Raw genomic sequence first — 144,002 nt, 5'->3', positions numbered from 1 at the left:
GACCATACCTCAGGTCTACCTGGCCTGATGACTCCTTGCTGTCCCCAGTCCACCTGCTCGTGCTGCTGCTCCAGTTTCCACTCTTCTGCCTGCGGCTATGGAACACTGATCTGTTCACCAGATGTCCTACATTGTCCCAGACCTGCTATTTTCAACTCTCTCTCTCTACTGCACCTGCTATTTCACCCTCTAAATGCCCGGCTATGAAAAGCCAAGTGACATTTACTCCTGATGTACTGACCTGTTGCAAACTCTACAACCACTGTGATTATTATTTGACCCTGCTGGTTATCTATGAACGTTTGAACATCTTGGAGAAAAATCTGGCCTTAATGGCCATGTACTGTTATAATCTCCACCCGGCACAGCCAGAAGGGGACTGGCCACCCCTCAGAGCTTGGTTCCGCTCTAGGTTTCTTCCTAGGTTTCTGCCTTTCTAGAGAGTTTTTCCTTGCCACCGTGCTTCTACATCTGCATTGCTTGCTGTTTGAGGTTTTAGGCTGGGTTTCTGTACAGCACTTTGTGACATCTGCTGATGTAAAAAGGGCTTTATAAATACATTTAATTGATGATTGAATGAGCAGCCATGGGCGGCACATAATTTAACTAATATGCTATTCTATTCTTTTGAAAATAAATTGTATTAGTCTTATAATGTTTCTTAGGTCCTGCATGAACGAATTAGGCCTAATAAAGGATTTATTTGTCTAGCCAGCTCATATAGCCTAACATAGGACTATCTGACAACGTTTTGAGTAGCCAACATTTTATTCACCATAACAGGTAAATACAAGGTCATTATTTACTATTATTATTATTATTATTATTATTATTATTAGCATCACATGGCCAGCTCCTATCACCTCTTGGTTCCTGCAGGGGCGCGACAAGCGCACGAGGGTCAGGAGAAAAATACTACAAACGGATGAGACAATGGTTCTTCCGAAGTGGGAGGAAGTGAGAGCGGCCATATCCATGCCAGTGATGTTAAGAAGGTTTCCACTCATGTTTTCCATCATTACAACCTTCTCAGCAACAACGTTCCTTCTCAACCAGGGAGGTAGTAGGTTATTTATTCCTGAAAGACAACAAAGTTAATTGTAAAATGAATGTCGGAATGTTCTTTATCAAGCTTTAGGAGAACATGCCAACTTCGCAGACAACTTTATTGGAAATGTGGATGGACATGGTTATGGAATGAACAGCAAATGCAAAGTAGGCCTTCTGACTGCAATGCATGCAACTGAAAGAATATATAGCCTATGAGTATGATGAAATGGCATGATAAATACACTAACAATAGCACATTAGGCTAGAGCAACAACCACAATCGCCTACTGTTAGCCCAATAAACAATGCACTGTGTAAAAGTAGTGCACAACAGTAGGCCTACAAACTCAATCCCAAAACAACAATGCCACACTTACATTTGAATATGCACTCCATTGCACAAATTACCAAATTAACCAAAAGAATGAGAGCAGCTCAGAGGATGACAATCCAGCCGTTGACTCGTAGTACTGATTACCTCAAGAAAGGGAAAAAGGAAAGATGCACTTTTAAAGAATTCAAACATTGCCCAAGGCTGGGTTTGTGTCTGGAAGGGGCCAGTGTAATGGCACTGAAGAGCAGTCCCTAAACCCACCACCGGAAGTCACCAGACATCAAAACACCACAGATACTCCATGAGCATATTTACCCAGCAATGGGAATACATAATTTTACAAACTACCAGTAGCAGGAAGGCAGGTAGGAGTAGTGTTCAGTGCATGAGAAAAATCAGTTGGGTCACATATCCACATTTCATGGTTAAATAATTATAATCTTGACAGACACATAGGCCTAGCATACACTGCACAAAGGAGATTGGCACAGGAATCCAACACTTGTAAAGCCAAATTAACTTGTAATGATCACAGTGTGGTAGCGAACGCTCTCAGGCAGCAACATACCTCACAGCCATTCCCACAGAACAATCCACCTGTTCCCCATTAGTTAGACAGGCCCAATTAAGAGGAGCCCCCTCACTTTTGTGGACCCAGTGAGACTGGCCCTTTGTCTGCTGGGAAAGGATACACACCAGGACTAAGCTCCCACGAACCAAAGTGACACAACAGGTGAGGCAGCACAGTGGTGGTGGTGGTGGTGGTAGAGAGAGAGAGAGAGAGAGAGAGAGAGAGAGAGAGAGAGAGAGAGAGAGAGAGAGAGAGAGAGAGAGAGAGAGAGAGAGAGAGAGAGAGAGAGAGAGAGAGGAAACTGCCACTCACTATGCCCAGTAACAATTATCCCCAACCAAAGAAGTGGTTCAATGCTACAGCTTGCTTAAACTACAGTATACTTCAGTCTGCATGTCTAACAATGTCTGATGTCAGGATTTGCCACCCATTCACTGATACCTCAGAATGTTATCTGGTAAAGGAGACCCTGCTCTCTCTCTCTCTCTTCCGCAGTACCCCTCGGCATGGCTAGGTCATGTCCAGGTCAAGTCCCCCCCTTATCAGCAGTGGGGATCCATGATCCTAATAGGTGGAAATGCAACACATTGCAGAGGGCTAACCAGTCAACGGGCTGTGACTCAGTTGTCTGTCATACTGATTGTAGGCTTTGTGCAAAGAACAGCATATACTGTGTGTGTGTGTGTGTGTGTGTGTGTGTGTGTGTGTGTGTGTGTGTGTGTGTGTGTGTGTGTGTGTGTGTGTGTGTGTGTGTGTGTGTGTGTGTTCCTGCTGTCACTTTCCACCTGGCTTCCTGGCTTTAGGTCTGAAGTGTGATATATGACCCTCCACTTATATTCACCTAAATGACACACTGTAAGAGGCTATTCTCCTGGATGATTCAGCTAGAATCCTCATAGCACTCTTATGGTATGGGCTGGCTAAAATGGTGTAGAATTAGGTGTCATGCTAGGCACCACTTTGGCTACAGCCTCTTTAGTAGCAAAGTACTCACCACTGATCCTGTAACAAGACCAGACTTCAGTTATAAAACTGTCAAGCCAATAGATGTTCAAAGGATGAATGAAGGTGACCAGCAATCTAGATAAACAGAAAAGTAGACATATGACTTTTCTCAAATTTCTAGGATGTGCCATAACAAAACATGGGCTGGAAAGTGAGGAAAACTGACACATGTTTGGGGATATTTCCTAAAAGTAGAACACTGTATACAGTTAGTCACTGCCTTAAGAGGGGGGCTACTCCTCTGCTCTCTTTACCACTCCCTACATTAAGATACACATCTGGCATTTTCATGACATAATCATTCCTCTGAATCCACTGCTACAGCGCCCCAGATTCAGGCCTGTATAGTCACTCATATATATTCCCCAGGATGCCTCACTGACCGACTGCATATATTTTATATTTGAAATTCTTCAAATAGCCACCCTTTGCCTTGATGACAACTTTGCACACTCTTGGCATTCTCTCAATCAGCTTCATGAGGTAGTCACCTGGAATGCATTTCAATTAACAGGTGTGCCTTGTTAAAAGTTAATTTGTGGAATTTGATTTCCTTCTTAATGCATTTGAGCTAATCAGTTGTGTTGTGACAAGGTAGGGGGGGTATAAAGAAGATTGCACTATTTGGTAAAAGTCCAAGTCCATATTATGGCAAGAACAGCTCAAATAAGCAAAGAGAAACGACAGTCCATCATTACTTTAAGACATGAAGGTCAGTCAATACTGAACATTTCAAGAACTTTTAAAGTTTGTTCAAGTGCAGTCGCAAAAACCATCAAGCGCTATGATGAAATTGGCTCTCATGAGGACTGCCACAGGAAAGGAAGACCCAGAGTTACCTCTGCTGCAGAGGATAAGTTCATTAGAGTTACCAGCCTCAGAAATTGCAGCCCAAATAAATGCTTCACAGAGTTCAATAACAGACACATCTCAACATAAACTGTTCAGAGGAGACTGTGTGAATCAGCCCTTCATGGTGGAATTGCTGCAAAGAAACCACTACTAAAGGACACCAATAAGAAGAAGAGACTTGCTTGGGCCAATAAACACGAGCAATGGACATTAGACCGGTGGAAATGTGTCCTTTGGTCTGGAGTCCAAATTTGAGATTTTTGGTTCCAACCGTCGTGTCTTTGTGAGACGCGGTGTGGGTGAATGGATGATCCCACCGTAAAGCATGTAGGAGGAGGTGTTATGGTGTGGGGTGCTTTGCTGGTGACACTGTCTGTGATTTATTTTGAATTCAAGGCACACTTAACCAGCATGGCTACCACAGCATTCTGCAGCGATATGCCATCCCATCTAGTTTGGGCTTAGTGGGATTATCATTTGTTTTTCAACAGAACAATGACCCAACACACCTCCAGGCTGTGTAAGGGCTATTTGACCAAGAAGGAGAGTGATGGAGTGCTGCATCAGATGACCTGGCCTCCACAATCACCCGACCTCAACCCAATTGAGATGGTTTGGGATGAGTCGGACGGCAGAGTGAAGGAAAAGCTGCCAACAAGTGCTCAGCATATGTGGGAACTCCTTCAAGACTCTTGGAAAAGCATTCCAGGTGAAGCTGGTTGAGAGAATGCCAAGAGTGTGCAAAGCTGTCATCAAGGCAAAGGGTGGCTATTTGAAGAATCTCAAATATAAAATATATTTTGATTTGTTTAACACTTTTTTGGTTACTACATGATTCTATATGTGTATTTTTCATAGTTTTGATGTCTTCACTATTATTCTACAATGTAGAAAATAGTAAAAATAAAGAAAAACCCTTGAATGAGTAGGTGTTCTAAAACCTTTGACCGGTAGAGTATGTGCAAAGTGTGTATATGTTTATCTATTGCATGTGCTATAAGGGTGTGATTGAGTATGTGTGTGTTTGTGTTTGTGAAGCCTGTGTCTGACCCACTGAGGAGGGGTAGGGGGGTCTTCCTCACACACGCAACCAGCCCACCAGACCCGGTGGTCAGGAACTGCATGGCCTAATTCTAAGACTTTGCTCCTAGACCAATCCTGCAGTGAAAACATTTCAGGAGAGGAGAATGTGTTTTCATTCCAAGCCAACATGACATTTGCACACTCATTTTCATAGTAATAATTTGGGAGGTGCTTATATTTGTCTTGTTACACACACTTGTGTAATGGGAATGCGTGTTTTTGCATATCCCAACTCCCCCTGAGACACCCACAGGGAGTGAGGTCACGGGCAGGGTCGCCATGGGACAATTAGGGTTAAGGACCTTGCTCAAGGGCACAGCGACAGATTTTTTCTTTGTCACTTTATCAACACTGGTATGCGAACCAGCAACCTTTCGGTTACTGGCACAGCGCTCTAACCTCGAGGCGATATGCCATCTCTGTGGAAAGGGGACAGTGCAGAGCCGAGGCAATGCACACTTCCCGGGTTCCCATCCTGTCGAGGCGTTTGTCTGGCAGTAGTGTGTGTTTGTGTTTGGAAGTGCTGTATGGGAGAAATATGCCAGACACGACGTGATGCTCCTTCCTGTCTCCATGAGCTATGGGACGCCTGAGGGCTTGTCTTGTCCTATGTTTCCGCGTAGATGGGAGATAGAGGGTTGTGTTTGTGTGTGTGGTGTGTCTATGTGTGTGTCTGTGTGTGTGTGTCTGTGTCTGGCTAGTAGAGTGGCAGGCAGGCAGATGTTTCCACAGAGAGATGGGTTGTGCATACAAACAGATGCCACCAGGCTTGCAAAAATAGAGTCTTTGTGAGCCTTGTCACTCTCCGGCATGAAATAAATCTCTGCTCCCCTGGACTGTTGACGGGACAGTCAACCACGGTCAGTTTCAGTAAACACGCTGACACACTGGATGTTCCAGGAGCACGGTAAGGACCACCAGATGTTGGGAGAGGTGTGTGTGTGTGTATGTGTTGGGGGGGTTCTTTCTGTCATAATACACAAATGCATCCACTTGGTATGTGGAAAAGCAGCCATGCCTCACTGACACCAGCTCAGAACCAGTGTGGTCCAAGAGGTGAGCGTTTGGGCTGAGCTGAATTAGAGTGTTTTATGTAGCCTAGCACTTAACTCTTTAATTTGGAATGAGGGAAAATACCAATGACCTGAGAAACCTGGAGCAGTGTTTAATTGTACTACGGTGTGTGTGTAATTGTGTGTGTGTGTTACCTTTTCCAGGCACCATCAGCCAACCATAAATCAGCCTGCCCAACCCTCGGAGTGATGTCATCTCCTGCAGGAGTGTTTTTCTAGTCTGCAGAATCCGTCCCTGGGAGCCATCTTAAAACGGGGGGCACACACACACACGCTAATCTTCTGAACTGATCTTCACCCGCTGTTTTCAGTATCAGAGCAAACTGGAAAAGCCAACAGGAGAGCTGCAATAGAAAAACATGTGGGAGAAGATTGGATACAATGTTTATTGACTCTAGTGATATTGCAGTGTTTGACAGCCAGGGGTTGGTGACACAGGATCCTGTTTCATTATTAATCTACTGGCACACTCTAAACAAAAGAATACACTCTGTTGAGTGTCTGATAACTGACAATCTGACAACACAAGCCTCCTGGCAGGGGATCATGCTTGGACAGGGGACGTGTGTTTACAGATCAACTGAATTCCCTTTATAAAGCTTTTCACGAGTTTGAATAACTGAGACATTTCCAAACCATTTTGGCAATCTCATCCTTTCTCCTCCAATTCTCACACCTCAAAACACAAGATTTCCCACAAACAGCCACATCTCCTTTATCAATCCAGTATCTCACATTCCTTCAGATTGGAGATGAGAGGGTATGTACTGTAGACGGACCTGTCCCCTCTGGGGCTGCAGAAGGGAGAGGTTCTCTGTCTGTTTTATGGAGTCTCTCCTTCCTCCCCGGCTGTGCCTATTAGGCCATTTCAGGCCTAGGAGAGGAGAGCTTATTAGGAGCTCTACCTGGAAGGCAGGAGATTATTACTGGTGCAGACCGAGCCCTGTTGGAGTCTGCAGAGGAATGCAGGACAAGTCAGTCACTCCTCAGACAAGATTAGCTTTGTTTTTAACGGCAACAATTACTTCAGGGGATTAAGTGCCCTCCCCCTCTCCCACCTCCCACCCCCACCACTTCTTTCCCCCCTCTCCACCACCTCTATCGCTCAGTGAATTATCGTATCTAATGTCAGAACACTCCCCCTCCTTGAAAACTGACCCATTTTCGCAGTTCGGTTTACAGGATATATTCTGTTTAGGCAATTAGGATTAATAGACTAAGGAAAGAAAGCTGGCATTTTCAGATGGCTGAAAATCCTGAGGGAGGCAGGGGGAAGGAATCAGATGTAGCATTCTCTCTGGGTTCGAGTTTCAGCCGTAAATCTAATTACTGTAACTTTAACTTTGGGAGTGACAAAAAAGCTGGAAATGTAATCAAGGCCTGAACTGGAAAAAGGAATGTACGTTGCCATATAATGCTAACAAGTGCTCCTCTCCCCTGAGTCTCATCTAGTCCACTTTCTGTGCAAAAGCAGATCCACTGACATTCTCCTTCTGAACATAAACCAACATAGTTACTGTATACCTATACTCAGTGGTGTAAAGTACTTAAGTAAGTTTTTTTTACTATTTATATTTTTGAAAACTTGTACTTTTACTTCACTACATTCCTAAAGAAAATAATGTAATTTTTACTCCATACATTTTCCCTGACACCCAAAAGTATTTTGAATGCTTAGCAGGAAAATAAAATTGTTAATTCAAGCACTTACAGTGTCTTTAGAAAGTATTCATACCCCTTAACTTATTCCACATTTTGTTGTGTTTCAGCCGGAATTGGAAATTGATTACATATATGTTTTTTCTCCCCTATCTACACACAATACCCCATAATGACAAAGTGATAAAAAATAAAAGTATTCACATCCCTAAATCAATACTTTGTAGAAGCACCTTTGCCAGCAATTACAGCTGTGGGTCTTTCTGGGTAAGAACTTTCAACACACGATTGTACAACATTTGCCAATCATTTTTTTCTAAATTCTTCTAGCTCTGTCAAATTGGTTGTTGGTCATTGCTAGACAACCATTTCAGTAGATTTAAGTTAAAACTGTAAATTGGCAACCCGGGAACATTCACTGTCTTCTTGGTAAGCAACTCCAGTGTAGATTTGGCCTTGTGTTTTAGGTTATTGTCCTGCTGAAAGGTGAATTCATCTCCCAGTGTCTGGTGGAAAGCAAACTGAACCAGGTTTTCCTCTAGGATTTTGCCTGTGCTTAGCTCCATTCTGTTAATTTTTTATTCTGACAAACTCCCCAGTCTTTAGTGATTATAAGCATACCCATTGTCACGGATTCAGCCGAAGCTGCCCCTCCTCCTTGCTCGGGCAGGCTTCAGCATTCGTTGTCACCGGAGTACTAGCTGCTACCGATCTATGTTTCTATGTTCGACTTGTTCTGTCTTGATTGGTTACACCTGTTTTCCATTATGTAGTATTGTCTTCCCTATTTAACCCTCTGTCTTACACTGTGTGTTGTGTGTGATTGTTATTGTTATCGGCAGTCGTTAGTGTGCGGGTTATTTCCTCCCTGTGTGGAGATTGTGTATTCTCAGATTACTTTCTAGTAAAGTACGTTTTCTGATCAGCTCCGTGTCCTGCGTTTGACTTCGCCCACCGCATTTCACTGCTGCCTTTGACAGAATCACACACCCTACATGGAGTCAGCAGGAGCAGCGGTGCCAGCCGGATCAATGGAGGAACGCGTACAACAACAAGCGGCCATGATCCAGGCTCTCGGCACCGCCATGGAACGTGTGGTTAACACAATGGAACGATGGGAGAGAGGAGGTCTGCCTATACCTCCTCTGATGACACCACCACCTACATCGATACCCAACGTTTCACCTCCGGGGTCCAGTGGGATTCGGCTCTCGCTCCCGAGAGCTTATGACGGCACAGCTGCCGGGTGTCAGGGTTTTCTGCTCCAAGTAGAGCTCTACCTGGCAACCATCCACCCGGCCCCCTTGGGATACGAGAGCGTGTCCGCCCTCATCTCCTGTCTGTCCGGTAAAGCGCTGGAGTGGGCCAAAGCCGAGTGGGGGGCGGTAGATGCCGCAACTGTCAGCTATGCGGAGTTCACCCGCCGCTTTAGGGCGGTTTTCGATCATCCACCAGAGGGGAGAGCGGCGGGTGAGCGTCAATTCCACCTCAGACAGGGGAAGAGGAGCGCGCAGAAATTCGCACTGGACTTTCGGACTCTGGCTGCCAGCGCGGGATGGAATGAGAGGGCCCTCATCGACCACTACCGTTGTAGCTTGAGGGAGGACGTTCGTCGGGAATTAGCCTGCAGGGACACCAACCTAAGCCTGGACCAACTTGTGGACTCTATTCGACTAGATAACCTGTTGGCTACCCGCGGACGTCCGGATCCGGGGCCGTCCATTCCATCCCCCAGCACCTCCGACCCTACCCCTATGGAGCTCGGAGGTGCTGCTATGAGGGAGACCAGTAGAGGGGCCATCCCCAGCACCAACTGTGGCCGCAGAGGACACACTGCTGGTCGGTGCTGGGGAGGGCCTCCTAGGAGTCGAGGCAGTAGGCAGCGCACTGATGAGCCGTTTCAGGTGAGTAGGCACCCAACTCACCCAGAGCTCCCTGTTGTGCATATGTGTATGAATGTTGTGTTTCCCGAGTTTTCTCCTCAGTCCCAGCATAAGGCGCTAGTAGATTCAGGCGCAGCTGGGAACTTTATTGATCGTCAGTTTACCCATAAGTTAGGGATTCCTATTGTGCCAGTTGATGTGCCCTTCCCTATCCATGCCCTAGATAGCCGCCCTTTAGGGTCAGGGTTGATCAGGGAAGTCACAGCGCCTCTCAGGATGAAGACGCAGTAGGGTCATGAGGAAATGATTAGTTTGTATCTGATTGATTCTCCTGCGTTTCCCGTGGTGTTGGGGCTTCCCTGGTTAGCTTCTCATGACCCCACTATTTCATGGCAACAGAGGGCTCTCAAGGGATGGTCTGATCAGTGCTTGGGGAGGTGTGTAGGTGTTTCCGTAGGGGCAACTACGGTGGAGAGTCCGAATCAGGTTCCCACCTTGCACATTCCGCCTGAATATGCCGATTTGACTCTCGCCTTCTGTAAAAAGAAGGCGACTCAATTACCACCCCATCGATAGGGGGATTGTGCGATAAACCTCCAGGTAGGCGCTGCGCTTCCCCGGAGTCACGTGTATCCTCTGTCACAGGAGGAAACGGCGGATATGGAAACATATGTCACCGAATCTCTGAGACAGGGATACATACGGCCGTCCACTTCCCCTGCGTCATCGAGTTTCTTTTTTGTGAAGAAGAAGGATGGTGGTTTACGCCCGTGCATTGACTACCGTGGTCTAAATCAGATCACAATAAAATATAGCTATCCACTACCTCTGATTGCTAGTATGACGGAGTCATTGCACGGGGCGCGCTTCTTCACTAAATTGGATCTCAGGAGCGCGTACAACCTGGTGCGTATTCGGGAGGGAGATGAGTGGAAGACAGCATTTAGTACCACCTCGGGGCATTATGAGTACCTCGTCATGCCATACGGTCTGATGAATGCTCCTTCAGTCTTCCAATCGTTTGTTGATGAGATTTTCCGGGACCTGCATGGACAGGGTGTAGTGGTGAATATCGATGACATTCTAATATACTCCGCTACACGAGCCGAGCATGTGTCCCTGGTTCGTCGGGTGCTTGGTAGACTGTTGGAGCATGACCTGTATGTGAAGGCAGAGAAATGTCTGTTCTTCCAAGAGTCCATCTCCTTCCTGGGACACCGCTTGTCCGCGTCAGGTGTGGAGATGGAGATTGACCACGTTTCGGCCGTGCGTAATTGACAGACTCCAACCACGGTGAAGGAGGTGCAGCGGTTCTTGGGTTTTGCCAATTACTACCGGAGGTTTATCCGAGGGCTTTGGGCAGGTAGCGGCTCCCATTACCTCCTTGCTAAAGGGAGGGCCGGTGCGTCTGCAGTGGTCGGCTAAGGCGGACAGGGCTTTTAGGCATCTGAAGGACCTGTTTACTTCGGCTCCGGTGCTGGCTCATCCGGATCCTTCCTTGGCATTCTAAGTTGAGGTGGATGCGTCCGAGGCTGGGATCGGTGCTGTACTGTCTCAGCGCTCGGGTACTCCACCAAAACTCTGCCCCTGTGCTTTCTTTTCTAAGAAGCTCAGTCCGGCGGAGCGCAATTATGATGCAGGGGACCGGGAGCTGTTAGCTGTGGTTCAATCCCTGAAGGTGTGGAGGCATTGGCTTGAGGGGGCTAAACACCCTTTTCTCATTTTGACTGACCATCGTAACCTGGAGTACATCCGGGCGGCGAGGAGGTTGAACCCTCGTCAGGCAAGATGGGCTATGTTTTTTACTCGATTTGTGTTTACGCTCACTTACAGACCAGATTCCCAGAACGCTAAGGCAGACGCCCTGTCCCGACTGTATGACACAGAGGAGAAGTCCATTGAGCACACTCCCATACTCCCGGCGTCGTGTCTGGTGGCACCGGTGGTGTGGGAGGTTGATGCGGACATCGAGCAGGCGTTACGTACCGAGCCTACTCCCCCCCAGTGTCCGGAGGGTCAGATGTACGTGCCGCTCGAGGTTCGTGATCGATTGATCTATTGGGCTCACACGTCACCCTCCTCTGGTCATCCTGGTATCGGTCGGACAGTGCACTGTCTTAGGGGGAAGTACTGGTGGCCCACTTTAGCCAAGTGTAAGGCACCTAGACACCTGCCCAGAGGGAAATTACAACCCCTACCCGTTCCACAACGGCCGTGGTCTCATCTATCGGTGGACTTTGTCACGGACCTTCCCCCCTCACAGGGGAACACCACGATCTTGGTCGTTGTGGATCGGTTTTCGAAGGCCTGCCGTCTCATTCCTATGCCAGGTCTCCCTACAAACTGCTGACGCCCTGTTTACACACGTCTTCCGGCACTACGGGGTACCTGAGGATATAGTGTCAGATCGGTGTCCCCAGTTCACCTCTAGAGTCTGGAGGGCGTTCATGGAACGTCTGGGGGTCTCGATTAGCCTTACCTCAGGTTTTCACCCCAAGAGTAATGGGCAGGTGGAGAGAGTTAACCATGATGTGGGTAGGTTTCTGAGGTCCTATTGCCAGGACCAGCAGGGGGAGTGGTCGGGTTATATCCCCTGGGCAGAGATAGCCCAAAACTCACTTTGCCACTCCTCTACTAACCTTACACCTTTTCAGTGTGTGTTAGGTTATCAGCCGGTCCTGGCACCTTGGCATCAGAGCCAGATCGAAGCTCCTGCGGTGGACGAGTGGTTTCGGCGCTCGGAAGAGACCTGGAACGGTGCGCATGTACACCTGCAGCGGGCTGTCAGTGGACAAAAGGCGAGCAGGGGATTGTTTCTGGCTCTCGACCCGAAACCTGCCCCTTCGCCTGCCCTGCCGGAAGCTGGGTCGGCGGTTTGTGGGGCCATTTAAAGTCCTGAGGAGATTGAACGAGGTGTGTTATAGGTTGCAACTGCCTATTAATTACCGTATTAACCCCTCGTTCCATGTGTCTCTCCTCAGGCCGGGAGTAGCTGGTCCACTCCAGGAGTCTGAGGTACGAGAGGTTCCTCCGCCCCCACTGGACATCGAGGGGCTCTGGCGTACTCGGTCCATTCCATCTTGGATTCGAGGCATCGGGTGGGTGGCCTGCAGTACCTTGTGGAGTGGGAGGGGTATGGTCCGGAGGAACGGTGCTGGGTCCCTAGGAGGGACATCCTAGATCCCTCCATGTTGAGGGATTTCCACCAGAGTCATCCGACCCGCTCTGCTCCGCGTCCTCCTGGCCGTCCCCGAGGTCGGGGTCGGCGCACGGCTGGAGCCGCGCGTCAAGGGGGGGGTACTGTCATGGATTCAGCCAAGGCTGCCCCTCCTCCTTGCTCGGGCAGGCTTCGGCGTTCGTCGTCACCGGAGTACTAGCTGCTACCGATCTATGTTTCTATGTTCGACTTGTTCTGTCTTGATTGGTTACACCTGTTTCCCATTATGTAGTATTGTCTTCCCTATTTAACCCTCTGTCTTACACTGTGTGTTGTGTGTGATTGTTATTGTTATCGGCAGTCGTTAGTGTGCGGGTTATTTCCTCCCTGTGTGGAGATTTTGTATTCTCAGATTACTTTCTAGTAAAGTAAGTTTTCTGATCAGCTCTGTGTCCTGCGTTTGACTTCGCCCACCGCATTTCACTGCTGCCTTTGACAGAATCACACACCCTACATGGAGTCAGCAGGAGCAGCGGTGCCAGCCGGATCAATGGAGGAACGCGTACAACAACAAGCGGCCATGATCCAGGCTCTCGGTACCGCCATGGAACGTGTGGTTAACACAATGGAATGATGGGAGAGAGGAGGTCTGCCTATACCTCCTCTGATGACACCACCACCTACATCGATACCCATCGTTTTACCTCCGGGGTCCAGTGGGATTCGGCTCTCGCTCCCGAGAGCTTATGACGGCACAGCTGCCGGGTGTCAGGGTTTTCTGCTCCAAGTAGAGCTCTACCTGGCAACCATCCACCCGGCCCCCTCGGGATACGAGAGCGTGTCCGCCCTCATCTCCTGTCTGTCCGGTAAAGCGCTGGAGTGGGCCAACGCCGAGTGGGGGGGGTTGACCAGGTGTATTGATACATCATCCAAAGTGTAATTAATAACTTCACCATGCTCAAAGGGATATTCAATGTCTGATTTTTTTTTTACCCATCTACCAATAGGTTCCCTTCTTTGGAAGGCATTGGAAAACCTCCCTGGTCTTTGTGGTTGAATCTGGGTTTGAAATTCATAGCTCAACTGATAATTGTATGTGTGGTGTATAGAGATGAGGTAGTCATTGAAAAATTATGTTAAACACTATTATTGCACACAGAGTGAGTCCATGACACTTAATATGTGACTTATTAAGCACATCTTTACTGCTGAACTTATTTAGGCTTGACATAACAAAGGGGTTGAATACGTATTGACTTAAGCAGTGGCGACCTGTCATTCAGCCCCACCTGTTTAGCTAAAAAATATACACTACTGTTCAGAAATTTGGGGTCACTTAGAAATGTCCTTGTTTTCTAAATAAAAGCAACTTTTTTGTCCATTAGAATAACATCAAATTGATCAGTGTAGACATTGTTAATGTTGTAAATGGCTATTGTAGCTGGAAATGGCTAATTTTTTATGGAATATCTACATAGGCGTACAGAGGCTCATTATCAGCAACCATCAGTCCTGTGTTCCAATGGCACGTTGTGTTTGCTAATCCAAGTTTATCATTTTAAAAGGCTAATTAATCATTAGAAAACCCAATTATGTTAGCACAGCTGAAAACTGTTGTGATGATTAAAGAAGCAATAAAACTGGCCTTCTTGAGACTAGTTGAGTATCTGGAGCATCAGCAATTGTGGGTTCGATTACAGGCTCAAAATTGCCAGAAACAAAGAACTTTCTTCTGAATCTCGTCAGTCTTTTCTTGTTCTGAGAAATGAAGGCTATTCCATGCGAGAAATTGCCAAGAAACTGAAGATCTCGTACAACGCTGTGTACTACTCCCTTCACAGAACAGTGCAAACTGGCTCTAACCAGAATAGAAAGAGGAGTGGGAGGCCCCGGTGCACAACTGAGCAAGAGGACAAATACATTAGAGTGTCTAGTTTGAGAAACAGACGCCTCACAGGTCCTCAACTGGCAGCTTCATTAAATAGTACCCGCCAAACACTAGTCTCAACGTCAACAGTGAAGAGGCGACTCCGGGATACTGACCTTCTAGGCAGAGTTGCAAAGAAAAAGCCATATCTCAGACTGGCCAATAAAAATAAAAGATTAAGATGGCCAAAAGAACATAGACACTGGACAGAGAAAGATTGAAAAAAAGTGTTATGGACAGACAAATTGAAGTTGAGGTGTTTGGCTCACAAAGAAGAACATTTGTGAGACGCAGACCAAATGAAAAGATGCTGGAAGAGTGATTGATGCCATCTGTCAAGCATGATGGAGGCAATGTGATGGTCTGGGGGTGCTTTAGTGGTGGTAAAGTGGGAGATTTGTACAGGATAAAAGGGATCTTGAAGAAGGAAGACTATCACTCCATTTTGCGACGCTATGCCATACCCTGTGGATGGCGCTTGATTGGAGCCAATTTCCTCCTACAACAGGAAAATGACCCAAAGCACAGCTCCAAACTATGCAATAACTATTTAGGGAAGAAGCAGTCAGCTGGTATTCTGTCTACAATGGAGTAGCCAGCACAGTCACCGGATCTCAACCCTATTGAGCTGTTGTGGGAGCAGCTTGACCGTATGGTACGTAAGATGTGCCCATCAAGCCAATCCAACTTGTGAGAGATGCTTCAGGAAGCATGGAGTGAAATCTCTTCAGATTACCTCAACAAATTGACAACTAGAATGCCAAAGGTCTGCAAGGCTGTAATTGCTGCAAATGGAAGATTATTTGACGAAAGCAAAGTTTGATGGACACAATTATTTTATTAATTAAAAATCATTATTTCTAACCTTGTCAATGACTACATTTCCTATTAATTTTTCTATATTTCCTATTCAAACTCATTTCATGTATGTTTTCATGGAAAACAAGGACATTTCTAAGTGACCCCAAACTTTTGAACAGTAGTGTATATATACAGTACCAGTCAAACGTTTGGACACACCAACTCATTCAAAGGTTTTTCTTTATTTTTACTATTTTCTACATTGTAAAATAATAGTGAAGACATCAAAACTATAAAACAACACATATGGAATCATGTAGTAACCAAACAAGTGTTAAACAAATCAAAATATATTTTAGATTTTAGATTCTTTAAAGTAGCCACCCTTTGCCTTGATGACAGCTTTGCACACTATTGGCATTCTCTCAACCAGCTTCATGAGGAATGCTTTACCAACAATATTGAAGGACTTCCCACATATGCTGAGCAATTGTTGGCTGCTTTTCCTTCACTCTTCGGTCCAACTCATCCCAAACATCTCAATTGTGTTGAGGTCTGGTGATTGTGGAGGCCAGGTCATCTGATGCAGCACCATCACTCTCCTTCTTGGTCAAATAGCCCTTACACAGCCTGGAGGTGTGTTTTGGGTCATTGTCCTGTTGAAAAACAAATGATAGTCCCACTAAGTGCAAACCAGATGGGATGGCGTATCGCTGCAGAATGCTGTGGTAGCCATGCTGGTTAAGTGTGCCTTGATTTCTAAATAAATCACAGACAGTGTCACCAGCAAAGCGCCCCCATACCATCACACCTCCTCCTCCATGCTTCACGGTGGGAACCACACATGCAGAGATCATCCGTTCACCTACTATGCGTCTCACAAAGACACGGCGGTTGGAACAAAAAATCTCAAATTTGGACTAAGACCAAAGGACAGATTTCCACCTGTCTAATGTCCATTGCTCGTGTTTCTTGGCCCAAGCAAGTCTCTTCTTCTTATTGGTGTCCTTTAGTAGTGGTTTCTTTGCAGCAATTCGACCATGAAGGTTTGATTCACACAGTCTCCTCTGAAAAGATGATGTTGAGATGTGTCTGTTACTTAAGCTCTGTGAAGCATTTATTTGGGCTGCAATCTGAGGTGCAGTTAACTCTAATGAACTTATCCTCTGCAGCAGAGGTAACTGCGTCTTCCTTTTCTGTGGCGGTCCTCATGAGAGCCAGTTTCATCATAGCGCTTGATGGTTTAAGCTGCATACAAACATGGACTTTTTTTTGTTTACTTGAGTTAAGACAACTCCAAAATGTAGGTGTTTCAGCCTAGCTCAGCACTTTCTGTGGTGGTGGGGCAGCCAGCAGAAAATACGGAGCATAGGGGTTGGTAATGTTTTCTAGTTGCGTCGTGATTGGCTCAGTGTTCTGTCATTCATGGGGAGACTACGTCACTGCAAAATCTACAGGTAGAGGTAAAAAATTAAAGCCCCTTGGGTGCTGCCATATATTAATATTAGAAGTGCCCATCCAAGAAAGCTCAAGGTCATTGGCCACATCTAAATTGACGTCAAATCACATTATATCTACCGTGGCTTTGATTGGACTGATCATGTCAACATCATACTTTCAAAATGTTAGCTAGCAAGCTAGACAAGCAGTCATCATCATAAATCAAGTCGACAATCTACTGGCTAATCCTTTTCAATCCTTGTCATATGAAGATGTGGTCCTCTGTAGCTCAATTGGTAAAGCATGGCGCTTGTAACGCCAGGGTAGTGGGTTTGATCCCCGGGACCACACATGCGTAAAAATGTATGCACACATGACTGTAAGTCGCTTTGGATAAAAGTGTCTGCTAAATGGCATATTATATTATTATTATTAAGATAAATTATAGAGAAAATGTATCGGTGCTCATTGGCCAACTGGACAAACATTACACAACAAGTTGGAAATTGCAAATTCAACAATGAGTGGTTTGGAAGGAATCAGTGGCTAACTGCAAGCACTGCGAATATATCACTAGCCTACTATTCAGTGGAGAGGGTGTGTGGTCCAAGTCTGGGTTTAAGGGTCTATTTTCCAAGCTTAAAACGATAAATATTCACATGCAACACCATGGGCCAGAAAATGTTGAATAGATTGGCCATGCTTGTCACACCCTGATCTGTTTCACCTGTCTTTGTGATTGTCTCCACCCCCCTCCAGGTGTCGCCCATCTTCCCCATTATACCCAGTGTATTTATACCTGTGTTCTCTGTTTGTCTGTTGCCAGTTCGTTTTGTTTCGTCAAGCATACCAGCAGTTTCCCCCTTGCGCCTGTCTTTCTCATGTTCCTGTTTTCCAGCATGACTTTTGCTGTGTTCCAAACAACTGGAAGCTCGGAACTGGGAAATCTCAGACTTCAGTGAGTTCAAGACAACTGGGAGCTCCGACTGGGAAAATACATTTTGAACGGTCATCCAACTCGTAATTCCAGGTCAGGAACTCAGGCCTCTTTCTAGAGCTCCGACCTTAAGATCACTGATGTCATAATTCGACCTTGTTTTTTTTCCTAGTTCCCAGTTGTCTTGAAAGCACCATAAATCCAGAGAATGCCAGACTTTGATGACAAAGTTTGATGACAAAATTTGCCCACAAGAAGGACTGCCGCGCCACCGTCCTGTTCAAGTGAGCACAAGGTGAGTCCAAAAATGAAGTAAAATGCCAGTGAGATATATCTATATATATATATATATTACCGTCACTAAGAAAGTAATACTAAATGTAAGCTGTTAGTAGCCCATGTCTCACCCTAATAATTTGGTCCCCTTTCCCCTCATAACTTGGCCTACTGTTCTGCCTTGGTGGTGCATCATGTACCCTATAGCCTGTTTTAGAGAAATGTCATCATCGAATATTGTAAGAGCTTTCATTGTCTGCTTATATGCCCCCTTTATTTATCCTACGGTTCTGACTTGGTGTACAGGGAGAATACTGTAAGAACGGCCCATGTTCTGAATTATGCCGCTGTACATTTCAAAAGTGCCGAACAAATAGTTACAGTGGGGGAAAAATTTATTTAGTCAGCCACCAATTGTGCAAGTTCTCCCACTTAAAAAGATGAGAGAGGCCTGTAATTTTCATCATAGGTACACGTCAACTATGACAGACAAATTGAGTAAAAAATCCAGAAAATCACATTGTAGGATTTTTTATGAATTTATTTGCAAATTATGGTGGAAAATAAGTATTTGGTCACCTACAAACAAGCAAGATTTCTGTCTCTCACAGACCTGTAACTTCTTCTTTAAGAGGCTCCGCTGTCCTCCACTCGTTACCTGTATTAATGGCACCTGTTTGAACTTGTTATCAGTATAAAAGACACCTGTCCACAACCTCAAACAGTCAAACTCCAAACTCCACTATGGCCAAGACCAAAGAGCTGTCAAAGGACACCAGAAACGAAATTGTAGACCTGCACCAGGCTGGGAAGACTGAATCTGCAATAGGTAAGCAGCTTGGTTTGAAGAAATCAACTGTGGGAGCAATTATTAGGAAATGGAAGACATACAAGACCACTGATAATCTCCCTCGATCTGGGGCTCCACGCAAGATCTCACCCCGTGGGGTCAAAATGATCACAAGAACGGTGAGCAAAAATCCCAGAACCACACGGGAGGACCTAGTGAATGACCTGCAGAGAGCTGGGACCAAAGTAACAAAGCCTACCATCAGTAACACACTACGCCGCCAGGGACTCAAATCCTGCAGTGCCAGACGTGTCCCCCTGCTTAAGCCAGTACATGTCCAGGCCCGTCTGAAGTTTGCTAGAGTGCATTTGGATGATCCAGAAGAGGATTGGGAGAATGTCATATGGTCAGATGAAACCAAAATAGAACTTTTTGGTAAACTCAACTCGTCGTGTTTGGAGGACAAAGAATGCTGAGTTGCATCCAAAGAACACCATACCTACTGTGAAGCATGGGGGTGGAAACATCATGCTTTGGGGCTGTTTTTCTGCAAAGGGACCAGGACGACTGATCCGTGTAAAGGAAAGAATGAATGAGGCCATGTATCGTGAGATTTTGAGTGAAAACCTCCTTCCATCAGCAAGGGCATTGAAGATGAAACATGGCTGGGTCTTTCAGCATGACAATGATCCCAAACACACCGCCCGGGCAACGAAGGAGTGGCTTCGTAAGAAGCATTTCAAGGTCCTGGAGTGGCCTAGCCAGTCTCCAGATCTCAACCCCATAGAAAATCTTTTGGAGGGAGTTGAAAGTCCGTGTTGCCCAGCGACAGCCCCAAAACATCACTGCTCTAGAGGAGATCTGCATGGAGGAATGGGCCAAAATACCAGCAACAGTGTGTGAAAACCTTGTGAAGACTTACAGAAAACGTTGCCAACAAAGAGTATATAACAAAGTATTGAGAAACTTTTGTTATTGACCAAATACTTATTTTCCACCATAATTTGCAAATAAATTAATAAAAAATCCTACAATGTGATTTTCTGGATTTTTTTTCTTCTCATTTTGTCTGTCATAGTTGACGTGTACCTATGATGAAAATTACAGGCCTCTCTCATCTTTTTAAGTGGGAGAACTTGCACAATTGGTGGCTGACTAAATACTTTTTTTCCCCGTCTTAGCTTCTTCATTATTTTCTTAATCGAAATTACGGATTGCCTCTTATCCGCTCAGCGTTACCTTATGCCATAGTTTGTACATCTCAATTGTCAATAGAAACCACATTTGTTTAAGCAAGTCAGCCATATCAGCTATGTTTTTTTAAAGGCAGTAAATGAGACTGAATGAACTGTTTCGCTGCCAGACAAGGCTCCGCTGATAGCCAGGTGTAGCGGTGGTAAGGATTCACTCCATGGTAATGAAAAGAAAGCTCTGCTGCTGGGACAGCTTTATGTAGGCCATAACAGTTTGTGGGCACCGTTTGTCACCGTTATAGTGTAATTCATGTATTGTTTAGTGGTGTGTTGTGGCATGCATCAAAAAAATTATGTTGTTTGCCCCACCAATATTTACATGCTAAAATCACCACTGGACTCAAGACATGTCAGCGTTTCATTTTTTTATTAATTTGTACACTTTTCAAAAAATATATATCCACTTTGACATTATGGGTTGTTGTGTGTAAGCCAGTGACCAAAAAAATATCTAAATTTAATGTAACACAACATTTGGAAAAAGTCGAGGGGTGTGAATACTTTCTGAAAGCACTCTATGAAGAGAACATCCCTGGTTATCTCTACTGCCTCTGATCTGGTTGACTCACTAAACACAAATGCTTTGTGATGTCTGAGTGTTGGGGTGTGCCCCTGGCTATCCATAAATAAAACAATTAAAGAAAATTGTGCCGTTTGGTTAATATAAGATATGTGATATGATTTATACTTTTACTTTTTTTAAAGTATATTTTAGCAATTACATTTACTTTTGATACTTAACTACAGTGCATTCGGAAAGTATAATAGCTGTGCAGCGACACTCCCCATCCAACCTGACAGAGAAGAATGGGAGAAACTCCCCAAATACAGGTGTGTGTCACGCCCTGGCTCTGGGGACTCTAGTATGTTGAGCCAGGGTATGAGTTTTCGTTTGTTTTCGTTCTAGTTTAGTATTTCTATGTTGGCCAGTGTGGTTCTCAATCAGAGGCAACGGGTATCAGCTGTTGCTTGTTGTCTCTGATTGGGAACCATACTTAAGCAGCCAGTTTTCCCACAGTGTTTGTGGGATCTTGTTCCTGTATAGGTTTGTGTTTTGCACCTTTGGACGTCACGTTATCATTTGTTGTTTTTGTTCGTGTAATCAATATTTAATAAATATGTTCACCTTCCACGCTGCGCCTTGGTCCTCTGTATCCGACGATCGTGACAGAAGATCCCACCAACACTGGACCAAGCAGCGTGTCCAGGAGCCAGCGCCAGAGGTATCGCTAAAGGACATCAACCTCGACTGGGCCTGGCCCATGGGGCGGAGAGACCCCCAGAATTTTTAGGGGGGGGGGCTCACGCCGTGGACGACGGGGCAGCAGGAGGCCGCGATAGAGCGGTCCAGCGGGTTTGCAGAGGAGGCCGCCAGGTTAAGGGGGCCACTGGTCACAGAGGAGAGGGAAAGTGTAGAGGCACGGCGAGAGGTACTGGGGTGTGTTACCAGTCCGGTCCGGCCCGTTCCTGATCCCTGCGTAGGGCCAGTGGTGTGTGTTCCCAGTACGGTCCGGCCTGTTCCTGTTCCTCGCATCGAGCCTGTGGTGCGCGTCGTCAGCCCGGCCCGTCCTGTTCCTGCTCCACGCACCAAGCCTATGGTGCGCATCGTCAGCCCGGTTTGGCCCGCTCCTGCTCCCCGCACCAAGTCAGGGGTGCGTTTCGTCAGTCCGGCACAGCCCGTGCCTGTTCCACCGGTGCCTGGTTCGGCACGGGTCAGCTGCTTCACGCCAGAGCTAGAGCAATCCGCTCCACCAGTGTGCAGTCCAGCTCCGGTCAGCAGGGCCAGACCGGACCAGGGGTACTTTGGGGGGTTAGAGAGGGAGTGGGGATCATGCCCGGAGCCGGATCCGCCGCCAAGGCGGAGTGCCCACCCGGTCCCTCCCCTGTGATGTTTGGTTGGGGGGGTACTGTCACGCCCTGGCTCTGGGGACTCTAGTATGTTGAGCCAGGGTGTGAGTTTTCGGTTGTTTTCGTTCTAGTTTAGTATTTCTATGTTGGCCAGTGTGGTTCTCAATCAGAGGCAACGGGTATCAGCTGTTGCTTGTTGTCTCTGATTGGGAACCATACTTAAGCAGCCAGTTTTCCCACAGTGTTTGTGGGATCTTGTTCCTGTATGGGTTTGTGTTTTGCACCTTTGGACGTCACGTTATCGTTTGTTGTTTTTGTTCGTGTAATCATTATTTAATAAATATGTTCACCTTCCACGCTGCGCCTTGGTCCTCTGTATCCGACGATCGTGACAGTGTGCCAAGCTTGTAGCGTCATACCCAAAAAGACGAGGCTGTAATTGCTGCCAAAGGTGTTTCAACAAAGTCCTGAGTAAAGGGTCTGAATACTTATTTAAATGAGATCTCCGTTTTTATTTTTAATACATTTGCAAAAATTTCAAGAAGTGTTTTTGCGTTATTGTGTGTAGATTGGGGGGGGAAAACAATTTAATCAATTTTAGAAAAGGCTGTAACGTAACAAAATGTTTAAAAAGTCAAGGGGTCTGAATACTTTCCGAATGCACTGTATATTTAAAACCAAATACTTTTAATGAAGTAGTATTTTACTGGGTGACTTTCACTTTTACTTGAGTCATTCTCTATTAAGGTATCTTTACTTTTACTCAAGTATGACAATTGGGTACTTTTTCCAGCCACTGCCTATACTGTACAGTGCATTTGGGAAGTGTTCAGACCACTTGACCTCTTCCACATTTTGTTACGTTACAGCCTTATTCTAAAATGGATTAAATCGTTTTTCCCCTCATCAATCTACACACAACAACATACAATGACAAAGCAAAAACAGATTTTTGCAAATGTATTAAAAATAAAACCCGGAAATATCAGACCCTTTACTCAGTACTTTGTTGAAGCACCTTTGGCAGCGATTACAGCCTCAAGTCTTGTTGGGTATGACGCTACAAGCTTTGTACAACTGTATTTGGGGAGTTTCTCCCATTCTTCTCTGCAGATTCTCTTAAGCTCTGTCAGGTTGGATGGGGAGCGTCTCAGCACAGCTATTTTCAGGTCTATCCAGAAATGTTTGATCGGGCTCAAGTCCGGGCTCTGGCTGGACCACTCGAAGACATTCAGAGACTTGTCCTGAAGAACACTCCTGCGTTGTCTTGGCTGTGTGCTTATGGTCATTGTCCTGTTGGAAGGTGAACCTTTGCCCCAGTCTGAGGTCCTGAACGCTCTGGAGCAGGTTTTCATCAAGGATCTCTCTGTACTTTGCTCCGTTCATCTTTCCCTTGATCCTGACTAGTCTCCCAGTCCCTGCCACTGAGAAACATCCCCACAGCATGATGCTGCCACCACCATGCTTCACTGTAGGGATGGTGCCAGGTTTCCTCCAGACATGACGCTTGGCATTCAGGCCAAAGAGTTCAATCTTGGTTTCATCAGACCAGAGAATCCTGTTTCTCATGGTCTGAGAGTCCTTTAGGTGCCTTTTGGCAAACTCCAAGCGGGCTATCATGTGCTTTTTACTGAGGAGTGACTTCCGTCTGGCCACGCTCCCATAAAGGCCTGATTGGTGGAGTGCTGCAGAGATGTTGTCCTTCTGGAAGGTTCTCCCATCTCCACAGAGGAACTCTGGAGCTCTGTCAGAGTGACCATCGGGTTCTTGGTCACCTCCCTGACCAAGGCCCTTCTCCCCCGATTTCTCTAGGAAGAGTCTTGGTGGATCCAAACTTCTTCCATTTAAGAGCGATGGATGCCACTGTGTTCTTGGTGACCTTCAATGCTGCAGACATTTTCTGGTACCCTTCCCCAGATCTGTGCCTCGAAACAATCCTGTCTCGGAGCTCTACGGACAATTCCTTTGACCTCATGGCTTGGTTTTTCCTCTGACATACACTGTCAACTTTGGGACCTTACGTAGACCGGTGTGTGCCTTTCCAAATCATGTCCAATCAATTGAATTTACCACAGGTGGATTCCAATCAAGTTGTAGAAACTTCTCAAGGATGATCAATGGAAACAGGATGCACCTGAGCTCAATTTCGAGTCTCATAGCAAAGGGTGTGAATACTTATGTAAATAAGGTATTTCTGTATTTTGTTTTTAATAAATTAGCCTGTTTTCACTTTGTCATTATGGGGTATTGTGTGTAGATTGCTGAGGAAATTGTTTTATTTAATCAATTTTAGAATAAGGCAGTAACGTAACAAAATGTGGAAAAAGTCAAGGGGTCTGAATACTTTCCGACTGCAATGTACATACTACAGAAAGGTTGCGTGCCATTTTGGAAAAGGCTTCCACTGGATGACATCCAATCATATACCCCAGTGCTTTGAAGCTTACAGCAGGATCCAGAGTTCTCCCTTTCATCTCATCAGAAAATTAGACTGACGTTCCAGGCGAGAGAGGAAGGGAGGGGGGAAACTCCCCACCTTAATGCAACACCGAAACCTAGTCTCCAAATGAAATTCCAGGTCTTGATTAAGAAAGTAGAGTAGAGGCGGTGGAGAGCCAGGGCTGTGCAGCTGCAGGCTGGGGAGGGTCTGTAGGTCTGTCTGCTTCACACCGTCTGCCTATGTCTGGACTGGAGCAGGCCCTGTAACACCTACAGCACTTCCTCACTTACATAATCACACCCCGTCCACACTCTTGTTTCCCTCCAAAGTCAACACTGGGCTTTCGCTCAGCGCTGAGTGGCCAGGAGTGAGGCTTCAGTGCATGCAGGGAGTAGGGGAGATACCTGAAAGAGTAGACTATGAAGGGAAATGGGAGAGAGAGACCCCCCCCCCCCCATCCTCCCTCCAACATGCCCTCTAGGGTTCTCCCGATCTGATGACTCAGACCTCTGAGGACGTCACCCCAGGCCGGCCGTGGAGTGGTGCTTCCATGTTGTTATGGTGATAATAGCTTTTCCTGACTGGGAAGAGGAGGCCTTTTATCAGGCCTGCCACTGGAAACCTAATTTCCACCTCCAATTTCCTCCCTCTAGTCTCCCTGGCTGCGAGAGGAGCTTCCACCGGAGGGAGGACAAGGATCAGACCCTCCTCTGAGAAGAGGCCAGGAATAGAGAGGAAGGAGGAAGGGAAAAATAGATGAGAGAGACCTGGTTCAGAGAAAAGCCAGACATGGACACCAAGCAGACTGCTTGTTTGATTAATACTCCGTCATGGAGAACTTTTCATTCACTCATTACTTTCTCATCATGAATAAATTGTAGTCCCAATGTAGGACTATTTGTTCCAGTGTTTCAGAACCAAATTAGATTAAATGTTGAAGGTAATCCAGGGACAGACACCTGAAGACATAATCCAGAGACAATGTTTGGGATATCTTTGTAAGAGCTACAATAAATGATTGCATCAGACATCCTAATTCAAAATTACTTTTCTTTTAAGTGAACACTTTGGTTGAAAAGATCCAGTTCTTTTTTACCTGAGGTACATCTGAGACAGACTTTTCCTCATAAAAACATTTAAAATGCACCCATGGCATGATGATGATGCATGGATAATAGTACTAATGCTTGATGATCAATGGAAGAGACGTCATTCAGTAAACACCAGCTGTCTCCTGTTTGGTTAACAAAGCTTTCTGATGCTTGTTGGTCTGTTAACAACACATGTTACATCCTGAAAACAACACATCTGTGCACTACACAAAGGGTGGGAGAACAATTTACAATGAGGATGTGATTAAATCTATAATTACATCAGGTATCAAAAGGCATTGTTAGTTCCCACACAAGAGTAAAGCTGGTCAGGAAAACAACTGGCCCTATAGATGAGGTAACCAAAGACATTGGTAGGTTCTAAACCAGAACAATTCTATCATTCTACAGACCAATCTAGAGATAAATAGTAAACACACAGTACATCTGGGTCTGTTTAACTCCACAGTGCCACAACACAGATACCCACAGATGGATTTCCCTTAGTCACACAGGGGATAGGGTTTCCACAACAACAAGTATTCATTAAACATGACTTACTTTTGTTCTCCATTCACGTGTAAAAGCCAAATCACAACAGACCATGAGGAATGGCTATATACAGTAGTACAGTACAGGATTGATAGCGTTGGGGAAAAACTGGGTTAGGTCACATCTGTTTTAAGACATACAACTCTATTATCAATCTTCTTTACATGAGGCAGTATTGTACATGTTTACCCATAAGGAGACTGTTTGGAAACATATCTAAAGGGAGAAGGGAAATAACAGGCCAGAAACAAACAATTGCGGTTGTGTATTTCAAATGTGGCCTATTTTTTTTATTATTGTAGAGAGGCATACATTACAGTGCAAACAATTCTTTGGCAAACTTACAATACAATTGTCAGATAGGTATCCACTTTGACCACTGACTTTGGAACAGTGTAGGTAAAGCATGTTCAATCTTGTAGAGCAGTGCATTCCGTTGACAGTTGTGGGTTTGGGGAACAAAAGGGAGAACACTAAGATGAGGGGTTAGAATGAAAATAAAAAAGGGGGAGCCAAAACTGGGGGTTCATGCATACACATTCACTCACACCGTACAGACACACACACACTGGAGCAGGAGTAAAAACAAAGGTACCGCAAAGGAAATGAGAAGGAGGAGAAAAGGAAAGGTTAAACACTGAAGGAGATGAAACAGTATAGATCTACAACACAAAAGCAGGAAATGTCCATGTGGTTTGATACCAATGTGCCAACATTGCTATGCAGCTCCACCACCATCACATGCTTGCTTTGACATTCTTGGAGAAACCCCAAACACCTCCAGCATCCTGTATCTGATTTCTGCCACATTCTGAGCACATCACCATGACAACACAAAGATAATGCAGAAGATAACTATGAATCACTGTTTGAGCAGAGTGGACCAGCACAAGGGGCTGAGTGACTGGTATTTGGGCCTGTGTGTGTGTGTGTCTGTCAACGGGACACACTCTTTTGGCTGATTACTAACAATAGACAGCCTCCAGAAATAAAGCAGCGCCAGATATTTGATTGGCGTCCTCTCCCGTTCCCCCTCCCCTCCCATCTGGCTTCCATTAGATAGGAATGGGGGTCAGAGAGGTAGAAATCTGCGCCTCACACACCCGGCCAAATGACCTCACCTCGCCTCCATCTCCATCGTCTCCCAGGAACCTAAGAGATGAGAGCCAGGCGAGGTTTATCACCCGCATTAACACTAAAGAGACGCTCTGAAGAGCCGTCAGAAAAACCTGATGATTGATCACACACACACACTCTCCAGCACACAAGAGGAGAATGGTTACAACATCATATTGACTGAGTGCTTGGGAATGGGAAAGGAATGCATGTGAGTGTCCTTCTGTAAACTGGAGCTGAAAAGCTGTGTGCTCGGTCATGAGAGCACCAGATAGTTAGTTAGAGTAGTGGTATGGCTGCAGTCCTTCAATGTCTATGTTTGAGTATGGGTTAATGCTGGACAGAGGGGAAAAGGGGACACTAGGGGTAAGACTGAGAATACTGCTGTGGTAGGTTTGCAGTAGGCACTGAGGGAGTAGGCAAACACTGAAAACGTCGGGACAAAAACTACTACATCTCTACAGTGGTAACAAATGGCCTTTCACTGCTTTTACAACATGGAGTGTGAAAAAAGCATTACATCTTGAGAGATAAAAATGCATTATGCCTTCCAATAAGGAGTGGTTAGGCCAAAAGGGAACATCCTGCCTCAAACCCAACCCCATCCCCAACTCCAACCAACATCCCTCAAGTTCGTAAAAGTGTTGACATGGCCTTGGGGAGAGAAGAGAACATATCTAAATACCAGATGTTATTTAGTTCACCAACAGTTGCCATTGGAGCAACATGTGATAACAAGGTAATAATCAGTAGACATCTTTGCATTACAAAAGTTTTTGTAGGGCTTCACATTATCTTCATATGTAAGCAGGTGATACAAAAGGGAGAAATACATACCGGTATTTATAATATGATATAGAGCACCATATAAATTTAGTAAAAGCGTAATTTTGTACATAAAATGTATTTCGAGCAAATAAAAAAAGATTATCTCAAATGCGATTTTTTTAAAGATGAGAAGGCACATAATGAGTGTATATGTTGCTTTGCATATTGTTAAAAAACAAACAAAAACAAAAACATTACTTTGAAGTATTTAGTGACTAAATCGTTAAGACAAAGGGGAAAAATAGCACCAGTTTTTTTCAGCATCTCTAACCTGAGAAAGCTTTGTGAGACAACATGGCCGACCTACTTCCCCTTCCTGCTCGGCTGCAGTGCCATTCCCTCCTCTTCACACCACACATTTGTTTCAGGCGTTTTGTGGGGCCTTCAAATGCAGTGGTGGGGTAACACTTCAGATCAGAGACTATCTGAGGCCCTGTTTGGGAGGGCCCGGGCCAGGAAGGGGGGCTGTCCATCTGTCCATCCATCCATTTATTCATCCATCCATTCATCGTTCCAGAAGGAAGCAGATCAATAGCGACTGCTCTCCCGTTGCCAGTGGATTTGAAACCAAGCCTCCGGCAGTTAGTTGGCCACGGAGACATGACAATCAAAATCAAAAAAAGAAAACAATAATGATTTTTGTAGAAACACGAATAAAAAACGAGGCAATTGGGTGCAGGTGGCTGTAAGATAAGCACACCGTCAGGGTCTCTCCCTCTGTGTGTATACATGGTGGCCCCTGAGAGGTTATACATGGTGGTGGCTACCCGGCGCCTGTTTCCCTGTCTGGGTCTGGCTGTTGCTGGCCTCTCCCTCTCCCTGGTTGAGACACACGGGGCAGCATGCTCCTTTTAGCTTCACAGGCCTCTGGCACTCCACCGGTGGACACGACTCCACGAAACACGTCACCTGGGCACCCTGGAGTGAGGGAGTGGGGGAAGACAAAAAGAGAGAGGGAGAGACATAGAGGGGGGAGAGAGGGGGGGACCATCAGGTTTGGCATGAGAGACCTTCCCCTCTGCCATCAGTTGGAACAGTGAGAGACTAGAGAGTCATGGAGATAAAGAGATGAAATGAGTCGGTCAAGCAGAAAAGTGACACACTGTACATGGGTCTGCAGTGCCAGATGGTTGGTACTGCCAAAAGGTAGAGCGAGAGAAGGATATAATGCTGGCCATGGTGTCAGACAAGGACAGAACGGGACAGGACAGGTGGATTCTGGCACTGGCATGGTGCTGAGTGGAGTGGGGCTGGCACTGTCAATCTAATCAGCTAGCCCAACTCTGGGCAGTGTGAAAAGGTGTGGGAAGAGGCCCCTAATGGCAAACAGGCCTGATAAGCTGGGTGTGAATGTGAGAAGTGAATATAACGTACACTTTGCACTGTGTGCCTGTTGAGGAGTGGGTGGTGAATAGACTGTGGTTGTGCAAGTCTGTGTGTAGTCTGTACTTGTGTGTGTGGTCTGTATGGACACGTATGTGTGTGTGTGTGTGTGTGTGTGTGTGTGTGTGCATACTTTGCACTCGCATGTGGAACATGGATCATTCTTCCACCTCTCTCCGTCCGATCGTTCACGACCCTCCGCATCAGTGCAGTCTGTCTTACTCAGACGAGCTTCAAGTCTTTTAATCTGCACAGACAGACAGGGACAGGAGGGTAAATGGAGATTAAGAAAATGAGGTATGTAGAGGGAAGACAGTTTAGACTACTGTAATGCCATCTTTCTCTGCTAACTAAAGATCAGAGCAACACACAAAGCACGTACACACGTACGTACGCACACAGCCCACGTCTTTCCTGTAATGCAAGTCATGCGAACAACCTAGATTTATTTAACCATCGACTTACAATAAATACCCCTCCCTTAGTGTTGAAAGACCTAGGCAGCACACAGAGGGGCCAAGGCTGGGACTCAGGGCCCAGTCTGTTTAAATCATCTATACCGCTGACGACTTAATCAAAGCCATGTTAGCCTACAGCACCGTTAGTTTCCCTTCATCCCACCCCAGTGTGCTACATGCTATATGATACTCTACCCTCAGGCAGCATATCATGTTCAATCTGGGCACATAGAATACAGGCTAATAATATTGGAACAGTGTCTGGATTCTACAAGGTTCTGCATGGGTTCTGCCTGTAAGAGCCTGAGCTGAACATGTCTGGACTTGCAGTGTAAAGGAAGGAGGAAAGGAAGCACTCAAATCACTATCCAAAAAAGACTGGGGTTGCTATTTGAATGTGTGATGAGCAGGAAGAATAAAAAAAACCCAGCTGATGTAGCCTGTGTGCAGTACACAACTGTTCTCACCTGCTTTCGTAAACTTGTGATTGTCTTCTGCATGTCTACGACAAAGTCTTGGAAGTCATTCAGCGAGGGTTCAGTGCTTTGTTGTGAGGTGAGAGTGACATTCACAAGACTTTCAGGAGCGCCTTCAGCTGGGCTGGAATGTAAGAAAACACATCCCAAAATACATCCCAACCTTATTATAGCATAACTTTGTAAGTTATAGTGTTTTTAGTCACCACAGTCGTTAGCTATGACGCAGAATGGTTATCACATTCAAGGAACTTCATGTAGTCAGAGAATGACAAGGTACCAAACAAGTAGCATTAGTTGTTACCTGCTGTTCTCCTGTATGCTGTTGGCAGGCTTCTTCTTGGCAGAGCTCTGGTCCACTGACCTGCGCCCTCTGAAATGGTAGGACAGGGCATTGAACTGACCCTTGGTCCTGCAGTCTGGGGGGGTACAACAAATCACAACTTAGACAACGGGGCATATCAGGAAACTCAGATTGCATAAAGACCAATTAGTTCAAGCCCAGGGCCCATGCAATGTGCAGTCTTAGCTGTGATGTAATCACTGATGCTGGTAGGGTGGTAGCTGAAGTGTCTCTGCTTACAGTCTCTCACTCACACCATAGTATAGTGTGGTGGGTGGTAGGTGGGGGATCTGCCCTGAATACACATCACTTCATCTGCCGGTCCCCTTTCATCACACTTCAAAGAGCTGATCTGAGAGCAGGGCTAATGAGAGGCCACCCTCCCACACATTGCCATTCAGACTGGTCCCAGATCAGATAATACACTCGCCTCACCAGCCCTCAGACACATACACACCTTATAGACGGGTTGCCTGACAATGTCGCGAAAATGTTAAGTACGCGTCGCAGGGGTAGAAGGCCGCAGAGGTGGGACCAAGTCACTATTTTCAAGTCACAAGCAAGTCTCAAGTCACAAGGTCCGAGTCTCAAGTCGAGTCCCAAGTAGAACGGGTCAAGACTCGAGTCAAGTCTGAGTCGTGCATTCTAAGAGCAAGTCAAGTCGAGTCACAGGTTTCAAGTCAAGTAAAATAAATCTATACATGCAATAACTTGTTCAACTACAAATCTTTGTCTACTTATTGAGGACAGACCTTTTTATTATTTTGATTAGCTTATGTAATTGTAAAATATGGACCATGTAGCAGTGGTAACGGCATGAAATCAGCAGAAGGCAGGGCAGGTTGAAGTGCTCAGAGTGTATATTTATTTACAGGTCTTGGTGATCCAATGGTGAAAGTGTCATATACAAAATATACAAGTAGATTTACCAAATATACACGGATATACACGGGCAATAGCCCAAAAGAAATAGCCTCTGTGTCAGGCTTAACCTGTCCTCTCTGAACGACACAGGTAGAGGGCAAAATTATACAGCCTCACCTTGAGAAACCAAATCGAATCTGTCTAACAAGAGCTCAAACAAGTAGGCCTACATAATATAAGTACTTGGCCCCCTGGACCATACAATTACCCAATTGGCAATTACAAGGAATAAACTGGTTCTATTATTTAAAAGGCAATTTCCACATCCATTGTTACATTGGTACATTCGTCTTCAATCAGACTTAATGAGTACTAATGATATTTCAACACCATGCATACATGGAACAATAATTGTATCTTATTCAACGTTCTGACTCCAAAGCATGGTGCGCAGGCCACGTAGCCTATTTCTATGCGGACTGAGGTGCGCGGGCTCCTATTACGCACAGCAAAATTGACAGAGACAAAGGACACAGACACACGGAACTCCGGCATAACCCGGGAAATATGAACAAAGGAAATCATACATGGAATTAAACAAACAGAACTACTACCTCATGAGTCTTGCAAACGTTAATGTGCACTATACACATTGCGCCCACTCAGAGCAGGGTAACAAATGGTTGGCTAAATGAAAATGTATCGTAGACCTATCAAACATTGAAACAGAAATGTCTACATGTTGCAATAAATGGTACGGGATGGAATTATACATTTAAACTCAGTTTTTCACAATTCCTGACATTTAATCCTAGTAAAAATTCCCTGTCTTAGGTCAGTTAGGATCACCACTTTATTTTAAGAATGTGAAATGTCAGAATAATAGTAGAGAGAATTAATTATTTAAGCTTTTATTTCTTTGATCACATTACCAGTGGGTCAGAAGTTTACATACACTCAATTAGTATTTGGTAGCATTGCCTTTAAATTGTTTAACTTGGGTCAAACGTTTCAGGTAGCCTTCCACAAGATTCCCACAATAAATTGGGTGAATTTTGGCCCATTCCTTCTGACAGAGCTGATGTAACTGAGTCAGGTTTGTAGGCCTCCTTGCACGCACACACTTTTTCAGTTCTGCCCACAGATTTTCTATAGGATTGAGGTCAGGGCTTTGTGATGGCCACTCCAATACCTTGACTTTATTGTCCTTAAGCCATTTTGCCACAACTTTGGAAGTATGCTTGGGGTCATTGTCCATTTGGAAGACCCATTTGCGACCAAGCTTTAACTTCCTGACTGATGTCTTGAGATGTTGCTTCAATATATCCACATAATTTTCCTTCCTCATGATGCCATCTATTTTGTGAAGTGCACCAGTCCCTCCTGCAGCAAAGCACCCCCACAGCATGATGCTGCCACCCCCGTGCTTCACGGTTGGGATGGTGTTCTTCGGCTTGCAAGCTACCCCCTTTTTCCTCCAAACATAACGATGGTCATTATGGCCAAACAGTTCTATTTTTGTTTCATCAGACCAGAGGACATTTATCCAAGAAGTACGATCTTTGTCCCCATGTGCAGTTGCAAACCGTAGTCTGGCTTTTTTATGGCGGTTTTGGAGCAGTGGCTTCTTCCTTGCTGAGCGGCCTTTCAGGTTATGTCGATATAAGACTTGTTTTACTGTGGATATAGATACATTACATTTACATTTACATCATTTAGCAGACGCTCTTATCCAGAGCGACTTACAAATTGGTGCATTCAACTTATGATAGCCAGTGGGACAACTTTTGTACCGGTTTCCTCCAGCATCTTCACAAGGTCCTTTGCTGGTCCAATCAGAGTGCCAAGTGTGTGTTTCACTAGCCAATCTGTTGCAACATGGATGTTTTTTTTACAAGGGCGATGCTGCGGCTACTGTCTCTGGCTGCATGTAGAGTCATCCACGTAGACTCTGTGCCACAAAATGAGTGACAAAACATTACAAAATCTGGCAGGGTAATTTCAAGTCTCAAGTCAAAATCGAGTCCCGATTCTTGATTCTCCAAGTCATTTTATTTTCTATCAAGTCGAGTCTTAAGTCATCAAATTTGTGACTTGAGACAGACTCGAGTCCAAGTCATATGACTCGAGTCCACAACTCTGGAAGGCCGTATGTTGTTATGAATCTGAACGGAACGGTCAGATAGTTAGCAACAATGACAGGAAGCTGCCATGTGGGGAATCGTAGGTGGCTTGTTTCAGTTAGTTGTATCTTGTTCTTGATACCATGTCTTCTGTTGAGATCTTTTGAATTATACCATGTCTATGATATGTCAAAAAATTCGCTAGTTAGCAAACTAACAACTGTAGTGATGTATTTGAGAGATGAATTAATTGTGAAAATGTATTTACTCTGTCCTCTTCTCCTCTGACCCTCTCCACTGACAGGATATTCATTGTTTATTAGCTTGTCTTTTCCCATGTTCATTTGTGAAGGCTGACCCAGAGTCAGATCCAAGAGAGGAAACAAAAACAATAATCTAAGGATAAGAGACACAGAGCGCCATTTATTAAACCACGGTCATATATTTAATCCCAAAATCATTAGGACTGGCTCTTAAATTCTCAAGGGGAATTATCTGAGCGCATTGCAAGGACTGATTAAACTAGTTGGCGGTTGTCCAAGGCTGATTTTGATACAGCCATAATGGCATTCTTGACTTCTATTTCTGACATTTGTTAATTTCACTATTACTTGATGAATTACCATATTACAGTCTACATCTATGTTTCAAGCAAACCTCCATAGTCCCTGTGCTCAAGAACGCCAAGGTAACCTGTCTAAATGACTACCGCCCCATAGCACTCACATCTGTAGCCATGAAATGCTTTGAGGCTAGTCATGGCTCACATCAACACCATCATCCCAGAAACCCTGGACCCACTCCAATTTGCATACCGCACCAACAGATCCACAAATGACGCAATCTCTATTGCAGTGGTTTCCAAACTTTTTCACTCAGGCCCCCCTTCCAGCATTGGGGAACATCCCATGTCCCCCCTGCGCATGAGCCACTTCTATTTACAGTCTATGGGCACAAGCACTGTACATGACAAAAACTGTTCACACCCCTATTGTTGGCAAGGAGAGAACATTTTGCAGGTTTAAAGCTTATTTCCTGCATTCTTCACATTTTGTCATCGGGTGCAGAGAAAATGTTGCAGTTTTAAAGTTAATTTTCTTGCAATTCTATACATTTTGCCATGTCTAATTTGTATTCATTGTCACGAGTTACAAAGCCAGAACCCAGAAGCAGACCAGGACAAGGTAAGTTGAAACGAAGGTGAGTGTTTATTTACAAATTCAAGAGTGATGCTGAATAATCCAGGGAACAGAGCGGGCGGCGTTGGTTAGTTGTTGGGGGTGCAGTGGTTGATCCAATCATGGCTCGGCAGCCGCCGACCACCAGGCAGAGGTTGGATGAAGGTTCCGGACGGGTGACTGCAGATGGAACAAAACGGAGGTAAGTAAACAATAAACCAACAAGGTGCAAAACAACAAAACTAACGCTAGAAGCTCTAAGACTGATACTCTGGTAAACCTACTGTTCATGGCTAACGATCCGGCAGGGAATGGATGTTAGGCCAGAGCCTAAGAAGGGTGATGATCAGGACCAGGTGTGCAGATTGCTGATGGGATGCAGGTGCGGAAATCAAGAGAGCTCCCCGGAGCGTTCCAGAACCCTCGGGAAACTGGAGATCACGAGCAGAAAAACTAGTCCACAGACAGGACCCGACTCAGACTGCCGGGATCGTTACAGTACCCCCCCTCCGACGAACGCCACCGGGCGGACTCCCGGAGCGCCAGGATGGAGGCGGTAGAAGTCACGGATGAGGTCAGCATCTAGGATCTGTCGCCGCGGAATCCAACTCCTCTCTTCAGGACCATACCCCTCCCAGTCCACGAGATACTGGAAACCCCGGCCCCGCCGTCTGGAATCCATGATGCGTCGCACCGTGTAGGCAGGACCACCTCCGATCATCCGAGGAGGAGGAGGAGGAGGCGGAGGAGGCAACAGAGGACTGAGGAAAACAGGCTTGAGGCAGGAGACATGAAAGGTGGGATGGACTCTGAGCGTCCTCGGGAGTTTGAGTCGAACTGCCACCGGATTGATCACCTTCTCCACCACAAACGGACCAATGAACTTCGGTAACAACTTCCTAGACTCAGTCCGTAAAGGAAGATCCCGTGTGGCCAACCAGACCCTATCTCCGATGGTGTAGGTGGGAGCGGGGATCCGGCGACGATTCGCCTGGAGCTGATACCGGTCCGAAACTCTAAGGAGTGCCTTTCTGGCCCGATGCCAGGTCCGGTGGCAACGACGAATATGGGCCTGAACAGAAGGCACTGAGAGCTCCTTCTCCTGAGAAGGGAACAAGGGAGGTTGGTAGCCATACAGGCACTGGAAGGGAGACATCCCAGTGGCAGATGTAGGGGAGAGTATTGTGGGCATACTCAACCCAAGGCAACTGAGAGACCCAGGAGGTGGGGTTGGAAGAGGCCAGGCAGCGTAGCGTGGATTCCATCTTCTGGTTGGCTCTCTCCACCTGACCATTAGATTGGGGGTGAAAACCAGATGTGAGACTGACTGTAGCTCCAATGGCCAAACAGAAGGACTTCCAGACAGCAGAGGTAAACTGAGGGCCACGGTCGGAAACGATATCACTGGGCAACCCGTGGACCCTGAAAACCTCCCTAACCAGGATCTCGGACGTCTCCGAGGCAGAGGGAAGCTTGGCAATTGGCACAAAGTGGGCGAACTTGCTGAATCTGTCCACGATAGTCAGAACGACCGTGTTCCCCTCAGAAGCGGGCAACCCAGTGACAAAGTCCAGGGCCAGATGCGACCATGGTCGCCGGGGAATAGGAAGGGGGTGAAGTAGTCCAGAGCTGGGCCGATTGGTACTCTTATTCTGCGCACACACTGGACAGGCAGCAACATAACCCCCGAGTATCCTCGGCCATGGCAGGCCACCAAAAACGTCTGCGAAGAAACGCCATCGTCCGAGCCACGCCAGGGTGACAAGCCATCTTGCTGGCGTGGGACCATTTGAGGACCGCAGGACGAACCGACTCAGGCACAAACAACCGACCGGGTGGACCGTTACCGGGACCGGGCTGCGTCCGAAGAGCCGCCATCACCTCCTCCTCAATCTTCCACCTAACAGCTCCCACGACGCAGTTCCGGGGGAGAATTGTCTCGGTCTTGGACCCACTCTCCTCCATCTTGGAGAACATCCGAGACAAGGCGTCCGCCTTGCCGTTCTTAGATCCAGGTCGGAACGTCAGGGAAAAATTGAATCGTCCGAAAAACAACGACCACCTGGCCTGACGGGGAGTTGAGACGTCTAGCCGATTGCACGTAAGCAAGATTCTTGTGGTCAGTCCAGACAATAAACGGCTGCTCCGCCCCCTCCAACCAGTGGCGCCACTCCTCCAAGGCAAGTTTCACCGCGAGAAGCTCCCGGTTACCCACATCGTAATTCCTCTCCGCAGGCGAAAGGCGACGAGAGTAGTAGGCGCAGGGATGGAGTTTACTGTCCGTGGAGCATCGCTGCGACAGGATGGCGCCAACTCCCACATCAGACGCGTCCACTTCAACGACCGAACTGACGGGCCGTGTCCGGTTGAGAGAGAATCGGTGCGTTGGTGAATCGCCTCTTCAAATCCAGAAACGCTCGATCCGCCTCCGGATTCCACTTGAAGCTCCTGATACTGGAAGTCAAGGCCGTTAACGGAGCGGCCACACGGCTGTAATCCCGGATGAATCTGCGGTAGAAATTCGCAAACCCCAAAAATCTCTGGAGCTGCAATCTCGTACCGGGCTGGGCCCATTCCAGAACCGCTCTAACCTTCTCCTGGTCCATCCTAATCTCTCCCCTGGAGATGATGTACCCGAGAAAGGATGTCGTGTGGGCGTGAAACTCGCACTTCTCGGCCTTCACGAACAGGCGATTCTCCAACAATCGCTGCAGAACCTGCCGGACATGCTGGACGTGGTCGGAAGGTTCCTTCGAGAAGATCAGAATGTCATCCAGGTAAACAAACACAAAGAGACCGATCATATCTCTCAGGACGTCGTTCACCATACTCTGGAATACCGCTGGAGCATTGGTCAGTCCAAACGGCATCACCTGATACTCGAAGTGACCCATCGGTGTATTGAAACCCGTCAACCACTCGTCTCCCTCTCTGATCCGGACCATGTGATACGCATTGCGTAGGTCTAGCTTGGTGAACACCGTAGCACCCTGTAAGGAGTCGAAGGCAGAACTCATCAAGGGCAGGGGATACTTGTTCTTGACCGTGATGTCATTCAACCCCCGATAATCAATACACGGTCGAAGAGAGCCATCCTTCTTACCCACAAAGAAGAATCCTGCCCCCAGGGGTGATGACGAGGGACGAACGAGACCAGCAGCTAGGGACTCCTTGATGTAGGTCTCCAAAGCCTCACGTTCAGGGCGGGAGATACTGTATAACCTTCCCTTGGGGTAGACAGCTCCAGGGAACAGGTTGATGGCACAATCATATGGTCGGTGGGGAGGGAGTGACAGAGCCTTCTGCTTACTGAACACTTCCCCAAATCGTGATATGTCTCGGGAACCAGGGACAAATCTGGGGGTTTAGCCTCAATCACCTGACTGGGAACCGAATGGGGACAGGCAGTCTTGAGACAGTTAGCATGACAATCAAGGCTCCAACTCGTTACCTTGCCCGTCACCCAATCGAACGTGGGATTGTGTTCCTTCAGCCAGGGGTATCCAAGGACCAGAGGAACATGGGAAGACGGCAGAATGAAGAATGAAATCATCTCCGAATGATTCCCCGACAACAGCATCTTAACCGGTTCAGTCCTCATCGTGATACGTGCCAGACTACTGCCGTTCAGAGTGGTCGCTTCAATGGCTTCCGGCAATTGCTCCTTGGAAAGCCCCAGCTGTTCCACCAACTCGGCATCAAGAAAGCTTCCATCGGCACCTGAATCGATAAAAGCGTTAATCGCTAAGCTCTGATTCCTGTTCACAAGGGTAGCCGGGAAACGGGGTCTGACAGAGGTACTGAGAGGTTGAAACTGGCTCGCTAAAAGTCCTCCCAACTTTAGCGAGCCGGGCAGTTTGACGACCGCCGGGAACAAGTGGAGATGTAATGTCCCGAGCTACCACAGTAGAGGCAGCAGTTGGTCTTACGTCTATGTTGACGCTCCTCCTTGGTTAACCCGTGCCGCCCCACTTGCATGGGTTCAGAATCGGGAGACAGGACCTCTCCACTAATCCTGTGTGGTGGACGATGATCGACGTATTCTGGTCCAATCCCCGACCCGACTGGAACCTGAGAAGCTGATCGATTGGACGGACCCCATTGCTTCTCCCTCCTTCGCTCTCGGACTCGATTATCCACCCGAATAGACAAGGCTACCAAGCTGTCCAGGTCACTAGGCTCCGGATAGGAGATCAACTCATCCTTGAGCTGCTCCGACAGACCCTGGTAAAAGGCCGCTTGCAGAGACTCCTCATTCCACCCACTCTCCACAGCCAACGTCTTGAACTCGATCACGAAGTCGGCCACGCTGCGAGTTCCTTGGTGAAGCGAAAACAGGCGCCTAGCTGCGTCCCTCCCTCGGACGGAATGGTCGAAAAGCTTCCTCATCTCGGCCGTGAACCCCTGGTATGAAGCCATGCAGGGGTCTTGTCGTTCCCAAACGGCTGAAGCCCACTCCAGCGCTCGACCACGCAGCAACTCAATCACAAAGGCTATCCTAGCCTTGTCTGTGGCATAAGAGTAGGGCTGTAGATCGAACACTAACCCACACTGCATAAGGAAAGAACGGCATCTTCCCAGCTCCCCCTCATATTTATCCGGTGTCGGAACCTTGGGCTCACGGAAGGACACCGCTCCAGACGCGGCAGGCGAGATGGGTGAAACCGGTAGTGGATCCTCCACCGGAAACTTGCGCTGGTTCTGGACCTCCGTCAGACCGGTAGAAAGGTTCCGAACTGCCAACGCGATCTCCTGTAGCTCCGTGCTATGATGGCCCAACATCTTCTCCTGATGGGTAATGGCATGGCGAACAGAGTCCAGGTCCGCTGGGTTCATTACTGGCCGGATCGTTCTGTCACGAGTTACAAAGCCAGAACCCAGAAGCAGACCAGGACAAGGTAAGTTGAAACGAAGGTGAGTGTTTATTTACAAATTCAAGAGTGATGCTGAATAATCCAGGGAACAGAGCGGGCGGCGTTGGTTAGTTGTTGGGGGTGCAGTGGTTGATCCAATCATGGCTCGGCAGCCGCCGACCACCAGGCAGAGGTTGGATGAAGGTTCCGGACGGGTGACTGCAGATGGAACAAAACGGAGGTAAGTAAACAATAAACCAACAAGGTGCAAAACAACAAAACTAACGCTAGAAGCTCTAAGACTGATACTCTGGTAAACCTACTGTTCATGGCTAACGATCCGGCAGGGAATGGATGTTAGGCCAGAGCCTAAGAAGGGTGATGATCAGGACCAGGTGTGCAGATTGCTGATGGGATGCAGGTGCGGAAATCAAGAGAGCTCCCCGGAGCGTTCCAGAACCCTCGGGAAACTGGAGATCACGAGCAGAAAAACTAGTCCACAGACAGGACCCGACTCAGACTGCCGGGATCGTTACATTCATATGATATTTGAGAGACTCAAACATTACAACAATCTATGGGTTAAAAAACTTAGCTAAAAAACGTTAGCTGACAGTTGATCTGGACAAGTAGCTCTCTATGGTATGCAATGACTGACATGACAAGAGGAAAACTGATGATGCACTACCCAATTTCGAAATTGCACCTTGTGCATTCTACTATTACAACTTTCAAGAGTAAGTTGAAAGCTGGACTGAGTTCCTTTTTGGGGGGGGGGGGGAGACCACACCCACAGTTTGGGAACCACTGTTCTATTGCACTCCATACACACTTCCCTTTCCCACCTGGAAAAAATGAACACCTACGTGAGAATGCTGTTCATTGACTACAGCTCAGCGTTCAACACCATACTGGCCTCCAAGCTCATCACTAAGCTAAGGACTCTGGGACTAAACGCCTCCCTCTGCAACTGGATCCTGGACTTCCTGACGGGCTGCCCTCAGGAGGTGAGGGTAGGCAACAACACATCCGCCATGCTGAACCTATACACAGGGGCCCCTCAGGGGTGCGTGCTTAGTCCCTCCTGTATTTCCTGTTCACCCACGACTGCGTGGCCACGCACGATTTCAACACCATCATTAAGTTTACCGACCACACGACGGTGGTAGGCCTGATCACTGATGACGATGAGACAGCCTATAGGGAGGAGGTCAGAGACCTGGCAGTGTGGTCCCACCTTTGCTGCTATAACAACCTCCACTCTTCTGGGAAGGCTTTCCATTAGATTTTGGAACATTGCTGCGGGGTACTTGCTTCCATTCAACCACAAGAGCATTAGTGAAGTTGGGCACTGATGTTGGGTGATTAGTCCTGGCTTGCAGTCGGTGTTCCAATTCATCCCAAAGGTGTGCGATTGGGTTGAGATCATGGCAAACCATTTCTGTATGGACCTTGCTTTGTGAATGGGGGCATTGTCATGCTGAAATAGGAAAGGGCCTTCCCCAAACTGTTGCCACAAAGTTGGAAGCATAGAATCATCTAGAATGTCATTGTATGCTGTAGCGATAAGATTTCCCTTCACTGGAACTAAGGGGCCTAGCCTGAACCATGAAAAACAGCCACAGACCATTATTCCTCCTCCACCAAACTTAACAGTTGGCACTATGCATTCGGGCAGGTAGCGTTCTCCTGGCATCCGCCAAACCCAGATTCGTCTGTCGGACTGCCAGATGGTGAAGCGTGATTTTCACTGTCCAATGGCGGCAAACTTTACAGCACTCCAGCCGACGCTTGGCATGTCACATGGTGATATTAGGCTTGTGTGCGGCTGCTCGGCCATGGAAACCCATTTCATGACACTCCCGACGAACAGTTATTGTGCAGACGTTGCTTCCAGAGGCAGTTTGGAACTCGGTAGTGAATGTTGCAACCGAGGACAGACGATTTTTAGCACTCAGCAGTACCGTTGTGTGTCCTACCACTTCGCGGCTGAGCCGTTGTGGCTCCTAGACATTTCCACTTCACAATAACAGCACTTACAGTTGACCGGGGCAGTTCTAGCAGGGAAGAAATTTGACGAACTGACTTGTTGGAAAGGTGGCATCCTATGACGGTGCCATGTTGAAAGTCACTGAGCTCTTCAGTAAGGCCATTCTACTTCCAATGTTTGTCTATGGAGATTCCATGGCTGTGTGTTTGATTTTATACACCTGACAGCAACGGGTGTGGCTGAAATAGCCGAATCCACTAATTTGAAGGGGTGTCCACATTCTTTTGTATATATAGTGTACATCACTGGGGCTGAACTCCCTGCAATCCAGGACCTCTATATCAGGCGGTGTCAGAGGAAGGCCCTAAAAATTGCCAAAGACTCCAGCCATCCAAGTCATAGACTGTTCTCTCTGCTACCGCACGGCAAGCGGTACCGGAGCGGCAAGTTTGGAACTAAAAGGCTCCTGAACAGTTTCTACCCCCAAGCCATAAGACTGCTGAACAGTTAATCAATGAAATGACTATCAGGACTATTTACATTGACCCCATTTTGTAGAATTTTTTGTTGTTGTTATTTTTTTCAACTGACATTCTTGCACTGACTCTATGTACACTCACTAGACTATACCCACCCACTCACACATACTACATTGACACTCCAACACACACACTACATACGCTCACATACACAAAACACACACATATTGATGCCACACACACACACACACGCACACAGACAAACTATTCACACCTCACACACTTCATACTCTGTTTATGATCTATCCTGATTGCCTAGTCACTTTTACCCCTACCTACATGTACATGCTGTATTACCTCAATTACCTCAACTACCTTGTACCCCTGCACATTGACTCGGTACTGGTACTCCTTGTATATAGCCTCGCTATTGTTATTTTATTGTGTTACTATTTCCTTTTGTTTTTTTGCAAATATTTTTCTTACTTTTTCACTCTACATTGTTGGGAATGGGCTCGTAAATAAGCATTCATGGTATTCGGCACATATGACCAATAAAAGTGTGGATGCAGATGCTCTTATCCAGAGCAATTTACAGTAGTGAGTAGATAAATGTTTGGTACATGTGCCCCGTGGGAATCGAATCAACAACCCTGGCATTGCAAGCGCCATGCTTTACCAACTGAGCCACACGGAACCACCGCATCACAGTATCCACCTGAATAAAAAACTGTTTTTAACTCAGTGCAACTCATGCCTTCATCCAACACATTCAAATGAGCCAATGGAAAATGCATGGCGACTGGAGTGTCTCACAGTAGGGAGCAAATAGCTTATTATGTGTAATAGCCCACTGCTCACAGAAGTCCTGTATTCTAACCCAGCCACCCAGAATAAGAGGCTCAGAGTCATCCACTCAGGGGTTCGTTGGACGGAACATTCAGCTGCTCTCCAAATATGAAAACCTCTGCACCCCAGACACCAATTCCAACTTTCCATGAATTTCCAATATCATGGTCTACTACTGCATGTTTTGGATGAAGACAACTTCATTTTATAAGTGTCCCATGTAATTCAGTAAATTGGTGAATTGGCTGCGCTGCTCGTACATGTGACGACACGTTAACCAAACAATATCTTTAAGTGGATGAGGCGAGACAAACCCCCACTGAAAGCTCTCAAACTGGTACCTACTGTCATCCCAGTGTAGCCTACTTGGTTAGTAAATGGAACCCTGGGATAAAATGAACAACATCAGGGCTTTTTCTCTCAATATAATCTCTAGCCCCTACAATCACATGGTAATGTCTCTTAAAAAGCCTGGTAATGTAATAGCAGTGCTGGGGTCAGAGGGTAGTAGGGTGCAACAGAAGAGGTAGCTGATTCTCTTCATCTCTCACGACAAACAAACTACCAAAATCAGCTAAATAACCCATTGCATTTACTCTAATGTTGATCAAAGGCACAGTTTTGAGCCACTAATCCATTCAAAAGATAGGCAAGCCCTACCCTATACAGCCACAACTGGGGACCCAATCTAGCTAGTCAATGCCCCTTTTCACTGTGAGAAGACGAAGCCTGAAGACATGTTTATTATTTCATCTCTTCACTATCTTATCTTGCTTTGATGTTTTCACATGACAGCAGTCATACAGATAGCACTGTCAGACAAACACACAAAACAAAGTCAAGCTTTTGTATATGCTGTCTCAAACACTGTGGGGTACTGACCAGCTCAGCTGGTAGAGCACGGCGCTTGTAACGCCAAGGTAGTGGGTTCGATCCCCGGGACCACCCGTACACAAAAAAAATTATGCACGCATGACTGTAAGTCGCTTTGGATAAAAGCGTCTGCTAAATGGCATATTATATTATTATTATTACAAAGCCTAGTCAGGTGCCTCCTAATAAAATGTTAGCACAACATGACAGAGAACTGGACGCCTGTCTTGTCCTGCTGCTTCTGACTACACATTCCACAGAACTAAACGTCCGAACATTGACCCTGTGTAACCCTGAGTACCAACAGTCTTGGTAGTGTTCTCTATTTGTATGCAAGATGGAAGCAGTAAGTTCTAAAAATCCTTCCATTCTGATGAAGTCAAGGAGAAGAGGAAGTTGACTGATGAGGTTTGTACCATTGCCACAGTCCACAAGTGTGTAACACAGCATCAACACAACCAAGCCCAGAAACTCCCCATTCCTACAGACCACTACTTTGGAACAAAGCCATATAGCTACGACAAACAGTATATCTAGGGAATAAGGAGTCATTCAAGACAGAGCATAAATGTGAAAGATGTGTTTTATATTCCATGTGACCCACCTTCGCAGCAGTCCTGCCACATGCGCAGGTCAATGTTGGGGATGTCGTCACAGCTGCCGTATCCGTGGGGCAGCTCTGCCACGTTGAACACGTCCTGCTGGATACGGGTGATGTTATCACCGTTGTCACACAGCACCCTTGTCAGAGACGCTTGCTTCAGCTGGGTCAGCTGGGCTGGGGTGAACACACCTGGGTTTTCATACCAGAACCTGGTAGCACAACCCAGGAGGAGGGAGGGTTACACTAGTTATCTGTTACATGTAAACACACCATAAAGACAAAGGCTACCCTTCTGTAACTATCTCATCCTCCTGTAAATGTGTAAGGGATGAGTAAAATGAATCTGACTAGAATTGGTAGCTGAGGGGATGTGAGCTCACCGGTCCCCGTCTCTGAGTCGTTTGAACTGGGCAGCCAGCAGACACATAAGGGTGGGCCCCAGCCGGCTCCCAGGAACCAGGTCCTCAGCCATCAGAGCAGGGAACAGGTCAATGTTCAGGGGAGTGCCATATAGCCTGGAGAAGGACAAAAATACAGATTGTTTTTGATAAGGTAATATGGTAATTTAATCTTTATTTATCCAGGGGTGAGTTTCCTGAAAGCCTTATAGCAAAAGTACCTTTGTAGCTTCTCCCTGACTTGGGGGTTCTTGATCTCGTTCCTCAGGTCATCAAAGCTCTGTGCCGAGGTCAGGTTACAGAAGGTACGGTAGTCATTGTAAGGCGGTATCCCATGATCCCTTCCTCTCTGGATGTTCATGGCGGCCAGGTCCAGTGCCACAGCGTGAGCCATGGAGAACAGCCTCTCGGTCAGCTCCGTGTTCAACAGCTGGGTCGACACGCGCATCTTCCCCGCCACACCAAACAGGCCCCGCAGCAGGGGGTCGATACCCCCTTCGTTGACAATGCGGAAGGGGGAGAAGAAGGCGCGGTGCAGGGAGATGTGGCCCTGGGGGATGGGCTGGAAGTTCTCATCCAGCCGGTACAGGATGGGGTTGATGAGGGTGTGTCCGAAGCGGAAGGCGGCCGTGGCGAAGGCGTTGAGGATGCCGGCGTTGATGTTTGGGTTGTAGCCGCGGTAGTCGCCCATCAGCTTCAACCCCGTGTCACCCAGGACCTGAGGGAGGGGGGGAAATCATCTTCATCATCATCAATATTATAGTCAACATCATTACTTACAGACACAGTACCTTTCATCAATCTGAAGACCTTTCACAAAACTCTTGGTTAGAGTATGAGAGAATAGTAGATCTATATTATGAGGGAGTAGTGCAGGTTCTTACCTTGGGCAGCCAGTGGTTGTAGGTGATGTGCTGCATCTGTGCTCCAACTATCTTCCTTGCCTCGTGGTAGATGGTGTCTCCGTCCCAGTGTGGGTTGAGTCGGAGCAGTTCTGTAGCCACGCGGTTGTGTTCTCTGAACCACACCGTGTGCATGGATGTCAAACCCAGCTGCTCGTTGGCCCTGTGGTCTCCAGCCAGGAAGCAGGGGATAGGACTCTCGTTCTCATCCCTCATACACTCTGTAGGGGGCCCCGTGGCGAAGGGTAGGAGGGGCTTCCCAGAGCGCTGGACGATGCCCTGCCTCAGCAGACCCCTCTGACTGGCCAGGTCCCGGACCTCCTCTGACTCGTGGCGTGAGCTGCCATACACGTTGGACGCGTCGATGTACGACGTCAGCTGGTTGATCTGTTCCCGTGGAAACACGCTGTTCATGAGGAGTGATGTCATACCGCTGCCGCATACGGGGCTGGAGCGCACAAAGAACATGCAGCGTGCCCCGCTGCGTGCCTGTCGAGGGTCACCCGGGGGGAACTGGATGGGGAAGCAGGGAGCGTCGTTGGTGCACACGTTAGTGCACAGCTGGCCGTCAGAGAAACGTGATTGGCTGAGGGCGGCAACGGTGGAATCCAGATCATGGTCCAGGAACTGCCCCCACTGCATGAGCATGTGGGTGTAGCGGTCATCGGGTGTGATGGTCTCCGTGCCAATCATGGTGGTGGAGACGAGGCGGGGCAGGGGCAGGGCGTGGCCGTTCTGCTGGCGGCCGCTGGCGCCGCGCGGCAGATTGAAGCCGTTGTCATAGACCGACTTGAGGAGGCGCTGGAAGGCGGTGAGGGAGGCGCCCCACATGGGGTGCTGCAGGTTGTTGCAGGTGCCGTCGTGGCTGCGGTACTTCTGGTGGAAGCAGATGTCAGAACAGTTGTTGAAGCGGCGGTGGGCCGTGCAGCCTGATAGGTTGGCAATCACATCCAGGAAGTGAGGGGACACCAGGTCATTGTAGCGGAACGCTGGGGACGAAGGGAGGGAAAATAGGTTATTTAGTGAGGATATAAGGCCACATACAGAGAAGACAAGCACAGGGCTGTGTACTACACTACTACATTAACTTTATAGTTCCACCTAACAGAGGAGACTGCTGATTGCACCATGTAGGTTATGTTTTCCCTGGGAATCTAAACCTGCATCCTGAGGGCACAGATTTGAGTTTTCCTCTGACATGTCCTGACTCGCTCAGAGACGTAACAATTCCTGTGTTACTGCTCCGGTGCATGAGCTACAGCTCCAGTGTGTGTGTGTGGGGGGCCTTGTGTAGCTCAAATCAATGGGGAAAAGTGAGACTTCCTGTCAGCAGCCAGCTGGTGGAGCAAACGGCAACACCCACCACCCCTCCCATCTCCCCCAAAATGCCACCCCTCCACCTCTCTGGTCACTCACAGAATCGATCCAGCCATACACAACCTACAGGGTAGCAGTGCTAGGTGGTGTGCCAGGTCACATAGACATAAACCAAACAGGCTACATTGTTTTTGCTGACGGACAAAAGTTAGGGGCCAGTGTAACAATGAACACTTGACTGTTGTCATAACCAGTGAAAACACTGTCTCTCTCTCTCTCTCTCTTTCTCTCACACTCTCGCTCACTCTCTCTCTCGCGCTCTCTTTCACTCACTCTCTCTCACTCACTCATCTGAGGCCTGTAGCACCACAGCCTTATATCAGCCAGTGTTCTCCATTACCTCACACAACTGGTCCATTTAGCCTGCATGGCTGTTAAACCTTAGCCACATTAACATGAGCATTTTATGTACCATAAATCCTTAATATGGAGGACCAGTCCCCTTGTTTGGGTCATTGGACACCTCCCTGGACCGGCCAAATCTGGGATGGCTTTCACCCGTGGCAACTGACCACATTCGGCTGCCATTATACAGGATGACGCATGGCTAGTAAAATACTTTATGAGCATCCAGTCAACTGCTAACACATTGGAATGTTTGTGGATTCGCATGTCCTCTTCACTTTCACTTTGCATAGATAGTCTGCTAACTCCAAACCAGAGCTTTATGTGACAGAGATGGTCATCTTTATTAAATAAGGCAATGTCTGTTGTCTCACCTGTGCCGTTGGTGTCGACCATGAGGCCTTGGTTGACGTGGTTCTGGATGAGGAGCAGGGTCTGCTCGAAGATCTCCCCCGCCCGAGCCTGCTCCACTGTGTACGGGTCCCTGGGGTAACGGAATAGGGCCAGCAACTCGCCAGGGGTACGAGGATTTCTACAGTGAGATGGGGAGAGAGGGGGAGAAATAGACAGAGAGAGAGAGAGAGAGAGAGAGAGAGAAAGTGAGAGAGAGATTATTACAGTATCACTCACCATGGAGAACACATAAAAGGCTGTTTATAGTAATAATTCAAATATTGTTTGTCACATGCTGATTTCTGTGTATCCTGTGCCTGCAAGTCTTTTGGATTGAGAGATGGAAATGTTTACAGCCCTTCTTTGTTCTTGCCAGGGAAAACAACTCTAATCTGTCTACCAGGAGTGAATGGTGAAAACATCCTTCCTGACCCAAATGACATGAGCAGATGAAAGAGTTCAGATAAGCACAGTCAATAAAACTCCTCTCAACACACACATTCTCCTCACCGATAACAAACGGGTGTGAGTGAAAAAAGTAAACACTAGCTAGTTGATCTCATAATCCATCTCAAGTGTAGGTGTGGGAATAAACCTGCTTTCACTTCCTTATATGGGCATCACATTTCTTTCATAGCATCCCAATGACTGCATCGTTATTTATGAGGTGCTTTGAACGCAGCCTTCATAAACCATGGCACTCACGCATGCACGGACACACACACGCACAAATGCACGCAACCAAGCACACATGCCTTGGGTCAGTTCAAGCCAGGCAGGGCAATACCAGGTGCCTCCTCTACAGGTATCATATCCAATCCCAAATCAAAACAAATGGCTATCATTTAGATGCATACTTGGCCAATGAAGCAAAGCACATTCCCTTCTCCTTACAAACAACTCTTAAAATAAATATGTACAGTGAGGGAAAAAAGTATTTGATCCCCTGCTGAATTTTGTACGTTTGCCCACTGACAAAGACATGATCAGTCTATAATTTTAATGGTAGGTTTATTTGAACAGTGAGAGACAGAATAACAACAACAAAATACAGAAAAACGCATGTCAAAAATGTTATGAATTGATTTGCATTTTAATGAGGGAAATAAGTATTTGACCCCTCTGCAAAACATGACTTAGTACTTGGTGGCAAAACCCTTGTTGGCAATCACAGAGGTCAGATGTTTCTTGTAGTTGGCCACCAGGTTTGCACACATCTCAGGAGGGATTTTGTCCCACTCCTCTTTGCAGATCTTCTCCAAGTCATTAAGGTTTCGAGGCTGACGTTTGGCAACTCGAACCTTCAGCTCCCTCCACAGATTTTCTATGGGATTAAGGTCTGGAGACTGGCTAGGCCACTCTAGGACCTTAATGTGCTTCTTCTTGAGCCACTCCTTTGTTGCCTTGGCCGTGTGTTTTGGGTCATTGTCATGCTGGAATACCCATATACGACCCATTTTCAATGCCCTGGCTGAGGGAAGGAGGTTCTCACCCAAGATTTGACGGTACATGGCCCCGTCCATCGTCCCTTTGATGCGGTGAAGTTGTCCTGTCCCCTTAGCAGAAAAACACCCCCAAAGCATAATGTTTCCGCCTCCATGTTTGACGGTGGGGATGGTGTTCTTGGGGTCATAGGCAGCATTCCTCCTCCTCCAAACACGGCGAGTTGAGTTGATGCCAAAGACCTCGATTTTGGTCTCATCTGACCACAACACTTTCACCCAGTTCTCCTCTGAATCATTCAGATGTGCATTGGCAAACTTCAGACGGGCCTGTATATGTGTTTTCTTGAGCAGGGGGACCTTGCGGGCGCTGCAGGATTTCAGTCCTTCACGGCGTAGTGTGTTACCAATAGTTTTCTTGGTGACTATGGTCCCAGCTGCCTTGAGATCATTGACAAGATCCTTCCGTGTAGTTCTGGGCTGATTCCTCACCGTTCTCATGATCATTGCAACTCCACGAGGTGAGATCTTGCATGGAGGCCCCAGGCCGAGGATGATTGACAGATATTTTGTGTTTCTTCCATTTGCGAATAATCGCACCAACTGTTGTCACCTTCTCACCAAGCTGCTTGGCGATGGTCTTGTAGCCCATTCCAGCCTTGTGTAGGTCTACAATCTTGTCCCTGACATTCTTGGAGAGCTCTTTGGTCTTGGCCATGGTGGAGAGTTTGGAATCTGATTGATTGATTGCTTCTGTGGACAGGTGTCTTTTATACAGGTAACAAACTGAGATTAGGAGCACTCCCTTTAAGAGTGTGCTCCTAATCTCAGCTCGTTACCTGTATAAAAGACACCTGGGAGCCAGAAATCTTTCTGATTGAGAGGGGGTCAAATACTTATTTCCCTCATTCAAATGCAAATCAATTTATAACATTTTTGACATGCGTTTTCCTGGATTTTGTTGTTGTTATTCTGTCTCTCACTGTTCAAATAAACCTACCATTAAAATTATAGACTGATCATTTCTTTGTCAGTGGGCAAACGTACAAAATCAGCAGGGGATCAAATACTTTTTTACCTCACTGTAGTATTTAAAGCATCCAAATCAAGAATATTTGATATGCTAGTCATCCTTTTGATATAGTGATGATGACTCGCATCGGACAGAGCATTGCAACCCCGCCCTCATGCTGTGTAAACAGCCTTCAGAGGATGCCTGGACGTGCCAGCCAGTCACAGAGCACAAAGACACGTCACATAGAACCCACTGAGCTCTGTGGGCCCAGAGGCAACTTTTCTTCCTGGGCTTGTCATTAGAACAGAGCTGGAATTCCCCAGCTAGCTGGCTGTGTGTGTGTGTGTGTGTGTGTGTGTGTGTGTGTGTGTGTGTGTGTGTGCGTGCGTGTGTGTATGGAAACATGCTCCTGTTAAACACATCATCAGTTGAAAGCACTCACACACAAAGCACAACTCAAGATAGGCTTCAGAAATGATAATTCAACAAAGCTCAGTATCATAAGTTTGATTCCAACCTTCGGACTAAAAAAGGCATTTGACTTACCCATCAAACAGATGCCTCCTGGTGGATTCGATGGCACTGTCCACGTTGCGGATGGCCTCTTCAATAGACGATGTCACAAAGGTGTCCCCTTGCCTACTCACTGGAGGCACTGCAAAATATAATTTAAAAATCAACTAATACTGATCGAATTATTCGCCATAAACTGACACCAGATGTTTCAACTGCGTATGTCATTCGTTGTCATGGTCAAGACAGCATGAGGTAACATAAGTTCAACTAAAGGCTTTAAAATCCTCTCCCCAGAGAGCAAGTTAACTGGGTGATTACACCATATAGAGCTGGGCACTGCTGTACATGTGTATCACAACCCTGGAGATTGGAGAGAACAGAACACATTTCTGGCAGACTGTAGTGTAGTTCTATAGTGTGCCATGTAAAACATGGAGTGTCTGATGTGTGGGCTGCAGACCTGTCCAACATCAACCCATTATGGTCACAGTTCACTGGCAGCACGCTAGCTAGCAACTGCCACGAGACAGCACACAGGCAGGCCAGGGCAAATAAGCAACACTGAGGCTAGAGTTGAGGAGTAGGCCCAACCCATTGTGTTACATGTTACAACAACTGCAGTACAGCCATCACAAAGCCTTGGTGTGTGCAGGCTTTGGGTCTAGCCCAGCAAAAACACATCTGAGTCAGGTGTGTTAGAGCAGGGCTGGAACCAAAGCTTGCAGAGCCTATAGTTCTCCACGACTAGTGTTAGCATAGCTTAGCATACTCTAGCTACGTTTTACCTAGGACGGTGAGCACCATGCTAGCGGACTGGTAGCCAATGGGGTTGCGGGCGACACACTCGTAGCGTCCGCCATCGGCTAGACCCACGTCCTTGACCTCCAGGAAGCCCTCAGGGGCGATGTGGAACTTCCCACTTTCCGTCACCTGGACGCCGTCCTGCAGCGTTGCCGGAACAGACAGGGGTTGAAAGGTCAGGAGGTATGGACTAGTGTGGGGTTAAGGGGTCAAACAGGGAACAACACTGCCATAAAGCCTGACAGTAGGGCACTGTCTTGAGTTACAATGTCAAAGTCATAGGGTCTGTCAGGCCTGACTGGGTCGGGTTACATGGAGTCTTTCAAATCAGCTTGGGATATATGGCTATGTTTTACAATAAGCTGTGATATTCTAGGCTGTACAAAATCACTTTTTAAATACATATAGGCCTAATAATATTGGGAAAGTTACTAACAGCCATTTCCTGATCTGAGCAGCCTGCCCTCCTTCCCCTTCCCTCTCCCCATCCCCTGTCCTCAGCTAGAGCCTGGCTATGCTAGCCTTGTTGCCACGGCGATGGGACAACGGTGTTGCCGTGGTGACCAGTAAATGGTGACCAGGTGACAGGTGTCTAACCTTGTTCCAGGTGAGGACAGGCTCGGGCTGTCCCTGAGCGCTGCAGGGAATCTGGACGTCCGTGCCAGACTCCACAGTCACGTCCCTTGGAGCATTTGTGAAAACAGGCGTTACTGATGATTTAAAAACATGTGTTAATGATTACATCAAAGCTCGCAGCAGCTCACAGTGTAGTGAAATGAATCCCAATGCAGTACAACACATTGTCATCCTAATGTTCTCAGCCTGTCAAAACAAACACTGACATGATTCTCATGCTAGTATGTGCACACACACACACACACACACACACACTGACAGATGCAAGCACGCACACAAACACACACACTTTTTTCGCATGTTCAAGTTCCACGTCCTATTAAATCTCTATTCTAATTACATTAACAGGGGCCAGCTGAAGATTTTAATTGACACACAACACTCAAAGATCAACTCTCATCCAAGGCATAGAGAGTTTCCTCAGTGTGTCCCTGTGAACATGGATTAGACCACTCATCTCTCTCACACACAGCTGGGGAGGTGCTTTTCCTCTTCCCAGTAAAAATTCAAATTCCCCAATGGCGGGCGTGTAACCCCTGCGGCTAGCCACCTGGTCATGGGAAGATACCATTCCCAGTTTGAGGAAAGCCCTCTAAGCCCTGAGGGATCCTGAGGTTTAAAGCAGATGAACTGTTCCCAAGCTATCCAAGCAGACTAGGAAAGTCTAGGCTAGGAAATACTATAATGTTCTGAACACACCCTATCATGTCAGGCTAAAAACATGTATGTCAATGTAGCCAACTAGCCATCTTTCTCCTTGTCTCCCTCTCTCTCTGTCTCGCTTGCTGAAAGTCGCACTGTGTTTAAGCAGCCATCACACACTAAAGTGTTGCTCAGGGTTGTCTCGGGGTTGTGTGTAAATGGTTTACAGTGTTGTAAATGGTTTACAGTACTTTTCTGCATGTTAACAGCCATTACTACATGGAAAACATGGTGCCATCTGGGATTACAGAGTGCCATGCTTTCTTGCCCCGCTCTGCTCCACATCCCATTTACAACTACAAGCCTGTCATTTCTGTTCGAGAGAGAGAGAGAGCGAGAGAGAGACCCAGCCATATGTCTGTCACTAGTTTTTGTACTATGTCGAGGAATTGTTTCTCTGATTTCAGGCTGAGAGGTTGTGTATCGTCACTCCCACCCTCTCGAGCTTTACGACCCTTGACTCCTTTTAAAAAGCCTATGAGCACTTGGAGAGGCCCTTACAATAATACATTGAAACCCTTTTCCCTTCTAGCCTACATAAAGATGCAGTATAATTATCATGTCACAGATGGCATTCACTTGACACTTGTCAACATTGACATAGTGTCCTTGGATGTTTCGAAAAGTGCTTAAAACGAAATGTCCTATAATTACCATTCTAGACACAATTGTCATTTCATTCATTCATAATTCAAACATCAATCATAACAGCATGCAGATTGATAAAATATTCATACATCAGGCATAACATCTGGATCCTGTTAGGGTATAGAGTAGAGATCGGTCTCACCTCTCTGCTGGATATTAAGCTGTACGGCGGTGCGCACTGTGCCGAGTGGGCTGACGGCCTGGCACTCATACTGGCCCTCATCGTGGGGCGCCACGTGGGCGATCCTCAGCGTGCCCGAGGAGAGGACCAGGTGGCGTCGGTCCTGGGGCAGGGGGCTGCCCCCCCGCGTCCAGGCGATGACAGGCTGGGGGTAGCCGCTGGCCTCACAGGCGAAATCCACCGTGTGACCCTCCAACACCGACTGGTCCTGTGGGGTCACTGTGAACTGGGGGGTCTCTGGACAACAGGAACGACAGGAGCGTTAGAAACAAACAAGTTAGATCATGTTCTCTCAACAGTGTCCTGTATAAGATGTCTGCAATTCTTACCAGACACAAACATCTGTACCATTCAAATACAATTTACACTTATGGTTCTTCATTGAAAACAAATGATAATGTACATTGTTGCTTAATAACTTGGTCCATGTACACCTCGATGGTGCTACTCACCCTGTACGATGATGTGAGCGGTGGCGTGGATGGTGTCCACGTTGTTGGAGGCGAAGCAGGTGTACTGCCCCCCGTCTGCCTGCACCACGTTCTGGATGAACAGCCCCCCAGACGGGGTGGTGTTGATACGGGCGTCGGTGGGCAACGGCGTGCGGTCCCCCTTGGTCCAAGAGACCCGGGGCTGGGGCTGGCCTGTAGCGCTACACTCCAGGGTGATACTCTCCCCCACCAACACCTCTGTATTCTGGGGCTGGATCACAAAACTGGGTCGCGCTGAGGGAGAGAGGACAAAGGAGAGACAGAGGAAGATTGAGACAAAGTATCTAAGTGATAACATAGGTGGAAAGAAGTATATTATTTCCTACATAAAGTCAAGAGTTGTTCCTGACCACTTGATCTGACCAGGAAAAACATGTTGCCCTACACATGACCATATCAATCAATCAATCAATCAATCAATCAATTTTATTTTATATAGCCCTTCTTACATCAGCTAATATCTCGAAGTGCTGTACAGAAACCCAGCCTAAAACCCCAAACAGCTAGTAATGCAGGTGTAGAAGCACGGTGGCTAGGAAAAACTCCCTAGAAAGGCGAAAGCCTAGGAAGAAACCTAGAGAGGAACCAGGCTATGAGGGGTATCATCGGTCAGGTGTGGAGGAACAAATGAAAGGGAGCAAGAAGCACAGAGCACACTTACATAATACAGCCCATGAACTCAGACAAACTCTGTTTATATCTGACCCCTCCCCCACTGCTACAGTGGGCCCGGGGCTATAGGAAATATGTACACTGTCTGTCCTCTCGTTTTAAAATCAAAGAAACAGGAAACAGTCAACAGCTGTTCTCAGAGCAGTTTGTAAGTAGAGTCGGCCCAGCAACCATCCGTCACCCGGACAATGACCCCTGGTCATCTGGAGACAGCCCGGCTAATCTCTTGGGGTGACAGTGGTCGTCAGGGGAACAAACAAGGCTGTTGAGGGAAATGCTTTTCTCATGGAACGCAGTGTGATTTCTTCGCCCGGCAGCTTGGTGCGACCTCTAAATTATTTGACTTTTGACCTAAATGGCAACCCCACTGTTCTCTACAATATGCACACAGAGCTATGGTCATTGCTGTTTCAACCCCCGCTGTTCGAACTCTCTCCATTGAACAGAATGCTTTTTACCACACATTTCTTCCTTCACTGAAATGGGCCCTGTCTGAATACAATGGGACGTTGTGAAGCAAATACGATTGGATAAGGGAAAGCTGTACAGTGTTGAGCTTGCAGGCAGTGACTACTTCATGGAAGAGACAAAGGAAGGATATTTAAATATTCCAACATGTGTTACATAATGTGAGGGATCCACTCACAGGGGGCTCCAAAGTATCTGAGTGTGACCTGGGAGGTCTTGACCTCTCCAGCCACGTTCTTGGCCATGCACTGGTACACTCCCTGGTCCGTCTCCCGCGTGTCCTGGATCATCAGGGTACCGTCCTCCAGCAGGTTCAGACGAGAGTCGTCATGCATGTTCAGAGCATTACTGACAGGGAGAAAAATACAATTCCATATTAATGTGCGTACAATATGTTGTATAGGACGCATTACTGAACAAAAGTTGAACAACTGTTTCAACGTTGATATCCTCATTGAAGAGCGGGCCTTACTTGTTCCTGAGCCAGATGATCTGTGGTTTGGGGTTTCCCTCGGCCCTGCAGGTGAAGTACACAGTGTTCCCCGACGTCACGTCAACATCCTGGGGCTCCGACGTGATCCTGGGCACCTCTACACAGGAGAGAGGGAGAGGAGGAGAGGAGGAAGAGAGGAGGAAGAGAGGAGGATGAGAAGAGGAAGAGAGGAGGATGAGAAGAGGAAGTGAAGAGGATGAGAGGAGGAGGAGAGGAGGAAGAGGGGAGGATGAGAAGAGGAAGAGAGGAGGATGAGAGGAGGATGAGAGGAGGATGAGAAGAGGAAGAGAGGAGGATGAGAGGAGGATGAGAAGAGGATGAGAAGAGGATGAGAAGAGGAAGAGAGGAGGATGAGAGGAGGATGAGAGGAGTAAGAGAGGAGGATGAGAAGAGGAAGAGAGGAGGAAGAGAGGAGGATGAGAAGAGGAAGGGATAAAGACAGGTTGAAGCAAAACAATAAAGCAACCAGACCAGCCACATAAATACAGAACCATTTCCTTTCAGGACAAGAGTCATGTCTCTATTCTCTGCTGGTCTGATATGACTACGGCCAGAGTAATGGACCGGAGAGAGGACACTGCTCTCCTGAGATTGGCCCTGTGGACGTATGCTGAGGGCGCTGTGAGGGGGCCTGATGTGGGGGCTTCTCTGGTTAGGATCAGGGATGGAAACAGGGGCACACACCCACACACACAAATCACCTCCTGTGAGGAAATAGTTAAACTGCTCCACAAATAAGTCAGCCACCCTGTGTGTGCTAGGACATGGGTGGTGCTGGACTTCCGGCTGCTGCCTCCTCAGATACTCTGTCCTCTCTGGCAGACTGGCACTTTTAGGTGCACATACATCATCCAATCCATACACACATGCGCGTGCACACACAAACACACACATGCCCCTTTGTTTACATGTGGCAGACACATTTATTAGAGAGCATAGAGTAGGCCCTCCAGTCCAACAGCTCTCCCCTCTCTCCTAACGCACAAACCATGCACATGGGAAAGGCCAAGACATAAATCTGTCTGCTCTGGGCCTTCCAGGTCCTCCACCACCAACCAGCCCAGCAGGCCAACCAGCAGCCGAAACAAGACCGATGGGAAGCAGTAACCTCAGACTGCATATAACAGCCCGGCTCTCTTTTCTCTCTCACCACCTCCACATTAGACCACATTGGCACAGGGCACTAATTACACTGTTTGCTTCCCTTAACTCCAAACATGGCAACCCAGCCCTGGCTCCTGCTCTTCCATAGGCCCAGGGCAGAGAAGGGACAGGGAAGGGAAGGAGGCCAGTGGGTAGCCAGGCCAGCAGGGAGGTGGCACTTCATCCACAGGCCCTGTTGTTTTGACAGCTGCTCGGCCCGCTGCACATTGTTCCCTCATTTATACGGGGAATGGAGGAAGAGCCGGGGGAGAAAAGGGGAGAGGAGCAGAGAGGAGAGAGAGGAGGGGAGAAGGTAAGGGAGAGGAGGGAGAGAAGAGAGGAGATGATGGGTGAGGAGAGGAGGGTAGAGGAGAAGTAGAGGAGAGAGGACGGACGGGAGAAGAGGGGTGAGTAGGGAGTGGAGAGAGGGGGAGAGAAGGAGAGTGGAATGGTTCCACTGTTTAAAACAGACTTTACTCCACACACATACAGACACACAGACAGACAGACAGACAGACAGACAGACAGACAGACAGACAGACAGACAGACAGAAGGGGATTCATTAAGAAAGAAAAGGCAAGTCAGAGCCGTCAAATTAGCTGCGGAGGCTTGTGTGGTTTTTATAACGTAAACTGACAGCTGCTGCCTGCCTACCCCACAATGGCTGTTACTGAGGGAGGAGAAGAGGGCATAATGAGGGTGGTAAAGCCACTCTGATGTAACAGGAACAAACTGGCTTAAAAGTCCATTAGGGAGAGAAAGACTTCCTGGCCTAAGTACTACATACAGTAGACCTACACATTTCATTGTTCTGCAAGATAAACACATATCTCCACTCCTTTCCTTTCCCAAAGGACTAGTGTAATGGAAATAACCAGACAGGCATTTCAACACGTTTAATCTGCCCTGACTTGGCTGGTTTTCTTGGGTTCCATTGGCGGCTTTCGCGCTTATATTCTACCAGCCTCACCCATCCATCCCTCATACACATGCATCACTTTCTCAGTTCCCTCACCCCTTCCTTCTTTCCCACACCCAACCCCAAAACAATCACAGCAGACATGGACTTGGTCCCTCTATCCACCCCTTACAATCCACACTCCACCTATCCATCCGCCACCCACGTCCAGGACACAGAGGCCTGATGGGCTTAGCAGATGCTGGCTTCAGGAGGCAGGCTGCTAGGTTCTTGGGCTCCGAGCAGTGGCAGGGGCTCCTGTCTGACATGCTACCCAGCCCAGGACCACAGCTGCTGGGGTCATGGTGGAACAAAAGCTGGCTGGAGACCACAGACCAACCTCCACAGACAGACAGACAGACAGACAGACAGGGACCCACCTGGGGAAATCCCGTCACAGCTCAAGACCACTGTGGTCGGGAGCCAACAGCTAAACAGACAGAAAAGGTTTTGTGTGGCTAGGAAAGCCGTGGTTTGTGTGGAGTGAGTTGGGGTTTCAGTGAAGTGGACGGTATGCGAGAGAAGGTGTGTGTGATGTGTGTGTGTGTGTGTGTGTGTGTGTGTGTGTGTGTGTGTGGTGATGTGTGTGTGTGTTGGGGGGGTTGTGAGTGTGTGTGAGCGCCTGTGTGTGGCCTCACCACAGTTCAGTTCCTCAGCAGTGAGTGTGGCCACAGATCGTCCCTGCAGCCGGCTGGGGTAGTCACAGGTGGCAGCAGCCTGTGCATTGCCTGACTCAGCATACTGCTTCAACAGGTCAGCCAGCCACAGCAGCTCACAGTCACAGTTCAAAGTGTTAGAGTCCAGACGCCTGCACACAGAGGGAGAGGGAGAGAGAGCGAGAGAGCGAGAGAGAGAGAGAGAGAGCGAGAGAGAGAGAGAGAGAGAGAGAGAGAGAGAGAGAGAGAGAGAGAGAGAGAGATTACTACAGTATCACTCACCATGCGGAAAAAATAAAAGGCTGTTTATAGTAACGCTCCAAATATAGTGTTTGTCATATGCTGATTTCTGTGTATCCTGCACCTGCAAGTCTTTAGATGTGTGTATGTTCTACTCTTCCTCAGTATAACTCACCATCTCTTAAATACAGAGTATATAGTACAGTCGTGGTCAAAAGTTTTGAGAATGACACAAGTATTGGTCTTCACAAAGTTCGCTGCTTCAGTGTTATGAGATATTTTTGTCAGATGTTACTATGGTATACTGAAGTATAATTACAAGCATTCCATAAGTGTCAAAGGCTTTTACTGATAATTACATTAAGTTTATGCAAAGAGTCAATATTTCCAGTGTTGACCCTTCTTTTTCAAGACCTCTGCAATCCGCACTGGCATGCTGTCAATTAACTTCTGGGCCACATCCTGACTGATGGCAGCCCATTCTTGCATAATCAATGCTTGGAGTTTGTCAGAATTTGTGGGTTTTTGTTTGTCCACCCGCCTCTTGAGGATCGACCACAAGTTCCCAATGGGATTAAGGTCTGGGGAGTTTCCTTGCCATGGACCCAAAATGTCGATGTTTTGTTCCCCGAGCTACTTAGTTATCACTTTTACCTTATGGCAAGGTGTTCCATCATGCTGGAAAAGGCATTGGTCGTCACCAAACTGTTCTTGCATGGTTGGGAGAAGTTGCTCTCGGAGGATGTGTTGGTACCATTCTTATTCAGCCAAAATTTTGAGTGAGCCCACTCCCTTGGCTGAGAAGCAACCCCACACATGAATGGTCTCAGGATGCTTTACTGTTGGCATGACACAGGACTGATGGTAGCGCTCACCTTGTCTTCTCAAGGTGTTTTCCGGATGCCCCAAACAATCGGAAAGGGGATTCATCAGAGAAAATGACTTTACCCCAGTCCTCAGCAGTCCAATCCCTGTACCTTTTGCAGAATATCAGTCTGTCCCTGATGTTTTTCCTGGAGAGAAGTGGCTTCTTTGCTGCCCTTCTTGACACCAGGCCATCCTCCAAAAGTCTTCGCCTCACTGTGCGTGCAGATGTACTCAAACCTGCCTGCTGCCATTCCTGAGCAAGCTCTGCACTGGTGGTGCTCCGATCCCGCAGCTGAATCAACTTTAGGAGACAGTCATGGCGCTTGCTGGACTTTCTTGGGCACCCTGACGCCTTCTTCACAAAAATTGAACCTCTCTCCTTGAAGTTCTTGATGATCCGATAAATGTTTGATTTCGGTGCAATCTTACTAGCAGCAATATCCTTGCCTGTGAAGCCCTTTTTGTGCAAAGCAATGATGACGGCACGTGTTTCCTTGCAGGTAACCATGGTTAACAGAGGAAGAACAATGATTTCAAGCACCACCCTCCTTTTAAAGCTTCCAGTCTGTTATTCTAACTCAATCAGCATGACAGAGTGATCTCCAGCCTTGTCCTCGTCAACACTCTCACCTGTGTTAACGAGAGAATCACTGACATGATGGCAGTTGGTCCTTTTGTGGCAGGGCTGAAGTTTTCAGTGGAAAAGTTTTTGGGGGATTAAGTTCATTATCATGGTAAAGAGGGACTTTGCAATTAATTGCAATTCTTCTGATCACTCTTCATGACATTCTGGAGTATATGCAAATTGCCATCATCAAAACTGAGGCAGTAGACTTTGTGAAAATTAGTATTTGTGTCATTCTCAAAACATTTGACCACGACTGTAGACCGCAATATCACACATCAATACAGGACTATTAACTGTACATCATACAATACAGATCACACTGCTACCAGTCCTGTGTTATTACAGTAGTATAGGTAAACAGTATGAGTCTGTCTGTCTGGTGTCAGTAGTGGGCTGACTCTGACTGGGCGGTAGTGTAAATCCTCGCTGGTGGCCTCCCAGTGTGGACCAAGACTGGCCAAACACAGACACACACATGCACACATGGACACACACACACACCAGCTATGTCATACAGCTAGGCCTAGCTCCGTCCAAACACTGGGACTCAGCATGGCCTTTTTGGTAGAACTCCTCTCCTGCTGCGGGAAACTGTCTGTCTACAGCAGAGTGCAGACTGGTTGCTGGCTGACTTTCCTTTATTCTTTATTCTACCAGTAGGTCTCTTCAGGTTTCAGAGAGATTTGTACATTCCAGGAGACAGTAATAATCTCATTTAATCTGATCCCACACTGAACATCCTCCAAATCTGAGTGCTGCAATAATCAGAGGGAAATATTGTTTTTGAATCCAGTTCCTCCCAGCCTGCCAGTTCTCCTGTCTGTCTACTGTACCTCTCAACCACAGCATACTGGCTCTGGATCTAACACATCCTGGAAGTCAGTCTTGTTGAAAAGAGTGAGAAAACAAAAGGGCCAAACTCTAGATCCTAATTAACTGCCTGGTCTTTGTACACAGACAGGCAGGGCTCTGTCAGTGCCATTCATCTCTCTCACAGTCCTAGACCAGGGGTATTCAAATCTTACCCTGGGAGGTCCGGAGTACTGCTGGTTTTCTGTTCTACCTAATAATCAATTGCACCCACCTGGTGTCCCAGGTCCAAATAAGTCACTGATTAGAGGGGAATAATTAAAAAAAGCAATAGAACTGGCTTTGAGGTCCTTTAATTTGAGGGGCCTAGACAGAGTGGTGTACTGTTGAAAAACGGCTCGTATTCTCCCCCATGACCCCTCTGTGTAATGGGAGTCAAATGTTGGTCGATACGCATTCTCAGACAACACCACAGCTGCCCTGTCCATGCATGTTATCAGTGAACTTACAGTCTCTTCATGGACTGGAGATGGGAGAAGGTCCCCAGTACAAGATGGGTGATTCTGTTGTTGTGCAAAAACCTGCAAGAGGCAAAGAGAGAGAGACAGACACATTAATTATGGACTTCATGCTGCGTGTAATTTGTAATTTGTACATTTGACACACTGTTTAGTAGGTTGACAGGGGTTGACCTCTAAAGGGATTAAAGGAAAACTCCATTGTTGAAATAGTCCCTAAATGTTTTCTATGTCAACAATCAAGTTTTTAAGATACAAGGACAGAAATACAGCCGGTATGATGCAAAATGCATCATATCGGCTGTATTTCTGTATTTTTAAAGTTATATATCTTAAAAACTTGATTGCTGACATACAAAACATTTTTGGAAATATATCAACAATGGACTAATGAAACTGTCACGCCCTGGCTCTGGGGACTCTTAATTGTTGAGCCAGGGTATGGATGTTCTATGTTTAGTTTTCTATGTTTTTGTTCTAGATCGTGTTTATCTATGTTGGCCAGGGTGGTTCCCAATCAGAGACAGCTGTAGCTCGTTGTCTCTGACTGGGGACCATACTTAGGCAGCCTGTTGGCACCAGTTAGTTTGTGGGATCTTGTTCCGTAAAGGTTTGTTGTGTATAACCTCAGGACTTCACGTATTGTTTGTTTGTTGTTTTGTTCGTGTTGTTAAGTACACAATAAAGATGTACGCTTATCACGCTGCGCCTTGGTTCCACGAGTCTTCAGTCAACGATCGTGACAGAAACAAATACCAAAAGATTTTCCTTTATGTTATATGCATATTTCCTATAGCATATTTCCTATGTCACAGTGTAAACAAACACATAAAGTTAGTGACTCATGAGGAATGTGCATATATTCTATTAAATTACTTGAGCTTTCTACTTTGACATTCATTGAAGATATCGCTTACAGCATCAGTCCCTTTGATGTTGGCCTGCAGGCTAATATTGGGAGCCATATTGAAATGTTTTTGGAAGACCATTTTATATTATTTTTATCTGGGATAAGAAATATGATCAGTTTCCCATTCATGACAAACTATCAAGGCTCCGTGCCATGACCCCTTTCTTCAAAACCATCCAACGATCTTAACCAAAGATGAGATTATGGATTCCTTTATTGAAAACAGATTAAAGATGAATAAATACAGCTATGGAAAGATTTTCCCCAAACGCCAACAAACCTTCACTTTTGTTAGCGATCACCGTAAATCAAAAGAAACAACAAGATTTTTTTCCTTCTTATTCTTCTCTTTCAATCCACAGGAGATAGATACATCTTTCAGACTTCTCTTGGTCACAAACAAGTGAAACTGGACACTCCGTTGTCATGGAAATCTTCCCCTACAAACGTTCCAGAATGAATGCACCTGGGAATTCCTTCCCCTTTCCAGCTGTGTGCAGGCAGCTCCTTCTCTGCTGAGGGTTGGGAACGTGTGTGGCGGGATTCCAGGGGTAGCCCGTAAACGAGGAGAGATGGACACCGATGGAGGAATTCAGATCGGATCCAACACTCCCACATCTGGTGTGAGAGCGTGAAAACAGAGGCCAGCCGGCCGGTGAGCCATCCATCCATCCGCACGGTAGAAGGTCCAGTCCAGGTCCAGTGGGTCTGACATAGTTCACTGAGCCTCGACACTCACTCTATTCATCCACTCTGTCTACTGTTACTTCAATAAGAAAGTTATTTCATTAAATTTGTTCGCTCATATTGTTCCCTTATTTCCCTGGTGAAATTCTCTCAGATCCCACCTATGTTAGGTGTCAGGAGAGTTGATATCTCTCCAGACAAAAGGCCCAGGTGTTATCAGTGGACCCTTTGGCCCTGCAGGATAACTCTAGCTGACCTGGGTTCTTAGCGTCTGTCCTACATAGCACATAGAAATCTGATGGGTCAGTGATTAACAAACACACAGAACCCTGAAGTTGTAAAACAGGTTTTGGGCCATCTAAGAATACCTCTGAGTAGGGCCCTGATTTTTTTCCTGACCGCATGTCAGGAACCTGAGTTTGAAGGGTTTGGAGGAGCATCAGACAGAGAGCAAGTGAGGGCTCTGGGCAAACACAGCCAAACATACGCTGGCCACATTTATCCCTGTGCAGTCTGTCCTCATAGCATTTCTCTTGCTATTTACCCCAGACAGACAGACAGACAACCAGCTGTAAAAATGGCCCACAGACCTCAAGAGACTTGTTGAAGAGATTAGCTGTCCATTGTTGCACAAAGACATCCCAGAACATTGAAAGGTAATCTAAGGGTTGTGCTGCTTTGAAACCCCCCCTATATGTCCAGCTTTCTGCTAAACACATTAGGGCTCCGTCGGTTGGGGACACTGCGTCCTATTCACAGTGCATCATGTAGGCCATTTCATGGGGTTTCAAGTCTATTTCCCAGAATGTTTACGTTGTAAAGTCTGGTCTGCACTCAGTGCCCTGGAATAAGTTAGCTCAGGTAGAGGACTGACTCCGACAAACACGTACATGCCACAACAAATCGTTCAATTTTATAATTTGGAGAGTTATGTCCTATTGCTTGTTAAAGATGCATCACCCCATCATTTAGACAAATTTGTACTTTAAAGTAAGAATGTAACTTGCAATCGTATGACAGAGTGAAAGGTGAAAAGTGGAGATAGTGGACTTACAGGCGTTCAAGCTTTGGGAGGTGAGTGAAGGATTCCGGTTCTATGGACTCAATGTTGTTGAAGTGCAGGTACCTGGAAAAGAACAGAGCATCGGCACAGCACAGTAACACCACATTAGGATTAAAATTTTGACTAGATGGACATGTCTTCACAGTAGGCCACTGAATTTAAATAATAACATTTAAACTGGCAGATTCAGTACATTCCAATAGGTTTCATGATGCCTTCCAAAAACCCCTTAACCTGTCCATTACATAACCTGTCAAAATACAATCCTGTATTTTCAGGGATACTATTAAGTCATAATTCAGGTGAGAAGGTATTTGCACTAGGCCTACATGTATCCCTACCAGACAGTTAATATTGAGCGTCTGTAAATTCTTTCCCTATAGGCTAACTTTCTGATAGAATGGCCCATCTGCGGATACAGACATGATTGATGCCAGAGCACCTTTGTTGCTAACGGCAATAAACAAATAGCAAGGCTAAGACAATGACATATTAAATCCAATTACTCACTGTACAGTAACTGTTAGGTTCAGTAACATATTTGATTATTAAACACACAAAGCAACAGTTAAAGCAAGCAAAGGTTAAGCAAAGTTACACTAATCAGCAATAAAGACATGGTAATCTCGAGCAACAGTGGATATGGCACAGCATCCATTTACTACACCATGAATGCATTAAGACTTCTGACTTCAAAATAAAAGAGATAGATGTAGGGTGAACGAGAGAATTCTTCCCTCATCAGAGTGTAGAGGCCGTTAAGGCAGGCCAGAAGATGTCCAAGGGCAACAGAACATTGAACAGCCAAGAGGAATTACACAGACAACCATATTTAATGTCTGAGAGAGGGAGGGGAGAGATGGAGAGAGACGAGAGGGACAGAGAGAGAGAGGAGAGAGAGACAGAGAGAGAGAGAGAGAGAGAGAGGGGGGAGAGAGATCATATTGATTTTGTGGTCGCCCCTTGGCAACAACTAACAGTGAACTTGGCAACATACTAGCCTTATAACCTTTAATTGATGTATGTGAGTCATAAGCCGGTGATTTATTTTAACTTACAAATGTCTAACATTACAATTAAAACACATTTTATGCCAGTAAACAGGGTAATAGAACAAAGTGTAATAAGACATTATTTTGTTGTATTTGTACCCCCTTTTTCTCCCCAATTTCATTCTTGTCTCATCGCTGCAACTCCCCAACGGGCTCGGGAGGCGAAGGTCGAGTCATGCGTCCTCCGAAACATGAGCCGTCAAAACAATCTTCTTCACACCCGCCCGCTTAACCCGGAAGCCAGCCGCACCAATGTGTCGGAGGAAACACTGTTCAACTGACGACCGAAGTCAGCCTGCAGGCGCCCAGCCCGCCACAAGGAGTCGCTAGAGCGCTAAGTAAAGCCCCCCCGGCCAAACCCTCCCCTAACGACGCTGGGCCAATTGTGCGCCGCCCTATGTGACTCCCGATCACGGCTGGTTGTGACACAGCCTGGTGTCACAACCAGCCGTAGTGTCACAACCAGGTCTGTAGTGACGCCTCTAGCACTGCGATGCAGTGCCTTGGACCACTGCGCCACTCGGGAGGCCGTAATAAGACACTTTAAGCACCAAATGGAGATTTATTGTGACAAGGAACTATTGTTTACATATGCTAGAGAGGATAAGAAACAGGCTTTGTGTACATTTTCTAATCCAAGATACATTGCTTATGTTCTGTAGTCTCTTTGGCGTTAAATGAGTATTTGGCTACAGGTAGCCCGTGTGTGAATTTAATATGGTCGACAACAAGCGAGCCAACATGCTTGGAAAATTCTCTCATTTAAACAGCAGGGGAGAGGGTACATTAAATACAAGACTGGCATACTTTAAATAAATGTTTATTCCCCCACCCCCAACATATGGCTTGCATAGCATAGTTGTTGCCCAACAGAATACCATAGGGCCATTAAAGTTCTGGCTCAGAACTTGTCACCCACACATAAAATCCTTCATTACTGTATCAAAACTCAAACCAGCTGCAGGGCAAAGAGCCTGGACTTTGATTTGGTTTCGCTTCATGAATAGCCATTTGTTCAGTGTGCATGCATGTCGTTATGGAGGGACAAACAGCCAGGGTGTAGTTTAGAGACAAATGGCCTTCATGGCGGACGCTCTGTCATGACTTTGCCAAATATTGTGTTCAGTATCCACCCCTTACTAAATGATGTCAGTGTAACTGTCTTCCATTGACATATGAAGCCCCATTGTTGCGATATATAGCTTCCCAGAAGGGTTAACCAACAATAACAATCTCACTAAACACAGCATTTGGCAACAGTTGCATCATAAAATAGTTTATTGTTGAAGGAATTGTTCAACTATTGGCTTACTAAAAGAAGGCCATTTCAGTTCATGGCATTGGTGGTCTATACATGTTTTACTACTCTGCACAGACAGCTTGCTTTGTTGTATGTTCTGTATGAGCCTTGGTGTCCAACAAACACTCAACATTTACCAGACACAACAAAACCATTACATCAATAAACAGAATCTGAAATTAATCTAATTTCTGGGATGATTTGAACATAGTCAAGTCATTGAGACAACAGGCAATTGGGAAAAGATGATAGAAATGTACATTGATTGTGCCCAATCATATCACATTGATAGCTTAAGGTCACAAGTACATTTTTACAGATTTGAGCCATCCTTTCTCATGCCGATACTGAAGGTATGTCTCATAGACATAATAAGCACATGTAATAGGCACATGGTGACCTCGATCACTCTGCTTGGGAAATGCGTGGGGGCCCTCTATGAAACAACAGAACTAGCGCATAACACAACTAGATGGACAATGACAAGTAAGGTCAAGGGTGAGACAAGCAGTCAGCGTACAGTACAGTAGTGTGACTCCAGGGAGGAAGTCAGACACACAGGGCCCTTTTCAGACTTGAGATATGTTGATTTAACATGAACTTACTGTAAGATATTGACTTAAGTCCATGTTCAGTGTACTTATCTCAAGTCTGAATGGGGCCCACAGTGAAGGGCAAGCTGTGCAGCATGGCATGGGGCAAGCAGGAGCTGGATCTGTAGTCTAAGTACATGGGAAGCCAAGGCCTGCTTCAGTCTGCATCTGATTAGCTACGGTAGTGTGTGGGCAGGGCAAGACAGGGTAGGGCAAGACAGGGTAGGGCAGGGCATCTCATGCTGTATCTTTCCGCACTAGGACCAGGTAACACACATCCGTTGTCGTGGCAACGAGGCATGCTACTCATGCAGGGGTTCATAGTGTCAGCGCGACATACAAGGGTGGGTGCACACACGGCATGCATAGGGGCGGTATGACACCGTGGGGTGGGGGTCGCAAGGTGGGGGTCCGGACAGACGGACAATCAGATATAAAGGTGCAGAGGGGAATGGGAGGAAGGAGGGCGAGTAGGAGGAAAAGGAGGATGAGGAGGTGGTCACTTACAGTTGCTCTAGAGAGACAAGTCCCTTAAATGCTTGTCTGTCAATTGATTGGATTTCATTCTTGTACAAATAGCTGAAAGGAGAAATAATCAGTAATATTAGTCAAAAACAAATCAAATGAATTCTCTCTAGTACCTAACACAAGTCCCTACTTCTGCATTTAGATACATTATTTATACTGTAAATGATACATTCCTCACTGTACATTTTCACGTATTCCACAGTTCTATGTTCTATATATCTTTTTTGTATAAATGTTTGTAAACTTTGTGTAAATTCCTGTTTCTGTCTCTATATGTTGTTTATTGGTAGCAGCACCATGTCACCAAGTAAAATTCTGGGTATGCGTAAATGTACTTGCTGATTCTGATTCTGACAATGAGAGAATGTCTTAGTTGAATGGCCCAGTTACTGTATGAAAGGAGCAATCATAAAACCGACTTTATGGGTTCAATGTTTTAAATAGTATTTTTACAGTTAGAAGGTCCATCCACTCAGTTATCACAATAAATTAATATTAGCTATATCACTGCATGATTGGTTTATAATTAGGTACAGATTCCATTAAATAGATGACAAATGTAAAGATTGGAAACATCCTGGGGGGAATGAACTGAGAGTCATCTTCTCTGTCAAACACACACATGGCCTCTCATTTATCACATATACAGTCCAATAGATGCTGTTCTAGGCTCTTACATAACCAACACATAAATAACCTTTTCATTTCTTGACAGTATGAAAGGCATTTGATGACAAATATATCCAGACAGCATATCTTCCTTACTAAACTTTACATGTCAACAAGGGTGATGAGGCAAATTGAACATCGATCTTGTCAAACAGACTTCAACTGAGTAGACTTACTGTTATTGGTGAAATTGAAAGCACCATGTTGCTCCACAGCCAAATAACTGTGGACTTGTTGCTGTAAGACTATGGAGTCTGAATTTTTAGCTTATCTCAGAGAGTTGGTTTACAGGCAGCCTGAGGACATTGAGGCTGATTGTAGCAAAAGCCGAACACCCAGAAGCATATGGACATGTGTGTGTGTGTGTGAGAGTGGGCTTGTATTACTATCCTTGTGGGTACCGGAATATTCTACTGTATCTTAGTCCATGCCGCTCTGTCATTGCTTGTCCATATATGTATATATTCTTAAATTCCATTCAAACTAGATTTGTGTGTATTGGGTATACAGTGGGGGAAAAAAATATTTAGTCAGCCACCAATTGTGCAAGTTCTCCCACTTAAAAAGATGAGAGAGGCCTGTAATTTTCATCATAGGTACACGTCAACTATGACAGACAAATTGAGAGAAAAAAATCCAGAAAATCACATTGTAGGATTTTTATTGAATTTATTTGCAAATTATGGTGGAAAATAAGTATTTGGTCACCTACAAACAAGCAAGATTTCTGGCTCTCACAGACCTGTAAATTCTTCTTTAAGAGGCTCCTCTGTCCTCCACTCGTTACCTGTATTAATGGCACCTGTTTGAACTTGTTATCAGTATAAAAGACACCTGTCCACAACCTCAAACAGTCACACTCCAAACTCCACTATGGCCAAGACCAAAGAGCTGTCAAAGGACACCAGAAACAAAATTGTAGACCTGCACCAGGCTGGGAAGACTGAATCTGCAATAGGTAAGCAGCTTGATTTGAAGAAATCAACTGTGGGAGCAATTATTAGGAAATGGAAGACATACAAGACCACTGATAATCTCCCTCGGTCTGGGGCTCCACGCAAGATCTCACCCCGTGGGGTCAAAAATCCCAGAACCACACGGGGGGACCTAGTAAATGACCTGCAGAGAGCTGGGACCAAAGTAACAAAGCCTACCATCAGTAACACACTACGCCGCCAGGGACTCAAATCCTGCAGTGCCAGACGTGTCCCCCTGCTTATGCCAGTACATGTCCAGGCCCGTCTGAAGTTTGCTAGAGTGCATTTGGATGATCCAGAAGAGGATTGGGAGAATGTCATATGGTCAGATGAAACCAAAATATAACTTTTTGGTAAAAACTCAACTCGTCGTGTTTGGAGGACAAAGAATGCTGAGTTGCATCCAAAGAACACCATACCTACTGTGAAGCATGGGGGTGGAAACATCATGCTTTGGGGCTGTTTTTCTGCAAAGGGACCAGGACGGATGGAGCCATGTATCGTGAGATTTTGAGTGAAAACCTCCTTCCATCAGCAAGGGCATTGAAGATGAAACGTGGCTGGGTCTTTCAGCATGACAATGATCCCAAACACACCGCCCGGGCAACGAAGGAGTGGCTTCGTAAGAAGCATTTCAAGGTCCTGGAGTGGCCTAGCCAGTCTCCAGATCTCAACCCCATAGAAAATCTTTGGAGGGAGTTGAAAGTCTGTGTTGCCCAGCGACAGCCCCAAAACATCACTGCTCTAGAGGAGATCTGCATGGAGGAATGGGCCAAAATACCAGCAACAGTGTGTGAAAACCTTGTGAAGACTTACAGAAAATGTTTGACCTGTGTCATTGCCAACAAAGGGTATATAACAAAGTATTGAGAAACTTTTGTTATTGACCAAATACTTATTTTCCACCATAATTTGCAAATAAATTCATAAAAAATCCTACAATGTGATTTTCTGGATTTTCTTTTCTCATTTTGTCTGTCATAGTTGACGTGTACCTATGATGAAAATTACAGGCCTCTCTCATCTTTTTACGTGGGAGAACTTGCACAATTGGTGGCTGACTAAATACTTTTTTTCCCCACTGTATGTTGTGAAATTGTTAGATATTACTTGTGAGATATTAATGCGCTGTCGGAGCTAGAAGCACAAGCATTTCGCTACTCCCGCAATAACATCTGCTAAACACGTCTATATGACAAATACAATTTTATTTGATTTTAAATTAAAATAAAACTGACAATTTCCCAGGTACCCACGAAGACAAAGGCTGTTTTAGGCTTAGGGGTTAGGTTTAACGATTAAAATTAGGGTAAGAATTAGGGTTAGGGGTTAGGGTTAGGAGCTAAGGGTTAAGGTTAGGGAAAATAGGATTTTTAATAGAAAAAAATGTTTGGTCCCCACAAGGATAGTAAAACATACAGTTGAAGTCGGAAGTTTACATACACCTTAGCCAAATACATTTAAACTCAGTTTTTCACAATTCCTGACATTTAATCCTATACTCAATTAGTATTTGGTAGCATTGCCTGTCAATTGTTTAACTTGGGTCAAACATTTCAGGTAGCCTTCCACAAGCTTCCCACAATAAGTTGGGTGAATTTTGGCCCATTCCTCCTGACATAGCTGGTGTAACTGAGTCAGGTTTGGAGGCCTCCTTGCTCGCAAACGCTTTTTCAGTTCTGCCCACACATTTTCTATAGGATTGAGTGCAAATTGTCCGGGTAGCCATGATTAGCTGTTCAGGAGTCTTATGGCTTGGGGGTAGAAGCTGTTGAGAAGCCTTTTGGACCTAGACTTGGAGCTCCAGTACCGCTTGCCGTGCGGTAGCAGAGAGAACAGTCTATGACTAGGGTGGCTGGAGTCTTTGACAATTTTGAGGGCCTTCCTCTGACACCGCCTGGTATAGAGGTTCTGGATGGCAGGAAGCTTGGCCCCAGTGATGTACTGGGCCGTACGCACTACCCTCTGTAGTGCCTTACGGTCGGAGGCCGAGCAGTTGCCATACCAGGCAGTGATGCAACCAGTCAGGATGCTCTTGATGGTGCAGCTGTAGAACTTTTTGAGGATCTGAGGACCCATGCCAAATCTTTTCAGTCTCCTGAGGGGGAATAGGCTTTGTCGTGCCCTCTTCATGACTGTCTTAGTGTGTTTGGACCATGATAGTTTGTTGGTGATGTGGACACCAAGGAACTTGAAGCTCTCAACCTGTTCCACTACAGCCCCGTCGATGAGAATGAGTGCGTGCTCATTCCTCTTTTTTTTCCTGTAGTCCACAATCATCTCCTTTGTCTTGATCACGTTGAGGGAGAGGTTGTTATCCTGGCACCACACAGCCAGGTCTCTGACCTCCTCCCTATAGGCTGTCTCATCGTTGTCTGTGATCAGGCCTACCACTGTTGTGTCGTCGGCAAACTTAATGAAGGTGTTGGAGTCGTGCCTGGCCATGCAATCATGGGTGAACAGGGAGTACAGGAGGGGACTGAGCACGCACCCCTGAAGGGCCCCTGTGTTGAAGATCAGCATGGCAGATGTGTTGTTACCTACGCTTACCACCTGGGGGTGGCCCGTCAGGAAGTCGAGGATTCAGTTGCAGAGGGAGGTGTTTAGTCCCAGTTTAGCTTAGTGATGAGCTTTGAGCGCACTATGGTGTTGAACGCTGAGCTGTAGTCAATGAATAGCATTCTCACGTAGGTGTTCCTCTTGTCCAGGTGGGAAAGGGCAGTGTGGAGTGCAATAGAGATTGCATCATCTGTGGATCTGTTGGGGCGGTATGCAAATTGGAGTGGGTCTAGGGTTTCTGGGATAATGGTGTTGATATGAGCCATGACCAGCCTTTCAAAGCACTTCATGGCTACAGACGTGAGTGCTACGGGTCGGTAGTCATTTAGGCAGGTTATCTTAGTGTCCTTGGGCACAGGGACTATGGTGGTCTGCTTGAAACATGTTGGTATTACAGACTCAGTCAGGGATATGTTGAAAATGTCCTTGAAATCCGTCTGGCCCTGCGGCCTTGTGAATGTTGACCTGCTTAAAAGTCTTACTCACATCGGCTACGGAGAGCGTGATCACATAGTCATCCGGAACAGCTGGTGCTCTCATGCATGCCTCCGTGTTGCTTGCCTCGAAGCGAGCATAGAATTGATTTAGCTCGTCTGGTAGGCTTGTGTCACTGGGCAGCATGCGGCTGTGCTTCCCTTTGTAGTCTGTAATAGTTTTCAAGCCTTGCCACATTCGACGAGCGTCAGAGCCGGTGTAGTACGATTCAATCTTAGTCCTGTATTGACTCTTTGCCTGTTTGATGGTTCGTCGGAGGGCATAGCGGGATTTCTTATAAGCGTCCGGGTTAGAGTCCCGCTCCTTGAAAGCGGCAGCTCTAGCCTTTAGCTCAGTGCGGATGTTGCCTGTAATCCATGGCTTCTGGTTGGGGTATGTACGTACGGTCACTGTGGGGACGACGTCATCGATGCACTTATTGATGAAGCCAGTGACTGATGTGGTGTACTCCTCAATGCTATCTGAAGAATCCCGGAACATATTCCAGTCTGTGCTAGCAAAACAGTCCTGTAGCTTAGCATCTGTGTCATTTGACCACTTTTTTATTAACCGAGTCACTGGTGCTTCCTGCTTTAGTTTTTGCTTATAAGCAGGAATAAGGAGGATAGAGTTATGGTCAGATTTGCCAAATGGAGGGCGAGGGACAGCTTTGTATGCGTCTCTGTGTGTGGAGTAAAGGTGGTCTAGAGTTTTTTTCCTCTGGTTGCACATTTAACATGCTGGTAGAAAATAGGTAGAATGGATTTCAGTTTCCCTACATTAAAGTCCCCGGCCACTAGGAGCGCTGCCTCTGAATGAGCGTTTTCCTGTTTACTTATGGCCTTATACAGCTCAATGAGTGCAGTCTTAGAGCCAGCATTGGTTTGTGGTCGTATATAGACAGCTACGAAAAATATAGAAGAAAACTCTCTTGTTAAATAGTGTGGTCTACATCTTATCGTGAGATACTCTACCTCAGGCGAGCAAAACCTTGAGACTTCAGGTGTTTGGAAATTGCTCCCAAGGATGAACCAGACTTGTGGAGGTCTACAGTTTTTTTTCTGAGGTCTTGGCTGATTTCCTTTGATTTTCCCATGATTTCAAGCAAAGAGGCACTGGGTTTGAAGGTAGGCCTTGAAATACATCCACAGGTACACCTCCAATTGACTCAAAATATGTCAATTAGCCTATCAGAAGCTTCTAAAGCCATGACATCATTTTCTGGAATTTTCCAAGCTGTTTAAAGACACAGTCAACTTATTGTATGTAAACTTCTGACCCACTGGAATTGTGATACAGTGAATTATAAGTGAAATAATCTGTCTGTATACAATTGTTGGAAAAATTACTTGTGTCATGCACAAAGTAGAGGTCCTACCGACTTGCCAAAACTATAGTTTGTTAACAACAAATGTGTGGAGTGGTTGAAAAATGAGTTTTAATAACTCCAACCTAAGTGTATGTAAACTTCCGACTTCAACTGTATGCTGTGTGTGTGTGTGTCGTCTGTGAGAGAGAGAGAGAGAGAGAGAGAGAGAGAGAGAGAGAGAGAGAGAGAGAGAGAGAGAGAGAGAGAGAGAGAGAGAGAGAGAGAGAGAGAGAGAGAGAGAGAGAGAGAGAGAGAGAGAGAGAGAGAGAGAGAGAGTGCTGAGGCCTGGAAGTGTGGGGTCTGCGTGGGAAACCGGATGGAGTCGGGAGCTGTATGGTCAACTCTCGAGGGGAAGAGTACTGAGGCCTTTTGCTTGAATTACTCCAAAGCCTCTGTGGCTTCATCCTTATACAGTTCAATGAGAACTCAACTGACCCGCCATTTTAGTCTGACTGTACACCCGCAAACATGTGTTGTGAAACTGTTCGAGAGACACAAAGAGAGATGTTATTCCTCACTGCCAATGACAGAATACTGAGAAGAACCCAAGGCCTGTAACGTAATCTCGGTCCGTAATCTCTGACTATCTAATGAAATGTCTAACTATGCAACCTGACCCAATGCCAGGGTAAAACTCAATCAGACAAAAATAACAGCAACAGAAACCACAACAAACCACAACAGGAGATTTGGATTTAGATCACAGATAAGTAAGGCCCTGAGTGCTTCCTGACCATGTGACCTGACTGGGACGATACTCAAGAGCCCTGGTTAGGCTATAGCTTAAAGATCACATGGGACAGGGTGTACTTGTACATCAAGCTGCCTCCCACTACTAGTGCTGATCGATTAACCGTAATTTCGGTAATTTTTCAGTTTTTGAACAACTAATTGACCGATGTCGGTAAAATTATTTGAATTCTATTTATTTATTTATTTTTCCTGTGAGCTCCATGGGCACATTGCACAGTGTCTCTAGAGATAAATCAGATCCATCCTGAACGTGCGATGTTGTAGTTTCCAACAGGCCAAAATTCTACTAAATTTAGTGCGTAAAACATGGTAATTAACTACAATGACCATAATCCATTGCGCATCTACTTGTCCGGTCTGTGTTTCTTTTAAGAATGCACAATCGCATGAGGATATACAGAGAGCAGGTGTTGATTCGTGATGTATCTCTACCCGAAAATACATGATCTAAGTGATTGATAGTTGGTATTCAACAGTCATAAAAGTATGCCTTATTTACTTTGAAGAACTACAAAATAGTGATTTTGACAGAGCAAAGGCAGCAGTTCTATATAGATGAGATGATGACTTGGAATGAAATAATAAAGTCATAAAATAAAACAAATGTAATATACACAACAACTGAAATATTTTATTAAAATAAAGTAATGTGAATAAATGATGGTTAATACAGTGCCTTGTAAAAGTATTCACCCCCCTTGGCGTTTTTCCTATTTTGTTGCATTACAACCTGTAATTTAAATGGATTTTTATTTGGATTTCATGTAATGGACATACACAAAATAGTCCAAATTGTTGAAGTGAAATTAAATAAATAACTTGTTTCAAAAAATTCTAAAAAATAAATAACGGAAAAGTGGTGCGTGCATTTGTATTCACCCCCTTTGCTATGAAGCCCCTAAATAAGATCTGGTGCAACCAATTACCTTCAGAAGTCACATAATTAGTTAAATAAAGTCCACCTGTGTGCAATCTAAGTGTCACATGATCTGTCACATGATCTCAGTATATATACATCTGTTCTGAAAGGCCCCAGAGTCTGCAACACCAATAAGCAAGGGACACCAACAAGCAAGCAGCACCATTAAGACCAATGAGCTCTCCAAACAGGTCAGGGCCAAAGTTGTGGAGAAGTACAGATCAGGGTTGGGTTATAAAAAAATATCAGACACTTTGAACATCCTACGGAGCACCATTAAATCCATTATTAAAAAATTGAAAGAATATGGCACCACAACAAACCTGCCAAGAGAGGGCCGCCCACCAAAACTCACGGACCAGGCAAGGAGGGCATTAATCAGAGAGGCAACAAAGAGACCAAAGATAACCCTGAAGGAGCTGCAATGCTACTCAGTGGAGATTGGAGTATCTGTCCATAGGACCACTTTAACCCGTACACTCAACAGAGCTGGGCTTTACGGAAGAGTGGCCAGAAAAAAGCCATTGCTTAAAGAAAAAAATAAGCAAACACGTTTGTTGTTCGCCAAAAGGCATGTGGGAGACTCCCCAAACATATGGAAGAAGGTACTCTGGTCAGATGAGACTAAAATTGAGCTTTTTGGCCATCAAGGAAAACGCTATGTCTGGCGAAAACCCAACACGTCTCATCACCCCGAGAACACCATCCTCACAGTGAAGCATGGTGGTGGTAGCATCATGCTGTGGGGATGTTTTTCATCGGCAGGGACTGGGAAACTGGTCAGAATTGAAGGAATGATGGATGGGATAAATATAGGGAAATTCTTGAGGGAAACCTGTTTCAGTCTTCCAGAGATTTGAGACTGGGACAGAGGTTCTTCTTCCAGCAGGACAATGACCATAGGCATACTGCTAAAGCAACACTTGAGTTGTTTAAGGGGAAACATTTAAATGTCTTGGAATGGCCTACTCAAAGCCCAGACCTCAATCCAATTAAGAATCTGTGGTATGACTTAAAGATTGCTGTACACCAGCGGAACCCATTCAACTTGAAGGAGCTGGAGTAGTTTTGCCTTGAAGAATGGGCAAAAATCCCAGTGGCTAGATGTGCCAAGCTTATGGAGACTTGCAGCTGTAATTGCTGCAAATGGTGGCTCTACAAAGTATTGACTTTGGGGGGGGGGGTGAATAGTTATGCACGCTCAAGTTTTCTGTTTTTCACCCCAAAAAATATTTTGCATCTTCAAAGTGGTAGGCATGTTGTGTAAATCAAATGATACAAACCCCCCAAAAAATCAATTTTAATTCCAGGTTGTAAGACAACAAAATAGGAAAAATGCCAAGGGGGGTGAATACTTTCCCAAGCCACTGTAAGCAGTAATGGGCAGTCACTACCATCATGTGTCTGTTGTTAATTGTTTTATTCTGTGTTATAGTATTCAACCCACATAATGCATAGTGCATTTAATGTAAAAAAATATATAGCGAAACCGAAATCAAAAACCATGATTCTTGTTTAATAATCGAACCAAAACCTTACCGACCTCAAAAAGCACAAATCGCTCAGGACTACACACTACAGAAACAGGAGAGACTCCTGCTCCTATGAATCATTCCGGCTGGCACAAGCTAAGGCTACTTACTTCTAGATTACATCAGATGGTCAGGAAAGACTTCTGACATTAGTCATTACCATGAATCATATTCCCGTAACACTAGACCCTTTGACCAAGAGCTGACCCTTAAAGGGGCTGTACAGACTTCTGTCAGGTCATACAGTGGAGGGCACATGAAAGACCTCAGGGAGGGGGCTTTACTGGGGCCTAAGGGAGGTAGAGGGACAATCCCCCAGGCTATGATGGCAGGGTGAGAGGTGCAGGGGTAAAGGGTTGATCACAAGGGCATGGTCAGTGTGCTGGCCTCAGATTATCTCTGCTTTAATGGGACAGGGCCTTATAATTAAAACTAGACAAACAACCATGGGAGTCACCCCCGCTACGCTGCAGTTACAGCATTCAAAGAGGAGAGGGTGTGTGTGTGTGTGTGTGTGTGTGTGTGCGTGAGTGACTGACACATCCCCCAGCCTTCCCCTCCTCTACAGCAGTTGACGAGCTAGCCTCAGAAACATTGTTTGTCTGAGATGTTTGAGGTAACTAAGCAGAACTGGACCTCATGACATAATGGCCTCTGTCCCAGATACTGTCTTCTTATTTATAATATTCATGTTAAAAATTACTTTGCAAAACCAATACAGATGGTAGTTTCGGACACGCTATGCATTTGGAATATCAGTATCTACACACACCAAAGTAGGATTTTACTTAATTTGTCTGTCTCAAGTTATTCTCATGAACTTATCAATCACATGATAATCAGCTATGAGTAAAGACAAAACAGAGATCTACAGAACAGCCAAAAAATATCTAATCAAAGTTTTGTACAGTTCAACCATTCCAACGCCTACAGTGAGCCTGGTGGGCTGAAGGTCTAAATGATCTAACCCGGGGGTGAAAGGAGGAGATGAGAAGGTTAATGGAGGGGAAGATGAGACTGAGTAGGTGGAGAGGCTAGAGAGACATTTCAGAAATACTTATCGCATGTGAATGTAAACACAGACATCGTTTCCACCACAACTGACGGGAGCTGGGGTTATAATGGGGAGTGACTAACAAAGATAATCTGATTTGCCATTAGGCAAATATAATATATTTTAGGGCTGTCCCCGACTAAAAAAAATCTGTTCTTTCGACCAATCGATTGGTCAACATTTGTATACGTGTATTTTTCCATATACAGTTGTAGTCGGAAGTTTACATACACCTTAGCCAAATACATTTAAAAATGCCCTGTCTTAGGTCAGTTAGGATCACCACTTTATTTTAAGAATGTGAAATGTCAGAATAATAGTAGAGAATGATTTATTTCAGCTTCTATTTCTTTCATCACATTCCCAGTTGGTCAGAAGTTTACATACACTCAATTAGTATTTGGTAGCATTGCCTTTCAATTGTTTAACTTGGGTCAAACGTTTCAGGTAGCCTTCCACAAGCTTCCCACAATAAGTTGGGTGAATTTTGGCCCATTCCTCCTGACATAGCTGGTGTAACTGAGTCAGGTTTGTAGGCCTCCTTGCTCGCAAACGCTTTTTCAGTTCTGCCCACACAATTTCTATAGGATTGAGGTCAGGGCTTTCTGATGGCCACTCCAATACCTTGACTTTGTTGTCCTTAAGCCATTTTGCCACAACTTTGGAAGTATACTTGTGGTCATTGTCCATTTGGAAGACCCATTTGCGACCAAGCTTTAACTTCCTGACTGATGTCTTGAGATGTTGCTTCAATATAGCCACATAATTTTCCTTCCTCATGATGCCATCTATTTTGTGAAGTGCACTAGTCCCTCCTGCAGCAAAGCACCCCCACAGCATGAAGCTGCCACCCCCGTGCTTCACGGTTGGGATGGTGTTCTTCGGCTTGCAAGCGACCCCCTTTTTCCTCCAAACACAACGATGGTCATTATGGCCAAACAGTTCTATTTTTGTTTCATCAGACCAGACGACATTTCTCCAAAAAGTATGATCTTTGTCCCCATGTGCAGTTGCAAACCATAGTCTGGCTTTTTTATTGTGGTTTTGGAACAGTGGCTTCTTCTTTGCTGAGCGGCCTTTTAGCTTATGTCGATATAGGACTCGTTTTACTGTGGATATAGATATTTTTGTACCTGTTTCATCCAGCATCTTCACAAGGTCCTTTGCTGTTGTTCTGGGATTGATTTGCACTTTTCGCACCAAAGTACATTCATCTCTAGGAGACAGAACGCGTCTCTTTCCTGAGCGGTATGACGGCTGCGTGGTCCCATGGTGTTTATACTTGCGTACTATTGTTTGTACAGATGAACGTGGTACCTTCAGGCGTTTGGAAATTGCTCACAAGGATGAACCAGACTTGTGGAGGTCTTGGCTGATTTCTTTGATTTTCCCATGATGTCAAGCAAAGAGGCACTGAGTTTAAAGGTAGGCCTTGAAATACATCCACAGGTACACCTCCAATTGACTCAAATTATGTCAATTAGCCTATCAGAAGCTTCTAAAGCCATGACATCATTTTGTGGAATTTTCCAAGCTATATAAAGGCACTTTCAACTTAGTGTATGTAAACGTCTGACCCAGTGGAATTGTGATACATTGAATTATAAGTGAAATAATCTGTCTGTAAACAATTGTTGGAAAAATTACTTGTGTCATGCACAAAATAAATGTCCTAACCGACTTGCAAAAACTATAGTTTGTTAACAAGAAATGTGTAGAGTGGTTGAAAAACAAGTTTTAATGACTCCAACCTAAGTGTATGTAAACTTCCGACTTCAACTGTATAGACACACCCTTTGAATAAAATCTTAAGACACAGAAATTACTAAAGAGGGAGCCAGATATCAATTTAGCCTAACCAGAAGAAAAAATACCTGTTCGGCAACGTTCTCCATTTGGAGTGCCAAGTTATCTTACCATTTCTACTGATCTGCATGCCAGTTATGATTTTCATATGCACATTTTCGTGGAACAGTTTCATTTAATTTATAATAAAGTCTCCATATCTCAAAATAAATGTCATGTGTTTAATCAAAATTCTATCTAAATGAAAATGATACAAACCTAAAAGTAACTTCTATTGCCATTGCATGGCTATCTACTCCCATTTCAGAGCACTCATCTGAGTGTGCCAGAGTGCAGAATAACTGACGAATTTACGAACGCTCAACACCCATTGAATATGGCTGGTGTCAGTAAACGTTGGCAAAAAGGCGTAATTAAATTGTTGCCAGCAGCACAGTTGCAGTCACCAACGCTCTGGATAACATAAAAACACCCTAACCATCTCTGCTAGGGCGAGTAAAATGGTCAGAGTGAGCTGTTCCCTCATTTGTGTCTGGAAGTAGCTAGCAAGCTAGCCAACGTTAGCCAGTTAGCTTGGGTGCTTGGCTGCTGTTGTTAGGTCAGAACGCTTGGATCAACCCTGCTCCTCGGCCAGAGTGTCCAGTGTGCGCTCTGAACGCTCCGAGAGCGAACCGCTCTGAATTTACGAACAGACAATCTAACAACGCTCTGAGTTTACGAACGTCCAGAGCGCACTCTGAGCACAGTCTGGCACTCCAAATTGAATTTACGAACACACCCGTTGTATAAACAAGCTTTTAGTCTTGAAATCTTTGGTTGTTTAGTACATGGCCTCACATGTGAATCCTTAAAGAGCTGGGTGGGGCTAAAGCTTAAGAGGGTGTGAACGATGCTGAATGGGTGTAGACAAAGAAGAGCTCTCCAGTAGGTGTGCCAATACATTCAAGGACCATTTTCTCAAAAGTGAGGTTACAAGTTTATCAACTTTCAAAGCTGAATTACTTTCCCATTGTTCCTCAACTGTAGTGTATGATATACAATTTTTTAGCTCTGAGTCTCTACGTTTATCCAATGTAAAAAACACAATTTCAAATGTTGCTACATAAGACCGAATCGAGCCGGTCGGTCACATAGGTAAAAATAGCCAACAAATAAAAGCATTGCAGCCCGCAGGTAGAAAATATCCGGATAAAAATAAATATCCCATGAATCACATTAGCTACGCATGGCTTGTCTGCAAGGAACTTGAAACATTGTATTAACTATTAACTTGGTTTGGCCCAAAGCTCCTGCTAGCAAACTTGCAACCTATAAAAAGTAGCTCCACTGTGATGGTGAGTTAAGACAATCAGAAATAGTATCAGATCCCTAAATGGGCACATTTACATTTACATTTGTGCGCAGGCCAGGTAGCCTAGGCCTACTTCTATGCGTAATCAGGTGTGTGTCCTTACTCAAGATTGACAGGAGCGCTCCAAACAAAAGACAATTAATAAATTGACTAGTAAATGGAATGAAATAAACCAAAACATTTTGTAGCCTAGGTTGTGCACTCTGCAAACAACATGTCCACTCCTACAATGACAACGGTAAGACTAATAATGATATATTGAATGCATTAACAGAAATTACTGTAACCAAATAAACTTTGTTGATTAAAAATGATGGTAATTACCGGTAAATGTACTACTGGTGATACTGGTGTGCCTCCGCAATGGATTAGTCCACTCAGACAGACGTGAATCAGACAGGTGTCTCGTGTGCCATACATTAAAAAATATATATTATCCACTGATCGATAATTATAATTTCTTGCTCCGAAAACATGGGGGGCCAAATAAATCTACCCGCGGGCCAAATTTGGTCGGCGGGCCGCCAGTTGGGGAACCCTGCACTATGCACACTGATACTCCAACACACATACAAACACTCACTCCATCAATTGCTCACATACACATAATATGCATATACATTTATACAGACTCTACACACACCCACTCACATACAATTATCATATATGCTGCTGCTACACTGTTTATCATAATCCTGGTGCCTAGTCACCATACCCCTATACATATCTACCTCTATCGATCCAGTACCCTGCACATTGTAAATATGGTACTGGAACAGGCCCTGTATATAGTATGCTTACATACTTTATCGCGTTCTTCTTATTTTTATACCTTGCGTGTTTTTGTTCTCTTTTTAGTATTACATTGTTATTGATTACTGCATTGTTGGGGTTAGAGCTTGCAAGAAAGTCATTTCACTGTACTTGTGCATGTGACATTAAAACTTGAAACTAAACCATACTGCATAACCCGTGTTGCCTGACTGCTGCTCAAGCCCACCTCTGTACTCCTCATTGCCTTCAGGTCACCACGCAGAGACAGATAAGTACAGAGGATTAGACAATGGGGGTTCTTTTTTTTTGTCTTACTTCATTTCATTTACCACAGTAACACACTTGTTCTGTTCTGACTGAGCAATGTAGCAACGTCCAATTTACAGCCACATAGTGTGTTTGTGTTTTGTTTCCAGACAGAAGTTCGAGACAGGTTTCCCAATGCTTAATCATCAGCCGACGAGGAGCAGAGTGAAACTCAAACAACAACCCTTGGCCTATTGGGCCTGTCAGAGAAAATGGCTGCCACACTGTTTCAATGAAACCAATCGATCAATGACTTGACATTCAGAAGAGAATAACATTGACATAAAAGCATAACAACTCACAGATATTTGAGATTTTCCAGGTCTTCAAAGGTTCCTCTGGGTATCCGTCTGATGTGGTTGTTGTTGAGGAGGCTGTAAAGTCAAGAGAATGGCCATTATTTGAAAGACCTCCCAATGGAGTATTACACTTACACAAAATGAATCCATACTAAACAAGTTGAAAGTGGCCCATGCTGGCATACTATTGTGTCATGATCTAATGCTAGGCCAATGCCAGTTTAAACACAGTTCAACCTTCCAGAGTACATAATATAGTTCAGATCCCTGGCACATTGTAGCTGTTCTATAGAGCATCTGGTTCGATTCCTACAGACTGTCACAATTTGTTCTGCATTTCTAATGGCTGCCAGATCTATGAGGTAAAATCTGGACAAGGAAAAAGAATGGCTGTCACTGACTTTCTGCAACACTACAAAATCATTTTCCAATAAAGGCCCTAGTTGGTGATCCCTCAACTTAGTGCCAAAGAAATGGGCATTAATGCAGAAAAATCTGTTTTGGAAAAGGGTATGATATGTACAGTACCAGTCAAAGGTTTGGACAAACCTACTCATTCAAGGGTTTTTCTTTATTACTATTTTCTACATTGTAGAATAATAGCGAAGACATCAAAACTATGAAATAACACATATGGAATCATGTAGTAACCAAAAAAGTGTTAAACAAATTTTTTATATTTTATATTTGAGATTCTTCAAAGTAGCCACCCTTTGCCTTGATGACAGCTTTGTATACTCTTGGCATTCTCTCAACCAGCTTCACCTGGAATGCATTTCCAACAGTATTGAAGGAGTTCCCACATATGCTGAGCATTTGTTGGCTGCTTTCCCTTCACTCTGCGGTCCAACTCATCCCAAACCATCTCAATTGGGTTGAGGTCGGGTGATTGTGGAGGCCAGTACATCTAATGCAGCACTCCATCACTCTCCTTCTTGGTCAAATAGCCCTTACAAAGCCTGGAGGTGTGTTGGGTCATTGTCCTGTTGAAAAACAAATGATAAGTGCAAACCAGATGGGATGGCGTATCACTGCAAAATGCTGTGGTAGCCATGCTGGTTAAGTGTGCCATGAAATCTAAATAAATCACTGACAGTGTCACCAGCAAAGCACCCCACACCACCACACCTCCTCCTCCATGCTTCACGGTGGGAACCACACATGTGGAAATCATCCGTTCACTTACTCTGCGTCTCACAAAGACACGGCGGTTGGAACCAAAAATCTCAATTTTGGACATATCAAACTGAAAGACAGATTTCCACGATCTAATGTCCATTCCTCGTGTTTCTTGGCCCAAGCACGTCTCTTCTTATTATTGGTGTCCTTTAGTAGTGGTTTCTTTGCAGCAATTCGACCATGAAGGCCTGATTCATGCAGTCTCCTCTGAACAGTTGATGTTGAGATGTGTCTGTTACTTGAACTCTGTGAAGCATTTATTTGGGCTGTAATTTCTGAGGCTGGTAACTCTAATGAACTCTGGGTCTTCCTTTCCTGTGGTGGTCTTCATGAGAGCCAGTTTCATCATAGCGCTTGATGTTTTTTGCGACTGCTCTTGAAGAAACTTTCAAAGTTCTTGACATTTTCCGGATTGACTGACCTTTATGTCTTACAGTCATGATGGACTGTCGTTTCTCTTTGCTTATTTGAGCTGTTCTTTCCATAATATGGACTTCGTCTTTTACCAAATAGGGCTATCTTCTGTATACCCCCCCTACCTTGTCACAACACAACTGATTGGCTCAAACGCACTAAGAAGGAAAGAAATTCCACAAATTAATTTTTAACAAGGCACACCTGTTAATTGAAATGCATTCCAGGTGACAACCTCATGAAGCTAGTTGGGAGAATGCCAAGTGTGCAATGCTGTCATCAAGGCAAAGGGTGGCTATTTGAAGAATCTCAAATAGAAAATATATTTTGATTTGTTTAACACTTTTTTGGTTACTACGATTCCAAATGTGTTGTTTCATCGTTTTGATGTCTTCCCTATTATTCTACAATGTAGAAAATAGTAAAAATAAAGAAAAACCCTGGAATGAGTTGGTGTGTCCAAACCTTTGACTGGTACTGTATAAGCAGAACATTAATTGGGCAGAACACGCCTCTTCACCTCGCTCTTTTGCCTAAAAACATTTGGTCTCAATTGGCTTCTTTTGAACATTTTGGTGATGGATGCTGTACCAGGGGCCTTTGCACCCTGCCTTGGATTTTTCTTTAAACTTAAACACTGATGAACTCTACATACACTATTGTATAATCAATGTTCAGAGTGACAGCTAGACACATTCTGTCACAGACTGAAGCAGAAAAATACTGGCAGTAGGCCCCTCCAGTCTTTCCTTCACGTAAGAGCCAGACATCTTTTTCTGTCTGCCTGAGACACTAATATTGAACCGTCTACCCAGTTGAAAGACCAGCAAGCTTTAGATCCAGTGTTATTCTTCAGTCTGTGAGACAGAGGTTGAAGCCGTGAAGAGTTCTCTATGAAATATGGAGCTCCATAGACTACATTGCTAGCCGGTCGATCTGATACTGTAGGAAAATCTCATCTGGTCTTTCTCTGTCTTAACATTCCCTGGCCCTACCTCTCTCCATGAACAATTCTTCATATTCACACACTAGCCTCATTGGGTGTTCCCTGCCACATGGCTGACTGTAGGCTAGCAGGCTAGCAGGGCTGGGCCATGATAGATGGCTGGGAGAGTGAAGGGGGAAAATAAATTCCTCCCAGATTATGAGGTGACCTACATGTGTGAAGCCACAACAGAATAGAGAGCAAGAATCTGCCACTCAGTGTTCATGTGTGTGGACTGACTGACTGCAGGACTTTCCAGGGACCACTAATGATGTGACATGTTTCTGAGTCTTGGGACAAAAGATAAACAAAGAGAACTGGATGTTTCTGGGAAGAGATGTGGCTTACAGGAGTAGTTGACTCCTGATAAATGGTGATTACGTAAGTGTATATGCTCAGTTTAAATGCATTTGCAGTGAGTTCTCCGGTACCAATTCAATTACCCTATTTTCAATTGCTGAGTGTGTAGGGGAATAGATAGAGGAGGGTGGAAGGAGGGAGACTTACAGTGTGTTGAGGTTCTTTAGCCGTTTGAAGGAGCCAGGCTGTAAGTCCTTGATTTTGTTGAACCTCAGGTCTCTATGGAGGGAAAAACAGGAAAAACACAGTCATGAACAACATTGAGACAATCGAGTCTGTCAAACCAATCATCAACATGGCAAAGTTTTTACTGGCTGATGGCTATATTGAAACAGGCTGATACAATGATTACAATATACTTCAGTATATTCCATGTGTATCCAAACCCCTTAGGAATCTCCACTAACAGTGTTTATTATAAAGGATGAATAATAGCCACCTTATTCATATCACAGGAATGCCATTCATCGAGGTTTAATAATGGGGATTGGTTTACTTAACATTTGCCCTAAAGCTAACAATGAAGAGCTTCGTCATGGCTGTCAGGGAGACGAGGGAGTTTAGTAACCTATCACTTTACTTGACCCTCTCGTTATAAAGTGATGAAATCATGTCATGACATTAACCACTCATGTCCACTATGACAAATGACTTATACTGATAGGCCTCTAACACCACACTAAAACACTATTTGGTTTGTAACTAAAAGAGGTAGGTAGGCCATAATAGGGTTAAGTAATTCTATTCAAACTACGTATGGCATTTAGAGCTAGACACACATTGTCTCATTCAGTGAAATGGGAACATTTCTAAACAATGAAGTTATGCTTGTGGAACTTAGCCTCTAAGACCTTCAACTGAGTAATTTGCCAAATGTATTTTCATAAGACGGAGAGAAAAAAATGCTCTGTAAGTGGAACCAGCTATCCATATGAAGGACATACTGAGGGGTACAAGAGAGAAGAGAGGGTTTGTTGCTGCTGCCTTGAAAATATTCCTATTTTCCCGTCATTGCATTACATTGTCATACAAGTCACTGCCCTCAGAGGGGCCATTATTGGGTGTTTAGAACAATGAGCAGATAGCCTCGCTGCAAAGCCCTAACAACAAGGACCATAACTTCCCAGTCCAGAAGACAGAGTCCAGCCACAGTAACAGAGTCAAGACAAGTTGGTTTTGGAGACACAACACAAATATCCTTTATCTCTATGTTTAGGAGATGGAATGCTAAATCAAGCACCCTGCTACCCACATTCAACTATGGGTAATAGAAATCACTCTCATCAGCTACTCTGTAATGACCTTAACATTAACTGACAGACTCCAGGTCACAATACGCCCACATGCTCCACTAACAGAGTGATTCCAATGATGCCGTCTTTAAGTGTTGCTGAGTGGGTAACTGGGAGTAAAGTCAAGTGATTGGGATAGAACACTGATAAAGGATTTCAAGCATTCAAACTATCTTTCTACTTTGTCAGTAAAGATGCGAGTTCTGTGTCCATTCTCTTTCACCTTTGTTGACATGGTCTTCTCTAAGATGGTCTACTTTTCAATGCTGTGAATTCCATCTGGAACATGGGGTTCTTATTCACTTTTGGTCTGTATTTGCTTTGTATTAATGTTGCCTAGTTACTAGGGCTGGGATCAGTATCAAGATACTCGTTAGTATCGTGGCAAGGAAACAAAACACAAATCTGATTTAACTTCTCTATAAAAACAGCCCTAATGTTGGAAATAAACATAATTATGTTGTCATCCATAGTCACATTTATTTTCCAAGCTATAGCACACAATATTTTACATACAGCAGCTTTTTAAATGACCGAAAAATTTGGTCTGCTTCCTGTTTTCAAGAGTTTGGTCTGCTCCCTGTATCATCCCAGCCCTACCAGTTACCACTAGGGCTGGGCAGTATACCGTATTTTACTATATACCGGAATTGATGGAAGGACTGGCTTGAGTTTTTACTTTACCTTCTATAACGGTATTTGAATGTTTGGTTTCTTAAATGTGATATGCCATGTGTAACGATCATTTTTATAGTTTACACCCCTATTTGAGTCATCCCTCTCCGCGCTCTCTCTCTCTCTCTCTTTCCCTCTCTCTCCATGTTATTTCCAACCAGACCTAGCCCTGCCCCCTGTCACTCAAGGAGAGCGTTTCCTGTTGCTTGACCACGAGACACTCAGGGTTGCCATGTCTACGATTTTCCCGATTAATTGGGCTACTTTGAAAAAAATGTTGCGGGTGAAAATGTATTGGTCGCAGGTTGCAGCTTTTTTTGGCTTCTCCTAAATTTCACCGCGGCCGCCATGGAAATTTCATACAAATATATATTTAACTGTGACCTGCTGCTGCTGACCAGACTATTTAGATTGTCATTACAGAGACACCTACACTACCGGTCAAAGGTTTTAGAACACCTACTCATTCAAGGGTTTTTCTTTATTTTTACTATTTTCTACATTGTAGAATAATAGTGAAGACATCAAAACTATGAAATAACACATATGGATTCATATAGTAACCAAAAAAGTGTTAAACAAATCAAAATATATTTTATATTTGAGATTCTTCAAATAGCCACCCTTTGCTTTGATGACAGCGTTGCACACTCTTGGCATTCTCTCAACCAGCTTCATGAGGTGTGCCTTCTTAAAAGTTAATTTGTGGAATTTCTTTCCTTCTTAATGTGTTTGAGCCAATCAGTTGTGTTGTGACAAGGTAGGAGGGGTATACAGAAGATAGCCCTATTTGGTAAAAGACCAACTCCATATTATGGCAAGAACAGCTAAAATAAGCAAAGAGAAACGACAGTCCATCATTACTTTAAGACATGAAGGTCAGTCAATACGGAACATTTCAAGAACTTTGAAAGTTTATTTATGTTCAGTCGCAAAAACCATCAAGCGCTATGATGAAACCGGCTCTCATGAGGACCGCCACAGGAATGGAAGACCCAGAGTTACCTCTGCTGCAGAGGATAAGTTCATTAGTGTTACCAGCCTCAGAATTGCAGCCCAAGTAAATGCTTCACAGAGTTCAAGTAACAGACACATCTCAACATAAACTGTTCAGAGGAGACTGTGTGAATCAGGCCTTCATGGTCGAATTGCTGCAAAGAAACCACTACTAAAGGACACCAATAAGAAGAGGAGACCTGCTTGGGCCAAGAAATACGAGCAATGGACATTAGACCGGTGGAAATTTGTCCTTTGGTCTGGAGTCCAAATTTGAGATTTTTGGTTCCAACCGTTGTCTCTTTGTGAGACACGGTGTGGGTGAACGGATGATCTCCACATGTGTATTTCCCACCGTAAAGCATGGAGGAGGAGGTGTTATGGTGTGGGGTTGCTTTGCTGGTGACACTGTCATTGATTTATTTAGAATTCAAGGCACACTTAACCAGCATGGCTACCACAGCATTCTGCAGCGTTACGCCATCCCATCTGATTTGCGCTTAGTGGGATTATCATTTGTTTTTCAACAGAGCAATGACCCAACACACCTCCAGGCTGTGTAAGGGCTATTTGACCAAGAAGGAGCGTGATGGAGTGCTGCATCAGATTACCTGGCCTCCACAATCACCTGACCTCAACCCAACGGAGATTGTTTGGGATGACTTGGACCGCAGAGTGAAGAAAAAGCAGCCAGCAAGTGCTCAGCGTATGTGGGAACTCCTTCATGACTGTTGGAAAAGCATTCCACGTGAAGTTGTTTGAGAGAATGCCAAGAGTGTGCAAAGCTGTCATCAAGGGAAAGGGTGGCTATTTGAAGAATCTAATATATAAAATATATTTTGATTTGTTTAACACTTTTTTGGTTACTATATGATTCCATATGTGTTATTTCATAGTTTTGATGTCTTCACTATTATTATACAATGTAAAAAATAAAAACCCTTGAATGAGTAGGTGTTCTAAAACTTTTGTCCTGTTGTGTATTTCCAACCCTTTTTCCATAAAACATATTAACGCGCTAGAACTGATGCGTGTCAAGAAATAACGGTGGAAACAGGAAAACGAGTTTAGGCGCTCTAGAGCGTATTAGATAAATTCGCTCGGAGGTGCTTTAAACTGCATTCAAATATCGTCTGCTCATGGAAAACCGTATGAAGCAAAGGGTTTTACGCATGCTCAGTTTTTGGGTTTCGAGCGCAGCATGAGTGCTTCTGTTATGGGAAAAGTCCACAATGAAAATGACATTAAAAGTGGAGAATGATACATTTGCATCTGTTGGCCATCGATTAGCCTATTCATTTATATGCCTATGTAGGCTACTGTAGCCTACCAATTTATACAACAAATACATTCAAATTATGATATCACTGGAGTCAATGCAAATCAATTTGTGCCACTTGTGTAGCCTATCTGGAGCTGTCAAATTGATTTAATCAGTGGTGGAAAAAGTATCCAATTGTCATACTTGAGTAAAAATAAAGATACCTTAATAGAAAATGACTCAAGTAAATGTGTCACGATCGTCTAAGGAGGAGGACCAAGGCGCAGCGTTGAAGGTGAACATATTATTTATTATACTGATCACACGATCAAAACAGACGATAACGTGATGTCTACGGTTTAACACAAACCAAATAAGAACAAGAAACCACAAAACCAAAGGGAAAGACACAGTTTAAATATGGCTCCCAATCAGAGACAACCAGCTGACACTCGTTGCCTCTGATTGGGAGTCACTCAGGCCAACATAGAAATACAAACTAGACCCACAACCTACAACACAAAACATAGAAACTAACACCCTGGCTCAACATACGAGAGTCCTCCGAGCCAGGGCGTGACAGTACCCCCCCCTAAAGGCGCGGACTCCGACCGCGCCAACCAAACACAACAGGGGAGGGACCGGGTGGGCACTCCGCCTAGGCGGCGGATCCGGCTCGGGCATGATCCCCACTCGCTCTCTAACCCCCCAAAGTACCCCTGGTCCGGTCTGGCCCTGCTGACCGGAGCTGGACTGCACACTGGTGGAGCGGATTGCTCTAGCTCCAGCGTGAAGCAGCTGACCCGTGCCGAACCAGGCACCAGTGGAACAGGCACGGGCTGTGCCGGACTGACGACGCACACCACTGGCTTGGTGTGGGGAGCAGGGACGGCCCGAGCCGGCTGACGAAACGCACCCCTGACTTGGTGCGGGGAGCAGGAGCGGGCCAAACCGGGCTGACGAAACGCCCCACTGACTTGGTGCGGGGAGCAGGAACGGGCCGAACCGGGCTGACGAAGCGCACCACTGACTTGGTGCGGGGAGCAGGAACGGGCCGAACCGGGCTGACGAAGCGCACCACTGACTTGGTGCGGGGAGCAGGGACGGGCCGAGCCGGGCTGACGAAGCGCACCACTGACTTGGTGCGGGGAGCAGGAACAGGCCGGACCGTACTGGGGACACACCCCAGTACCTCTCGCCGTGCCTCTACACCTTCCACCCCCTCTTCGACCAGTGGCCCCCGTAACCTGGCGGCCTCCTCTGCCAACCCGCTGGGCCGCTCTGCCGCGGTCTCCTGCTGGCCCGTCGTCCACGGCGTTAGCCCCCCCCTAAAAATTCTCTGGGCTTCACTCCTACCCGTGGCCAAGGTCTCCATGTCCCTCGCCAGCCGTTCGCCCCTTCTGCCACAATGTCAAGCCCCTCTCCTCCTCATCCGGCTTGACCCAGTCGAGGAGGCGAAGGAGATCTGTTAGAGATCTCCTGGCGATGGCTCCTGGACACGCTGCTTGGTCACATCTTGGTGGTTTTCTTCTGTCACGATCGTCTAAGGAGGAGGACCAAGGCGCAGCGTTGAAGGTGAACATATTATTTATTATACTGATCACACGATCAAAACAACAGACGATAACGTGATGTCTACGGTTTAACACAAACCAAATAAGAACAAGAAACCACAAAACCAAAGGGAAAGACAGACAGTTTAAATATGGCTCCCAATCAGAGACAACCAGCTGACACTCGTTGCCTCTGATTGGGAGTCACTCAGGCCAACATAGAAATACAAACTAGACCCACAACCTACAACACAAAACATAGAAACTAACACCCTGGCTCAACATACGAGAGTCCTCCGAGCCAGGGCGTGACAGTACCCCCCCCTAAAGGCGCGGACTCCGACCGCGCCAACCAAACACAACAGGGGAGGGACCGGGTGGGCACTCCGCCTAGGCGGCGGATCCGGCTCCGGGCATGATCCCCACTCGCTCTCTAACCCCCCAAAGTACCCCTGGTCCGGTCTGGCCCTGCTGACCGGAGCTGGACTGCACACTGGTGGAGCGGATTGCTCTAGCTCCAGCGTGAAGCAGCTGACCCGTGCCGAACCAGGCACCAGTGGAACAGGCACGGGCTGTGCCGGACTGACGACGCACACCACTGGCTTGGTGTGGGGAGCAGGGACGGCCCGAGCCGGGCTGACGAAACGCACCCCTGACTTGGTGCGGGGAGCAGGAGCCCGGGCCAAACCGGGCTGACGAAACGCCCCACTGACTTGGTGCGGGGGAGCAGGAACGGGCCGAACCGGGCTGACGGCGCACCACTGACTTGGTGCGGGGAGCAGGAACGGGCCGAACCGGGCTGACGAAGCGCACCACTGACTTGGTGCGGGGAGCAGGGACGGGCCGAGCCGGGCTGACGAAGCGCACCACTGACTTGGTGCGGGGAGCAGGAACAGGCCGGACCGTACTGGGGACACACCCCAGTACCTCTCGCCGTGCCTCTACACCTTCCACCCCCTCTTCGACCAGTGGCCCCCGTAACCTGGCGGCCTCCTCTGCCAACCCGCTGGGCCGCTCTGCCGCGGTCTCCTGCTGGCCCGTCGTCCACGGCGTTAGCCCCCCCCTAAAAATTCTCTGGGCTTCACTCCTACCCGTGGCCAAGGTCTCCATGTCCCTCGCCAGCCGTTCGCCCTTCTGCCACAATGTCAAGCCCCTCTCCTCCTCATCCGGCTTGACCCAGTCGAGGAGGCGAAGGAGATCTGTTAGAGATCTCCCTGGCGATGGCTCCTGGACACGCTGCTTGGTCACATCTTGGTGGTTTCTTCTGTCACGATCGTCTAAGGAGGAGGACCAAGGCGCAGCGTTGAAGGTGAACATATTATTTATTATACTGATCACACGATCAAAACAACAGACGATAACGTGATGTCTACGGTTTAACACAAACCAAATAAGAACAAGAAACCACAAAACCAAAGGGAAAGACAGACAGTTTAAATATGGCTCCCAATCAGAGACAACCAGCTGACACTCGTTGCCTCTGATTGGGAGTCACTCAGGCCAACATAGAAATACAAACTAGACCCACAAACTACAACACAAAACATAGAAACTAACACCCTAGCTCAACATACGAGAGTCCTCCGAGCCAGGGCGTGACAAAATGTGAAAGTATTTGGTTTTAAATTTACTTAATTATCAAAAGTAAATGTATAAATCATTTCAAATTCCTCATATTAAGCAAACCTGATGGCACCATTTTCTTGTTTTTTTTATTTATGGATAGCCAGGGGCTATCTACACCACTCAGACATCATTTACAAATTAAGCGTGTGTGTTTAGTGAGTCCGCCAGATCAGAGGCAGTAGGGATGACCAGGGATGTTCTGTGGATAAGTGTGTGATTTGGACCATTTCCCTGTCCTGCTAAGCATTCAAAATGTAACGAGTACTTTCGGGTGTCAGGGAAAATGTATGGAGTAAAAAGTACATCATATTTTTAGGTATGTAGTGAAGTAAAAGTAAAAGTTGTCAAAAATATAAATAGTAATGTAGAGATACTTCTCCAAAAAAAAGTACTTAAGTAGTACTTTAAAGTATTTTTACTTAAGTACTTTACACCACTGGATTTAATAAATAGGTTATATTATAACTTCATTGTTGTTGTAGCCCTGTGTTATTATGCAATTATTAATGGCCATGTTTAGTTAATGAAATTGGAAGTTATCAATTGTGATCATGGTCACAGTTCTATCACAATTGCTGATCAGTTGTTTAATAGAATGCATTAGATTGAAGGTAACAGTCAGTCAGATTAGGCTACAGGTACAAAAAAAACACTGGCTGTTGTTGACAAGCATAGGCCTAAACAGTTCATATCCATATTATTAATATTTGATTCAGTGAGCAAGCTGCTCATTCATCTTACATCTTGCCTACATCTTTCCTAGGCTATTGTAGGCTATCTGACATGAGATGTAGGCATATCAAGGGTTATAGGCTACCTGCATCTAGCTAACCAAACCATTGCAAAGTTGAATTACAATCATAAACCCATATTTTAGTCAGTAGGCCTTGCCTATGCCTATTGAAATGACAAGTCAATCTTGCAAATAGGCCATTTATAACGGTTTGTAGTCTTAACATCTGGCACATAATAACGGCACAAGTGCCAGAAAATAGCCTAACATTTATTTTTTTGAAGTTTAATAAGGGCACATTATATTTTCTCTTGCGACATATTCAAATTCCTTTATTAGTCACATTAGCTCACAATAATTATTACTTTGATGGAAAACCGAATTTTGCTTCTTTAGGTCGTTAGAAGTTAAATTGATATTCCTTCTTAATTTGCTCAATAAGGTTATTGAAAAGGGGTTCTTTAGCTAAATGTGGCAACTCCTCTCTTGCTGCGAAAAACAAATGTGGGCTAGTTTTCAGGCCTTGTGGGCGGGTTTTGAGTAGTCATTGGGCTAGAAATTTTAGCTAGACCTGTCAACTCTGGAGACACTTGCGTTCAGTCTGCATGGTCAATGCAGCACATGCAACAATGTTGATGACAACGATGTTTCCAATTTGTTTCTTAATATAAATCCACAAGCGTTCTATAATTACACTATTAGTTTGTGTTTCTTACATCTGCAAACAGCTAGTTTGTATTTTCGTAGCAAGTTTTAGCTAAATCGTGTTAGCCGCTAATGCTAATCGCGAGTTAGCTGACTAGCTACCTAGCTAATAAATGTACTGAGTCAGAGCAAACGTAGCGCCTAGCTAATACAGCCTAATACCAGTGCTGGTGTAGGTATGTTGTTTGTGCAACAGAATCTTCTAAATCAAAAAGGAATAGGCGAAGCATGAATATGTTGGCTACATGAAGAAAGACTTAATGTAGCCAAAGATTATAGGTTCCCCTAGGAAACACTGACCATCTCTTTGGTTCCTACCCTGTCACAATAACTCCTCCCTGGCATTTTCATTCGTTGTCATGTCAAACAACACTGTATTCAAAGTGCCCACTGTTATTTATATTCTAACTATAGAATTAGAATAAACATTCTATTTCCATGATTCCAACAGTTCACCCAAGTGTTTTGCTCTAAATCGGAAGTCAAATCGCAATTTTAACATTTGGTTAAAAATAAGGCCTATTTTTTTTGCCCATCTCGTGCAGCCCTACGTGGCAGTGTGGAAATTATCTCAAATGAGTGGAGGAAATGTAGAAATTGATGGAAATGCAGGAAATTATTTTGGGTTGAAGTTGAATTGAACAGTATAAAACAATCAGAATGGAGAAAGACCAATTGAAATCACTTAGAACGTATGTGTTGCAACAGGAGGGTCACGCACTACTCATAAAGCAAATTTATAACTTGTTTTATTCATAAACATAAAATACAGTAAAATATCATCATACTTTAACAATTTGAAAAATACTGTGATATTATATTTTGGCCATATCGCTCAGCCCTAGTTACCACATGCACAATAATCACTGAAGACCAAATCATAAAAACTATACATTCCTGGATTTCTTCCTTTCTCATGTTTCTGTGAAAATGTCCACCAAAAAACTAAGCGACCTGATTTCATAGCCAGTGAAATGTTTATGGGTCACTCACTCTGTAAATCCCTGCATATTGATCCAATTATAGAGCCCAACTTTTTAAATACTCACTTCCTTTCAGATAGAACCCTCAACAAAGGCTGTGTGCACCACTGGCTAGAGGAGAGCAGGAGGAGCAGGAAGCCAGCTGAGCGCCGTTCACCCTCTATCAGAAACACTGCTCTGATATCTGACCATCTACAGCCCCTTCAAACTCAACGGAAGTCAAGTAACATAACATTTAGGGCTGGTACAATTACCGTATAACCGACGGTTATGGGTGAAGACCGTCATGAAAATAAAATAACCGTCATAACCATTTTTGGTGTGTGGAATGAACAGCTGACTGAAGACGGGATGGCCGGATATTCGTGCGGTAACATGGACAAATAACAACATGATAAAACTTTTTTTCTTTGGTTGCCTAGGCAATGCCCCCCTCCCTGCAGCAGCAGCATTCCATTTATATGGCAGCACATGCAGTCAGGAGTGGAAGAAACGCAAGAAGAAATGCATAGAAAAAGAAATGCAAGCATAGCAGACCACATACCAAAAGCAATAATGACAAAAGGAAACTTTTTTCCAAAACAGCTCAACTTTTCTACAGTATGCGCCTCCCTAATAAAATACATGAGAAGCAGTAGAAACTGAGGGTGAAATTAGTTCAAACTCATTTTTCATTCCTCAGCCATGCTTCTATGCATACTCTACATACCTCCTTTCCCTGAACATGGATATTCACACTTCCCTAATAAAGCTGGTGTTTATAGATGGAAGATAACTGTTTAAGTTGTATGCCTTGAAGGGGAGACCCATCTCCAGGCAGCCAACCTGTGAGTCAGGGAGTGCAGAGCTCTGACAAGACATGCAGGAACAGGGGCTGCCCCGCAGACTCCAGGCCCAGGGAAGGAAGGAGGAGAGGGGGGAAGGGGTGGAGGGACAAGGGGGCTCTGGGGGCTGCTACATGCTGGTTCAGGCAGCACCTACGTACCTGCACACCTCAAACATGAAAGTAAAGGTGTGTGTGTGTGTGTGTGTGTGCGTGTGTATGTGAGTGTGTGTGTTTGTGTTAGATTGAGGCAGGAAAGCGTTATAAGAACCAGACACTAGAACCAGCCGAAGGCTGCTGAAAAGTGTTTGGGAGAAAAGACTGATGGGGTGCCCTGAGGTTGAAGAAGTAAACAAAAACTTTGGAAAGCTCAAATGACAAAGCGTACCTATCCATCAGGCACACATTCTCTCCTCCAAGCACTTGGCTGATAATCCCTACTTACAACAACGCTGTCCAAAATAGACATACAGCAACATTCTCCAAATAGTATGTATTTATTAGGGCCGGGACGATACCAGTATAGTTGTTAGTATCGTGGCAAGGAAGTAAAACACGATGCGGATTTAACTACTTTAGGAAAACAGCCCTAATGTTGGAAACAAACATTATGTTGTCATCAGGAGTCACATTTATTTAATTTCCAAGCTATAGCACACAATATTTATACAGCAGGTTTTTAAAGGACCAAAGAGTTTAGTCTGCTTCGTGTTTTCATTTTTGCCATAGAAAAAATATTGCGATACTGGTATCGTTCCGGCCCTAGTATTTATGGGAAAAGGGAAGGGCAGAAATAAGTCAGGGCTAAAATAACAAGGGAGCACTTTATGGCTGTTGGTATCAGATACATATCAGGATCAGGTAGGTAGACTACACCCTCTATTGATTGCGGTGGATGAATGATGCCTTTGTCAACAGAAGCACTTGTCCCCTAAAGTGTGTGTAGCCTACCCTTACAGTATACAGTGGGGGGAAAAAGTATTTAGTCAGCCACCAATTGTGCAAGTTCTCCCACTTAAAAAGATGAGAGAGGCCTGTAATTTTCATCATAGGTACACGTCAACTATGACAGACAAAATAAGAAAAAAAAATCCAGAAAATCACATTGTAGGATTTTTAATTAATTTATTTGCAAATTATGGTGGAAAATAAGTATTTGGTCAATAACAAAAGTTTCTCAATACTTTGTTATATACCCTTTGTTGGCAATGACACAGGTCAAACGTTTTCTGTAAGTCTTCACAAGGTTTTCACACACTGTTGCTGGTATTTTGGCCCATTCCTCCATGCAGATCTCCTCTAGAGCAGTGATGTTTTGGGGCTGTCGCTGGGCAACACGGACTTTCAACTCCCTCCAAAGATTTTCTATGGGGTTGAGATCTGGAGACTGGCTAGGCCACTCCAGGACCTTGAAATGCTTCTTACGAAGCCACTCCTTCGTTGCCCGGGCGGTGTGTTTGGGATCATTGTCATGCTGAAAGACCCAGCCACGTTTCATCTTCAATGCCCTTGCTGATGGAAGGAGGTTTTCACTCAAAATCTCACGATACATGGCCCCATTCATTCTTTCCTTTACACCAGGGGTATTCAACAAAATTTAAAAAAGGTCCAGTTAGAGAAAATGTTTTGAAGCAAAGGTCCAGAAGATCATAATGTCTAACAATTTAGTGGTATATATATTTAAGTAGCCTAGTAGTTCTGAATGTAATCAATAACTGACCGTCTAATCAAATTAATTCAGTACAATTCAAAAACTTGTTGACAATATTTATTATCACGAAACATAGAACTGAACATTAGGGTTGTCCTCGACTAAAGAAATTCTTAGTCGACTAACACTTATATGAGTTTGTCGACTAATCGATTAGTTGATTTAATCGACAGAGCTGTGCAAGACGAAAAGCGCAATATAAATGTAGTTAATTAACCATCTGTAAAACTGAGTTTCTCCGAAATTAATCCTGCAAAAGCACCACTTTAAATCTCGTGTTCACCAGAAATGTTCTCATAAGTTACTTGGAAATGAGTAATTAAGCATGAATAAGCATAAAAAATGACTTATCGACTAAAGAAATCTTAGTCGACTAAGACCAAAAGCGACCGATTAGTCGACTAATCGACTAAGAGGGGCAGCCCTACTGAACATATATGTATGACTGTAGATATGTACAATGTGCTCTCATTAATTAACTAAATAAAACTAGGGCTGCATGTCAAAATAAGAGAAAATAAATAAAATGTGAAAATTGTGCATTTTCAAAAAAAGTGCTTAACTTCAGAAAAATAATATAAAGGGAGGAAAAGTTTGAATTTCCCCTTTTCTGTTTCACATCTTGACTCAACAGTCTCAACCAATTTTACAAATAATAAATCTCAACAGATCTTAACAATTGAACAGTTTTAGAGTATCACTTTCTTCCCCTCATATCCCACTCCACCATGTTTTTGCTCAGTGAGAGAATTGAGCTTTAGCCTGTCTTGCCAGAATTTTAAACCTGGGCTTGAATGGAGTCAGGGCCATTCTCATACACATGTGAAGGTGCTCATTGGTGAGCCTGGAACGATATTTAGTTTTAATTATGTTCATTGTGGAGAAAGCTGCCTCGCAGTTGTATGTGGAGCCAAACATGGTCAAGATGTATAGGGGCTACTTTCCTCAGACCCGGGAAAGCAGTCTCAGGGACCATTTGGAACCAGAAAGTGGAAGGGTCAGTTCTTACAAACTGCTCTTTCAGGGCCACATCTGCTTGGAGATCAACCAATTGCATCTGGAGAGACCCAGCATTTACCCATTTAAAGTGCTGTGTGACTTCCTTTGAGAATCCCCTGACATCTGTGATCAGAAATGGGTTCTGAATGAACATGGTGAGCTGCTCTCCAAAGCTGAAGCTGTCAAAACGGTTGCTGAAGTTTACAATCAGCTTATCAATAAAATCAACAAAAGAAGACAAATCTCTCTGTCCCTGAACCTGTTCCTGCACTGCTGGGAAGTGTACACAGTCTCCCTGCAGGTCTTCCTTGAACACTTCAAGTTTCCTCTGAAAGGAGCGAACAGCTGTCATCAGTTCACAAATTGAATTGTCCTTGCCCTGTAGCCTCAAATTCAGTTCATTCAGATGTGACGTGATGTCAACCAAAAAGGCCACATTATCCATCCATTTCTCATTTTCTAAAAAGAGAGAAAACTGTGTTGCCTTCTGACTGCTTAGCTCTGCCAAAAAAGATGCTAATTCCCTCCTGATGGACCAAAAGCGCTCTAGCACCCTGCCTTTGCTGAGCCATCTCACATTGTTGTGCAGCAAAAGATCATCAGCATTGGCATCAACTTCTCTGAGGAATTCCCTAAGCATGCGATGCTGGTAGGAAGAGGATGCCCTGAGAAAATTTATAATTTTCATCATTGTATTCATCACCTCAGCATGCTCATCTGACAGGGAGGCACAGAGGACAGATTGATGAATGATGCAATGGTAAGATAAAAGCTCAGGATTGTCCCCTTTCAGTCTTGCTACAGCTCCTTTTTCTTTCCCTATCATAGAAGGGGCTCCATCTGTGGTTATTGAAACCACTTGTTTTGGCTCTATTCCTCTTTTTGTTAACATCTCCTTAATGGCCAGGTAGATATCCTCTCCTCTTGTACTGGTCTGAAGGGGAGTGACACCTAACATGTCTTCACAGAATGTTTTCTGGGCTGTGTTGAAAAACCTGGCAAACACTAACAGCTGAGCATTGTCACATATGTCAGTGGACTCATCCACAGCTAAGCCTACACATGGTGCCTTATGCATGGCTTCATCTAGCTGGGTTAGCACATCCTGAGTTAATATTTCACTTTTCTTTGTGGCAGATGATGCTGACATGGGAATTTGCTTTATTTTATCACAAAGCTCATTTTTTTGTTTTCCCTCAAGTAGTGTTTCAGCTACTGCACTCATGCATTCTTTGACAACCCCTCCATCTGTAAATGGCTTTTTTGTGTTTACCCAAAATCCAAGAAACTCTGAGGGAACACTCAAGAGCACGTTGTTGGGCAGTGAATGTGTTGCTCAGGATCCTGGTGGACTGGTCATATTGGGCTCTGAGACTACTTACTTTCTGTGATCTCAATTCAGATTTGAGTGGGTACGTTTGTTCAAAACCTTTATGTTTTGTCTCATAATGGCGTTTCACATTGCCACTTTTAATAAGTGCCACGGTTTCTGCACATATGAGACACACTGGTTTAGTGCTCCCATTGGGAAGTATGAACAGAAATGAGTCTGTCCATTCTGGATTAAATGCTCTGTTTTCATTGTCCACTTTTCTTTTTTTTGGAGAGTGCCATTTGTTCCTTATTTTCTCTAACTGTTACCCTTTTTCTGCCTCACTCGTCTGTTTCGCTCCCTTTCTCCGTCTCACTCATATTTTCGTCAACTTTCTCCGTCTCACTCGTATTTTCCTCAGCTTTCTCCGGCACACTCGTCTGTATCTCTCCCTTTCTCCGTCTCATTCGTCTGTTTCTCACTCGTCTGTTTCGTTCCCTTTCTCCGTCTCATTCGTCTGTTTTCGCTCCCTTTGTTTTCTACATATATCGCTATCTTTTTAATCCGACTTTCTTTTCCTTGGTAACTTGCCTCTAAAACTCTCATCTGTCTGCACTGTAGAGTCCCAATGTTTACCGCCAGGAATGCAAAGACTTCATTGGCTGAGTGGTATCACGTGGGATCGCTTAACTCACATGCAATTGGTCGGTGAGTTTCCTCATTCACAAAACGAGTACCGTAAAGACTACAAAAGCTGTGCATATTAAAATAGAAGCGCCCCGTCAGGTTTTAATTCATAATCTTTTGTTTTGGTCCGGGTCCGTATGGGACGGCTTCTGGGTCCGGATCCGGACCGCGGTCCGCCTGTTAGTGACCTATGCTTTACACGGATCAGTCGTCCTGGTCCCTTTGCAGAAAAACAGCCCCAAAGCATGATGTTTCCACCCCCATGCTTCACAGTAGGTATGGTGTTCTTTGGATGCAACTCAGCATTCTTTGTCCTCCAAACACGACGAGTTGAGTTTTTACCAAAAAGTTCTATTTTGGTTTCATCTGACCATATGACATTCTCCCAATCCTCTTCTGGATCATCCAAATGCACTCTAGCAAACTTCAGACGGGCCTGGACATGTACTGGCTTAAGCAGGGGGACACGTCTTGCACTGCAGGATTTGAGTCCCTGGCGGCATAGTGTGTTACTGATGGTAGGCTTTGTTACTTTGGTCCCAGCTCTCTGCAGGTCATTCACTAGGTCCCCCGTGTGGTTCTGGGATTTTTGCTCACCATTCTTGTGATCATTTTGACCCCACGGGGTGAGATCTTGCGTGGAGCCCCAGATCGAGGGAGATTATCAGTGGTCTTGTATGTCTTCCATTTCCTAATAATTGCTCCCACAGTTGATTTCTTCAAACCAAGCTGCTTACCTATTGCAGATTCAGTCTTCCCAGCCTGGTGCAGGTCTACAATTTTGTTTCTGGTGTCCTTTGACAGCTCTTTGGTCTTGGCCATAGTGGAGTTTGGAGTGTGACTGTTTGAGGTTGTGGACAGGTGTCTTTTATACTGATAACAAGTTCAAACAGGTGCCATTAATACAGGTAACGAGTGGAGGACAGAGGAGCCTCTTAAAGAAGAAGTTACAGGTCTGTGAGAGCCAGAAATCTTGCTTGTTTGTAGGTGGCCAAATACTTATTTTCCACCATAATTTGCAAATAAATTCATTAATAATCCTACAATGTGATTTTCTGGATTTTTTTCCCTCAATTTGTCTGTCATAGTTGACGTGTACCTATGATGAAAATTACAGGCCTCTCTCATCTTTTTAAGTGGGAGAACATGCACAATTGGTGGCTGACTAAATACTTTTTTTCCCCACTGTAGTAGTATGGAGGACTGTGTTTCCCAACAGAGCGGATCACAAGAAACCCCAATCAGGCCAGATAAGGTCAGAGGTGGACCATTATACCTGCAGTAGCATCTAAACAGCAGTACTGCAATCACTGTTTCACTCAAGACAACTAGTATGCCTACAAATTCACATTCAAAACCTTTACCATTTACAGTGAGGGAAAGAAGTATTTGATCCCCTGCTGATTTTGTACGTTTGCCCACTGACAAAGAAATGATCCGTCTATAATTTTAATGGTAGGTTTATTTGAACAGTGAGAGACAGAATAACAACAAAAAAATCCAGAAAAACGCATGTCAAAAATGTTATAAATTGATTTGCATTTTAATGAGGGAAATAAGTATTTGACCCCCTCTCAATCAGAAAGATTTCTGGCTCCCAGGTGTCTTTTATACAGGTAACGAGCTGAGATTAGGAGCACACTCTTAAAGGGAGTGCTCCTAATCTCAGTTTTTTACCTGTATAAAAGACACCTGTCTACAGAAGCAATCAATCAATCAGATTCCAAACTCTCCACCATGGCCAAGACCAAAGAGCTCTCCAAGGATGTCAGGGACAAGATTGTAGACCTACACAAGGCTGGAATGGGCTACAAGACCATCGCCAAGCAGCTTGGTGAGAAGGTGACAACAGTTGGTGCGATTATTCGCAAATGGAAGAAACACAAAATAACTGTCAATCTCCCTCGGCCTGGGGCTCCGTGCAAGATCTCACCTCGTGGAGTTGCAATGATCATGAAAACGGTGAGGAATCAGCCCAGAACTACATGGGAGGATCTTGTCAATGATCTCAAGGCAGCTGGGACCATAGTCACCAAGAAAACAATTGGTAACACACTACGCCGTGAAGGACTGAAATCCTGCAGCGCCCGCAAGGTCCCCCTGCTCAAGAAAGCACATATACATTTTTTACATGTGTTTTTTGTTGTTATTCTGTCTCTCGCTGTTCAAATAAACCTACCATTAAAATTATAGACCGATCATTTCTTTGTCAGTGGGCAAACGTACAAAATCAGCAGGGGATCAAATACTTTTTTCCCTCATAATTCTTCTAACATTAATGGCCTCAAACATCCTTCCTCAAATAGCCACCAGTCTGACTATGGTAAACAACAGGCGAACAATATGGCATTGTGATCCCAGCAGTAAATGAGTTGACCATGCCAGATAAAGGAGCGTCTGGAGCCAGAGTCAGCTGGTGCTCGACACAGTGGCTTATCACCATGGAGTAGTGAGAAAACTGGGAGGAAGATGAGTGTCATTGAGTAACAACAGGAACAGATTGGGCAGACCTCCAATAAACAGTTATTTGCTACTTGAGCCTGTCCGTCTGTCTGTCTGTCTGACTCCACAGCAAACAGACTCCTTTCATCAGCAGGAGGTTGTTCAGATGTTGTGGATAATTTTGTTTTGCCTATTGATGTTCATTGGAGGGTTTTTGAACAAGCTTCATTGACAGAGTCCATTAACTCAAGTTCATCTTTTGATGGCACTGCTCCCCCTCCAAAGCTTATCAGGCCACTGAAGCCAAAACATTTTAGAACAACATTCTACTTATCACCTTGACCGAAAACAGGTAACACAAAGTAGCAGCAGAAACAGACTTGTAGGTCTTGGCACTGCAGATACTGTTGGAAATAGAAACCTGAACACAACACAGTTTTGATACAGTGCAAACTTTCTGGATGCATTTGCTTGACTCCAGAGGGAAAACAAACAAACTGAAAGTATCTAGGATCTACCGCCCATCGCCCACACTCATACACCGTGCCACCCTGCCTTAATCGGTGTACTGATAATGACAGAGCAAGGTCCATGCTGTCTGTGAATAAAGTTATACTGAACAAAAATATAAACGCAACATGTATAGTGTTGGTCCCATGTTTCATGAGCTGAAATAAAAGATCCCAGAAATGTATCAAAAAGCTTATTTCTCTCAAATTTGTTTACATCCCTGTTAGTGGGCATTTCTCATTTGCCAAGATAATCCATCCACCTGTCAGGTGTGGCATATAAAGAAGCTGATTAAACAGCATGATGATTAAACAGGTGCACGTTGTGCTGGGGACAACAAAAGATCACTCTAAAACAGTGGTTCCCAACCTTTTTGTCTTAATGTACCACCAAGTATATTTTGCTCTGTCCGGAGTACCCCTGAAGTACCCCCTCATGTACATTTTACCAGTAAACCTATGGTCTCATGAGTCTTCTCAAGTACCCCCTGTGGATAGGCCAAGTACCCCCAGGGGTCCTAGTACCCCTGGTTGGGAAACACTGCTCTATAATGTGCAGTTTTGTCACACAACACAATGCCACGGATGTCTCAAGTTTTGAGGGAGCGTGCAATTGGCATGCTGACTGCAGGAATGTCCACCAGAGCTGTTGCCAAATAATTGAATGTTAATTTTTCTGCCATAAGCTGCCTCCAACTTTGTTTTAGAGAATTTGGCAGTACATCCTACCGGCCTCACAACCGCAGACCACGTGTAACCACGCCAGCCCAGGACCTCCACATCCGGCTTCTTCACCTGCGGGATTGTCTGAGACCAGCCACTCGGACAGCTGATTAAACTGTGGGTTTGCACAACCAAAGAATTTCAGCACAAATTGTCAGAAACCGTCAGGGAAGCTCATTTATGTGCTCGTCATCCTCACCAGGGTCTTGACCTGACTGCAGCTCGATGTCGTAACTGACATCAGTGGGCAAATGCTCACTTTCGATGGCCACTGGCATGCTGGAGAAGTGTGCTCTTCACAGATGAATCCCGGTTTCAACTGTACCGGGCAGATGGCAGACAGCATGTATGGCGTCATGTGGGCGAGCAGTTTTCTGATGTCAACGTTGTGAACAGAGTGCCCCATGGTGGAGGTGGGGTTATGGTATGGGTAGGCATAAGCTACGGACAACAAACACAATTGCATTTTATCGATGGCAATTTGAATGGACAGAGATACCGTGACGAGATCCTGAGGCCCATTGTTGTGCCATTCATCCGCAGCCATCACCTCATGTTTCAGCATGATAATGCACGGCCCCATGTTGGAAGGATCTGTACCCAATTCCTGGAAGTTTAAAATGTCCCAGTTCTTCCATGGCCTGCATACTCACCAGACATGTCACCCATTGAGCATGTTTGGGACACTCTGGATCGACGTGTATAACAGCGTGTTACAGTTCCCGACAATATACAGCAACTTCGCACAGCCACTGAAGAGGAATGGGACAACTTTCCACAGGCCACAATCAACAGCTTGATCAACTCTATGCAAAGGAGATGTGTGGTCACACAAGATACTGACTGGTTTTCTGATCCACACCCCTAACTTTTTTTAAAAGTACTGTACAGTGAGGGAAAAAAGTATTTGATCCCCTGCTGATTTTGTACGTTTGCCCACTGACAAAGAAATGATCAGTCTATAATTTTAATGGTAGGTTTATTTGAACAGTGAGAGACAGAATAACAACAAAAAAATCCAGAAAAATGCATGTCAAAAATGTTATAAATTGATTTGCATTTTAATGAGGGAAATAAGTATTTGACCCCCTCTCAATCAGAAAGATTTCTGGCTCCCAGGTGTCTTTTATACAGGTAACGAGCTGAGATTAGGAGCACACTCTTAAAGGGAGTGCTCCTAATCTCATCTTTTTACCTGTATAAAAGACACCTGTCCACAGAAGCAATCAATCAATCAGATTCCAAACTCTCCACCATGGCCAAGACCAAAGAGCACTCCAAGGATGTCAGGGACAAGATTGTAGACCTACACAAGGCTGGAATGGGCTACAAGACCATCGCCAAGCAGCTTGGTGAGAAGGTGACAACAGTTGGTGCGATTATTCGAAATGGAAGAAACACAAAAGAACTGTCAATCTACCTCGGCCTGGGGCTCCATGCAAGATCTCACCTCGTGGAGTTGCAATGATCATGAGAACGGTGAGGAATCAGCCCAGAACTACACGGGAGGAACTTGTCAATGATCTCAAGGCAGCTGGGACCATAGTCACCAAGAAAACAATTGGTAACACATTACGCCGTGAAGGACTGAAATCCTGCAGCGCCCGCAAGGCCCCCCTGCTCAAGAAAGCACATATACAGGCCCATCTGAAGTTTGCCAATGCACATCTGAATGATTCAGAGGAGAACTGGGTGAAAGTGTTGTGGTCAGATGAGAGCAAAATCGAGCTCTTTGGCATCAACTCAACTCGCATGTTTGGAGGAGGAGGAATGCTGCCTATGACCCCAAGAACACCATCCCCACCGTCAAACATGGAGGTGGAAACATTATGCTTTGGGGGGGGGGTTTCTGCTAAGGGGACAGGACAACTTCACCGCATCAAAGGGATGATGGACGGGGCCATGTACCATCAAATCTTGGGTGAGAACCTCCTTCCCTCAGCCAGGGCATTGGAAATGGGTTGTGGATGGGTATTCCAGCATGACAATGACCCAAAACACACGGCCAAGGCAACAAAGGAGTGGCTCAAGAAGAAGCACATTAAGGTTCTGGAGTGGCCCAGCCAGTCTCCAGACCTTAATCCCACAGAAAATCTGTGGAGTGAGCTGAAGGTTCGAGTTGCCAAACGTCAGCCTCGAAACCTTAATGACTTGGAGAAGATCTGCAAAGAGGAGTGGGACAAAATCCCTCCTGAGATGTGTGCAAACCTGGTGGCCAACTACAAAAAACGTCTGTGATTGCCAACAAGGGTTTTGCCACCAAGTACTAAGTCATGTTTTGCAGAGGGGTCAAATACTTATTTCCCTCATTAAAATGCAAATCAATTTATAACATTTTTGACATGCGTTTTTGTGGATTTTGTTGTTGTTATTCTGTCTCTCACTGTTCAAATAAACCTACCATTAAAATTATAGACTGATCATGTCTTTGTCAGTGGGCAAACGTACAAAATCAGCAGGGGATCAAATACTTTTTTCCCTCAATGTATCTGTGACCAACAGATGCATATCTGTATTTTCCAGTCATGTGAAATCCATAGATTAGGGCCTAATGAATATGTTTAAATTGACTGATTTCCTTATATGAACTGTAACTCAGTAAAATCTTTGAAATTGTTGCGTGTTGCATTCATAGTTTTGTTCAGTGTCTATAAGTGATATGGGGAAACGTTTAGGGATTATAAAGAGATAAAACATGGACAAACAGTAAAGACCTTAGATTGATAGGCAGGAAGAAGAAAATACAGCCATGGGCGATGTTACCTCCATTCATTCATCCATCCATCCCCATCCACCCATCCATTCATCCATGCATCCATCCATCCATCCTCCCTTACTTGAAGTAATCACTGATCTGTGAAAGCTATACAGTGGACCCTTTGCTTGGGGCAGTGAGGACGCAATTTAACTTGACACATGGGATAAACTAAGCGGTACATTTGTCCTCTCACCAGTGATTAATGGTCATTGACAGATTAACCATTGCTTCAGATTCCTACCACACTGTTGAAGATTCAGACATGTAGTGTTACTGACTAAGGCCTTACGGAGTGGAATAGGCCCTACCTCCAGTAGAACATAGACAGAGACCACAGCACTTGAACTCAAGTGGATACAACACTTGGCTCAGCAGCAGTAGCCCTCAAGAGCACATATGAAAAAATTATGGAAAAACATATCACAGGAAGAAAATTCTTACCCCCTTCGGCATGTAATATACAGTGCGTTATAAATGTAATATGTTTATCTAGGATGCTGTCACGCCCTGACCTTAAGAGCCCTGTTTTCTCTAGTTGGTTTCGTCAGGGTGTGAATTCTAGATTTTCTATTTCTATGTTGGCCGTGTGTGGTGCCCAATCAGAGGCAGCTGTCTATCGTTGTCTCTGATTGGGGATCATACTTAGGCAGCCATTTTGCCTACCTTAGTTGTGGGATCTTGTTTCTGTTTCGGCTTGTGGTTTTGCAGCCTGTTGAACTTCACGTTCGTTTGTATTTTGTTGTTTGTTTTGTATTCAGTTAATAAAGGAATATGTACGCATACCATGCTGCACCTTGGTCCGATCCGTCTATCAACGAGCGTGACAGAAGATCCCACCACCAACGGACCAAGCAGCATGGCCAGGAGGAGCAGACATGCTGGACACAGGTGGGGAAAACATTCTGGACATGGGAGGAGATATTGGCCGGTAAGGGACCCTGGGCGAAGGAAGAAGCCCAGGCAAGAGAGGATCAACGGCGACATCATAGTTCAAGACCGCGAAGGAAGCCCGAGAGGTAGCCCCAATAAAACATTTTGGTGGGGGCACACGGGGTGGTTGGCGAAGCAGCAGGAGGCCCTGAAAGACCTGCAGCTCAGCACTCTGAGAGAGGAGACCACCACCTTACGGGGGCTGATAGCTAAGAGGGAGCAGGAGATCTCCCTTCAGAGGGAGGCGCTGCAGGAGGCCCACAGGGAGAAGGAGTCAGTGGATGCACTGAGAGAGGAGCTGGCCAGGCAACAGGAGGAGCTGAGAGAGGAGTTAACCCTCCAGCAGCAGAGAGCGCAGTCCTTAGAGCAGAGGCTGGCGGAGCCAGGTTTCAGAGTAGAGCCAACTCCCCACACTCGCGTTAAGGAGCATGGGACCGTTCAGGCACCCTGTTATGCTGTGATACGCACTGTGTCTCCAGTGCGCATTCACAGCCCGGTGCGCTTGGTGCCCGCGCCCCGCACTTGCCGGGCTAAAGTGAGCGTTCAGCCATGACGGGTTGTTCCTGATCCTCGCACCAGACCAGTGGTGCGTGTCTCCAGCCCGGTACGGCCCGTGCCTGCTCCTCGCACCAAACCAGTGGTGCGTGTCTCCAGCCCGGTACGGCCCGTGCCTGCTCCTCGCACCAGACCAGTGGTGCGTGTCTCCAGTCCGGTATGGCCCGTGCCTGCTCCTCGCACCAGACCAGTGGTGCGTGTCTCCAGTCCGGTACGGTCCGTGCCTGCTCCTCGCACCAAACCAGTGGTGCGTGTCTCCAGTCCGGTACGGCCCGTGCCTGCTCCTCGCACCAAACCAGTGGTGCGTGTCTCCAGTCCGGTACGGCCCGTGCCTGCTCCTCGCACCAGACCAGTGGTGCGTGTTTCCAGTCTGGGACGGCCCGTGCCTGCTCCTCGCACCAGACCACTGGTGCGTGTTTCCAGTCCGGTACGGCCCGTGCCTGCTCCTCGCACCAAACCAGTGGTGCGTGTCCCTAGTCCGGTATGGCCCGTTCCAGCGCCACGCACCCGACCTCCAGCGAGGGTCCTCTGCTCCACTCCAGTGCCAGAGCAGTCCGCTCCACCGGTGCCTAGTCCAGCTCCAGTCAGCTGGTCCAGTCCGGTGCCAGAGTAGTCCACTCCACCGGTGCCTAGTCCAGCTCCGGTCAGCTGTTTTGGTCCGGTGCCAGAGAAGTCCGCTCCACCGGTGTCAAGTCCAGCTCCGGTTATCTGCTCTTCCCCCATGCCAAAGCCATCCGCTCCACCGGGGTCCGAGCCGGAACCAGACGTCAACCCCTCTCCAGGGTCGGGGTCTCCCACACCAGGGTCCAGACAGGTCTTGGTGCATCGCGGGAGGACTGCCGAGCCGGAACCAGACGTCAACCCCTCTCCAGAGTCGGGGTCTCCCACACCAGGGTCCAGACAGGGCTTGGTGCATCGCGAGAGGACTGCCGGGCCGGAACCAGATGTCGGCCCCTCTCCGGGGTCGAGGGCTCCCACACCAGGGTCCAGACAGGGCTTGGTGCATCGCGGGAGGACTGCTGGGCCGGGACCAGATGTCAGCCCCTCTCCAGGGTCGAGGGCTCCCACACCAGGGTCCGGACAGGGCTTGGTGCATCGTGGGAGGACTGAGAGGGGAAGCATTGCGCTGGGGTCCAGACCAGACCGGGTGTGCAACGGGGAGGCAGGAAGGGAGAAGAGGTTTATACCGACGTCGCACCCGAAGCCGGAGCCACCACCGAGGCTAGATGCCCACCCGGACCCTCCCCTAATGAGTCAGGTTGTTGCGGCCGGAGTACGCACCTTTGGGTGGGGGGGGTACTAGTCACGCCCTGACCTTGAGAGCCCTGTTTTCTCTAGTTGGTTTGGTCACGGTGTGAATTCTAGATTTTCTATTTCTATGTTGCCGGGTGTGGTTCCCAATCAGAGGCAGCTGTCGACCGTTGTCTCTGATTGGGGATCATACTTAGGCAGCCATTTTGCCTACCTTAGTTGTGGGATCTTGTTTCTGTTTGTATTTTGTTGTTTGATTTGTATTCAGTTAATAAAGGAATATGTACGCATACCACGCTGCACCTTGGTCCGATTCGTCTATCAACGAGCGTGACAGATGCTTACAAGCTAAGGACTTGTCAGCTCAAAAAGTAAAGTAATACAGTGCATTCTGAAAGTATTCAGACCCCTTGACTTTTTCCACATTTTGTTACATTACAGTCTTATTCTAAAATGGATTAAATAAAACTATTTCCTTCATCAATCTACACACAATACCGCATAATGACAAAGCAAAAACAGGTTTTTATAAATTGTATAAATAAAAGAAAACTGAAATATGAAATTTACATAATTATTCAGACCCTTTACTTTATTAAAGCACCTTTAACAGTGATTACAGCCTCGAGTCTTCTTGGGTATGGTGCTACAAGCTTGGCACAGCTGTATTTGGGGAGTTTCTCCCATTCTTCTCTGCAGTTCCTCTCAAGCTCTGTCAGGTTGGATGGGGAGCGTCGCTGCACAGATATTTTCAGGTCTCTCCAGAGATGTTAGATCGGGTTCATGTCCGGGTTCTGGCTGGGCCACTCAGACATTCAGAGACTTGTCCCAAAGCCACACCTGCATTGTCTTGGCTGTGTGCTTAGGGTCGTTGTCCTGTTGGAAGGTGAACCTTCGCCCTAGTCTGAGGTCCTGAGCGCTCCGGAGCAGGTTTTCATCAAGGATCTCTCTGTACATTGCTCCGTTCATCTTTCCCTCAATCCTGACTAGTCTCCCAGTCCCTGCCGCTGAAAAACATCCCCACAGCATGACGCTGCTACCACCATGTGTCACCGTAGGGATGGTGCCAGGTTTCCTCTAGACGTGACGCTTGGCATTCAGGCCAAAGAGTTCAATCTTGGTTTCATCAGACCAGAGAATCTTGTTTCTCATGGTTTGAGAGTCCTTTAGGTGCCTTTTGGAAAACTCCAAGTGGGCTGTCATGTGCCTATTACTGAGGAGTGGCTTCCGTCTGGCCACTCTACCACAAAGGCCTGATTGGTGGAGTGCTGCAGAGATGGTTGTCCTTCTGGAAGGTTCTCCCATCTCCACAGAGGAAATATGGAGCTCTGTCAGAGTGACCATATGGTTCTTTTTCACCTCCCTGACCAAGGCCCTTCTCCCCCGATTGCTCAGTTTGGCTGGGCGGCCAGCTCTAGAAAGAGTCTTGGTGGTTCCAAACTTCTTCCATTTAAGAATGATGGAGGCCATTGTGTTCTTGGGGACCTTCAATGCTGCAGACATTTTTGGTACCCTTCCCCAGATCAGTGCCTCGACACAATCCAGTCTCGGAGCTCTACGGACAATTCCTTTGACCTCATGGCTTGGTTTTTGCTCTGACATGCACTGTCAACTGTCCAATTAATTGAATTTACCACAGGTGAATTCCAATCAAGTTGTAGAAACATCTAAAGGATGATCAATGGAAACAGGATGCACCTGAGCTCAATTTCGAGTCTCATAGCAAAGAGTCTGAATACTTATGTAAATAAGGTATTTCTGTTTTAAAGTTTCTATAAATTTGCAACAATTTCTAAAAACCTGTTTTTGCTTTGTCCTTATGGGGTATTGTGTTTAGCTTGATGAGGATTTTTATTTATTTAATCCATTTTAGAATAAGGCTGTAACGTAACAAAATGAATGTATCTGCCTTTACCCTAAAAACAGAAATTCTCTCAAATAAGCATGTTTCTTTGAGACTATAGCCAGGATGGAACTTCAACATACATCTTGTGAGATCATGCATACTTTGTCACATGCTGCATAGAGTCAACACAGTGCTGGAGATGAGACAAGAGGTGACACTATGTCCACAGTGACAACACTTGGAAACAGGATGCTGCTCAGTGCTCTGCTGCTCAGTGCTCTGGGTTCTTGTTGGTCGGCTGCCCGCCCAGCCTCAACCATTCTACAGGGGAAATTCCACTGAGCAAATGGCCAAGCCGATAAGAGCCCTGGGCCTGATAACCAGGCCAGCCGTAATTACCACCGACACCAGGCAGACAGCAACATTCCTGGCCAAAACCCAATCACTCTGTCAGAATGGAGAGGCCATGGCTGGCCATGGCTTGGTAGGGTAGCATGTTGGGTATCATGGCCACATAGGTACAGCTCCATTTAGCAAAGTCTTTGTCAATCCACAAACAAATCTTGCAAAAAGGCTCTGTGGCCTGTGCAAATCAAACCCTAATAATCTGTGAGGCACTAAGGGAGTGGGCCTGCCTTGGCTAGGACTTCTCCAGCTCTAGCATCTGAGTGACATGTGTGGATCTCTCTCTCTCTCTCTCTCTCTCTCTCTCTCTCTCTCTCTCTCTCTCTCTCTCTCTCTCTCTCTCTCTCTCTCTCTCTCTCTCTCTCTCTCTCTCTCTCTCTCTCTCTCTCTCTCTCTCTCTCTCTCTCTCTCTCTCTCTCTCTCTCTCTCTCTCTCTCTCTCTCTCTCTCACTCTCACTCTCTCTCTCTCTCTCATGCCCAAGTTGGACAGCCAAGGACTCTCTCTGGGTGTGTATGACTCATACTTTGTTAAACAAGAACATGGCAGTCTCCCCACCTCGTTGCTTGAAGGAAGAACAAGGCCATCTCAATCTCCAAACATGGTTGGAAGCTTTTCTCTTAAAACCTCTCTATGTGAATCCTGCAGTATAAAAAAGACAAGGAGGATTTATTTATTGCCAGGGGAGCGTTAGTGCACAGTGTGGGCCTTTCACAATCTATCAGGGTATTGTGTCATCTTCTCTGACATTAGGCTTGGGCGGTATACCGTTTACCGGGGTATTTTGAAATATCGACCGTATCATTTTCAATACCGTCAAAAAAAAGAAAATACCAGATCAAGCTTCTTGGTTACAGCAGAGACAATCCCGCACTAGATCAAGATCCCTGCTGCCTAAACGGGTCTACACAGAATATAACGGAGCCAACGGAGCATAGCGCAGTGTCTCCGTGTCGTTTTTCGTCACAAAAGGGGCGGCTCCTTGTAGTGCGCTCCGACATTCGACGTACTCCCGTGCCACATGAAAATTGTAAAGCGCCGTATCACCTCTCCCGTAGCCGTGGGGGCAGTGTTGTGTAGGCAATGAAGCTTGCTTGGTTCCTTGATCTGATCTATAGGCTATGTATCAAAGCAGCCTATTTTACATTGATAAGCAATCTCAGTGACTGTTCAAACAATAAACCAAACAACATTGTAGCCTTATTAGAATCCCTCCCAAATGTATTTTGTTGGGAAGTAATAACTAGTGATTCCAGGCTACTGGTAAAAACAGCTGCAAGATACTGTATGTGCTTTTTCTCCACGTCAAAAACATGATGACTTAGCTGATATGGGAGTGAATACACAAGCAGCATATCAAACTGAGATAATGTTTTAGGTTACACCCGCAGGTATAAGAATATTTACTGGGCATATTTTTTTCATTATAAATCTGATTATATCACATGGAGATGTGGGAAGCTAAAAAGGATCCTAGCTTGCTATGTTTTTAGCCAGGCTAAAGCCAGCTAGCCAGGCTGCCAGCTAGCTACTACCATAGATATTAAAACCAGTAGATAGTGATAGCGCTGACGTCATCCATGTATTCCTATGGAAAACTCCCGATGGCACATTAAGCCGGAAGTATTTGACTATGAAGCGTGCCATATTGCTGAACGGGGCTGAATGGTACCAAACAATCGCTAAGGATCAAGGTAAAAGTGGCCGTGAGGATCATGGTCGATGTAGTTTTTATCCTGCCTGAGAGAGTCAACCCAACGCTCCTGCAAGATGAAGTTGACGTCAATACCGGATACCACGTGAATACCAAGTGCAAAGAGTGTGCATGAGGGCCTCCTCATAGCCTGCCGGCCCTTGATTGGTCTGTGTCAGCACGTGGTCCTCTGTGACAACAAATGTAGTAGTGGATCACTATTTAATTAAATATCTCAATTTGTAGCACACTTTTAAATAATTCATTGTGGGGATGGAACTTGATCATAATAAACAAATATTAGAGGTCAAAACATCCATCCCCAAAAAATTTTTGGGCCATTCTTCTGATCGTAATTTAGGGCAGACCAGGGCTTTTGGCACTGTTAGGTTGCTACGCAGTAACAGACCAGCAGAGCTCGTGACAAAATGAAAATACAAAAATAAAATACTTTGCTATCGTCCCCTTGTGAATGGGAGTGGGACCGGCAAGGATATCATGTTACCAAAAGGTGTCCGCTACTCCAAAAATTCCACTCCACCCACGTGCACGCACGCACATAAACTCAGCAAAAAAAGAAACGTCCCTTTTTCAGGACCCTGTGTTTCAAAGATAATTCGTAAAAATCCAAATAACTTCACAGATCTTAATTGTAAAGGGTTTAAACACTGTTTCCCATGCTTATTCAATGAACCATAAACAATTAATGAACATGCACCTGTGGAACGGTCGTTAAGACACTAACAGCTTACAGACGGTAGGCAATTAAGGTCACAGTTATGAAAACTTAGGACACTAAAGAGGCCTTTCTACTGACTCTGAAAACACCAAAAGAAAGATGCCCAGGGTCCCTGCTCATCTGCGTGAATGTGCCTTAGGCATGCTGCAAGGAGGCATGAGGACTGCAGATGTGGCCAGGGCAATAAATTGCAATGTCCGTACTGTGAGAGTCCTAAGACAGCGCTACAGGGAGACAGGACGGACAGCTGATCATCCTCGCAGTGGCAGACCACGTGTAACAACACCTGCACAGGATTGGTACATCCGAACATCACACCTGCGGGACAGGTACAGGATGACAACAACTGCCCGAGTTACACCAGGAATGCACAATCCCTCCATCAGTGCTCAGACTGTCCGCAATAGGCTGAGAAAGGCTGGACTGAGGGCTTGTAGGCCTGTTGTAAGGCAGGTCCTCAACAGACATCACCGGCAACAACATCGCACATGGGCACAAACCCACCGTCGCTGGACCAGACAGGACTGGCAAAAAGTGCTCTTCACTGACGAGTCGCGGTTTTGTCTCACCAGGGGTGATGGTCGGATTCGCATTTATCGTCGAAGGAATGAGCGTTACACCGAGGCCTGTACTCTGGAGCGGGATCGATTTGGAGGTGGAGGGTCCGTCATGGTCTGGGGCGGTGTGTCACAGCATCATCGGACTGAGCTTGTTGTCATTGCAGGCAATCTCAACGCTGTGCGTTACAGGAAAGACATCCTCCTCCCTCATGTGGTACCCTTCCTGCAGGCTCATCCTGACATGACCCTCCAGCATGACAATGCCACCAGCCATACTGCTCGTTCTGTGCGTGATTTCCTGCAAGACAGGAATGTCAGTGTTCTGCCATGGCCAGCAAAGAGCCCGGATCTCAATCCCATTGAGCACGTCTGGGACCTGTTGGATCGGAGGGTGAGTGCTAGGGCCATTCCCCCCAGAAATGTCCGGGAACTTGCAGGTGCCTTGGTGGAAGAGTGGGGTAACATCTCACAGCAAGAACTGGCAAATCTGGTGCAGTCCATGAGGAGGAGATGCACTGCAGTACTTAATGCAGCTGGTGGCCACACCTGATACTGACTGTTACTTTTGATTTTGACCCCCCCTTTGTTCACGGACACATTATTCCATTTCTGTTAGTCACATGTCTGTGGAACTTGTTCAGTTTATGTCTCAGTTGGTGAATCTTGTTATGTTCATACAAATATTTACACATGTTATGTTTGCTAAAAATAAACGCAGTCTTTTTTTGCTGAGTTTAGATTAATGGAGTGGAGCTTGTAGTAACCTTAATTAATTTTTCCAGTGTGTGCACTGCCGGTAATACTGTATACACCGGTATGGTACAGGAACAGTATGAAGCTATGAAAAATACCACCCAACCCTATCTGACATCCTTTGATGTCTTCATCCAGGAAACTATCTTATTAAGCATTATAAAGGTTCATTACAAAGGCAATCAGTGTGTCCCTTCAGCTCTATTTCCTTCCACTTAGGCCCTTCACCGACAACATGGCTGCAAATAGACGTGCTTGATTTACAACTATGCACGAACAGTCCTGTACGTGCATAACAACTCCTAAACAAGTCACAGGGGGAGAATCTAACTTTTAGGAGACTTCCTTAGTTTAACAATCTTGCAATAACGCTATAACAACGCTATGTGAGAAATGCTGCAAAAATGCTGGAACAACGTTCGAATTCAGCAGCCAAGCTGTCCTCCCCTCAACCCCTATAGGACAGCCACAGTAAGAGAGGGACCAGGAGGGTTCCTTTCAACAACTATCTTCGGCCCAATCTCCCTGTGCAAATGAGCAAAGCTTTGGGGATTTCTGGCTTTGCATTCCATAATGCCGTAGAGACTGAACGCCTTACAAAGCCTGACTGCAGCAAATTCCACACAATGGAGCTTCTCTTTTCCCTCCCTCCCTCTCTCTCTCCCTCTCTCTCTCACTCACTCAGCCCAGGCCAATGTTGTAAGCCATCGATGTCACAAAATAAAGAAGATAAAGGGAGAAAATGAAGGAGGGATTGAGAGAAAAAAGGTCACCCCCTGACGCCTGCCCGACTACCAGGTCATTAAATCTACCCAGTAGGGCTCTAAGGACTGCACTTGGGAGGTTCGTAAATGTAAAGTCGCAAATCAAGACCATCTTATATAGATGGCAGGTTCCATGTGTTGTAGTATGCTGCACAGTTCAATTTCCACCCCACCCCCATTGAACCCACCCACCAGGAACCCCCAGCTTCACTCATCAACCTCTAACCACTCAGTCTGTCTTGTCACAGTCCATTCAGATCAACCAGCAGTGCTCTGATTCTGACTGCTCCTTTAAGCTATCAACTTTCTGCTGAAGATTAGGTGAAAAACCCAACTATTTATTGATTCTCCAAACTACAATGCAAAACCTTAGACGTGAAATGAATTCTGATAGCCTGTGAGAGTGAACCAAAGACTGAGCCTTCACATTTCACCCCTGCCTTTACTTTTAATGTCTAATACAGAACCGAGTTTCATGAGGGTTTGTTTGTAGTAATACCGTTAAAAACACCACATCCACCACAGGGTGTGAGAGTAAAAACACCAAGAAAGGAGCCCATTTGAATACTAAACATTACATAAAGGAGGCAAACTAGGCCATAACAAGCCACTTTATGAGATAGCACATTGACACGTTTACAACGGGCAGACTCCCCACTGCCATGGCGTTGCCCATGTGTTTATAATCAGGGTTCCCTTTCACAATGTTTAACACATTTATGCTGTGGGTGCCAGACCATGTGACAACACACGCAAGGCACACAGAAACAAACATACAGTGGGGAAAAAAAGTATTTAGTCAGCCACCAATTGTGCAAGTTCTCCCACTTAAAAAAATGAGAGAGGCCTGTAATTTTCATCATAGGTACACGTCAACTATGAGAGACAAAATGAGAAATAAAATTCCAGAAAATCACATAGTAGGATTTTTAATGAATTTATTTGCAAATTATGGTGGAAAATAAGTATTTGGTCAATAACAAAAGTTTCTCAATACTTTGTTATATACCCTTTGTTGGCATTGACACAGGTCAAACGTTTTCTGTAAGTCTTCACAAGGTTTTCACACACTGTTGCTGGTATTTTGGCCCATTCCTCCATGCAGATCTCCTCTAGAGCAGTGATGTTTTGGGGCTGTCGCTGGGCAACACGGACTTTCAACTCCCTCCAAAGATGTTCTATGGGGTTGAGATCTGGAGACTGGCTAGGCCACTCCAGGACCTTGAAATGCTTCTTACGAAGCCACTCCTTCGTTGCCCGGGCGGTGTGTTTGGGATCATTGTCATGCTGAAAGTCCCAGCCACGTTTCATCTTCAATGCCCTTGCTGATGGAAGGAGGTTTTCACTCCAAATCTCACGATACATGGCCCCATTCATTCTTTCCTTTACACGGATCAGTCGTCCTGGTCCCTTTGCAGAAAAAACAGCCCCAAAGCATGATGTTTCCACCCCCATGCTTCACAGTAGGTATGGTGCAACTCAGCATTCTTTGTCCTCCAAACACGACGAGTTGAGTTTTTACCTGAAAGTTCTATTTTGGTTTCATCTGACCATATGACATTCTCCCAATCCTCTTCTGGATCATCCAAATGCACTCTAGCAAACTTCAGACGGGCCTGGACATGTACTGGCTTAAGCAGGGGGACACGTCTTGCACTGCAGGATTTGAGTCCCTGGCGGCGTAGTGTGTTACTGATGGTAGGCTTTGTTACTTTGGTCCCAGCTCTCTGCAGGTCATTCACTAGGTCCCCCCGTGTGGTTCTGGGATTTTTGCTCACCATTCTTGTGATCATTTTGACCCCACGGGGTGAGAACTTGCGTGGAGCCCCAGATCGAGGGAGATTATCAGTGGTCTTGTATGTCTTTCATTTCCTAATAATTGCTCCCACAGTTGATTTCTTCAAACCAAGCTGCTTACCTATTGCAGATTCAGTCTTCCCAGCCTGGTGCAGGTCTACAATTTTGTTTCTGGTGTCCTTTGACAGCTCTTTGGTGTTGGCCATAGTGGAGTTTGGAGTGTGACTGTTTGAGGTTGTGGACAGGTGTCTTTTATACTGATAACAAGTTCAAACAGGTGCCATTAATACAGGTAACGAGTGGAGGACAGAGGAGCCTCTTAAAGAAGAAGTTACAGGTCTGTGAGAGCCAGAAATCTTGCTTGTTTGTAGGTGACCAAATACTTATTTTCCACCATCATTTGCAAATAAATTCATAAAAATCCTACAATGTGATTTTCTGGATTTTTTTTTCTCAATTTGTCTGTCATAGTTGACGTGTACCTATGATGAAAATTACAGGCCTCTCTCATCTTTTTAAGTGGGAGAACTTGCACAATTGGTCGCTGACTAAATACTTTTTTTCCCCACTGTACATACATAAATAACAAGAGGCCATTCGTATGGTTTCAGACAAGACATGAACTATGAAAGAACCAAAAAGGAAACAGTCTGTAACAATCCTGTATGCACTGCAGTATGTCACAAACATTCTCCACAAAGCCGTCGTTTTGCACAATGTTCCCTCAAAATGTTTTTGTCACTGAGCAAATTTCAGGTCTGCTGAGCGCAAACTTGAATGTTGTGAAAATTCTGGCACACGTTTACTGTGAACACTGAGGCTGTACCCACTTCAAGTTAGTTTTAACATTGGTCAAGGCTACTGTGGCTATTTGATTATAATGTAGGCCAACCAGAGTGGCCTACCATCAGAAACAATGGAGAAAATGCATCCCATAACATTTTAACATGGAAATAGCTGTTTTATCGTTCAGCCTACAGTAGCAGCCAATGTGTGGTGATTCAATGTAGGCCTACATTCCATGAGACTTTTGAAAAAAACATGCAGGGCTTGACATTAACCTGTTTATCCACTTGTCCTTTAGACAAGGAGGTGAATGAAAATGTTGTTGTGTTGTTTGATGCAAGAATCCACTTTACAAAATAAAATGCATCATTATTCCCATACCATTATTACAGAGAATCAGACAAATTATGTTACCCTCTGTCTATTGGCTAATTAGCTTATTCAAGTCTGTCTCAACATACAACACTGCCCCTTGAAGACAAAAAAAAAAGCTATTTACCTGACTTGAGAAATGCACACATTTTGTGCTCTTGTAGGAAGCAATCACTCCCCCATTGCTGACTACAAATGATCTATAACGGGGCTAATAACTCACTAACTAGCAAAGGATATGAACAAATGTACAAATGTAGCTCTTCTCGCTTTGATCTCAAAACAAGGCATCTACTCACGCCCGCTCATGCTGTAAAAACAGTCCAGTTCAAAGTGAATGGCAATGGTCTATTTGCATATAGGCCTACTACAGCTCTGATTGGTTATGGCGCACCGGTCTGTGTAGAGTACGGGCCTGAGTTGCGCCTGTCAATGCAATAGAATCCTACTCCGATGCGTTCTGCCTACAACAAAATCTATTGCATAGTTAGTTTTGCATACTAAGTCAAGCATAGTTTGTTTTGTTTCGGTATGTTGCATTGAAAGTGGTTAATATTGCGTTGATTTGATCACAATTCTCACAGTAGAGCGAAACGTTGATAGTGTTAACTAACGGGGAAAACTCTAGAAAGTTGAGTGTAGTTCAATCTCGTGATTCTCTGCTTGGGCTGATATTTCTTCTGCCTGGCAGTCCCGGGGGAGCTGCGCACCTGCGAGCAGCTTAGACGGAACATTGGTCTTGTGTCTTTGTAACTAACCGGTGCCCCCGCACATTGACTCGGTACTGGTACCCCTGTATATAGCCTCGCTATTGTTATTTTACTGCTGCTCTTTAATTATTTGTTACTTTTTTTTTTTTTTTTTAGTAATTTTTTTGGTATTCTTTCTTAAAACTGCATTGTTGGTTAAGGGCTTGTAAGTAAGCATTTCACTGTAAGGTCTACACCTGTTGTATTCGGCGCATGTGACAAATAACATTTGATTTGATTTGATGTGTAGCTTCAAATGTGTCTTTAAACAGCATTAGCAAGCAGAAGAGTTAGCATCAACAGCTGTGGGCCTGTACGAGAGGATTCATGAGAGCGGTTGGCAAAATAGAGCTGACAATATGAAAGTAATAATTTCTCTATCTTAGTAAATCCCAGAGCAGGAGTACAGCAGTGTCGTTACAGAGAGGAAGGGCAGTAATTTACTATTAAACCTCAAACAGAGAGTCCTCCGAAACAACAGCTGAAAAACAAATGTGGACCATCAAAGATGGGAGGGGAAAAAAGACGTCCACGTTAATCTGAAAGAAAATCACTGAAAGTAAAATAAACTAAAAACGGTAGCACCGAGCACAGTCCTGGGTGTACTTTGGGGAAAATACCTTATTCCCCTTTTCCTAAGGGAAGAGACACATTTAGAGTTTTAAGATACTTATCTCACACTGACTTTTTGAGCTTCTGAGTTCTTTTGAGATTGTCATTAGTAGAGAAGCATGCATTACACACACACTGGGTAGGCTGACTAGGCTCAGAGCATTTAGACACAGACGCCACATTAGAACTGGGGTCAGTCGGAGCTCCAGACCCAGCTCCAGCTAAGCCTCTTAGGGGAGACACAGGCATCTTGAACAAAGCTGCCTGCCCTGCACTAACCAACCAAAATGTCCAAATCCATCACAGGAGAGAGCTAGGAAGGGCTTATATAGGGACTAGGGAGAGAGAAAGAGAGGGGGATAGAAAGAGAGGGGGCGAACGAGAGGGAGAAAGTAAGAGAGACAGAAGGGGATACTGTGGATGAAGAGAGAAAAAGAGAGGTGGCGAGAAAAAACATGGGCAAACGTGGTAGATTGAGAGACAGAGAAAGGAGAAAGAGAGGTTGAGGAGATGCTTTCAAACAATAACAAAATACCTTCCCACATCTCTGAGGAACCTAGTAGTAGAACATCTGACTGCAGTGCTCTATGCTGATGAGGAGGAATTTCCACGTCAGAGATGGCACACTGCCAGGTCAGGACGAGGAATGCAAAGCCCAGACCTTCAGGGCCTAGCCAGCCAGCAGCATGTCCCTCTACATACAATACTCCCTGTCTCTAACACCTTTCCTTACCAACCCAGTCACCTCTGCCCCCCCAGCCCTCACAGCCAGCCATCAGCTGACCCCAAGGTCGGAGGGGCCAGTGTTTTGGTCCTGGGACTGTGGCTGAAATGAGTGAAGCTATGAGAAATTGATTCAATCAAAATGTTATATTTCTAGCCTTCATAAGGGTCAATAAAGCCACCATAAAGTATAAGGCACAGGACTGATGTCATAACTTTGTTCTAACCACACACAAACATACACACTCACTTTTCTCCTTCAAAGGAGCTGCTTTTAATCCAGCCTGACTACTGTCTAATGAGCTTAATGTGATCTGCTATTTATTTATTTTTATTTCACCTTTATTTAACCAGGTAAGCCAGTTGAGAACAAGTTCTCATTTACAACTGCGACCTGGCCAAGATAAAGCAAAGCAGTGCGATAAAAACAACACAGAGTTACATATGGGGTAAAAAAACATAAAGTCAAAAAATACAACAGAAAATATATACACAGTGTGTGCAAATGTAGCAAGTTATGGAGGTAAGGCAATAAATAGGCTATAGTGCAAAATAATTACAATTAGTATTAACACTGGAATGCTAGATGTGCAAGAGATTATGTGCAAATAGAGATACTGGGGTGCAAAAGAGCAAAATAAATAACAATATAGGGATGAGGTAGATGGGTGGGCTAATTTCAGATGGGCTGTGTACAGGTGCAGTGATCGGTAAGGTGCTCTGACAACTGATGCTTAAAGTTAGTGAGGGAGATAAGAGTCTCCAGCTTCAGAGATTTTTGCAATTCGTTCCAGTCATTGGCAGCAGAGAACTGGAAGGAATGGCGGCCAAAGGAGGTGTTGGCTTTGAGGATGACCAGATATACCTGCTGGAGCGCAGACTGCGGGTGGGTGCTGCTATGGGGACCAATGAACTAAGATAAGGCGGGGATTTGCCTAGCAGTGATTTATAGATGGCCTGGAGCCAGTGGGTTTGACGACGAACATGTAGTGAGGACCAGCCAACAAGAGCGTACAGGTCACAGTGGTGGGTAGTGTATGGGGCTTTGGAGACAAAACGGATGGCACTGGGATAGACTACATCCAATTTGCTGAGTAGAGTGTTGGAGGCTATTTTGTAAATGACATCGCCGAAGTCAAGGATCGGTAGGATAGTCAGTTAGTCAGTTATGCAGACAGACTTCATATTCAGGGTGACAAATACTCCCCACAATCAAGCTTTCCTTCAAAAGAGTACTCTAGTTCTGTTGAAAGGTGCCTTGCTGCCCTGAAGGCCAGCGTTGTGTGCACAATTTACAGTGGAATAATGGAAAGGCAGGGAGAGTCTCATAGGCTAGCTGAGCTGCATTTATGTTCCGACAAGAGTGAGCACATGCAGGCAGGGCAAGGCGACAGGCGGCTGCTTAGTTCAAACCCCACCGAGCATGAAAAACTTGGCAAACTGACACATGATTTGCCCTCCTCAGCCCTCCTTTGAACAACACTCAACACTGACAGATTCAGAGGCATCCAAAGGAGGGAAGAAGAAGAAGAAGAAGAAGAAGAAGAAGAAGAAGAAGAAGAAGAAGAAGAAGAAGAAGAAGAAGAAGAAGAAGAAGAAGAAGAAGAAGAAGAAGAAGAAGAAGAAGAAGAAGAAGAAGAAGAAGAAGAAGAAGAAGAAGAAGAAGAAGGGGCTCAGCAGACCAAACAATAGAAAAGTTCCCATGGCAGAGGAGACGTTGATGTGTCCTGGGTATATTGCAGAGTTGGCAGGGAGGGCAGGGCTCTGTGGCTGCAGGACTGGCCCATTGAGTCCCAATGAAGCAGACCTGGAAGCTTTCATACATATATTAAGGAGGCTAATTTTGTGCACGCTGTGCCAGTCGTTGAGACTGGCTGAGTTTCTCCTTTGTGCCCCGCTGCTTGCCTGAAGGTCTTTATTTGCACAGATGCATGCGGGTTTCGGAAACACGTCAAAATCATATGGGTCAATTAAAAACAAGAGTGCACATATTCCAGAGATTGGACTGTTTTGGAGCTTCAGAGCTGTGTGTGTGTGCTCTGTCTGGCTGTTCGCTGGCTCTTTCAGTCTTTGGCTGCCTCCAACAAAAAAGCATCCTGTTTGCCCAGTGGAGTACTCGGGACCTTTCAAATTAGTGCAGAAGTGCCACTACTTCTGAAGGCACCAGGGTCACAAACTGTGCTTCCCTTCATCTGAGACACATATTCAAAACCACAGTTTGACCCTCTAACACAGACCCATGCCTGCCTACTGACCCTTTACTCTGGTTCTCCAAGAAGCCAATGACATATCCATGACAATACTACCTTGCAATATGTTGAATAGATAATAAATAAACTAAGCCATATTGGCCAAGGGCCATCCACTTGCAGTCCAACAGGCTTAGGTAATTCATAACAATTCACCATCATACCCTGAGTGCTTGGAGGAAAGGTCAGCCCATGGTGCAGATTCTCACAAAACTGACACGATCCAACAACCCACTGGGCACAGACATCATTTCAACGTCTAGTTTTCTATTTGGTTGAGTTGTCAACTAAAGTGATTTAACCAAACATGTCACCCTGTCTTTGGATATAGGTTCAAAGTTTTCCGCGTTGATTCAACTTCATCACATTACATTTTTTGATTGAAATGACATGGAAACAACGTTAATTCAACCAGTTTTTGCCCAGTGGGAACTGCTCTGTGGCTGATTTCAATAGCTGTCTAACCCTCCAAAAAAACGATCAGTAGGCCTAGCTCAGTCACTGGCAGACGTCAAAGGTGTGTTGGAACTTTACAAAGGCACGTCCCTTCCATAGGCTATGCAACCGACAATGCTCTTATGTCCAACGAAGCCTTTGACCTCGTTTCCGTAACGTTGGTAGCCTATAGGCTGAAAAAAGTTGTTGTTTTTCTTTAGTGAGTCAACTGAATAAACCAATGAAAGACTGATAACGAACAAATCATATATATATAAGATAAGCTTATTAAACTAAATCAATGTGATGAGGAACTTTAAAACTATCAAAACTCCCAGACTCCATCATTGCAACTTTGAATAGGCAACCAGAATGGTGGTCTGGTCCCGAAGAGGATAGCTCTTCTTATCTTGCTTTATCAACTGTGGTTTCGATACGGAAAGATTAGATAACTTCTAACTGTTTAAATGATTATACACCAGCATAAGAGATCGTATGACCATCTCAAAGCGCTTGGGTTGCTGTGACTCCTCCAGAAATCAGTGCATTCATTCCGTTCCCTCCATAGCCTATTAACTTTTCCCGTTAGATACAATGTAATGTTACTTACAGGATGGTTGTCGACGGAGCAACAGCAGGTACGGCTTCCAGGTTTAAATGCATACATCTCACGGTAGTGCGAAAACATAAACACCGGCTTGGACAAGAATATACAGGCTGCGGGCCACTGGCGACCAAAATCAGTGCTACCGCGACTAGAAAAGGGGATAAGAGTTTGCCCGTCCACAGCGCCATTGCTAGGGAGTTAGCAGCGCAGAGAACAACACACCGCCAGAAACCCCTCTTGCCGAAACTAACATCGGCTGAGTTATAGTTAAGCTAGGGAACTCAGCTGACTGAGACCCGCTCCCTCCCTACAAGCTAAGAGAGAGAGAGAGAGAGAGAGAGAGAGAGAGAGAGAGAGAGAGAGAGAGAGAGAGAGAGAGGTAGTGCAGTGTTACAAATTATGTTGGGACAGGGGAGCAAGCCAATCAAGAAACCACTTCAAAGTTGAACTAATGGAAAGCCTAGTTAATAAAATGATACTTTGTAGCCTGCATCTGTATAGAGATGTCCGATTTAAAAAATGTATAAACTATGTAGCATAATAAACCAGTGGTACATACAGAAATGAAATACTAATTTAGCTTAATACTATTCAAAATAATTATGTAATAAATAAAAAAAACATGTAATGTACTTTTACATATGTTATTCCCATAGAACCTGGAATTATGCCCTAAAATGTTGCCAGTTTGTCTCTCGCTGGGTGGAATGCACTCTATTGTAGGACAGGCCGTAAATTGATGTGCCTATTCTCAGCCAAATATACAAACAGATTGCCATAATATGATATGGTTTAGGACATTATAATGGTTTAGGATTTGTCTGATAACCCCATTCCTATTGTGTTACTTTATATTTACTTACAGCTCATGATAGTATGATGTTTGATAGGCCTACATTTTGTGTTGTATTCTAGGTAATTGGGTGATTCCCTCTAACTTCAGTCCATGTGACATGCAGGTAAGAACGTTTGTCCATAGAAATATGATGTTATACAGTGCTCTGTGCTGATATCTGCTGGTTTTCATGTGGTATGACACTTGTACTTGTAGTACTTGTAACAAAACACCCACTCCACTTTATAGCCGTCAAAATAAACGTCAAATGTACCACATAGCATAAAGTCTTATCCTAAGAAAGCTTTATTGTTATTGCAAAACATCTGAGGATTGTCCAGGAATAAAAAACTCAGCGATTCTGTTGTGTATTGGGCTCCTGAGTGGCGCAGCAGTCTAAGGCACTGCATCTCCCCTGCATCTCAGTGCTAGTGGCGTCACTACAGACCCTGGTTCGATTCAAGGCTGTATCACAATCCGTCTGTAATTGGGAGTCCCATAGGGCGGCGCACAAATGGCCCAGCGTCTTCCGGGTTTGTCGGGGTAGGCGTCATTGTAAATAAGCATTTGTTCTTAACTGACTTGCCTAGTAAAAATAAATGAAAAAACCCTTGCGAATGAACGCAGCCTTTCACTGAATGCAATGTTTTTTGAGTTCCAAAAATGAATTGAAAGCATGAACAAGGATGATGACTAAACATCAAAGCTTGCAGGCCTGTGGCAACACAATTTTTCTTTATTCAGAGTAAGATGTGTCAACATCTAGCATGACAAAATTTTTACAAAGTTCACAATTTAAAAATGAAATATCACAGCAACTTGTGATCTCACACATTTATAGCAAAATTAAAATGTCAACAAATCCATGCTGTGTAGTACAAAAATAAATTAAACTTCAGTTCCACAGAGAGCACAATAGTTTATACAAAATCCTGTCTTCTTAATGAATACTTAAACCAACCTCAAAATGAATAAGATAGAATAAATAAACTCTGATTAATTCACAATAATTTATATGAAAATTCAGCATTCTAATATGTGTCCCCTATGTAAATATTCATAGATAACTTTTTTCAAATGTGATTTTATGTACCAACGGTAGATGAGCAGCCGGTTTGTGCTTTAAATCCCTTTCCATTGTACTGATAATGAGAATTAATTCAAGAACTGATACTAGCTAGTACTCTACTGAAAGCGTTACTATATTGGCAAAAAGCTGCAGACACGATGCTGTGGAGAAAGGCATATTCAGCCATTGAGAAAGGAGCCCTAAAAGAGGACGTAAAAGTACAATAGATGAGATCAGGTGAACGACAAGCACCTTTGCATTAGCTCTTAAAAAGGCAAATTCTCAACATGGTCGCTAACAACTAATAACACAACAGAAAGAGGGGCCGCATACAGACATGAAACTGCATCCCCCCATTCAGAATTCAACTAAAAGACAATACACCGTCTTTTCAATTCTTTTTTTTTAACCTTTAATTGATTTACTATTTAATTTGTACAGTGATTAGATATAAAGTGCTGCTGGGGATTATTTAATAGTCATATAACATACCAAAATGAAATAGCATCATTGTTTAACATTTGATAATAGAGTATTACTGGTATGGTTATAATCATAATTTCTGATTCAAATCCCTGTAGTCTCCTTCAGTGGAACTAATTCATCACCTACTGGCTTCAAGCAGTTATTTGCTCCAATCATGTTTCAAACAAACACCTGGAAATTGCACGCCGCCGCATGTTAGGATAGTATCTGTAGGACAAGTGCAAATAGTCTACTGGCACATAAGTGGGGACAATGACCCTGTAAGTCCCGCTCTTTCTCATACTGTAGTATAAATACTCTTTACAAATCTCTTGTTACTCTCCGCTTATGGTCTCAGGTACTGCTTTAGTTTCTGCAGAAACATCAAAACATGGAAACAAAGGTGTCCTTGTGCAAAATTTTATGTAAAGAAAGTGGAACTCGTAAAGCATCTTTCATCTTTAAAACTGAATGTCCAACTTAAACACTTTTTTTTGTATTGAAAGGTTTATATAATATTTTGAATTTTACCTATAGTAAAAATATTTATTTGTTTCCCCCCCTATGTTTATAAACAGGTAATTGCATATACCCAAACATTTTTTTTGCATCCCATATCTATTATAAACATTTGATTTAGATATACATTGCTGAGACATTGCCCCGATTCTAGCAACAGAAGTTTTGAAATTTGAACCAGAACTACTACTAAATGCTAGAAAGATGCCTTTATACTCTATTGCCATTATACATCACCTTGTTGCTGATTGAATGACAATGGGTGTCTACCAACACAAAATATCAAGCGTGAATAGTCCTTTTCAAGACAATGGGATTTCCACCATTGGGTTTCCGTGTCATGATGTTTACAATAAAACTATAACATTCATACAAACATCAAGTCAGTTTCTTTCCATACTCATTTCTAACACCTATTAAAAATGTCCCCACCTTCAGCTACCAACCTTTAAAAAAGGTTTTAAAAAAAAAAAGGTACTTTGCAACCAAGTCTTGCTATTCAACAATCTGCACACAAGAAGAAGAAAAAACATCTTTAGAATTCCATAATCATCCACTGAGGAAAAGATAATTGAAAAGTTGCTACCTCCTTGCAGTTCCCTCATTGTTTTTGTTTTGTTTTCACTGTCCAGAGCAGCTTTTTCATCTAAAAGTCTTCATCATCAAGCATAAAAAGAACTAAAGTCCTATGTTATTCAGCTTACTGTTCAGAAATATACACAAAAAATGTGCATACATGAGCAGCTAGAAACATTACATCACACTATGTCAGCTCATACAGTATGAAAACGTACAAAATGTGAATGTCTTCAAAAACTATTCTGCCATTTACTTTTTTTTCTTCAAAGCAGGACCAAAAAGAAAAATCATTATGAAGTTTTCTAAGCATAACATTTCTTTTGTTGAAGATCAAAAATCTATATCTAACACTGTATGATAAGTTACAGCAGCAAACCATGAGGCATCATCCAATTATGTCACTTCTAGTTCTTTCCTGTGGATGTTGTTTTCCTTCACTCCTCTTTGAGAAGAAGCTCTGGCTTTTGCTGGGCTAGTGGGCTGGGCTACACTTGGATTCCTTGCACCGCTTGTTTTATGTTTTCCAGCAGGGCTTTGTTCTCAGGGCTCTGGTACTGCTCCTGGTTGGTGTACATGTCTGTTAGCGTGGTCACGTAAGCATCAAAGTTCTGATCGCTGATCGGCTCCTGTGGAACACCAGAATTAAGTGAGATCATAAGAAAAAGAGGTGATAAACAGAGAACAGAAGACAGGCCTAAAGAAAACTCTAAAGTCATCCTTTGAGGAGCTTAGACTTACAAACAGTTGTTTAACCATTTACCAGAGATAAAACCACTTGAAACAAACTATTCTCTGAACTAGCCCTGTGAAAGGGCCTTTTCATATTTAATTGCTCTAAAAATGATAGTCATCTAAATAAGGTCTCTTGCCACAGTTCAAAGGCTGAGAGGTGGTGGTTTTAGACAAAGATGATCCACACAGAGTAAGATGTCATGCAGCGATGTCCACTTTGGGAAAATAGGGTCATGCTGCAGTGTCTATACGCATTGTATGTACATGCACTTTGCAACCAACAAGTGCACTTTCATTTCGCTAAAACCAGCTTTTTCCATTCAAATAGATTATCATTGTGGTTAGAAAGTTTGGAAAAAAGGGAAATTCAGGATTGGATGTGATTCAGGATAAAAATCGCATCAAGAGATGTAAGATGACTGGGAAAAAGACATGGTCACATGAATAAAATACAGATGGACATGGGAAAGACATTACGAGGACATGAATGGGAGAGATTCTGAACCAGACACATGACTAACTCTATTGACTATTATGGTGGCTCTGACACTAGTAGTATATCATAGTGTCCATATGAGGAAATAAAGAGAAGAAAAGCAGTGTTAGAATAAGAATATGATGAATGATTGTCTTACTATCTGATGCATCTGTAAGCAGCTGTTATTTCTAATGGGAGCCTCTTTGTGTGCAAGCGGTTTCTATGGGGGGAAAGGTTAGTTACTGTTAGTTGGTTTCTAGTTACTGGTACTCTCTCAAACAATCACTAGATGGTAGGATTTTATCTGCAGTACCAACAGCACATCTAACAAAATGTATCTTTGAAATAAATAAAGGCAAGACATAGCAAAGCATACAGTACAAGAATACATCTGTGGTAGTGAATTGGGCTTGCAACTGAATCCAGCTCACAACATAGTCAGAATGATCATAGCATCTGGAATGATATCTTATTGTGTTCACATACAAAGGTTACACATTTTTAGATGAAGAGATCTAGTTTTTAAAATTCAAACTATAATAATATAATATAATATGCCATTTAGCAGACGCTTTTATCCAAAGCGACTTACAGTCATGCGTGCATAAATTTTTACATATGGGTGGTCCCGATAAATGGCAGCATTATGGCTTATAAGAAAATTGCAAAATGGCCATTTGTGAATAACACGGGCATCAGTCATAGCTTTACGACCCGTGCTATTTTGTCCTTCTTTTTCTAAAGTATAAATGGATGCTTATGTTTTTGGCATGCCCTAAAATACTTTTAGCCCTACAGTAAAAACAGACCTGCAATTATAGCATCACACTATGAAAATCAAGAAGTTAGTTTGTTGAATTTGCAAACATAGTAGCCTATAGCTACAGATAGAGTGTCAAAATGGCGGAGACTAAGTTTCCATTGCACTGAGAACATTTACAGTAGATAGCAATATTTTATAATCATCTGACTCTCCAATCTGTCTATATGTTGGATATCAGAAAACATTATCAGCAGACTGTTGTTTGGTCACCATTGTAAGTCTCTGCATGTAGAAATTGACCACTAATTGATAACATAAGCCTCATATAAAACTTCCCCTTTTCAGTTTGGCTAAAATTAGCAATAACCTATTTTTCATTCATCTAGGCTTGACGCCCTTGCTCAACTCAGCATGCACAAAACTGGGTCTTTAAGGGCTTCACAGAAATGTAAATAATGAATAGATAAATACTGTACATAGATGAGTATATAAATGAATCAACTCATATGCTACAGTATGTTTGCTTATAGGAACTTGCCAGGTTGTTGTTCTTGGTGTTCCCTTACCATATGAGGGAGCTGGATATTAGCTAAACTGTTAATCAGTGTCTGGCTGAGACCTGCCAGCTCATGCAGGAGAGATTCATTTTGCTGTTCAATCACCTTGTTTTCTTCCTCTATTGACTTCAGATTAGACTCCATTGTGGTAATCTAGGGAAGGGAGGGAGCGTGAGAGAAGAAGAGGGTTACAGTAAAGGTGGTGGTTTTTACCTGTGGTTGTTACAGCGGAGCACACAGGGTGCAGTTCACATACCACGGGCAGCGGCACACCTCAGACACGCCACAACTCACGGCTGATTGGCTGGCGTGCAGCCATGTCTATGGCATCATCACATGGAGAGATGGATGTAACCGCAACAGAGCAACATATGTGAAGAGCAATGGGAATGGGCATGGACAGATGCAATTCAACACACTGACAATCACACAAATGTACTTCAAATTCTGTGGGGTATATTCCAACACATGCTTCGAACTCAATCTTAGCACAAATATGCCATCCCACTGGGCACAGTAGTCATTTCAACGTCTAGTTTTGATTTACATTTGGTTGAGTTGTCAACTAATGTAAATTCAACGTGAAATCAACAAAATATTTTACTATGTCATTGGATTTAGGTTAAAAGTTTGGTAAAAAATAGACACATTGGTGACTTTTTGCAAATCCAATAATTTTTCCACATTGATCCAACGTCATCATGTAGATTTTTTGTTTTTTAAATGATGTGGAAACAATGTTGATTCAACCAGTTTTTGCTCAGTGGGATCTGCCTCCAATGCACTGTTGTGCTCAAATGTTTGAGTTCCAAAAGTCTACTACAGGTTAGAATACAGCCTGTATTTCCAAAATGAGATCAAACTTGCATGCATTAACAAAAAGGCAAACTGTAGTTTAACATATTGTGAAGCTCTTTTCTTTCCTTCCTTCCTGGATTTGAAATGAGTGTTTGATGCATTCTTGATATTGACTTTAAGCTTCTGCAGATCACATACACAAATAGTTGTATAGAAACCCATTATACTAGCTGTGAAGCTGCTGCTCCTGTTCTCTTTCTACTGGAGCTGTAGGATGTTATTGGGGACTGGGTGATCCACTTTGTTGGCTGGGAGTGATTATGCTCTCTCTATTTCTCTGTGTTTGGCACGCAGAGGACCCCAGAGGAAAAGTGCTTTATAATTAGGAATGCCCCACTTTGTTACACTGCATTCTCCCAGATGTGAGATATGCTAGGATGTGTTTCACTGATGGGAGATCATGTATGACGATTGGACAGATTTTTCCAAGCTGGAGTCACATTTCTGGTGAGTGCTTCAGTGGAGGGTAGATTAATTTAGGTGTACGCTGTGCTACAAACACACACTGAGAGTCTAGGAGCTCTGACAATAGCAGAATGGTGTGCCACAATGAGTAGAAACTGAACGGTAAGCATGAAATGAGTCAAATATTCAAGTCAACAAATGGCATGGTACTACTGACTTACCTGTGTTCTAAGTTTGATCATATCTGCTTCCACTTGTGAATTAGATTCACTTAAATCTTTGATTTCTTCATCCAGCTGTTTCATCTCTTCCTCATTCTCGATTCCTTCAAAAGATAATACAGAGAACAATTATTAGATAACTGCCACCCACTCAAAACCCAACAAAATACTTAAAATAATCTGTCAGTGTGGTGGGTGAATGAGAGTGTGATAGAGGCAAAGGGATGGTATCTTTATTAATGGGTTGCACGTTTCGTCACAATATTGTTTTGAACATTCATCTGATGCCAGACTGAGCATTCTACTCAATGCACTGTCAACTGGATCATCAAAAGTGCATTACAATGACTTGGAAATACAATGACACAGAACCTTATGGAATAATCATTGGATAGCTTTTCAGAATTCATCGATAAAATGGCCCACATGGAAAACTAAAGGCATAGAAACCGTAAATGACTAGGTAACAGGAAATACATTTATTTCCATGACAGAATTAAGAAGTCATTTTGGACTGACCAATAGTTTCAAATACATGCAACTTAAACGTTACATATCAATGTCGATTTTAAGTCTTTTAGACATCAGAACAACCTTGAGGGAATCTTATTTGAGTCAGAAAACGATGTTCATGTGATAAAGAAGATCTACAAAACCTTGCAGAAAGCATATCCAACTGACAATCTCTTTGAAAAAAAATATAAATTATTGGAACCAAGATTGAAAAATAACTGATGTTGCCACAATATGGAGGGAAAGTTGGAGAATAACTAACACAATTACAGTTAATGAAAATGTATGCTTGATCCAGTATAAACTAATGTATAGAATGTATTATACAAGAGACAAAATTCACAAATTATATAACACAACGGCAGAGTCATGTCTCAAGTGTAAAACTAATAATCACTTAATAATCCATGCTGTCTGAGAATGCTATGAAGTTTGGAAATTGCTAGAAAGTTGGCTGTCAGAAGTATAACAATGTAAACTCACTTTTAATTTCTAGACATGACATATGGGGGGTAGTGAGATACCCAATGGGCTGGACGATTTTTTTTCTCATCACTCATTTTGAAAATAAGTATACAAAAAACGTGGAAGTCAATCAATCCGCCATCATTGACACAATGGACAATTCAAATAATTTATTATAGAAATATTGAAATAGCATGGGCGACCGAGAAAAAAAAAAATGTACAATTTAAGAACAAGTGACAAACAGTAATGCAGGCACTAGGGATGGGGGTGTGAAAATGCGGGTCTGGGCAGAGGAGATGTGGTCATTGTTTGTGGGTGTCTGTGAGTTGTCGTTTGTATGTATAAGTTTGTTTAAATTTTTTTATGGATTGTAGAAAAAAATAAAGAAAAGGAAAAATAAAATATTGTTAAAGAAAGAAATACAATTACATTTCTAAAGAAGGCAAATAATTAGTAGGACAACCTTTTGTCATCATTTTGATGTCGCCAGATTGACTTTAGATGCAATATAACGTTAGCTACATAACTCAGATTGAGGGGAGACCACCGGATGTTATCTAGCTAACGTTAGCATTGCTAGCTATTTTTGACAAACTTTGCTAGCTAATGACAACATTGCCATCTGTCTAAAGTAGATGGCAATGTTGTCATTAGCTAGCAAAGTTTGTCAAAAATAGCTAGCAATGCTAACGTTAGCTTATCTATTTTAGACGAAACAGTCATTAACTCCCATTCTACTTTGGGCATCAGTATGTCTGCAGCGTCTGTAGAACGATGATAACAATGGCAACGACACGACCAAATGACGGAGGTGCAACCCATAGATGCGGTAAAGACACAGATAGAACAATGAGGTTTAGTTAGAAAAATCTTTGGTAAAGAGGTTAATGGAACTCGACCAAAACAATGGAATTGCCATGGAAACGCATGAGGGAAAGGGCCGTGGGGGAAAGATCCTGAGTGAACCTCATTGCCCTCCAGCAAAATGTGTCAACATTTAGGCTATTGTTTATATGTGTACTTAACAATATGTTGAGGTAAAAATATAATGCTTGTATGAATGTCAACCAAGCAACTGCATTACAGTTCAAAACAACTTTGACTACCATCAATGATTTCTGTATGCTAGCTATGCTAACCAACTTATACGAACGGGAGTTAGCATTTCGCAGTCACTTCTTCTAAACCTGAAAAGGGACAACTTCTACATGTAATGCAGCGAAATTGTGGGCCTGTTACACTACATAAATAATGACGGATTTCACGAATATCCACTTTGTTAGAACAGATTTGTTGAATGTGCGCCAATCTGGTCATTGGAACATCCGCGTTCCATTGACTCCTTTACCGCATCTATGAATAGACTAATTGTCACTGGCGAGCTTGCTAGCTCAGAGGCTGTAGAGGCTGTATGGATTTCTGTGATTGCTGTATGGCAGTCCTGGAACCATTGTTTCAGATTGGGATACCATTTATGCGCACATGACTGTAAGTCACTTTGGATAAAAGCGTCTGCTAAATGGCATTTTTATTTTATTTATTTATTTTATTTAGGAGTTCATTACGCATACACACTCCTGATTGGCTCTTTATATCAGATTGGGATTCTAATCAGAAGCTCATTACACATACACTCTCCTGATTGGCTCCATTGTGTGTGTGTGACAGTCATTACCATTGCTGGCGCGCTGTTTTATCGTTAGCATTTCTGACAGTCCAGACAGTCTGGCTTTTTTCATGGCAGACGTGGCACGCGGACAGCCTGACAAACTAGGGGAACAGACGAGAAAATAGTTACACACAAATAGTACACATTTTATTTAGACACACACACACAACCGGACTGGATAGGTGAAAGCATTGGGTCCACTACATAGCTTTCACAAAGCCCGTCATGTCAGATCAGTGATTACATCAGGGAAGGGATAAAGGGAGGATGCATTATGGGATATTGATGCAGGACCCAGACCCACCTCCGATGCGTGAGGAAGCTCCCACTGACGTGGCCCGAGCCGTCACAGCCCGGGGTGGGACAGGACATGCCGTCTGTCTTCCCAGCCTTCCATGTGAACTGGGAGCCGTTCATGTAGCCGTCCTTCTGTCGCTTGGCAGCTAGGGGGCAGCCCGATGCGCTGCGGTGAGACGCGTACTTCCCCGTCACGTGACCCTGACCATCACAGCCCGGGACCGGACACCTGTGGATGGCAGAGGGATGCTCTGGTTATTCTAATAACCAGGGACTGGAGTTTCTTTCTGACAAGGGCCCAGAGTTTTTCCTGATCAGGATACATTGTCAGGAAGAATTGTGTAATTACATAGTTATTGCAATGCCATGTGGTCTATGTAATGTAAAGTTGGACCACATATAGTTTCATGGGTGCCTAAATTTATGGAAATATCATTACAGAATTGAATGCAGTATGGCTTTGTTTGGGTTTTGAGTACCATTATTCATAATGAGAGACAATACAGTATATATCTATATCTATATCTAAATCTCTCTCTCTATATATATATAATCCCTCCAATTTAAATATAAATAAAAACACCTTAAATCTGGTCTGATCTGGTCTAATCTGTCCCTATGGCAGTTTATCACACTGACACAGATTAAAGTGAGTCAATGTTAAATCAGCAGTCAGCACTATGGCTAATCAGATCCAGTGAAGCTGCAAATGTTTCAACCCATCATATTTCCCCAGTGGATTATGGTTATAACTCCCCTTGGTTTTGTTAATCTATCTATCAGGCTTATTCTATTTCCAGAAACAGTCAGAATCTCTTTCCCCTTCCCTGAAATAACGCAGAAAAAACTGGTCCAAACCCCAACACAGTTCCAAATGCTTTCAGAAAGAAAAAAGTTTGACTCTAAGTCCAATAACTTGCCTCCACCAGCCAATGCTCATTTGGGCTGTTTTAGTGGAGATAGATGTGTGGGAAAACCTATTTTGGCTTGGCTGACCGTGTGAGACAGACAGACTGACACACAGACAGGCCAGGGTGTTGGTTTCCTTTCAGCACCACAGAGAAATCGATGGGAGTGCAGAGCTGTGGCCAGAAAAGCCCATTAGAGGATTTAGGTAGAATCCAGATCAATCTCTGTCTAAGCTAGCGGTCTCTGTATCTCTATACACAGCAGAACCCTATGCAGGACAACCCTCCTTCTAAAACCATGGTAGACTGGGGGTTGCCTAGATCTGTTTCAATCTAATCATTTGAAATGTTGTGTTAATGTGACAGGTTAAAGGAAGTACTCATAGCCTGTTATACACTAAAAAGTATCAGTAAGTTCATGGTATGTGAGGATCTTAAAATATCTAAGGTTAAAAAGATCATGCATTCAGTACTAGTTCATAGAGATTGATAAAATTCACATAATTATGTTAAAATTAATGTCAAGCGTACAAAGGGTAAAAATTGAAAGAGGAATGCGTAAACGTTATATTGACTACTTTATTTTGTGGTGCCTAATTTAAGGGTAAAAGTGTTCATCTGTGATCTACTAAATGCTCTTAATCTATGAGCCTGAGATCGATTGCTCTGGTCTCCACCCAAGTTCCCGGGGAAATCGCGGTCTTTTCCTCATTACACTAAAGTTCTCAGTGAGGAAATATAACCGTATCACTCTCGTGATTATTTCTCCCCTTTTTCAGGTACATTATTGATATAAAACAGAGTTAATTTAAATGTAATAACTTGCTAACATGTCAAGAGTGTTTAAGGTGTGTTTTAGTAACATCTTGAGTAAGTTAGAGTTAAGTTTGCAGAGTGTAATATGTGCGTGTGTGAGTGGAGCCCCGCTCGGTTGCAGCGAAGAATAGCTTCGGACTGAGAGTAGCTGCCATTTTATGTTAATTGTGAATGAACATGTACATTGTTAATAATATATTTTGCGGTGTTATTTGTAAAATGTGTTTCAAACACTTTATTGACATTGTTGATACATTTAGTTATGGTTTACTGAGCTAAAGCTACTTTGTGCTTGACAGTTATATTGAAAAATGTATATATGTTTCAGTGAATTACAGTGAATGCTGTTGTGACTTGAATAAGCCTTGTACCCTACAAAACTATATATTTCCTGTAGATCTGTTGTTCTGTAAAATGTGGTACTTTTGTAAAATGATTACACTAAAGTTCTCAGTGAGGAAATATAACCGTATCACTCTCGTGATTATTTCTCCCCTTTTTCAGGGACGTAACATTAAGAACACTAAGAGTCAGTTAAGGGAATCAAGTGTCATTGGTTAAGGGCATCTAGAAAATGGGTGAGCCCTGTAGTTCCCTGAGTCTTTGAGAGGTGTTTGGGAACACTCAAACACTGGGAGACCACGTCTCATTCATGGCAGGCTAACCTGATGGGCTCTTGGTCCTCCTTGTCCTCTTTACTGTGTGTGATCTTGATCCCACTCTTCCTGGCCCGCGGACACCCTGATAGACTGCAGAGGAAAGGCAACCACATCAATGACAAATATTACAGACACAGAGAATGACTCTGACCCAGCCTGAGAGGTCTGTGTCCAGTCTACTGCCTGTGTGAGGAACGACAAGTGTGTGTGTGTGTGTGTGTATTTACCTTCTGTGTGATGCGTAGTTGCCAGTATTATGCCCAGAACCATCGCACCCCGGTGTCGGGCACCTGGGACAGAAAGCACAGCGAATCAGGGCCTACAGTAATCAACAGGTCTTGATGGACACACTAAAAAACACACTCATTCTGTACCACATCGATAATGTATTTCACTGTAACAGTCAGTAGAGTGTATTAGTTTTGTCTGAGGAACTAAAACCTGTTTGATACATGATACCTTTTTTACAATATATTTTACATTTTACATTTGAGTCATTTAGCAGACGCACTTATCCAGAGCGACTTACAGTTAGTGAGTGCATACATTTTCATATCAACAAAAGAGGAAAGAAACATAAGAATGAAACATATCACGCCTTACTTGAGCTCTTGTGAGTTGGTGGCCATCATACTTCGAATGCTTTTGTCAGCTAAAGGACAGCCAGAGAGACTGAAAGATATATCAGGACAATGTTAGTGAGGCCAACAAGAGAGAGGACCCACCGCTGAAACAGGATGACAGAGACACATACTGTACACGCACGCACACACACACACACACACACACACACACACACACACACACACACACACACACACACACACACACACACACTGACAAGACTGGAATTGCAAGAAAGCCATGATGCGAGTGCAGGGGGGACTTAGGGTCAGTAAATAAAAGTGTTAACTCTCTGAACAACTGCATTCGGTGATAGCATGTGTAGAACACAGTTGTTTTGTTTAAATGCTCTGCAATTTCATTGGGTAGATTCCTTGACACAATTATTGGGTATCTGGTAGGCCTATGTGTACCATGATGATACTGCACTTGGACTCAAAAGGTTAACTGTAATCCTACTCAAAAGGTCAACACAGAGATGTGCTGCATTAGTCTGACAGGTTAGTTGAGGTAAGCTGAAAACAATAAATCCAAGAGACTTATTCCACCAGGAGAAAATGAAGTCACACCTTCTATGTGACACGTAATCGCCAGTCACGTGACCGCTCCCGTCACACCCAGGTGTTGGGCATCTGTCACCAGAGAAATAGACACAATGAAACCATAACGAGAGGAACATAAAATAAAGAAATAGAAGGTTTGTTTATGTTTTTTTGTTGGCTGATTAGTTTTTTCATTGTTTCCAGTTTAGCTTCACTGTCTGCAAAAATGGTTTGTTTTGGACCCCGTTCTAGGGCGCAGCTGCAACATGAAGAGGTACTGATGTTTTATTACGATAAAGCATCAACATAAGAGAAGCATAAGAAGCCATCAATACACTGGCTGAAGAGCTGTGGATCAAATGAAAAGCTGGCAGAAATGTGCACTGCAAATGTAGCATGCAAAGGAGAAGAGGTGGGTGGTTCCTTTGAAGCCAAGGAAAATAACAGAGACAAAAAAGAAGGGAAAGCAAAGAGGGAGGGGGAGAAAAGCAGATGGGAGCAGGGCACACAAGCCACAGGAGGCTGCTGAGGGGAGGACGGCTCATAATAATGGCCGGAACAAAGCGAATGGAATGACAAACACATGGAAACCATGGTGTTTGATGTATTTGATACCATTCCACTCATTCTGCTTCAGCCATTTCCATGAGCCCACCCTCCCTAATTAAGGTGCCACCAACCTCCTGTAACACACATGCACACATATCCCCTCCTGGTCAGTCTTACGTTATCAGATCCTTCTTGCTCTCCTTGCACTGGGCGTACTTGGGCTTGGGGCTGTGCATGGTGACATCACCAGAGTAACCTCGCTCCTCCAGCAGATCCCGGAACTGGTCCAGGTCATCAGGCTAGATGAAGAGGGGGATTTAGGCGAGAGAAAGAGTGGATGAGAGAGAGGGATGAGTGAGAAAGAGGGGGGGAACCAGAGAGATTGGGATGAGAGGGTGAATAAGAGAGAGGGACGAGAGCGAGAAAGAGACAGAAAAGAGGAGAGAGAGAGGGATGGGGAGAGACAAAGAGAGATACACACAGTCAAAAAGATGGCGAGGACGGAGTGGGACTATGAATTGAAATTGACAGCTCTGACAGACCAACTATCTGTGGAGTTGCACTGTGGGAGACAGAGGGCATGGGTTGCACGGCCCATCAGGCTGCCTGTGGCTGCCAGCTACAGTTTAAAGCTGTCCCTGGGCCACCAGCACGCTAGAAGAGGGGCACAAGGTAAAGTATGTCCTCTATCATTTATATTAGTGTTGAAGAGCAGCAGCCAGGTTCACATCAACTTCAGCTCCATTTAAAATCAAATCTGACTGAAATACAGTGACATTTGTCTTTCGGAAAATCAACGGTATGATTTGAGACAGATGGGCATTCAGGATTCAGTGGCTTGTCATTCTAAGCTCTTTCTCTTTCTCAGTCTTTCTCTCTTACTCATAAATAGACACAGACACACACCAACAAATACCCACTTAGAGCACAATCGGTTGGTGGCAAAGTCACTGGCTCGGCGAGGAAGAATGCCTACTTCCTTAACCAGAGGTATTACTCAGACCTTCAGAGGGTGGATTATCAGCCTCACACACGCACGCGCACGCACGCACGCACGCACGCACGCACGCACGCACGCACACACACACACACACACACACACACACACACACACACACACACACACACACACACACACACACACACACACACACACAGATAAATAGAGAGTGAACTGCCTTGGCACTCTCAGAGCTTTAGAAGCAGGTCTCTTTAAAACACAATGGCACTCTGCTCTCTCAATTTGTATGCAAATGGCTGCGCCTGCCTGGCGGGCTGCCAAGGTGGTGGTTGAGGAGGCTCTGCCATACCGTCAATCTGGGCTGTGGAGAGAACGCAGCACTCAGGAAGTAGAAATAATGCCGTTTACAGTACCGCTGTATGGATCCTGAGAGCACCTAAGCCAATTTGTTTGAGTGTGTGCGAATCAACAGAAGAGACTCTGAATGAGGAGACTGGAAATGCTGTTGTGTATATAAAGCATTCTTTGAGGATTGACGTAGTAAAGAACTTCTTACCACGACAGACTGGAAACATCAGGGCTATCTCTTTAGACGAAAAACCCTGGAGTCTTTATTAAGTGCTGCATATTACTAGATTGGAGCTATCTATTTGCATGACTATTTACAGGATTATATGAGGAAAACTGACAGTGAGACTCTCTGTTGTGCTCCAGTAGGCTTCACTATGTTGTTTTTCCCAATGCCTATTGCCCTCAACACAATGGAATCAGAATTAGGGGTTTGGCTGAGCATTCTAATGTAGTACTTAACAGATACCCTAGATGGCACTGTGGTGAAGTCCCAGATCGCTAGAGTCTGGCTGAAGGCTGGCTTTGTCTACAGTGCAGGCAGCCAGGCGGGGCAGGACTATTGATGTAAACCATCTATTTTCCTTTGTGTACAGTAATGCCCCTAAAGACAGGAAAATATATCCAGCACACATTGAAGAGCATTGGGCTGGGTCATTTTGCAAGATCCTCTACAGCGTAAAAGCAGGCACACATACACAGGCATACACACACGCAGGCACGCTCACGTGCACACACGTAGACGCCGACACACACTGATTTCCTGCAGTCTTTTGATGAGAAGAGCTATTTAGATTCCCTCCCAATATTTATTTGCATAATTCATTCTGGAGAATAGCAGAGAGACACAGCATACCTCTGTCTGCTGTATAGTGATGCTGATGGAAATTAACAACCTGAGATCTGGGCTGGTGTTAAAAATAACCTCAACATGAAATGGGAGTCTTATACAAAAAGGAATCAACAGAAAGTCCTTGGAGACAGATGGCTTGGGTTGGACAGATGTGAAACACAGTAGGTACTGTATGGAATGCCAAATGGATGGGTGTTATTAAAATGCAGCGGGGGACTTCTGTATGTAGGCCTTTGTGAATCTTAATGTTAGATGTACACTACCGGTCAAACGTTTTAGAACATCTACTTATTCAAGGGTTTTTCTTTATTTTTACTATTTTCTTAATTCTCTTTGCTTATTTGAGCTGTTCTTGCCATAATATGGACTTGGTCTTTTACCAAATAGGGCTATCTTCTGTATACACCACCCCCCCCTACCTTGTCACAACATAACTGATTGGCTCAAATGCATTAAGAAGGAAAGGAATTCCACAAATTAACTTTTAAGAAGGCACACCTGTTAATTGAAATGCATTCCAGGTGATTACCTCATGAAGCTGGTTGAGAGAATGTCAAGAGTGTGCAAAGCTGTCATCAGGCAAAGGGTGGCTACTTTGAAGAATCTCAAACATAAAACACTTTTTTTGGTTACTACATGATTCCATATGTGTTATATCATAGTGTGCATGCATGTATACATGAGCTTAAAGGCTTTCATGCTTCATGTTTACCCCTTTGATCTCTATCTTATGTAAATGTTATTTTTGAAGAATCTCAAATATAAAATATATTTTGATTTGTTTAACACTATTTTGGTTACTACATTATTCCATATGTGTTATTTCATCATTTTAATGTCTTCAGTATTATTCTACAATGTAGAAAATAGTCAACATAAAGAAAAACCCTTGAATGAGTAGGTGTTCTAAAACTTTTTACCGGTTGTGTATGTACAGTAGCAAGCTGTTTGTGTATATGCATGATATTTGAATGCTGACTGTGAAGCTAATGTTATAGAAAGTCATTGAAAGATAGGATAACCTCATCCCACAATACGAGTTACAGGTTAGAGTAGTGATCACCATCATCATCTGATCATCATCATCCTTCTCATTTTAGTACCTCTTTGCTGTCCTCGTCGATGCATTTGATCTTGGCGTAGTCGACTGGTAGGTCCCAGCAGTCATCCCCCATGCCATAACGCATCAGCGCCTGGCGCTGGGGAGACATGGGCTCCAGGGGGGTGAGCACCGCACCTACACCACCCCCCAGACGCTGCTTCATACTCAGGTCTAATGTCCCGTTCTCATCCACCTCTAGGTCTGGGTTCTGGAGGGAGGGAGGGAGGAAGATAGACAGGGAAAGGAGGAAAGACAGGTAGGAAAGTTGGAAGGAAAGAGAGTGGAGAAGAAAGGCAAAGCAACATTCAGCTAAAATATCTGTTATATATGTGATTACATAACTCTCCCAATATTTCCATCTGGTAGGAAAAAGGCATGGTGACTGATGGGAGAGACAGGGTCATCAGTGGTAAAGGGCAAGACCACCGGGAGCAAAGTTAGTGATCCTGCACTAATCCCACCATATCTCTCTCTCTCTCTCTCTCTCTCTCTCTCTCTCTCTCTCTCTCTCTCTCTCTCTCTCTCTCTCTCTCTCTCTCTCTCTCTCTCTCTCTCTCTCTCTCTCTCTCTCTCTTCCTCCCTTCCTGCCTCCGTCCCTGGGGTTAGAGGTTGGCAGGAGGGCAACGCTGGGCGGCTGCAGGGGGACTGCTGCTAGTCAACCAGAAACACAATAAATACACCAGAACAATCAGGGACACAGACAGGCTTGAATAATCGTCCAACATACTCTACCTCCCTCTCCTACCTAGCTGAATATCCATGTACTGCAGTGGAGGCTGCTGAGGGGAGGAAGACTCATAATAATGGCTGGAATGGAGTCAATAAAATGGTATCAAACACATCAAAAACATGGTTTCCATGTGGTTGATACCTCTCCATTGACTTCATACCTGTCGTAGCCGGCCGCGACCGGGAGACCCATGGGGCAGCGCACAATTGGCCCAGCG

The 144,002-nt window shown here is 44.8% G+C and overlaps 2 protein-coding genes and 1 long non-coding RNA gene across 9 annotated transcripts in view; 1 reads left to right on the top strand and 2 right to left on the bottom strand.

Annotated features, from left to right (window-relative positions):
* Nucleotides 1–26,277: 26,277 nt before the first annotated feature.
* On the bottom strand, nt 26,278–125,580 carry LOC121545046 (peroxidasin). Of its 2 annotated transcripts, XM_041855403.2 has the most exons (23): nt 125,269–125,580; nt 85,801–85,872; nt 82,719–82,790; nt 67,853–67,924; nt 64,392–64,463; nt 61,732–61,803; nt 58,660–58,829; nt 55,899–56,016; nt 55,605–55,774; nt 54,248–54,520; nt 53,757–54,032; nt 52,226–52,338; nt 51,613–51,769; nt 50,858–50,966; nt 47,836–47,993; nt 45,722–46,728; nt 45,059–45,555; nt 44,820–44,954; nt 44,440–44,648; nt 30,588–30,702; nt 30,275–30,407; nt 29,483–29,596; nt 26,278–28,884 (listed from the first exon to the last, which is right to left on the bottom strand). In XM_041855403.2, the coding sequence occupies exons 1-23, from the start codon at nt 125,451–125,453 to the stop codon at nt 28,714–28,716; spliced, it is 4,470 nt and encodes a 1,489-aa protein (XP_041711337.2). In that variant the 5' UTR covers nt 125,454–125,580; the 3' UTR covers nt 26,278–28,713. The 2 variants fall into 2 exon arrangements, with proteins under 2 accessions (XP_041711337.2, XP_045065098.1); XM_045209163.1 differs by lacking the exon at nt 67,853–67,924.
* On the top strand, nt 100,272–100,774 carry LOC121545047. The gene is made up of 2 exons (XR_005996190.2): nt 100,272–100,365; nt 100,552–100,774. It is a non-coding gene; the product is annotated as an uncharacterized LOC121545047 (long non-coding RNA).
* Nucleotides 125,581–126,802: 1,222 nt separating the features above from the next.
* The window catches only part of LOC121545045 (myelin transcription factor 1-like protein), a 93,924-nt gene continuing 76,724 nt past the window's right edge, over nt 126,803–144,002 (bottom strand). The window contains exons 14-24 of one of the 6 annotated variants that reach the window (XM_045209162.1): nt 143,057–143,263; nt 139,969–140,090; nt 138,680–138,748; nt 138,304–138,366; nt 138,083–138,166; nt 135,701–135,922; nt 135,403–135,497; nt 132,747–132,850; nt 131,272–131,415; nt 130,100–130,162; nt 126,803–129,358 (exon numbers count right to left, since the gene is read on the bottom strand). In XM_045209162.1, coding sequence (XP_045065097.1) covers nt 129,218–129,358; nt 130,100–130,162; nt 131,272–131,415; nt 132,747–132,850; nt 135,403–135,497; nt 135,701–135,922; nt 138,083–138,166; nt 138,304–138,366; nt 138,680–138,748; nt 139,969–140,090; nt 143,057–143,263 — 1,314 coding nt within the window. In that variant the 3' untranslated portion in view covers nt 126,803–129,217. Of the gene's footprint in view, nt 129,359–130,099; nt 130,163–131,271; nt 131,416–131,475; nt 131,584–132,746; nt 132,851–135,402; nt 135,498–135,700; nt 135,923–138,082; nt 138,167–138,303; nt 138,367–138,679; nt 138,749–139,968; nt 140,091–143,056; nt 143,264–144,002 lie in introns of all 6 variants that reach the window. The other 5 variants (XM_041855396.2, XM_041855397.2, XR_005996189.2 and 2 more) reach the window with 5 other exon arrangements.

Source organism: Coregonus clupeaformis, chromosome 29 (assembly GCF_020615455.1).
Source record: "Coregonus clupeaformis isolate EN_2021a chromosome 29, ASM2061545v1, whole genome shotgun sequence".
In the NCBI taxonomy this organism is placed as follows: Eukaryota; Metazoa; Chordata; class Actinopteri; order Salmoniformes; family Salmonidae; genus Coregonus; species Coregonus clupeaformis.
Note: the sequence above shows the minus strand (reverse complement) of the source record. Positions and strands in the feature narration are given on the sequence as shown.

Bases quoted from the DNA above. Each gene is read 5' to 3' on its own strand.
- LOC121545046 (XM_041855403.2), bottom strand. From the start codon at position 125,453: ATGGCGCTGTGGACGGGCAAACTCTTATCCCCTTTTCTAGTCGCGGTA. The intron at 85,873-125,268 runs GTAAGTAACATT...TTCCCTCCATAG, and splicing joins GCTCCGTCGACAACCATCCT to AGACCTGAGGTTCAACAAAA. The intron at 44,955-45,058 runs GTACTTTTGCTA...GTCCTTCTCCAG, and splicing joins GTCAGGGAGAAGCTACAAAG to GCTATATGGCACTCCCCTGA.